General features: G+C 42.0%; 1 protein-coding gene across 4 annotated transcripts; it reads left to right on the forward strand.

The window, feature by feature from the left end:
* The first annotated feature begins 4,768 nt into the window (after positions 1-4,768).
* Positions 4,769-89,060, forward strand: GABRG2 (gamma-aminobutyric acid type A receptor subunit gamma2). Of its 4 annotated transcripts, XM_075009327.1 has the most exons (11): positions 35,263-35,416; positions 37,682-37,749; positions 39,359-39,579; positions 40,978-41,060; positions 41,714-41,851; positions 49,342-49,357; positions 78,736-78,756; positions 81,477-81,631; positions 84,600-84,805; positions 87,315-87,338; positions 88,785-89,060. In XM_075009327.1, the coding sequence occupies exons 2-11, from the start codon at positions 37,708-37,710 to the stop codon at positions 89,058-89,060; spliced, it is 1,182 nt and encodes a 393-aa protein (XP_074865428.1). In that variant the 5' UTR covers positions 35,263-35,416; positions 37,682-37,707. The 4 variants fall into 4 exon arrangements, with proteins under 4 accessions (XP_074865427.1, XP_074865428.1, XP_074865429.1 ...); XM_075009326.1 differs by lacking the exons at positions 49,342-49,357; positions 78,736-78,756 and adding an exon at positions 4,769-4,875 and having other exon boundaries at positions 35,268-35,416; positions 81,479-81,631; XM_075009328.1 differs by lacking the exons at positions 49,342-49,357; positions 78,736-78,756; positions 87,315-87,338 and having other exon boundaries at positions 81,479-81,631; positions 84,600-84,814.
* Positions 89,061-144,179: the final 55,119 nt, after the last annotated feature.

A 144,179-nucleotide genomic window follows, 5' to 3' on the forward strand; every position in this document is an offset into this window, starting at 1 on the left:
AGGAAACTGTGGGATAGGTTTCCACAATGCACTGATGCAACAGTTGAACTTTGGCAATTTAGTGGGGACACACTAAGTTGACTATGTGGGCAGGTGCAGAAACCCAACAATGACTTTATAAAAACCAAGGTTACTAAGTTGACTTTAATTAATTCGACATTATTTCATAGTGTAGACATAGCCATAGTTGCTTTTTGTAAAGACAGGCTTAGTGCAAACCATCATATATTTAAGTAACTATTATTATTATATTTTTTCCATAATACAAAAAAAATCATTCTTAAATTAAAGGAGACAATATTCCAAAGGGTAAAATGGTGACCATAGTGAGTCAAGAGGACCCTTCTGGTCTATTCTTGCCTGGACATCAGCAACAGATGCAAGCAGCCTGTCTGATGCATGTTTACCGACAGCACTAGGCCATTCCATCCAGCTTGTTAGAAAGGGTAGCTGGCAGGATGCACTGAGGCACATTACATTGCATAAGGCCTACTATTGTATTCTTACATAAATACCAGAATACTACCTTTAGCTACATGACTGCAATTTGCTGCTAATTTGCTGCGGTTTCATGGATATGTATATGTGAAACCATGGATGTGTATAAGTGATTTTGGACTAAAAATTCCTCTGTAAAATTATTTACTATATATGCACCCCAACGTTACAAATTTCTTTTAAAGAATAGACTTGATATATTTCAATGCATGTTATGCTATTAGTGCCATCAAACATATTGTGATATTGTGCCATGATATTAAACTAATGTAATAGCTGTTGGAGTAATGGCATTGGAGGGTAAGTTTCATTCATACACTGGAGATTTGCTTGGTGCAGGATAGAAGGTGACAGAGGGGTCAGGGACGTAGTGATATGTCCCTGATTCCAAGACCCAGTCCTCTGCCAACAAGACATTGGAACATAAGAATGGTCATACTGGATCAGACCAGTTGCATATCTAGCCCAGTACCTGCCTGTGATGAACCCACCCCTATGATTTATGCAAAATGAGTTGTGAATATAAATATGTATAACTGAGAAATTCTTAGAACAAAGGAGATTTTCAACAACTGTCTTGGCTGGGCACGAACTACCCAGCAGAGTGTGCCTTCACTGGAATGTATGTCATGCACCCGGATGTCAGGGTGGACATTGTTCCCCAGGTTGTAGGGGTGTGTTGTGCCCTCCAAAACATCATGGAAGCCAAAGAGACATTCCTTGCAGGCTGGATAGCTGAGGCTGGCCCTGGAAACAAGTAGCCAGGTGTGGGCCCTGACCTCCAAGCCCACCATGATGGGCTGTGGATCTGGGATAACCTCTGGAAGAACTTCACCTGTGGGCCCCAGTGACTGTCCTCCAGGCATACCAAGCAGGATCCTCCAGCCCAGAGCCCCCCGCCCCATTCCCACCACAACCCCTCCTGCCCATCCACTCCTCACTGCCCCCCAGTAATAAGGGACATGAGAGGTGGTGAAAAAATAACTAGTACTTTACTTCCACAAATGAAACCCTTTGTAACATGAAAAATAAGCTGTGAGCTGTTTACAAGGGTGAAAAAGGGCTTGGGACAGGGAGTGTGGGCACCTCATCTCAGATGGGGGCTTCAGACAGGTGGTGGGGCCTTAATACCCCTTAATGGGGCACCGTAATCCTCTGAGGTGTGGGAGACCTGGAGCCACAGTGGCCATGGCAGCCTGTACCACCTCGGGGCCAGGGTCCCCATCGGAGCTTAGATGGGGTCAGGATCACAGGGAGGAAGGGTCATGGGAGGGGTACAGAAGGCTTTGGCTTGGTGGGGGTCCGGGGGTCTAGGGGGCAGGAGAGACGGTGGGTGGCACCTACTTTGGCCATGATCCACTGAGTGAATCCCAGCATGAGTGTCAGGGGGAGCTTGGGTGGGAACAGGGCAGTTGGGGGGGGGGGGCGGGTTCATCAGGGTCAACCAGGGCCATGGGGAGGCAGGAAGATAAGAGGGCAGCAGAGGCAAGAGGCTGGGCTGGCTGCTCCCTCAGGGCCCTGCTGATGATGTGCAGGTTGCCCATCAGCTTGGCCCACGTCTCCCACTGCCAGTCTAAGTCCGCCTTGTCAAGGTGCAGCTGACACTCGGCAGGGGTGGCTGTGAGGGTGTGGAGCTGTTCAAATCAACTCCTTGCTGCCACCATGCTCACAGCTTCCTGCCACAAGGTCTCTGGGGCTCCTTGCTCCCTTAAGGTGGCTGGACACAGGGAGCATAGAGCTCAGATAGCACTGGCCAGGGCATCTCTGATCTCCAGCTGACCGGCGCCATGGAGGACTCCTGTTTTGAAAGAAGGGCCCTTGGAGCATCTACACACATTTTATTTTGAAAATTTATTTAAAAAAAAAGGTGCCCTTCCTCATCCGGAAGTGGAAGACGGCTGCCAGAAAAAGGGCCATTTTGTGTGTAGAAGCTCCATGAGAATTTTTTGAAAACGCTCGCTTGTGTACATGTAGCCTTTGAGAAAAAGATGAAGGGTTCCTTATAAATGTGATGGACCACATTCATAGGTGTAGCTGAGCTGGATTCCACAGAGCACCCACTGCATGGGACAATGATGGCAGAACACCACCTTTGTATGTCCTGGGCTCCTGGGGTAACCACTGGGCAGTTGGGCCTTCAGCTTAAACCCTACTCTAAACTAGACTCAGAGGCAAGAACCCCCCAAAACTGTTCTGACAGATAAATACACAAAATGTAACTGTGCTGTGGTCATGATTCTAATACAGCTGAGGTCCATTACAACAGTAACCTCGGGGTGTTTTAATGAGGGGGGGGGGTTCCCCACAGGCCAGATTTGGCTATAATCCTTTACTCTGTCAGAGAGGAACAAGGAGACTGTGAATTGGTCCCCAAATATAAATATGTAAAATTTGCATATATTGAGATACTGGTAGATTTTCTAGAATAATTTGCAGATTTCATCTTGCCTCAAGCTGCATGTCACTGCTGGGTGAAATGTTCTTATGTGTGTATGGCCTAAACATGGTCTCACTTACTGTAATATAAATCAGGAGCATTTCCACTGAAGTCAGTCAAATTACATTGGTTTCAGGAATCACGACCATAATTTGTAAATCTACAACAAACATAGGATCCAAGTTTAGGGGCACCATAGCATGATGTTACACCAGGGTCAGGATGTCTGTATGAATTAAGAGTTGCTATAGTAATTCTGTTTAGTGAAGTTGGTTTTGGGGCAGTTAGATGCAAAATTGGCTTCCAGGGGTTGGAACTGAGTTCTCGAGGTTTTGTTGCAACAAAATGTGTCAGTGTTTGTAATTTTAGATACATTTTGATTAGCTAGACTTATTCTCTATTTATCAGTGGGATTTGGGGGGATACAGCTAGAAGCTGCAATTTCCAGTAGGATCCAGAAGCTAGATCCAAGTATTTTAGCTGGTGCACATGGAAATCCAGAAGATTTTTGCTTCACAAGGAACATTTTCTTCCTTAAAGAAATTGAATAATCTCGATTTTGTTATTACCGTGTATGCAGTAAGAGCACCTAGAATCGGGATCTATTTAGGCATGGGTTGGCCAGCCAGTTAGGTATGAAGAGCCTTGGATAGAGTGCTAAAAGCTATTTATTATATATTTTTTCTCTTGATTAGATAGAGAGAGAGAGAGAGAGAGAGATGCCCTCCCTTAGAGCCAGGCACCCTAGCCCCCCACTCTAACCCAATTCCCCTCTTCTCCTTCACAGCCAGGCACCTTCAGCCCCCAACATCTCTTGATTTATCATCTCTTTTGGCAATGGAATTTGGGAGGTTGGGGACACAAATCAGAAGGATCTGGCCAAGTCCAGCTTTTACACACAGTGTTCTTCACCCTATCTATTTAGCCTTGTTTTAATACATTTCCTGAATCTGACTAGACTGATTTTATTAAGAGGAGGGTAGGCCGATCTTTGTGAATTCTCCCTAATCCTATCACAAGCTGAACCACCTCATTCACAGCAACTCCACCAATGCTGCCTTCCCCATTCCTCGAGTTACTTAGCAACAACCATCCCTCCCCCTTTCACTCCCCCACTCTAGCCTATCTATTTTTCACCCACTGCAATCACGATTTGCAGGCTGTTGAAAACAATGAGGAAGCTCGGCATCGAAGGGGAGGCTTATTCTTTCAACCTTCCTCTCTGTACTTGCCAGATCCTTCTTGCTTCCAAAATGAAAACCCAGAATGCCTGCATAAGTATAATCAAAGGTTAAAAAGCACCTCGGCTGACATCACGCATGTGTTAATCTGTGCTGCAGCAGTGTGCATCATTTCCACTTTGACCTCAGAGTTATTCTGCATTCAGGCAGAAGCTCCATTGCTTTATTCTCCCCCCTTCACCCCTTTTTTCCCTTTCTCCTGTGCTGATGGATTGTGTTGCCTGTGTACCCATGTCTGTGTGAGTATGTGTTTGTGTGTGAGTGTGTTTCTCCTTACCTTGACTGCTTTTGTTGTGTGTGTTCTCCCTTTCCTCACGTTTTCTTCCAGTTGTATTATTTTTTCTAGATTTGGAAGCTGCTGCCTAAGCTGACTGGGTTTTCTTTTTTTTAATTGTAGCTGCAAAAGGCTTGTGCATATCTAATTTATGCCTCCCCTGAATATTAATTCCTGCAGAAGGGTGTAATGTATCATCCTTCTGACAGGACCTGGTAGGGGTGGGGGGAACCACCAGTAAAATAAACAGAGAAAAGGAAAGGGACAGCTACATCTGCAGCCCAGAGGAAAAGGGAAAGGGGAGGGAAGAAAAAAGAGATGAGTCCTCCAAATTCAACAAGCCTGGGGAGTACCGCACTCTCGAATCCTGCATTTTCTCCTAAAATGATGGTGTGGGCACTTGTTCTTCTCTCCCTCATCCAGTGGTAAGACGCACTTTTCTTCTTGTTTGGTGGGGTTGAGGGAGGGAGTGGGAAGGATGAAGATATTGTTTGCAAATGCACAGAGTTGTTGTTAGAATGCTGGCAGTTTAGATAACAGCATTGCCTCCATCTAGCTCCTTCACTGATGGGATCTTCCTGTGTTTTATTGGTTTTACAATTCTTGTTGCGAGAAGAATGGACAAGCTAAAAGAAGGGTGATATACACCTGATTTTCATGTCAGATGTTAATGCTATGTTAATGAATCCTTTTCCCTTTGGTTTAAGGTTTGCTACAGTACATGGAGTTATAATATAGCCATGCTATGTGGGCAGCATACCATTGCATTGATCTTTGCTTCCTCCTAAGCAGTCACATAATGGCTGTGAATGGGCTTGTACATCTCCAAGACTGTATTTATATTTCTTCAGTACCAGGGTAACAAAACCAGTGCAAGGAGCCCGGACCGAGGACAGAGATCCACTTTAGTATGTAAACCTCTGTGGCTTGAGGAAGCCTGGGGAGATCTGCATTTCTGTTATTGATGGTACTTGGAGCCCAGGCAATCAGCATAGGGATGTAATGTCAGGGTATATGTTATCCACAGAGGCAAACATGTTAGGCAAATGTTTACACTGGTGTTAACGGGTGTATTCCTCACCCATAGATACTGTCATGCACTGTACAGAAGACATATGCTTGCTTTGTGTGTGTATGTGTGTGTTGCATACGAAAATGGAAACAGAAAACAAATATCTTAGTAATAGAGGTTAAAAAGAGAATATGTGTGTAGGGGAGATATAAAGGGAATTAATATTACTGCACTGCAAAGCATTATGCTGAACCAGACATTCCTTAAAAATTGTGGACTGTGCATTTATCGGGTTAAGTGACAAAGTATTATTGCTTTGTAAAGTACCTGGCCATTCATGATCGACTACTTCCCATAATCACACAAGGGCTCCTTTGTTTCAAGTATTAATGCAAGGAGTACTCCTTCCCCTCTATAACACTGAAAAGCAGATGTTCTGCTTTTTCACATGCACTTTCTCTTTTCACTCCTCTGCGTACTGCCATATTGAAAGAAATTAGATGGAGCAGTTGCAGTGGTTGCAGTTTTCTAGGCAAAAAAGCCGTTGGTTTTGACTGTGTAGGGAACCAGTTATTTGCTGTAAGACTGAGCTTCACACCATCCCAGGTGCAATGTAAAATAACGCGAAATAGAGCAGAGGTGATGTAAAGCATGATGTGTTCATAGACGAAAAGCAATTTTGTTTCTTTGTAGGATGGTTGTGTAATGATTTATTAAGGGATATTTTACTATGACCATGACTAATGTGATGGAAAACAAAGCTTTACAGCATATAAAATAATAATAATAATAATAATAATAATAATACCTCATATAAATATAGAGGCCTTCCTTTGAAGTGGCTATGTCTCTGTTTATATCCTTATAAGTGTGTATTTCTTCTTCTTTCCTGGCAAATGAGCACAGTTTACATGCACATAGAGTTACCTGTCTTCAAGTAAAATAAAATGACAGTTAGTTTTAACTCTAATTTTCCTATTCATTTGCTCTTGCTGGTTAATTTTCTGGACACCTGCTATTGATGGGGAATTTCATAGTGAACTTTCAAAAACCTAAATAAAACTCTTTGAGATGTGTCTTCATTATTTAAAATTACATCTGAAGACTCACCAAAAAGTGATGTGTTTTGCTAATAACAAATTGATATTCAATATAGTCCTTCTGTCACCTCACTCACCTCATATTCTAGAAAGTAAATAGCACAGACATCTTAACTTTGATATGTACATTATTATTTGAAAATCTGATTTTCAAATAAATCTGATAAATCTGATTATCACTTCCTTAAAATCTATCAGCACAAAAGAGTAACTTTTACATGGAATTCAATTTCTACTCTTATTGTGGGGACAATGTTTATATTAAACCATGCCTTGACAGTATGTGAAGACATCGTCCTGAGTACCAGTTATTCATAACAAGATGTGTGTGAAGGTCTAAGTATTTTTTCTGAGACTCTAATGACAAAAATACTCAGACATATTTTTAATCTGTTATTACTTAATGTAGCTGTTTTGAAATATTGAACCACTTGGAGATTATAGATCAGTTGAGCTAAGAATTTAAATAAATTCTGAATGTAAATCTCATCAGCAAGTTTATTTACTTCAGTGGGACTTAAAAGTTTAGTATGTGTAAGTGTTTGCAAGATCTGTCCCAAAATAAAGTATATACCAGATATAGCTGTGGCTGCCTATCAATGCAAATACCTGCATCAGACAACTTGTGTTAAATTTCACTTGTTTCACTTTGTGGGTATTTAAAAGTTTTAAGATGGACTTTCAGAATAATAAAGTAAGTTCAAGTTACTGGATGACATTCCAGCTCCATTAACTTCAACAGTGCAAGGAGTGTATTCATAGTCTCAAAACAAATGTGCTGTTACAATGCTAGAGTACTTTATCACCATAATTTCACAACAGGTATTAGTTTAGGGTTTTTCTGAAAATTTTTTATAACTTGTGCAAACTGAAGTGTTAAGGTATGTTTGCATGCGATTTCAAGACCTTCATAATTGTATTGCATATTCAGTTTGTCCTCTCATTTATACCTATTTCACAACAGTGGAACTCCATTGACTTAAATAACTAATACTTAGTTTCCAACAATAAAAGTAAGATAAGAAACAAGCCCAGTGTTCATATGTCACACAGATTTGGGGCTTTTATAAAAATGCTAATAACTGATGTTAAATACAACTGCTACAGTCACCAAAATTAACTGCACTTCTGCCCTAGAAAGTTCAGTGAATTAACGCATGACAATGGCTACATCTACACTAGCCCCGAAGTTTACTAACGAAGCGCTGAAATGCATATTCAGTGGCCACGGCACTTCGAAATTGAGGCGGCTCGCCGCTGCGCGGCTCGTCCCGACCAGGCTCCTTTTCAAAAGGACCCCGCCTACTTCGAAGTCCCCTTATTCCCATCAGCTCATGGGAATAAGGGGACTTCGAAGTAGGCGGGGTCCTTTTGAAAAGGAGCCCGGTCAGGACGAGCCGCGCAGCGGCGAGCCACATCAATTTCGAAGTGCCGTGGCCACCCGCATGCTAATGAGGCGCTGAATATGCATTTCAGCACTTCATTAGTAAACTTCGAAATGGCCATTTGCGTGGCCATTTCGAAGTTTGGGGCTAGTGTAGACACGGCCAATATGTGACGCTCCTACAATATTTACATATTTGTTCCAGAGAGACCCCTTACTGGTGAGCACAAATGTTTAATTAAATTTTTTGCAGCTGAAAGCCATTGTACATCTAATTACTTTGGCTACTGTCTTCAAATAAGTTCGCTGATGCATGGCAACTTTCAAGTCTGCTCCTGAATGTCAAGAAAGATTGAAGAGCTCTCCTGCTGATTTTCGAAAGTTACCATTCTTGATGTCTGTTTTGTGTCCATTTATTTATTTGCGCATATATAGTCCAGTTTAGCCAAAGTTCGTGAGAGAGGGGCATTGCTGGTACATGATGGCATATGGCATATTAGTAAATGTGCAAGGTAACTAGCTTCTGATTGCTTGGATGATATGGTTAGCTCCTCATACAGTGTCACTTAAGTAGATATGCGGACAATGGGGTTTATTGGAAGAACTGATTCCTGATTTCTGTTATCTGGCCTACAGGAAGACCTGAACCTCAGTCGTCTCTCCCCCTCCACCTTCCTGTCTGCCTCTACCCCGCCACCATTGTAATACAAGGGGAGTGAGGTGCCTCAGGCACAGGACACATCAGGAAGGAGTGGTGTTATTTTTTTTGCTTCTCACCTTTGTGTGACCCCAACTAATTATTTTGTGACACCCCAAGCCCAAAAAAAGGTTCCTCATCCCTGCCACAAATAAAGATGATGTGGAAACCTTTTGAGCCTAACATTAATGTTTTACTCTGTTTAAAATGAAGTTTGGTAAACTAATATGATGTACACAATAGGCTAGAAGTGTACATCCCCTTACATTATTGCTGTCTATTTATGTTTTTATGCTCCAGTAGCCTAACTTGAATAATTCGGTATTTCAAGTATTTAGACATAAGCAAATGCATTTTGTCATCATGGGTGGTAGGCTGGTGGTCTGTAGAAAGGTTTGCATTGAGTGGAATGGGTCATGGCCAAAAAGTTTGAGAACCACTGACAGATAGATAGATAAACTAGCAGCTGTGCAGAACATTGCTCGTCTCTTTAACTGAAATAGTACTTTTGAAAATAAATGAAAAATGTATATGCAGTTTTTGATTATAGCATTTTTCAAAACTGAAGAAAAATGAAGTCTGGAGTCAGAGTTCAGGGGTGAGGAGGGGTAAGGGTGGGTGGCTTGGGGAAGAGGCTTCATGGAGTCTCAACGCAGGGGTTGGGGGTGCAGGTGGGACGTACAGAAGTTAGGGAAGGAGTCTCAGGACAGGGGTTTTGAGAAGTGAAGGGTTACCGGGGTGACATTGCTATGGTAGCAACTCCGTCCATGGGGCCAGGGCTGCCACTGTGGCCTGGAGACTGCCTGGGTGGGGCAAGGTTCTGGGTTCAACCCCTCCTGTAGCCCACACACTGTCTGAGACTTGTCCCCCAATCTCTAGCAGCTCCTTCTGTGGCCTACAGGGTCTCCAAGAGGATGGGGGCAGGTTCTGGGTTTGCGGCAGGAGAGCTATGTCTTTGGGGCATACAAGATGGCAGAGCCCAAGCCCTGCTGGCCTCTCTTGTTGCTGCCACCAATGGCCACTCTTACTATCAAGTCCCTCTTGCCTATGACTCCCGCTTTCACTTCCCTCCTCTTCTGTCCCTTCCCTGTCCATGTTCTGAGAAATCCTGGGGTTTCAGGCATTTCCCACTTTCCAGGCAGAAACAAACCCTGACCTTGGTTTACATTAGGCTAAGACAAAGCTGCATGCCAAATTTTGTGGTTGCAGCTCTTACAGCTTAAAAGGAGTTCTTGAACAAATATCGCATCACCAGGCAGACAGACAGGCTCTAATATTATATTATATTATATTATATTATCCTGCTAAACTGGAATGGAATTTCTACTTCTTGCATCTGATGAAGTGGGTTTCAGCCCACAGTAGTTTATGCCCACATAAATGTGTTAGTCTTTAAGCTGCCACAGGACTCTTCATTGTTTTTGCTGAAACAGACTAACACGGCTACCCATCTGAAACATTGCTCGGTAATTTGGATCCTTTTTTCTGTATGCAAATTGTTTATGAGCAGTGTTTAAATTCTTCCACTGCTCTTAGTTGTTGTAGAAATTGTTCAAGTCAACAAACCTCAGAGTATTGGTTAAAATAATGAGGAGTCCTGTGGCACCCTAAAAACTAATGAATTTATCTGGGCATAAGCTCTTGTGGATAAAAACCACTTTGTCAGTCGAAGTTGTCCAAATACACTGCATCAGAGTACTGGTTGTTAGTGAAATACTGGACTTCACTTTTTTACTTTTTTTTATTACTTTTTTACTATTTACCGGGTGTCTGTCTGGCCCTGTCAATTTGTTTTTTTTACTTCTCCCGGTGGGTAATTCAAGTTTATGAATGTTTGGTAGAGATCTTGTCATTTTCGGCCTCTGTCAGTAGGATCAGAGGAGATGCGATTGTATCTCAGGGCTTGACTGTAAAGGATGGATCATGTGGTGTGTGCAGGATGGAAGCTAGAAGCACGTAGGTAAGAGTAACAGTCAGTAGGTTTCTGGTTCAGAGTGCTATTAATCTGGCCATCAGCAATTGGTACTGTCATTTCCAGGAAATGTATCTCTTGTGTGGAGTGATCAAGACTGAAGTTGATGGTGGGGTGTAGATTGTTAAAGTCTCTGTGGAATTCTTCTAGTCTTTTTACCATGGGTCTAAATGATAAAGAAGATAAAGATAAAGATCAAGATTATAAACATGTGCTTTATATATTGGGTCTGTTCTGGTGGGGCTGTAGATATGAAGAAGTGGGACTGTCCCATGAAAGCTCATCACCTAATAAATTATTTTGTTAGTCTTTAAAGTGCTACATGACTACTTTTTTGTTTTGATAGATTACAGACTAATACAGCTATCTCCCTGGTAAAATTCAGATATGATATAAGATTTGCATAGTTGGAGTAAGTTACGATTTGTGCATGTGAATCTAAATGTAACTAAGTACATGCTCCAGCAAGCAATTAAGTCAGGAAACTTGAGTTATATTCCTAATTCTGCCACTGGTCTGCTGACTTGCTGGGAGTATCATTGGGCAACTCACTTTCCCAACTAAGTACTTCATTCTCCCCATTTGTAAAATGGGAACAATGATATTGACCTTCTTCGTAAAACTCTTTGAAATCTATGGATGACTATTTCTATATAAGAGATTATTGGTATTATTACATACTTATATGTCTCATATGTCAGTGAGTCTCAGTTAAGTGTGTTTTCATGCTATGCTAGATCAGTTCTTAGACACATTTAAAAAGTCACACACAGGAGTTTAATGTTAATGGGACAGATTTTGAATTTGATTTTAAAGTGAATAGGAGCTTTGTCCTTGACTCTGTTAGGCCCAAGATTTCACCAGTGATGTCCAAAAGTAACTTGCCTCAGATTTAGTGCTCAAATCGAAATAGAATCAGTCAAAATTGGAGGTTCTTTTTTTCTGTGAAAATGAGAAAATATTGTTGACTGTTCAGAACACTGTAGTAAGCAGTAAGATATTAAATCTGTAAGTGCAACCTTTTCTTTTGAAGGCAGAGTGATTATCTGTCTAGCTATAAAAGACGACTGTGTTGTTGACTGATTCTGAAGATATAGAAATAGGAGTCATATAGTCTACATCTACATGGGAAGTATCCATCAACAGAAGTGTTTGCAGAAGTGATTTCCCTGCAAAACTTCTCTCAACAGATTGCATCTTTATATATAAAAGTGGATCTATCTTTTGATTTGCACTGTCCACAGATAGCAGCCAAATGCTCTGGCCACTTTGTTGACAGAACTGACCTGGAAACCCCAGAAGGCAAGCATGCCTGGAGGACCACTGGCCCTACATGCCCTTAAAGGGCCCTCCCGCCTTCCCCTGCCCCTGACACATGCTCCCTGCCCATGCTGAGGATTGCCTAGCTCCTCCAAGGAAAGCAAAGCTGGTGAAGGACTCTGTTGTTGTTTGTGAGAGACTAAGTACTTGCCAAACCACTGCCATGCCAGAGCAGCACCTGGGCTTGTCATGGACCAAGGACCAGCTGCTGCTGAATCTGCACCTGTTGCTGATGGTTGTCTTCCACCACATCTGGGGAAATTACCCCAAGAGGTGGTACACAGAGCATGCCCATGGTGTGCCAGGGCCCTGGCTGCCCCTGCCCACTTGGGAGCTCAGGTGGGTCTGGAAGTACCCCACCAGCTCTGACTGGTGGATTGCCTGGTCATGGGGCAATGGAAAGACCACCAGTGGATACAGAACTTACAGATGCACACGGATATGTTTCTCAATCTGTGCACCTGGCTCACCCCTGCCCTCCAATGAAAGAACACCAATGTGTGGCCCACCCTCCCCCTTCAGAAGCTGGTTGCCATTGCCCTGTGGAAGCTGGCCATCCTCAAAAGCCACTGCTCCATGGGCCACCAATTTGGCATTGGGAGTTCCACTGTTGTGGCCGTACATATGCAGGTAAGACACCCTCAGGCTGCAGGCCCTGAATGGGGGAGGGGTTTATGGGAGAGGGGAGGGGAGAGGATGAAGCGGGAGGGGGAGAGGAGAGAGTGGAGGGGAAGGGGAAGAGGTGGAAAGGGGAAGGGAGAGGAGGCTGTAGAGCTTGCTGGGGCCCAAGTGCACTATCCCCCCAGTCTCATGTGTGTCTGGTCTCCTTTCTTCACAGGTGGTGCAGGCCACCAACATGATCCTGCCCTGGAGGCTTTTCCACATCACCAGCGTAGACTCCCTTGTGGTGGCTGCAATGCCCTCAGCTTCCCCAAGTGTTTCAGGGCACTGGATGGGACAAACATCTCCACCTGGGCCCTGGACCAAAGTGCTGGACACAACATCAACTGCAAGGGCTATCACTCCATCGTCATGCAGGCCCTGAAGGACTAGTGCAGACAGTTCCTGGATGTCTATGTTAGGTGATCAGGTTGCACCCATGATGCCAGGGTGTTCCAGAATGCCAGTCTGCGTCTGAGGATGGCAACGGGAACCTTCATTCTCCCCCTGGGAGCTGGCCATCGGGGATGTGGACATGCCCTTGTGCATAGTGTGGGGATGAGGCCTTCCCACTCATGCCATGGCTCACGAGGCCCTATGCTGGGCATCTGGACCCCAAGCAGAAACTGTTTAATGCCTGCCTCACCCCGGTCCTATGGGGCTGTCATGTCCTGTGTGCATGCGCTGTGTCCATGGCATGGAACCCAGTGGAGTGTTTCATTGGGTGCTTGAAAGGAAGGTTCCAGTGCCTCCTGTTGTGGCTGGATAGGGGAGAGTGGAATTGCTGCTGGAGTGGAAGTGGGAGGACTTCCTAGAGGGGTGGGAAGTGGATGATGGAGGTGCCCATGAGCAGCCAGGTGCAGCTCCCAGCCACCAAGCACACAGGGATGGGGTGCACACCCAGGAGGCCCTACAGGACAGCTTTGCCTGTGGTCCCGCAATGACCCGCCATGGTACCATCAGGGGTGCCCTGAGCCCACAGCCCTACCCCCTCCCAATTGGGACCCCTTCCCTCACCCACTCTCCACTGGTCCTCACCCAATAAGGGGGAATGGGGGGTGCTCCAGAAACCCTTTACTTAATGACATATAAATGTGTATATGACAAAGATTTGAAAAACAGCTATTTATACTGTACTACTTCACTATATATGGGGGTGGACATGGGATCGGGGGTAGGGGCATCTCATTTGGGAGAGGGAGCTGGGGGGATTAGTCCATGGAGGACCACAAGCCATGCTCACCACAGGAATCCCTCACGCCCAGGGGTTGGAGTCACTGTTGGGGCTGGGATGAGGTCAGGAGCATCGGAAGGAGTGGGCAGGGTTCGGTGGGGTCACACTTGATGTGTGGAGCAGGGAATGGGCAGGAAGACTTGGGAGGCAGAGGCACCAGCCATGGCCAGTGCCCACTGTTGCACAGCCTGCAGCAACAGCTGGGGCATGGGCTCCAGGGGAGCAGGGACAAGGGTGGTGGGAACAGAGATGGGGCAGGGGGAGCAGAGGCAGGGGGGAGCAATAGCAGCAGTGGGAAGGGGAGCAACAGGGACTGTGGACATGGTGGTCCAGGCCACCCTCACCTCCAAGATGTCAAGGAGGAGGTCAAGCTGGGTCAGCCACTGGTCCGAGGCTGGTGCCCAGTCCCTGTATCACTCCTCCTCCCACCTCAGCCACTGCTTGGCAATTTCATTTTGCCACCAGATAGCAGATACCACTGCCCATTGGCCATCATTGTCTGGTCGGCAATGGAGTCTCAAGCCATGGACATGCCCTTGTGGTGCTGGGGTGCCCTCTCTCCATGGTGCTGTTCCTGGGTTGCCCAGCTCCAGCTCCTCCCTGGGGCTGCTTGGCTGGGTGGTGGAGTTGGCCTGGCCCTTGCACAGTGCAGCTGTAAGGAGAGAAGGGGAGACAGTGAGTCCTTCCCACAGCATGGCACCTGAGCCCCCACCTCCCTGTGACCACCTGAGCTCGGGGGTGGAGCTGTCCTGTGTGCATGCACCTGTGCCTTCTGCATGGCAAGTTCTGCTGCCTGGGGACCCTGTGGTATCACAGGGACCAGGCTGACTGCTGCACCTTCCCTGTTACCTGATGGGCTAGCAGCCCAAGGGGTGTGTCCAGCCATGGAGAGGTCCCTGCGTAGGTGGCTGGAAAGCTGGGCACAACCTGGCCATCCCCATGGTGCACACACACATGCAGCCATTGGCACTGTCCACGCAGTGAGTGCTGCCTGTTGGCTGTGGGCATGCCCATCAGTGAGGGGTCCATGGTCCCTGGTGTGTCTGGGGTTGGGTCATCAAATGTGCAGCCAACCTGCTCCCAGACATGGCTGGGGCAGGCAGTCTTCACCCCCCAGGTCCCTGGGGCTCATGTGGTCTCCAGTGGTGCTGGCAGTGGGATGGCACCCTTGTCCATGGGCCGTCCACAGGGTCTGGGGGGGACACACTGCAATGTACATGGGCAATGTGCCCAGCCCATGATTTGGGTTACTTCCCAAGCCTTTCTGGAGAGGCCCACAACATGCCCCATCTGCGCCCCCATCCTGGTATGTGCAACCCATGGGGTAGTCACCAGAGGGTCCCCTGAACAGGTCTGGAGACACTCATGCCAAGGTCGTTGCACAGCAGGGGCTCGACTCCCAGGCAATGATGAGGGTCCAGCAGCCTTGGACATTTTCATAGAATCATAGAAGAGTAGGACTGGAAGGGACCTCGAGAGGCCATCGAGTCCAGCCCCCTGCCCTCTTGGCAGGACCAAGCACTTTCTAGACCATCCCTGAAAGCCATCTATCTAACCTCTTCTTAAATATCTCCAGTGATGGAGATTTTGTCAGAGTGTGGCTGCTGGGGTATGGTGCTGCCAGCCAGCAGCCATGCCCCTAGATTCCTGCCACGGGGTTTCTGGGACTGCCTGTGCCTTTAAAAGCAGCTGATGACAAGGACCATAGAGCCCCACTCGTGTTGGAGAGGATGCCACCCAGCTCCAGCCAGCTGCTGCCATGGAGGACCCATTTGTCGACAAAAGGGGACCCAAAGCACCTGCATGGTACTTTCGTCAACAAAGGTATTATACATGAATGTGGAGAGGTACAGCACTGCTGGTGGATGTGCCAAGCTTTGTCAACACACTGTTGACAAAGCACATCTTGTGTGTAGCTGCTCCTTGGGTTTTCCTAACAAAAGCCCAGTTTTGCTGGGGAAAAAACTCATGTAGATGTAGCCATAGAGAAAAGACAATATTTGAGGTCCAGATTTTGCAGTATCTCTGCTCACAGAAATGCACATATTGTAACTGGCTACATACAAAGAGAACAGAAGAACTGTTGGTAGGTTGTAAATCATTTGTCACTAGAGTTTATAACTTGGGAGTGTAGTAAAAATAGATGACTGTTAATTATATATCAGAAAGCATAAGAAAAGAGCATCTCCGTATCCATGACTGTCTTTTAAAATGTACCAAATAAATAAACAGACTTGTAAATTTCCCAAGATCAAATCAAGTAAGAAACAAGGACAAGCATAATAGAAATGGGACAAGTATAATAGAAATTAACATGCCTCACAAAATCATAGGTGATTATCAGATTTACGACATATTTTATAGGGGCTGTTTGCCGAAGTTTTTTCTATGTGATTTACATTTCCCAAGTGACAGCAAAGGATATTTGGACATAGTTAGGCATATACTTTAGTTTGGACATAAGGAATTATAATCTATTTAATATATGAAAATATGCAATTAAGTCTATTATTACACAAGCAAGGGAGAAGTAACATATTAAGAATGACAAGGACAATCGGGAACATTTGAAATGAATATTGGAGGGTGAAGACGTAATTTTTATGCTTGCCTTATGTGGGTTCTAATGAAATTGCTAATAGTATATAAAGTTGTGATTTTTTTTTATTGGACATCATCTTGTTTTCAGTATAAATCTTTGAGTTGAAAGCTGGGCAATTCGCTGAATGAACCATTTATCTCCTTACCCTTGATGAATAATCCATGCTTTACAGAAAAAAAAAATGGTATCATAAAACTATGGAGGGAAACACATTCTAAATGACATCTCATGCGGACCCAAATAACCCCTCTGAAATAGTGCAATGGAATCAGTAGAAAATCAGTAGGAATCAGTAGAAAATAACAAATATTCTTCCTCAATAATGATTCAGTGTTTTTTTTGTTTTTGTTTGTTTGTTTGTTTTTGTGACATAAAAAGCATGTTCTGGTCATATGAGGCTTTTGTCAATCTGCATCAAGATATTTTCAGAAATAAACGGCTGTCTGTGCACCCTGACAGATTGAGGATTAACTACTAAATTGCATTCCCAGTTTATCAGTCCTTTAACAGAATGTTCCTTTTAAAATTCTGCAATCAATAAGGGAGAGAGAGAAAGAGAGAGAGAGAGAGAGAGAGAGAGGGAGAGAGAGAGAAGGACGTAATTATTTCAGTTTTTATATACACTAAAAAATCTGTACTAAGAAGTAAGGATCATTTTACCAAATCATTACGCTGAAAATATCTAACAAAGAGATACGTCAAAGTGTCTAAGTCAAAGTAAGCATAAGCTATTTCCATTATTATACTTCTGTTGGTTATCATCATGAAAAGAGAGGTTAATTCACTTTTGGGATGTCTTTAGTCGTGTGACCTACAAAAGAGAAAGGGATGATAAAGGTCTAAATCCCTTCCTGTGTGTGGTAACTTGCAGTAGTGCAGCAAAAGAGAGCAAAAAGAACATCTAGGTCTGAAGGAAATGTTGGTGCTGGTGGGAGGCAATTGTTCATTCTCTTCTCACCTTTTTGCTCTAATCTTGCCCCTTTTTCCAATTTCCTCCTTTGCTATCTTTTGCCACACTTCTTAATCCACTCACAGATGTACGCAGTTTTGCTTGAGTCTTTCATGAAGTAATGTTTGAAAACAAATGGGAAAATGGATGTGCTTTTTATCAATGACAGTATTTTTCAGAGATGAAGACAAGTAGAGGCTGGAGTGAGGGTTCAGCAGTGTCAGGGAGCAGTTGGATTAAGCAGAGGTTTGGGAGATGTCAGGGTCCAAGGCAAGGGGAGACTGAAGGCTGGGAGTAGGTGTGCAGAAGTCAAGGCAGGTGGGAGGTGCTGAAGTTAGGACAGGAAGCTCAGAAAGAGGGCTGAGAGGTGAGGGAGGGTTCACTGGGGCTGCCCGTGACAGCAAGGGTGATGCTGCTCTTGTTCCTCTCAGAGGACTCGGGCAGTGCTTCCTGGCCAGTGACTCCTCCAGGGAGTGGGAGAGCCAGGGCTGCACCCTTGTCAGGTGGGACCTGGGGTCTGGGCCAGGCCTCGAGCTGCGCTGTAGCCACCTGCAGGATGTCTTTGTTGGGGGGGCGCAGCCCCAGCGTGTTGCTGTTTCCCCAGCCTGCCTGTGCTCCCCCAGCCTGCAGCTGCTTTAGGGGGCTTTGTTTGGGAGAGTGGCCTCCATCCCACAGCCTGTTGAGGGGGCAGTGCTCTCCAGCTGCCCTTCTCCCCCACCCTTCAGGTAGTCAGGGGATAGCAACATTTTGGGGGCTAGCCCTGGTCTCCAGAAGCCCCTTCACCATGCAGACTGCTTGGTGGTGCAGTCTGGGGGATGACCAGCTCTGGGGGGCTGCCCCAGTCTCCAGTGCTCTTACATGTTATGTAGGGGCATGGTCTGAGGGCTGCCCCCCGCATCAGAATCTCCCCTCCCCCCACAGCCTGTAGGCTGTTGAGGTGGAGGCAAGGCTCTTGTCATTGCCGCCATACAGAAGTTACCCCCCTCCTGAGAAGTCTGTAGGCTGCCTGAGAAGGGCCAGACTCGGGGGGGAGTTACCCTCTTCCAGTGGCCCTGTACAACATGTGCAGGCTGTCTGACGAGAATCCAGGTTCCAGTGGCTGCCTCCCCACCCCATCCACCTACCCCTCTGCAGCCTGCATGCTGTCTTATGGAAGCCAGGATCTGGGGACCATCCACCTTCCAGTGGCCCCTGTGGCCTGCAGGCTCTCCAGGTGAGCAGGATTCTTTGCCTGCTCCCCTCCAGTTGTTCTCCCATTATCTGCAGTCTGTTGGGGAGGCTCCAGGAGTTGCCCTCCTCTCCAATTGCCCCTGTTCAGCAATCCCTCAACCCATGGCTTGCAGACTACGTGGGGAAAATTTCCAGGGGCTGTTCCCAGCCTCCAGTGCCCTCTCCCATGGTATGTAGGGTGTTTGAGGGCTGATCCCTCTCCAGTAGCCCCACCCCCCAGCTCCCCATTGTCTATAGGCTGTCCAGTGGTGGGACAGCCTCAGAATTTGTGGGCAGGAGACCTACTTACTGGGTTTTTATGGCAGGCAAGATGGCACAGCCCCAGCGCTGCTGGCCGCTCTCTGTGCCCCTCCCTTTCTTCTCCTCCTCCCTCTGTCTCCTCCCTTTCCAGCACCATTCCTATCACTTTCCATTTTCCAGGCACAGCCAAACCCTGACTTTGGTTTAAGTTAGGATAAAAGGAAGCTGCATATGAAATTTGATGGCCCTAGTCCTTACAGCTTAGGAGTTCTCGAACAATCAGACTCACAGAAGCACAAAGAGATACACACTCCCCGAGATAGATAGAGAGATAGATGAGAGAACTATTAGACTATCTTTTTTACCTAATCTTTTTCTTCCCTTCCCAAATCTGTCACAAGCCCGTGTCCACCAGTTTTACAAAGAAGGTCAGAAGAATTATGGCCTCCAGCTGGTGGTCTAGGTCAGTGACCATCTGCATATGATGATGTTGTTGGTACACCAAGTGTAAGCTCAGAACTTGCAGCAGTGCCCAACTGGAGCTGATTCCATCCATGGCTTGTTACAATGGAGAGAGGTGTCTTGAAGGGCAGAATGGCAACACTACACTATGACAGCTCTAGGCGTGATTGGTAGGCTCAGGTGCACACGTCACAACCAGCTGACTCAAGGTCAACATCTACGTTTACTAATGGTATTGCAGTGGGAGAGATCTAACTGACTCGTATTTACAAACAATTACTTTTATGCTCTGAAGTAAGATACTTGCTCCCTTATCAAGGAGCTTCCTTGATTATCTTGGCTCCACCTTCCCTTTCCTTGGTCAGTACTGCCTGCCCACAAGACAAAGAAGAGGAGACTGTAGGAAATTCACACAGAGAAGGAATTTATAATTTAATATTTAGAATTTTGTTTAGTTTTACTTATTGTAAACCTCACATTTGTAGCCCCTAAATGTGATTCTTAACAGGAAAAAAAATGGTTACAGTCTATGCAGTAAGTAGAGATTATCCAAGAAGGGTCACAGGCTAGGGTTTGGAATCAGGCATGTTTCAGTATGTCTATATCGCAATAAAAATCCCCTTGTACTATGTGTCTCACCTTGGATTAATTAATTAGAGCTCACATGACTTCGGTTGCAGGGCTAAAAATTTCAAAGTAGATATTTGGGCTTGATCTGGAACCTGGGCTTTAATATATCTTGCTTAGATGAGCCTGGGAGTCAGCTACAGCCCAAATCTATGCACTTCAGTTTTTAGTTCTAGATTCTCCTGTGGTTGGGGGTCCGATGGGAAATTGTTCAAAGACAATAGGGATTTTCTATTAGGAAAGGGTTTTTCTGTAATATGGAAAGGTGAAGCATGACCATTATTTTCTGTGTAACTTGTATATGTTTGCTTTCACTTACTAGTTCATATCTGAACCTGTGACTGTTCTTTTAAATACAATTACTTTTTACCTCCAGCAATCTCTGCTAGGCAAACTGTGTGGGTATGGGGGAGACAGAGAAAGATGATTTTTGGGTGACTGATTTCAGAATTGCAGGGTTGAGAAACCAGAGGAAAAAATTCCAAATGTCTAGTGGGAAATTGCTCACGAAGGATGGATTTGAGGAGACTCAGGACCAGAAGGGCTGTTGGTGCAAGGAACAAATAGATTGGCAGAAGCCAGTGTGACACTGTGCATGTGGACAGGCTCAAGGCATCAGAGGTCTCAGCCATAAAAGCAGGGTATTAAGGTACCCCAAGGTTACGGGGGAGATTTGGCCTGGGTGTTTCCTAAAATATCACACAATGAAGGCTTGGCAACGGGAGCAATGACAATCAGGCTGCAAATCTCCATCTTGGCACACAGAATTACTGGCATTCAAAATTAAACACTGCTTTTGAAAATGTTCATCTAAAAAACTACGTATGCTCATTTGATCATAATTTTCCTCTGGCCATGACTGTATGCTCATAGGATAGACAAACAATTTGGAATAAAGACAGACTTTCAGAGGGGAAAGGTTACCAACACTTTTTCTCCTCTTTTTCATTTCCACATACTTCTGCACATACCTGTATTTGGTCATTGGGTTTAGTGTGTGGGTGAAGGGTAATAGTGGTGGCATGTGATATCCAGGAGGTGAAACTGAATGATGTAGTGATCCCTTCTGATTTCAAACTTATAACTCTATTTTTCCTTTTTTTGGACAAATGGGAATCAATCCTGGTGAAGTATTACAAAAAAGGCTGCTCTTGTGTTTATAAGCTTTCTTATAAAATGTTAATTTCAGTTTGAATACCTCTGATAAATTGAAATAGTCATCTGATATTGTGGGTGCTTGTATGAATCACTTGTTCACTTTTGCAAACCCATCACAATCTGCAGTGGTACAAATGTTGTTTTTCCAGCTCATTGAATATTTAAACTTATTCTCATAGGTACTCCTTTTCTCACTTACGGTACACATTTTTCATCTGCTAGCATAGCTGTTACTGAAGCATCTCTGTCAGAGAGTTCTGTATTGCAAGGTAGTCCAAAGTAGGCTAAAGAACTACAGACTGAAAGCCCTTTATTTACTACAGTCTTCAATTTCAACTCTCTCAACCAGTGTACTTCAGCTTTCTGTGAGGATCCTTTTTGGGCTGGATGCTGCATTCATACTATGTTCCCATTTAATCTTTTACCTTTCTGTTGAGATGCCATTGGTTCCCAGTAATTTGAGAACAATGGAGGAATTGACCAGAAGACGTCATTACTTTGAGTAACTACCAGTCTGGACGGATACGAAAGTCATCAACTCCCAGTGCAGTTCTTTGAGCCATTCAGCTCCCTTTATGTCTCCTTTCCATCTCAATGAATGCAGAACAAACCACAATTTATGATAAAATATGTGTTTATAAATATAATATAATGTTTATAAATATAATATTTTATATTTGCAACCCGTTTTGTGTATATTTTCCAGTGCATTAATAAAAAAAAAATCCCAGGGTGTATATAGAAAGCAAAACAAAACATCGAATTCTTCATTTTGATCCTCAGCTGTGGAGAATAACTGGTGACATGCATTACAAGAACTGCTTCCCTTCCTTTGATGCTCATAATTATCTCAGATAGGACAGTTAGAATCCCTGAACCCCTCACCCTCTTCCTTCAAGCCTATTTGATTTGTCAGTTTTTATTGCATTTTTTTTGTCCTCTGTACTTATAAATGTCAGTCTGTATTGGAAATGAAATTGATCTGATGAAGTTTGTCTGTCCCACGAAAACTCATCACTGAATAAATCATTTTGTTAGTCTTTAAAGTGCTACATTGCTGCTGCTTTGTTTTGTTGGTTAAAACCCAGCTACTGAGGGACTTCCATTTACCATGGGGTTAAGGAGCAGTTGCTTATCTGAGAGACTGTGTTTAGGGTGGACACAGAAAGACAAACTACTCCTTTGTGAGTAACAGTTCTTATAGTGACTAAGAAAGTTTTGAATGTCACAGAGTATTTTAACAAGAGTCATTGAAGGTATTTAACAGCAATCATATTAGGCTGTAGATGGCTGATTAGTACCAATGAGGCTGAATAACTGGCAAAAGATATGTACAACCCAAAGCACGATCTATATTCATAGTTTGTGAGTTGACAGACATTGCCACATTCAGGAGAGAATAATAGGCATATTAACTGTAACCAAGTAAAGCTGCCAGTTTCAATATGTAAGTAAACTTCAAATGCATCTTAACCATTACATGTTTAGGATCCAGGACTTGTCTCTGAAGAGGCTTCCATGTGCCTTCCTTGATTTAATCATTTACTGTGAATAGGCCTCTGGATTCCTCTAATTATTCCTTGTTTCAGGAAGATTATTCTGTGATTTTTGTAGGTTTGAATCCCATTTAATTCTAAATAGTGTTTCTATTCTCAGACTGGATATAAGGTATACATTTTTAACATCAAGAATAATTAGCCACTGGAATAATTTAGTAAAGTTGGTGGTGGATTCTCTATTACTGATAATTTTTAAACTGAGATAGGATTTTTCTTTTAAAAAATCCTCAAGCAATTATTGAGGGGAAGTTCTGTGTCCTGTGTTGTACAGGAGATTTCTATCAGATGTCAGACTAGATGATCACAATAGCCCCTTCTGATTTTGGAACCAATATGTCCATTATTAAATTGTGAGTCTCGCAATATTCCTTGTTTTCTATTTAAAGTCCAGTGCCTCAAGCCATAGAGTTACATAAATCATAAGTAAGTTTATAATTTCATGACAATGAAATTTTATAATCTTCATGGTAGAGAAAAGCTTTAAACGTGTGCCTTAAAAGCTTAAAAACTGGAAGGAGAATAAAAAACACAAATATACTTTGGAAATCTCAATCATTTTAAATCAATCTTGTGAGTTTTTGAGGTCATACTTTATAATTTTGAACTCTTGAGGTTATCAATACTGTCTTAAGCCATGCCGAAAGAGTCACATTAAGTTATTAAGATTAGTTCATTTATTCAACTCAAAGATCCTTCTGTCTTTTAATATTAGGAGAGAAATATTTAGGACCAAATAAAATCCCTCTCTAACAGAACAACCATAATTTTATGTGTAACTCTGAATTTTAATTTCTCTTACTTCTGAATGTGATTTTCTTAAAAATAAGAATTTATTAATTCAAATGCCGGCAATGCAATAACAAGGAAATACAAATTGGCTTCTTTGAGGTCCCTACAAACTTTGGTAAAATTGCAATGCTGTATGTACTATATCTTGTAGTAGTCAATACAATTGAAACAAGTATCGGTCCATACACTATAATCATATACATGAATAATTAAATAAATGAAATAAAACATTTTGGCCATTTCTACACATGCCACTTTCTCTGAAAGTGGCATGCTAATAAAGGGCCCAAAATATGCTAATGAGGTGTGGATGCAAATTTCCAGAGCCTCATTAGCATATGGTCACATGATTTGGAGTCCGGAAGATGCTTTTCTGGACTCCAAAACAACATGTAGAAGTGTGGCCCCTGAAGAGGTCTTCCAGAAGGAAGTCCTCCTTTGGAGGCCCCTTCTTCCTGAAAATTTTTGGGAAGAAGGGGCGTCCGGAAGCAAGACTTCCTTCTGGAAGATCCCCTGGGGGGCCACGCTTCTACACGCTGTTTTGGAGTTCAGAAAAGCGTCTTCTGGACTCCAAATCATGTGACCATATGCTGGGAATTTGCATCCATGCCTCATTAGCATATTCGGAGAAAGTGGCATGAGTAGAAATGGTCTTTGAGGTTTGCGTAGCTATCGATATCTGGAGGGAGAACAGTCACAGAACCAACTAACAGCTCAGGCATACCACCAGTGAGCAAAATTTAACAGGGTGTCAGACAGAAAAGAAATAGAGACAGACCAATAAAACAGAAATTTCCCAGTCATCTTAGTTTCCCTGAGCAATTTTTTCTGACAATTTTTTCATAGCCCTTTGTATTGAACTCTAATTGGGGGGCTTCTGTTAATTTATCTTTTTTTCTGTTGCAACAGCTTTTACTGTTGTTTAATGATAAATCTGCAAAGTTCAATAATATTTTTGTTGACTATTTAAATGATTTGAATGGTACAGGAATGTGACTCTTTGTTCAGTGGGTGTCATATCCACCGAGAATGAGATGCTTTCGCACAGATGTTGAACTACATGCATCATTTTTCCCCCTTGAATTTTTTATGCTTTTAGGATTATATGAAACAATTTGCTCATCATCCTTTCATCATGCTAGCAGTAAAGTAACAGTCATTAATTTTTGCCAATAATTAGTTTTTAGGTTTACAAATAATCTCTGCTATAGTAATGACTTATTTGCTTTAAATTCATATCCTGGTTTTCCTAGAACAAATAATGTGGGTGACATAATATGAGTGTAAGCTACCTTGGGAATTAGCTAGTTGCTGCTAGGAAGATTAATCAGTTTCCAAGCTAGTGTGACAGATTACAGTACATAACCTTTGTTAACCATTCACGGAATAAGGAAACGGACAGTGTGTGTAGTGGGGGTGACCAGATGTCCTGTTGTTAAAGGGACAGTTCCATATTTAAGCCCTCCTGAAGATGTCCCAACTTCTTCTTTAAAATGGACAAATTCTCCCATATTTTCTATGTCCTTTCCATTAATACCAGCAGGTGCTGCTGCTAGCTGGATCCAGGCTTACAAGCAGTGAGTGGGAATGGGGGAGAGAGCAGCTGACACTGGGGGTGGATGTGTAAGGCTGGTGGCAGGGCGAAGATTAAACATGCAGGGCTGCTTGTTCCCTCTGCTGGCCTGTCAGTGCAGCCCCCTACTATGGGCTGGCTGTCTTCTGCAGTGGTTGGTGAGGGTAGGTGCCAGGCAGCAGCCAGCTACAAGTCACCACTAATGCCCACCCATCAGCCTTTTACACACTTCCCCTCTTGCTGTCCTCTCCCTGCTTTATCCCTTTAACTCCTTCCGCACTCCCCCTGCCTCAGCTGGGCACTCCCCTCTCTCAGTGGTGCATAGAAACCCAGGCCCTGACTGGAGCACTGAGATTATCGACAGAGTGGCCAGCAGATTCCTTCTTTCTCCTACTTTCTGTGTCTGGGCCAGTACCTCAATAAAGCCCAAGACACTCCAGCCCAGAACACTGGCCAGGAAGAGCTGAGCTAGGCATGTGCCAAAGCCTGACACTGTGCTGGCACAGGGAAGCCTCTCCACCCTGCAGCTAAGCTCTTGCATGGTGGGGCCGAGTGATTCCCAGCCTGTTCACACCCCAAACCTTCAGGCTCCACAGTGCCCCCCAGGACAGGGGCTTAGCACCCTCTTGACTCACCTCCACCCTCCTCCAGCCCTGAGTCCTGCCCTCAGGGAATACAGGCTTGCTCCATCTCTTTGGCACCCTCCTCTGCTTAGCCATGATGATATCTTTACTGACAATCATCACCTAACTCACACATAGCTTTACCAGAAAACTCTCCTAGTATGGACATGGCTTACACCAGAAATAAAAGAGTTTATATAGCTCATACCAGTTCCCTAGATAAAAAAGTGAAAGCACTTTAATGCAAATACAGCTGCTTCTACCTTGTGGCTTTTACCAGAATAAGCGTGCTGTAAAATATCACATGCAAGTTTTGAGAATTGGCCTGTCGGTATTTTGTAAGTAGTTACATTAACTTCATTGGCCCTGTATACTGAATTAGCTGTTTGGGATAGGGCCATCTTTTTGCTACAGAGCTGTATAAGTCCTCAAGACACTGCTGTAAAAATAGTGTCCCATAGTTAAAGCACTACCCTGGACTTTAAGGCTGTGGGTCACTCAGTATATTAACAGAAACTATCTATGTATAGGGCCCACACAAATTCACGGTCCATTTTGATCTATTTCACAGTCATAGAATTTTTAAAGTAACAAATTCCATTATTTCAGTTATTTAAATCTGAAATTTCATGGTGTTGTAATTACGTGGGGCCGATACCCAAAGGGGACTGTGTATGTAGAGGGGATGTCATATTGCCACTTTCACTTCTGCACTGCTACTGAAGTACCTCCTTCAGAACTGGCCAGCTAGAAAGTGGCAGCTACTGGCCAGGAGCCAAGCTGTGAAGTCAGCACTGCTAGCAGCAGCAGTGCAGAGGTAAAGATGGCCTGGGATGCTATTGTTACTCTTACTTTTGTGCTGCTTCTTTAAGAGCTGGGTGCCCGGCCAACAGCTGCTGTTCTCCAGCCACCCAGCTTTGAAGACAACATTGCAGAATTAATCCAGACATGTTTATGTAAAATGTACCATGTACCTCTCATTGAGAAACTTGTAATCTGCTAGATGGGTAGATAAAAAGGTTAGATAACACATGAGCTAACATACTGTGACAGACCCAGGAAAACTGGCTAAAATAGTTTGGTGGAAGGCAGACTTACTGGAGCTGAGTGAATGGTTTTCTGTTTCCTGAATAAATTGCCAGAGACTGCTGCTACCTTATCAAGGCAATTAGGCACTTAATGCTAATTAAGAGGTTGCCTAATTAAGCAGCAGGCTAATCAGGCACCTACAGGCATTTAAGGCCTTCTGGGTTACTTTAAAAGGTTTCACCTCAGGTAGGGGGAGGGGAAGGAAAAGGAAAAGAGTGAAGGACTGAGAGAAGGAAGTGCATTGCTAGAGAGCTAAGGTCTGAAAAAGGAAAGAGTGCTGTGCTGAATCAGGAAGGATTCACTCAAGTGCCAGGGAGAAAGTACTAGGGGAGTGTTCAGGGAAGTGGCCCAGGAGAAGGCTAATCTACAGGGCCTAGAGGAAAAACTCCATCAGTTGCTGCTACCTAGATTCCCTGGGCTGGAACCAGAGTAGTGAGCTGGCCTGGGTTTGCCTCCAACTCTCCCCACACCACAAAAAGTCTGCTACTGGAAAGGGGGCTAGGATTATGGAGGACGTAAGCTCAGTCCTTTGAATTTGACAATGAGGATGATTCAGTAAGCTGTGACCCTGGCATCTAGGAAAAGGTAAGAGGTGTTGTGGAGGGTCACAGAAACTCTTGGAGGTATATAATTGCCTAGGAGTGCAGAACACTTTGCCACAGTACCTGCATAATATACCTAGATTTCAACAGGCTTTTGGCACAGTCCCAAATGATATTCTAATAAGTAAGCTGGAGAAATGCAGGCTCAGAGGAACTACCATCAAGTGGGTACATACATGGTTAAACAACCACAACAATAACTTATAAAGGAAACAAGTATCAGAGAGACTGTGGCACCTTATAGAGCAACAGATATTTTGGACCATACGTTTTTGCGTGCAAAGACCCGCTTCGCCAGATGCATGAGTCATCTGATAAGTATCAGAGAGGTAGCCATGTTAGTCTGTATCTTCAAAAACAACAAGTCCTGTGGCACCTTATAGACTAACAGATATTTTGGATCATTAGATCTCATGGGCAAAGACCTGCTTGCATCTGATGAAGCAGGTCTCTGCTCATGAAAGCTTAAGCTCCAAAATATCGGTTAGTCCATAAGGTGCCACAGGATTTCTTATTATTTTTATAAGGGAAAGATGCTGGGTTGGTGGGAGTTTTCAAGTGGGGTTCCACAGGATTCTGTTCTGGGTTTTATATTATTTAACATCTCTATTAATGACTAGAAGTAGAAATAGAGAGCATCATAATCAAATTTGCAGATGACACAAAGTTGGGGAGATTGTCAGCACTTTGGATAACAGAGCTAAAAATCAGAGGTATCTTGATAAACTGGGTAACTGGACTACAGAAAACAAAAAGAAATTTGGCAAACACAAATATCAGGGACTACACGTAGGGACGAAAACCCAAATGCACAAATACAGCATGATGGAAAATTGTCCTGGCAGCAACACCACTGAGAAAGATCTGGGAATTGTGGTAGATCACGATGTCAACAGGAGTCAGCAATGTAATGTTGTTGCAAAAGATGAAAATGCAATTTTAGGTTGCATTAATAGAGGCATAGTGTGCAAGTCATGGGATGTGATAAAGGTTGAAACTCTCTAATCCAGAACTGTCTGGTCCAGCAACATCCAAAATCTGGCATGATTTTAGTTATCTGGAGAATCACTTATCATGGGTGTGGCCAAGTTTCCTGTGGTCCCATAAAGTTTGTTTCTAGCCACCAGTCCTGGATCTCAGTATTCTATGCTGTTATTTACCTGTAATTTACCCTTAAATGTCTTTTAAGAGTCCAGTAAGCAGTGAAAGTGTTGGTAATGTGATAGATAATATTGACCTCCCATGGTCCGGCAAATTCACCTGGCAGCAGTCAGCTCCCCAACTGATAATACCATGGTACTAAGCACTGGTTAGGGCTCAGTGAAATACTATGTCCAATTTTGGTCAATATGAAGAAACTGGGAAAGATCCAGAAGCAAGAGACAAAGATGATCAAAGGGATGAAATGCAGCCACTTGGTGAAAATCTGAAGGAACTGGGTATGTTTAATTCAGAAAAGAGGAGATTAATGGGGGGGGCGTGTTAATAGTTTTCAAATGCTTGAAATCCTGACATAAAAGAGATGGGAAAAGTTGGTCTCTTACCACAGATGTCAGGAAACAAGGCAATGGATTCAAACTATAGCAGAGCGGGTTTAGATGAAGTCCCAATGAACTGGACTGTCTAGAGAAGTTGTGGAAGCTTCTTCACTAAAGATTTTGAAAATGAGGCTGGATAGCCATCTGTCTTAGATTGTTTAGCCATAACAAATCCCGCATCTTGGTAGGGTTTAGACAAGATGACCCTTGTGGGTATGTATACATGATATTTCAGAGAAGTCTTATTGCTCCTCTGGCATTCAAACATGGCATCATCTGTTGTGTTCCATTTCTTTACTTTCAAAAGTTTTTATTTATACATTTGGCTTTGCACTACATTTTGTTCTGGCAGTTTAATAGATGTGGTCTTTTACAAAGGTTTGTATGTCCTTTATACCTAAATATAATTGAGAGATTAGCAGTATTGGGCATACTTTAAGATGAAATAAATTAAAGAATTCAAGCCAACAGACTATAAGCATATATAAATCATAAGAAAAAAAGGAATATTAAATATTTTTAATGTACTGCCAAAGGGAACTTTTACAAATGTGTAAATTGTACTCAATATTGAATAAACAAGAGACAGCTGTTAAAAATGTAGAAGATGGAAGTCATACATTATTTAAACAAGACAGAAATATAATGAAGCAAACTCATTTTAGAGAGCTAGGAGGGAATTTCTCCTTGGCATTCACTTTAGAGCTTTAAAATGAATATTGATAATATTCTGGAAATTTTGCTATATGAGACTCCATTCAGGTTAAGGCCAGGCTCTATTCTGAGAAGTCACTCTAAAACTAGAATCATGGGTTCCAGATTTATTGTTCTTTATAGGATTTCTATGCCACATTTGCTTAGTTTACAAAGAAAAAAAACAGAATTCCTCTGCACTCATTACTTCTTAAAATGTATCTTGAGGCTTCAAGCAATAGCTTCTGGCTTGTGCATTATTGCCAGCAGCAACATTTGGGCTGTGTCTACACTAGCCCCAAACTTTGAAATGGCCATGTAAATGGCCATTTTGAAGTTTACTAATGAAGCGCTGAAATATGTATTCAGCTCTTCATTAGCATGAGGGCGGCCGCAGCACTTTGAAATTGACGCGGCTCGCAGCCGCGCGGCTCGTCCCAACAGGGCTCCTTTTCAAAAGGACCCTGCCTACTTTGAAGTCCCCTTAGTCATAGAATCATAGAATCATAGAACACTAGGACCAGAAGGGGCCTCGAGAGGCCATCGAGTCCAGTCCCCTGCCCCGATGGCAGGACCAACCACTATCTACACCATCCCTGATAGACATCTATCTAATCTGTTCTTAAATATCTCCAGTGAGGGAGATTCCACAACCTCCCTTGGCAACTTATTCCAGTACTTGACCACCCTGACAGTTAGGAACTTTTTCCTAATGTCCAACCTAAACTTCCCTTGCTGCAGTTTAAGTCCATTGCCTCTTGTTCTCTCCTCAGAGGCCAAGAAGAACAAGTTTTCTCCCTCCTCCTTATGACACCCTTTAAGATATCTGAAAACCGCTACCATGTCCCCCCTCAATCTTCTTTTTTCCAAGCTAAACAAGCCCAATTCTTTCAGCCTTTCTTCATAAGTCATGTTCTCCAGACCTTTTATCATTCTAGTTGCTCTTCTCTGGACCTTCTCTAATTTCTCCACATCTTTCTTGAATTGGGGTGCCCAGAACTGGACACAATATTCCAGCTGAGGTCTAACCAGCGCAGAGTAGAGCGGTAGAATGATTTCTCGTGTCTTGTTCACAACACAGCTGATAATGCATCCCAGAATCATGTTTGCTTTTTTTGCAACAGCATCACACTGTTGACTCATATTTAACTTGTGATCTACTAGAACCCCTAGGTCCCTTTCTGCTGTACTCCTTCCTAGACAGTCTTTTCCCATTCTGTATGTGTGAAACAGATTATTCCTTCCTAAGTGCAGCACCTTACATTTATCTTTATTAAACTTCATCCTGTTTACTTCAGGCCATTTCTCTAATTTATCTAGATCATTCTGAATTATGACCCTATCCTCCAAGGTAGTTGCAACCCCTCCCAGATTGGTATCATCTGCAAACTTAATAAGCGTACTTTCTATGCCAATATCCAAATCATTAATGAAGATATTGAACAGAACTGGTCCCAAAACAGACCCCTGCAGAACCTCACTTGTTATGCTTTTCCAGCTGGATTGAGCACCATTAACAACTACTCTCTGGGTGCGATTAGCCAGCCAGTTATGCACCCACCTTATTGCAGCGCGATTTAAGTTGGACTTGCCTAGTTTGTCGATAAGAATATTATGCGAGACCATATCAAATGCTTTACTAAAATCTAGGTATACCACATCCACTGCTTCTCCCTTATCTACGAGTCTCGTTATCATGTCAAAAAAAGCTATCAGGTTGGTTTGACATGATTTGTTTTTTACAAAACCATGCTGGCTGTTCCCTATCACTTTACTACCTTCCAAGTGCTTGCAGATGACTTCCTTAACTACCTGCTCCATTATCTTTCCTGGCACAGAAGTTAAGCTTACTGGCCTGTAATTTCCTGGGTTGTTCTTATTCCCCTTTTTGTAGATGGGCACTATATTTGCCCTCTTCCAGTCTTCTGGAATCTCTCCTGTCTCCCATGACTTTCCAAAAATGAGAGCTAACGGCTCAGCTACCTCTTCTATCAGCTCCTTGAGGATTCTAGGATGCATTTCATCAGACCCTGGTGACTTGCAGACATCTAATTTTTCCAAATGGTTTTTAACTAGTCCCATCTGCTCACAGGAATAAGGGGACTTCGAAGTAGGCAGGGTCCTTTGGAAAAGGAGCCCCGTTGGGACGAGCCGCAAGGCGGCAAGCCGCGGCAATTTCGAAGTGCCGCGGCTGCCCGCATGCTAATGAGGCACTGAATATGTATTTCAGCACTTCATTAGTAAACTTCGAAATGGCCATTTACATGGCCATTTCAAAGTTTGGGGCTCGTGTAGACATAGCCAATGTTTGTTAGGTTATTTATGTATTTGTGTAAGCCAACTTTTATGTGGCTCTTTTAATATGTATTTATATTCATTTAATCAAAATTTTAACTTCTACAAATATAAACGAAGGACATCCAAGAGTAACATTAAAAATAAATAAGTCTAAACAAAAACTGTAATCTTCTGCACAGGTATGCTAACAAAAGAATGACAAGAATACTACTGATGACTCATTGTCTGCTAACTTCCAGGAGCCAGATTCACCATGTTTCTCAGGTTGCTTTGCACTGCTCTAGTAATGCAAAAACCTCTGTGATAAGCTAGGCTTCAGTGGCCAGTTAAATTGGGTTTAAGGCAGTTATGTGTCACAAGAGCAGAAGAAAGCGGACCTTCTGAACCTGTGAATCAACGCTGCAATGTTTTTTCCTGAACCATGTCTTCAGTATTATCCTGTTAGGCTGAATAAAAATGTTATTCTCTCTCTCATTCTGAGCAGTGTAACTAGCAATTTTAAACCTCATTTGTCCCTCTTGGATTCAGGAATCTGTTCTGGGTGTTGAGATGTTTTATTTACAGTTTCCCTTTTCTTTACAAAATAGAAAATTCTGCTTCTGAAGGGTCACTCAGAAAACTTTTAATTGATTACAAAGACAGGAGGTATTTTATAAATTTATTTGGGCTTTCTAGACATTTCATACATCATAAAAGAACATATAATTCAGTTGCCTGTGTTTACAATATAGATCAAATGGATTTTTGTACCCTACAGGAGGGTATATATTGCCTCAGATTTATCCCTTTAAAATGCAGTTAAATGTCTGAAACTCCAGATACCTGAACAAGTCATCTTCCCTCACCAACTTCATTATCCATGCCTGGTTTGTCTCTATGTAGGAGAGGCTTATGCAGCACAGTGCCAATTAAAAATTGTTCTTTTGATTGCCAATAAAACATTAAAAGCTCAATTATGTATATCATTCTCAGGCTCAAAATTATGCAGTGACTGAACTGCTGTGGTTGATGACACATAATGACTAAGCACTATGGAGGGATGCCAGAAGAGTGCACACGGAAATAGTATGGCTAAACATATTTAATGGGTATGGCATGTATGACCTCCAATATCAGCTTTCAAGTGCTAGCCAATGTACAGGAAAGGCAGTGCTGAGTGCTGACCTCGCCCCAACTTTTCCAGGCTTGTCTCCTCTGGAATGTATGGTTTTAATGGCATCACCAAATAGTCCTGTCTTCTACTCTAAGCTCTAGTCCTGAACTGTTCTCTGAGAGATACCAAATGCCTTTAAATCCCATTCAGCTTCTCTTGGAGGCATCAGGAACTGTAGATGACTATGACCAGGGAAAACAAGCAGTTTCGTTAGGGCTCCCTCAACTGATACTGTACTGGGAAAGGAGGAGAAAGTGTACCAGCTTCTTAGCCTGAATTAAATCCCATTCATGCCTCTGAAATCTCCAAATGGCACAGAATAAACAGTTTGCTTTTTTTCCCTTTATAGAAGTGTTTTCCAGAGTGGGTTAGAGGAAGAGGGATGGTGATCTACGTCAGTGGTTCCCAACCTTTTCAGTTACACATCACATATTAATGAGACAAGCAATTCCATGGCTCACCCACTTTTTCCTCTGAAAAAAATGGCATATTTACTATAATTACAGAGAGGTTTGCAACATAGTGCATACAATAAGCTAAACAAGGATCAAATGCATTAATGTTCCAAATCCTCCACAGGATACACGGTCTTAGACAGTGCGCACAGACACATTTTCAAAATCTAATCAATGCCATGCTAGGGACGTTAAGTAAACAAGTAACCACTGAAAGCAGGATCCCTTCCCTGCCAGCCCATTAGACCCAGGATGTGGCATTTAAACTGTGTCTCAGATCCAACATGTTCCTTCCCTTTTCTCTCCCCATTGTCACAGACAGAATGGGGGTGGGCTCCCCTCCGGCTGATTCAGGCTGGGAAGCAGCATTTCAGCCGCTTCCTGGCATGAGCAGGATTTTGCATAGTCAGCATTCCTCTCATGATGATTGTGCAAAATGAGCCACTGCGGAGGGGAAATTGATTAACCCTGCCTCAGCGGGGACTCAGGCAGCCTTCCTTCTTGAGCCCCAGCTGGCATGGGGTCATCAATTTCTACCCCTGCGGTAGCTCTGCAAAGAGCCACAGCAAGGGAAAATTGGTGAAATTTCAGGGCACACTTGAACAGTTCTCATGGAGCACCAGTGTGCCGCAGCACATTGGTTGATAACCACTGCTCTAAGGATGAAATATTGGGATCTTAGCTTACTACAGTTCTGAACTGGCAAAGTGATCATTGGGGATCCTATAGCCACACTTATTTGTACCTAGCTTGCCTCCCTTCAAGCATGAGTTCAGAGTAGCTGATAATCCAGCAGATAAGAGTTCCTGTACCTCTCCCTCAAAAAATCCCATTATTCCTGAACTATAATTTGTGCATTATGTGCCTGAGACTATTCTCAAACAAAAATGAGTGTGAAGGCTTCCTTTTAATTCTTTTTGTGAACACCTCTGCCCTCCATATAATTTAGCATATTTCCAGCACTAATAACCATCTCAAATCAAAAGAAAGCTGAAGGCTGGAATAGGAAGAATCTTGCAGCAGGTCAGGATATAGAAGTATTGGCAGAGCGGTGTGCATAGTATTCACTAAAATTGTGCCAGAGAAGTGTCACTTTCCCTGGTATTAGAAGCAGCCATTTTGAAGCAGTCTCAGCATCTGCACCGACGTTTCTACAATATGAGTGTTGGGTTACTACTACTATTGTGACGACTACTTTCTCGATCACAAAAAAATTCAGACAGGCAATTTATTTTGGGTTGGCCTCTGATAAGCAAAAGTGATAATGAAGCTATTCGTGTTGAACTTCTAGGTACAGAACAAACTTGGGTTCACCATAGTGCAGTGAGGCTACATGGCAGTTTGTGTGAATTCATCTAATTAGTGGTCCTGCATTAATAGGATATGTCAACTTATCATCACAAAGCAAAATAACTCTAGCACATGGCATATGTACAAGAACTATTCTACTAAAGCGTTGCATAAACTAACTGGTAACTAGAGATTTTTTCATAATAGGCCAAAGTTAGTAAGAAGGAGAAGAAACAAAGGACAGAAACATTAATTTACCATAGGCTACACAGGAAATGACCTGCTATATACCAAAAGAAATTTACCAAAATGAGCTTTAGCCTTACCTGATCTATGACATCCTGGCTACAATATTTCTGACATGTTTTAATGTTTTGTGAAGTACTGTGGTGCTATTAGACTAGGATTATTCACTTAATACATTTTCAAAAGGAATTGGGTATGAATGCAATTGTAACTTTCCTACTTTTCAAGACTTCCTTGTTTTTCAATTTTCTTTCCCTCTCAGTTCTAGCCAAAAGGGGGATGATGACTATGAAGATTATACATCCAACAAAACATGGGTTTTGACTCCCAAAGTCCATGAGAGTGATGTCACCCTGATTTTAAATGGCTTGCTGGAGGGATATGACAACAAACTGAGACCTGACATAGGAGGTGTGTTTCCTAACATATTTTTAATCAAAATGGGAGTTGAAGGAAGAGAATGCTTACTTTGCAACATATGTATTGTAAGTATAACCCACCCAAAGAAGCAATGAAAACAATACAAGACAATAGAACACATGGCCAAAGGGAAAATGGAATCTTCTGGTTAAACCAACTAGCTTTTTAGTATTATAATTGTTTAGATTATTGTGAAGTTTAGGATTCTGACTGAATGTCCTGGATACTGAAGATTTAGTGCCAACAGAGTTAGTACAGGATATGGAGAGCATGTGCAAGCTTTCCTACTCAACAGGCATGCCAAAGTTTGAGGACAGGTACAGAACATCTTTGAATTCAAGCTACATTTAGCTCTCTGTTATATTTTTTTCTTTATCCTTTTTGTTGTGATTTCCAGTAAATAGCCAATAATTGATAGTTAGTATCAAATATGGTGACAGTTTGTGACGTGGTTGCTAGATGAATAGAACTGGAACTCAGAACATTCACTGTTTATCAAATATAAGTCACCATACAGACTTGCATTAACAGGACTTGAACCATTATTAGGGTTCACATCATAAGCACTCTAAGATAAATTGTGTGCACAAATATGTATCAATACAGATCACGACACCTGAATTGCCTGATCTGCAATAGTTCTGAGGATCTACAAATTCCATTGAAATGTATGAAGCTGCAGAAATTCAACTCTTTTGAAAATCAGGGCGCTTCTATTTCATGCCTACACATGGAGTTAGGAGTTTATGCTTAATCATCCAGTTTTGTAAATGCTGGTACCAATAGGTGATTTATACAGTTAAATTATACAATCACAGACTTTCAAAAATACACAGCAGCAGAGGGTAGTTTGGAGTATAGAAACCAGAGATTTGTATGGATTAGATCCTCAGCTTTAGTAAAGAGGATAGCACCATTGAAGGTTTATACCAATATACCAGCCAAGGCTCTTACTCACAGATGAGCTCAGAGGAAGCAGTAGAGTAGATGAAGAAGTGAAGAAACATTTGAAGCCTATCCCAATTAATAAGAGCTACAGAAGTGAAGGGTCTCATACCATAGTAATGATATTGTGGAAAGGAGCAAAAAGAAGTCATGTGTCAAAGAAACAAAGGAAAGCAGGGGACAGCAAACTCCATGAAACAGGCTAACTCAAGCAAGGCTATGAAGAAGTTTAGGAACAAGGGAGAACAATTTTAACTATCCAGTTTAGTTTACATGAGAGTCTATGTGAGTAACGCCCAATGATAATACAGACATACACATTGTGAACTTAGCAGAGGAATTCCCAATGAAACACATATAACAAGAAATGTTGTATGGCTTGTTCTCCAAAACCTAGGCTTTATGGAGTAAAAGGAGTGCAACATCCATAAAAAAATCTGGGAAGATTCAATTTGTCTTAGTACAGAGATCTATTCACACAGAATTCTTAGTACAGAGTTAAATTTGGGGGGAGGGATAGCTTAGTGGTTAGAGCAGTAGCCTACTAAACACCAGGTTGTGAGGCCAACCCTTGAGGAGGCCACTTAGAGACTGGGTAAATAGATGTCAGGGCTGGTACTTGGTCCTACCAAAAGGGCAGAGGACTGGACTAGGTGACCTTCCAAGGTCCCTTCCAGTTCCAGGAGATGCATACATCTTTATATTTAGAGTGCCAGGAATTAATATGGTCAAAACAGCAGACAATATTTCAGACTAAATTATTGCAACTGTTGTATTCAATTACTGTTTTGCAAGTCCTCAGTATTACTTTGGGCTCACAAAATGATTATCTGCAGACATCACTTCAGGCTATGCCAGTCACATTGCATTGAGTCACTTCACGTGAAACGAGTGATGAAATACATCAGAGGATGCTGAAAAAGGTTTTTGTTTTCTCAAGGAGTAGCATTTGATAAAAACAAGGTCCCCTATATAAACAACAATGACATGGACATAGCCTTGTTCTCATCTCTCTCATAGGAGTCTATTGATTCTGATTCAAATAATTATTCTTCTTTTACACCAGCATTAAGTGCAATCAAAATATGCCTCTGACATATCTCTGTCCATTGAGGAACTAAAAATATTGCTGCAAAACTTACTATTTTTTCCATATTTGCCAATTGGGAATATGTGTTTCTCTCATTCTCAAACACACACCACCCCTCAAACACACATACAGTATTCCAAAATAACAACCTTATACATATTTTTTCTGTAGTAAATTTTCACCTTAATTTGCATTACTAATCCTTATTGTTTTCCTTGCAGTTAAGCCAACAGTAATTCATACTGATATGTATGTAAATAGCATTGGTCCAGTGAATGCTATCAATATGGTAGGTAACCTTTTTTAATGCTGTACTAATCTTTGATGCATGAAATAATTCTTTTATAACTGTAGTACAATTATGCTTCTATTATTTTGATATTGTATGTACCTTAGTTTAAAAGTCTTATTACATCAATCTCATGAGAAAAGTAGGTCATGGTTATAAAGGGGAGTGAGAGTTTACCTTTTCATTGCAAACCAGAGTGTGTTTAATAAGTCATTATTACAGATCTTTTAGATCATACTTTTACAACCATGTTGTAGTCCCTTATTTAATCATGCAAAGACTTTTAAGATTCAGTCTGGAACATGTTAATAATTTGGGTGAGGGATCAATATTTTAATACTATTGTGATTGTCCAGCCGGAAACAGACTGTGTAATATGTATGTCATGACACTTATCTTAGCATCCACTTAAGAGTCATGGTTTGATATAGAAATATAGACATAGTGCATGACACAACATAGAATTAAACACATATGGAGGGATGGATTTTCAATTGTATTAACTTTTAATTTTGGAGGGTGGATGTGTCTTCTACAAAAAATACCAGCTATTTACTTTGATTCAGTGTGGAATAAAATGACCTGATGTCACATACTCAATAGTTAGTGGTGGCTCCTTTCAGTCTAACCCCTAAAATGCCTCTCTCTCTTTCCTCATGAGCTGGAATAAAGGTATACATGGAAAGTTAGTTGGTAAAGACTTGTAGTGTGCAGGCTGGTAGGATCCCCCCGTTTTCTACTGTGTCACTTATGGTTACTTGTGGGACCTGGGCCCTTTGATCATGACACTGACTGCAAATTGAAACAAAATTACAAATGTCATTTATTAACTTACAGATATTAAATTCCTCTCCTAAGTCCTAAGCAAACTCAAAATTTTACCTCCATGATGCTGTGAATAAGAAAAAAACTGATTAGATACCTGGTCAGTCTTGCTGTATGAAACAAATATTTTTCTCATGCCCCAAACTGGTGATGGGCCCTATGCATAGCATCCTGAAAACACAGTTCAAACTATACTACCACGCAATGCAGAACAGCTGCTGCACTCCCTGAGAGTGTCATATGCAGCAGAAAGACAAAGCATACAAGACAATCAACTTTCCTTTACCTACTACAGGTGAGGCAATGGGCTACAGAAAGAGGCAGAGAAATCTCTTCCTTCCACTGACCCCAGTCCCTGATGAGGCATGACTTCAAGGTGCCTTCTGGGTGCCAGGGAAGGGGAAGAAAAAGGGGAGGTTACAGAGCAGTTAAGCTTTCCCTGTCTTTCCTTGCGTCTTCTCAGGAAGCCAGGGATTATCTATCACCTACTAGACTCCCAGTTGAGACTGGCTGGAAGGTGAGAGGGTTGCACTGACTTGAAAATGATACCACCAGCAGATTGGAGTTAGAGAATTGGAGGATAATGGGGTGAAATTGCATGAAATCATATATTTGAAAATAAAAATCACAAAATATATCGAATAAGTACTTCAACCAGCTATAGCATCAATCCCTCTTGTACTGACTGCAAATACTTTTTCGAATTTTTCAGCAAAATACTTTTCTAAATGCATCTCTGATGCTACCGCACACAATGGTTTCATTACTATTTCTGTTTGAACAGGAATATACAATTGATATATTTTTTGCCCAAACCTGGTACGACAGACGTCTGAAATTCAACAGCACGATAAAAGTGCTCCGGTTGAACAGTAACATGGTTGGTAAGATCTGGATACCAGATACTTTTTTCCGAAACTCCAAGAAGGCAGATGCTCACTGGATAACAACGCCCAATAGGATGCTCAGGATCTGGAATGATGGCAGAGTGCTATATACACTAAGGTATTTACACGAGTTTAAATTTGGTTCCTCGAGGAAAAACCAAAGAAGTATATTTTATGCAATTGTAATGTGAATAGATAATGCCTTACAAATCAATTTTAGGTGATATGAGAGGTTTAAACGTTATTGGAATGCATAACTGAGAAAAAAACATTGATTTTTTGTCTTATTTTTGAAGGGTAGTTTTAAAATGTCCAGGAAAAAGAGTAAAGTTTAGCACTATGTTGTAGCCAACCATGCTACAAGGCAGATTTACTAAGTCAGACTTTAGGTTTTCTTCAAGCCTGAATGATCCAACTGGACTCATGCTAGTGAGAGAGATGAAAACATCCCCAGAACAGAAAATGAACCCAAACTGTCACTGAATTTATGGACAATGAGGTAAATTGAAATGGAGGAAAAATATGTAGAGATCAAAGTTTCATTACCTGAGCATGAGCAGATTGCTTGCCTCCATGGTGTATAGCCTGAAGTTGTACCAATGAGGGGAGAAAGGAAAAGACAGTAATCTGAGGAAAGAATGACTTCGTACCCAACACTGCTTCCATTTCAATCTGGAGCAAAACTCCAATTGACTTCATACGTATCAAGATAGGTTCCTACGTCACTGCTGTGCAGACAATGTGCTTTTCCAATTCAGCTGATCTAGAAGGTGGACGGATCCATCTTCCTTTCTTATCCTCACCAAAGAATGAGATACAAAGTTCATGAATGCAGGAGCCAGGGTGAAAAATGGCTTGGTAGGCAGGTTCTTAGATGCCTACCACACAGCAGACTTCTCTTCTCTTCTCGTCTCTTCTGTTCTCTTGAATAATGCCCTTCACTACATTCAGCACATGACTTATAATGGAGACGTGTACAGAGTGGCAGTGCTGAAGAGGTTATATGTGAAAAACTGGTGACTTTGTAATGCTCCCAACTATTCCTATTGTAGAAAACTCTTTTCTTGTGAAATAAGTCTATGTAATACATAATGGCACACTATTACTTAGACGTATTCACTGGCACACATTTGAAATTACCTGTAAAACTCACTTATGGAATTACTACTCAGGCAAAGCTGCCATTTCACACTCAAAAATCATTTAAAACTGTTTCACATTCTCTGTTTTGTAAGTGACTAGTACATAGTGGGTGTGATAAAAAGAAAAAAACAATGTTCATTGTTCAAATATATGCAATGAACATCATATATTCCTACACTTGGAATAGGCAAATAAAGAAATACACGATGACATGTATATCTGTGCATATATTTCTTGTTTGGTATACAGTTCTTTTTATCCAGGTGCCATGTTGATAGGCACCTTGATTTGAGTGCCAGTTGTTTCCTATTGACATTTTAATGGTGTGTGCTGTATATTCTGCTACTAAGTTTTTTCCATCATTTCTTCTTAGGCTGACAATAGATGCTGAGTGTCAGTTGCAGTTACACAACTTCCCAATGGATGAACATTCCTGTCCACTGGAATTTTCAAGCTGTAAGTAGTGTGCTCAGTTACCCACACTACCTTTCTTTGTATTTACATACGTAGGGCAAGATTCTTAGCTATCGTAAATCATCATAATCAGCTGTCTTTGACTGGATTTGTCAGGGAGGATCTGGAACTTGGTTTATGAATGCATACACATGGCCTATATTCACAGCTACAGCAAAAGAAAAAATGTTACGTGAGAATGGCATGTGCTTTGGCAGACACACAGTGGATAAGAGTACACAAAGATTCTCAATACTTATTATGCTTGCCATGAGTATCAACTTTTATTAATCAAGTCTTGTGGTATGGCGCTTGGTGATATTTGTTGCATATGGGTGTCACTCCATTGACCAGTTTTGGAGTATGGGTGCTTGAGATCTCTGAAATCAGGTTATGGTATGAAGTACAAGATTTGGCAGTGACTTCAGAGAGGCCAAACTGCATGCTAGATGTCTCAAGTTGCGGGAGGGAAAGGAGATAACTTTCAGAGCATAAAGTACAAAATGTTTTGAAAGGTAACATGAAATTTCTTGCCTGCACAGCCCTCCCCCTTCCCATGTATTTTTCTGGAGAGATAATGTGGCTGTTTCTTCCAAAGTAAATGTTTACAATAAAAATTAAAATTTTGTGAAGCTGTATTTGGAATTCTCTTGAAGATGGCTATCCCAGGGAAGAAATTATTTACCAGTGGAAACGCAGTTCGGTGGAAGTAGGAGACACCAGATCTTGGAGGTTGTACCAGTTTTCCTTTGTTGGATTGAGAAATACTACGGAAGTGGTAAAGACAACCTCAGGTAAAATGAGCTATTTTTCCGCATATTTTCCTTCAAATCTTTTTAATGTTTAAAAAGGTCTCTGATTTTATGGTGCTCACCACTGGCAATTAGTAGAACACATTGATTTTAAGTCCTTATGTGTCAACAAATCTTCATATGTCCTACAAAATGGCAAAGTAAAATGATCTCTCTTGAAGAAGCTTTCTCAGCACACTTTTAGCAGATCCCAGCACAGGAAGGAGAGAAAAGCCTCTGCAGATGGTCAGAGAGTGGGAAGTAGGAAATAAGTGAAGACTTAACTGGATTCCCCAAACCCCCTCACCCCCAAAAGACACTAGACAGCTGTTGTGCAGAGGATAATAAGCTACTACGGATGCTTGCTAGAAGATCACCTGTCCTTCCTTCCTTCTGATGGCCCAGGATAGACTTGCCACCCAAAGTTACAATTCCCTCCTGCAGCAATGTAATGGCATACTGCTCTCACTCTAAATTATTAAAAGCGTCTATGAACTAGATACAGTACAACTCAGCTAATTCTGTTCCATATTTCTATCTGTGTTACCCTCCCTCACTATGTATGAAAAACTTCAAAATGATAAAAAAGTCACATGCCTCTTAATAAGTTAGGTCAAAAACACACACATACATTACCATTAGTGGTGGAAACGATTAACTACCTGGAAACTGGGGAAAGTTATTAAGAGTCCGGAAGGAAATTGAATGCTAGTATTCTTGCATGTACTGTTCTTTTGTCTTTGATTCTTACTTTCAAGGGGAATGCTGAAGTGAAAAGGCTTTGCTATTCAGGTTTGTTTTGTTTATACCAAATTTTACACAAGTTCAGAGAAGTCTGTGGGCTTGTGACAATAATTACTCACAGTGATTATTAATAAAAGGGTGGCAGTGCCAACATAATCAAAAGGAGACATACGAGTGTTCAAGACTGCCTGCTTGTACATTAAACTGTAGTGTGAACAATGCAGTTCAAGATTTGTTGGGTTTCCAGTCCTTGAGAAAGCAGGTATTAGCCACTGATGACATTTTTAGTCTTCTTGGTAGGAAGAAAATGTCTGAAGCTTCTTTTTTGCCTGTAGTCTCATTTGTCTGAAAGCATATTCTGCCAATCCTTCTGTAAAAATTATTTTGTCATATCATTATGCATATTTGATATTTCATTTCAAGGTGCAAAGGAGGGCAAGAAGAGAAGCACGGAACAAGGCTACTAATAATTTGCATTATGTAGGGCATGGCTGAGTCACCCACCTTCAAAGCAAAAATACAATCACCACAGCGTCTCTCCTCAGTCAGGCCCCTATAGCAGGTACTCCACAAAAGGCAGCAACGAGTAAGAGGTTCTTGGGTCTTGGCCTGCTCCTCTTAAAGTCGGTAGAAATTCTTACATTGATTTCACATCACCTTGACTTGCATTTCTTTAAGTTGGTGCTTCCCTTTCCTTGTTTGGCCCCCATTCTCTAATGGAGATATTTGTCTTGAAGGGAAAAGTAATACAATCCTAAAATGCAACAAGCTTCAAATCCATTGTTCTGTTGCTTCCTGCATTTGTGAATCAAGGGCATTTGATGAGGTTCCTTGTAAAATTAAAAGAGTGGTCATTGAAAGAAATAAAGTATTCTCATAAAATAAAAACCATCTTCCGGTGGGACCGTTAATCTTGTCTGAGAAAAGATAGTAACACTCTAAGAGAACCAATGTAATTTAAAGATCAAAGTTGTTTTTAATATGCTGATGCATAAAGGTCTTTTTCATTTACTTAAATAAAATAATCAATATTAATTGTTCATTTATAGTTCGTAAAAGCTTACTGTAGCCAACACTACATCAGTGACAAGAAATGCTTTCCAAAGCAACTTAATCATGCTGAGTTTCTTTTACAGGCCTGCTGGGGCTGTACAAAAAACTTGGAAAAACATTATGTTCGGAGGTATCCCCTCCTGTAGTGTTTATCTTATGTTTTCTCTACTTTTCCCTCCATTTTTACTGCTAAAGCTATTTGCCTGAGAACTGAGTACAACCTGGATCTTAACCAGTGAAGGAGTGCAGTCAGACGTGAACAAAATTAGCACAGGGAAATTTGCTTCTGCATTAGTACAACTGCTACACCATGAACCTGAGAGGCCAAAGATAATAGTGCTCTAGTATCAGGGAACTTCAGTTACAAAGCCCATAATGTTAATTTCTACTTGATGTGAAGGATTACACCAAATCTTGCCTCTTTAACGCATTCCATTTGTATCCACGATTCACACCGGCAAGTCCGCAATGCAACCATGCTATAAAGAAGAGAACAGTGAGGGAGGATTTCATAGCAGCCTTCAACTACCTGAAGGAGGGTCCCAAAGGGGGTGGAGAGAGGCTGGTCTCAGTGATGACAGGTGACTGAACGAGAAGCAATGGTTTCAAATTCTAGTGATGAAGAGCTAAGCTGGATATTAGAAAAGGTCCTTTCACCAGGAGGGTGGTGAAGCATTCGAATGGGTTATCTAGTGAGGTGATGGAATCTCAGTCCCTAGAATTTTTTAATTCCCAGCTTGACAAAGACTTGGCTGGAATGATTTATTTGGGGTAGCTCCTGCTTTTAGCAAGGGGTTGGACTCTTTGACCTCCAAAGTCTCTTCCAGCCCTAGAAATCTATGATACTTCCTGCTGTTCCACTAGGGTCCAAAATTCAGTGGCTTTGTTCTTGAATGTGTTTATTGCTTGCTGCTCATTCCACTCCTCAACTGAGTTTGAAAGTCAGACTCTCAAGTTTTCATGGATACATTTGTAAACAGCTCATTTACATGAAGAAATGAAAATAGCAAGAATCTCTTCATTGGCAGCCTTAACCATTATTCTGTTGTGATTCATAGTCTTGGCACTAAGAAAGCAAACAAGTAAGCAGGCTCATATACGGCCCTCGTTTTGTAGGGAAACCTCATCAGCTCTTTCAGCTCTGTTTTCTCTCCCAGAAGCCTCTTTCTCAACAGCACCCAAATCTTCTTACTGTAGCACCTACAAAATGTTATCGACTTTGCTGCTCTTTGAAAGAAAGCATACACAGAAGCTTATTAACTGGGGTTTGCAACCTCTCCTTTTCACTCAATCCCCCACTCTGATTTATGGTTTATTAACAAAAGGACATAATTTTCAGTGATACCAACTATAAGGGACAAGGATAGAAATGGCTACAAACTAACAAAGAGCAAACATGTGCTTCTCAGTCTAAACCTCAACAAACACAGCTCTTTTGTTCAAAAAGTGTTTCTCAATACAGGCTTTCTTCCAACATCGCTGGTTAGACCTTTAGAAAGGTCGCAGCATGCAGCATTCAAAGCACTTGTGGTTTTTGATTCCTGAGATAAAGGATGGCGATGGGGTTCTCTCCCCTTCTTTTTATACGTCAGTAAACTGTGAAATATATTGTTTGCCGAGGCTCAGTTTCAGTCTCCTGTTGGAGTATAGACATCACACTATGTTCTCCACTGCTTGTTATCTTGAAGTGTACTTCCACTATTTCATGCATATTGCACCTCATCTAAAGACTGGGCTGATCAGGACTGTGCTTATGTACTGTTGCTCAACACATTTTAAGAACATAATTCTAACTCTTTGTACCTATGCTTTCCATACTTCACATGATTTTCAGGACTAATATGTTATGTGTTTTGATATGATGTCTTACATAAAATCTTTTAGCTACAGATCATGACAGCTAGGTGTTAGGTATGGTATTTTAGGCCTCAGGAACTGCTAACACACAGTTGTGTACAAGCAATGGGGCCTTGATGTCACCATAAGTGTCACATAAGATATATAAGAGTTGATAACCCTGCATACATTACTGCATATACATACAACTACCTAATGTGCATGCCTACTACCCATATGTTAGACATACACACTCTACCAAAAGTGCACAACTGGAAGGACCCATATTTAGCAATCTGTACCTACACTATTGTATTTTACAAAAGACAAAAAGTGCCTGGACTGTCACAAGCCACTCTATCATCTCCTTTTAAATGCAGTGAGTCATCCTGGAGTTGTGAACATGCTCCTATAAATAGTGAACTTTTCAAACCATCTCTAATTTACCTGGAAAGTCAGATGGAATTCAAAAGCAAGAGCCGACCAAGCAAATGGTGTCACAAATCCCCTCCTGATTTTTGAAAAGTGGCTTATGAATATGAATTTGCATAACTCAAAGATGCTTTATGCAAAACATGTCATATAACCTATTATTCAAGAGTCTGTGATCCCCTGAAAGTATATACTCTATTTCTATGCATGTAGCTTTCTTGTGCATGAAGTTAGAAATATTAAGTGGGAAAGTGTTGTACTAGTCCAGGTATTCTAGTGAAAGCCATTAATGATACTTCAGGAATTTTTTGGCTGTGTGATCAAATCAAAGACCTGGGAATGATTTTGTCTTAAGCCCAAACTGCATTTGGTCCTATAAAAACATGTGACCATGACACCTGATGGTGGAATCCATCCTGAAACTGGTATTTTTCCATGGGGATGGGGAGTGCTAAACAAAGGTTTCCTACCCTGCAAAAAAAATCTATTTAAGGAATGGAAAGCAATTAGTCTTTTTTCTTCATTTGGCTTTGAAATTGCATCTTCATCATAAGATGATAAACATGAAGAGACCTGGAAACAATGAACTGTTATTATAGCAAAAGGGTGAAGGCAAAGCCACTGGACTCAGGTCTGAAAAAAGAAGAACTCTGGCCTGAGATAAGAACACTGGTTTAGGGTAGGAATGTTCATGTCACACCTTTCTTATATTAGAATTAGCTGGTGTGTTTTGTTTATTTTGGCTTAGTAACTTACACTGTATGTTTTGAATGTGCAAACTCTTAAATCCTACTTTTTATACTTAATAAAGCACTTTTGTTTATTGCTCCCTCCAGGTACATAATTGCTACCTGGGGGGAGCAGTCACTCTGCATAGCTCTCCTTTATTGATCAAAGGAACAAACTCACAAGTTGTCTCTGTGTATAACTTTTACACAGAGTAAGATGACTCATTTGAGGTTTTGGTCCCTCTTGGCGGTTGCATTCCTGGGTGCTGCCAACAGCCCAAAGCCAAGCTCTAGAACTGAGCTAGTTCAGTGTCTGTGTTGCTCTGCTGCAGAGTGGTTACCCCCCTGTGCCTTGGCTTCAGGAGACCGACGTTTCTGGCCCAGAAGAACAGGGTGGGGGTAGGCAGGAAAGCAAGCTCAGTGACTTAGTCACCTCACCAGATGATGATCCCCAGGAGATATCTCTGATCTAACCCCTCACAAATGGGCTCTAACCTCATTTGTTGCACGTAAATAAGAATTATTAACCAAGGCGTTAATCTGTTGTTGCTGTTGTCTGTGAATCTTCCAATGAAATGAACAGACCATTAGACACATGGTAAAAGTCAGAAACACAGCCTATGTGAATGTATCTGGAACATTTGGAACCTTTCAGCATATTCATTCATTTGCCAATGATTTCACTGTACAGCAGGAGACAGCTCTTCAGCATCAGATTCTTAAATGGAAATAATTGCATTCTACTGGCAAATATTCCCCCATTGTGTCAGTTGGATGCACTATTTTTCCCCTTCTGAGAAGCTATTGTGGTGCTGGTACAGAATGGGTGCCATCTGTAGCACTACTCCAAAGATAATTGTGTTTTAGCTAGGGGTAAAGTGAGCTGTCTTTTCTGTGGAGTTGAGCAAAAGGGCAGAATGTCCTCAAGCATCCAATTTTTGTTTCTTGAAATTTGCGCTGTTGGAATAAAAATGATTTTGCTCATATTCTTTACAATAAAATACTTCACATGTAAATTGTCCATTATCACACAGATACTTGAAATATTCATATTGGAGCTGTCTTCAACTGAACTGTGCTTGGGTGTGAAGTTTCAGGTAGTCCATGAACCAAAGTCTATGCTCACAACATTTTGGTCAACCTGTCAAAATAACTTCTCTCCCCCAGGCAGCCTTCTTTTGCTTGCATGAGTCAGTTTGGTCAGAGATATTGTTCTGTTAACAGAATATATTTACATTCTCTTATATTTGATTTTGATTCACCATTGCAGTGACATAAACAGTTGGCAGAGACAGTCCTTCCAGGTCCTAGACACGCTAACAGCTATCAGCTTTCTCCCATGTTTCTGCCTTCAGTTGAACTATGGCATTGACAGTTTCATGGTCTCTTGGGAAACAGAGATGCTTATATAACTCAGCAGTGTATCATGTATGGATATGATTTGTCACAAAATATTTCTTATATACTTACTCACTGAAGCATTTCCAGCAGATCTAGAGAAGTTATTATTCTCCTCTATTCAGCGCTGGTAAGGCCACAATTGCAATACTGCATCCAGTTCTGGGGCCCCCAGTGTAGAAAGGATATGGATGCACTGGAGACGGTCCAGCAAAGGTCAGTGAAAATGCTTAGGGGCTGGAGTACATGACCTGCAAGAAAAGGCTGAGGGATTTGGGCTTATTTAGTGTGCAGAAGAGAAGAGTGAGGGGCAATTTGATAGAAGCCTTCAACTTCCTGAAGGGGTGCTCTAAGGAGGATGCAGAGAGGCTGTTCTCAGTAGTGAGGGATGGCAGAACAAGGAGCAATGGTCTCAAGTTACAGAACAGTAGGTGTAGATTGGCTATTAGGAAAAACTATTTCACCAGAAGGGTGCTGAAGCACTGGAATGCCATCCCTAGAGGTTTTTAAGTCCCGGCTTGACAAAGTTGGTTGATCTAACTTCAGGCAAGGGGCTGTAAGGGACCTCAATAGGTCATCTACTCCAGTCAGGGAACTGAAGCAATACTATGAGATTCATGTGAGCATTCCTGCAATAGTAAACAAGAGTTTGCCTAGCAACCATTTCTTGAAGAATTTTGAAGTTCAAATTTATTCATATTATTATGCATCAGAAATGAGAATAATGAATACACCCATAGAAATTATAATCTATTCAGGCACATTTGTGTAGAGTGAATAATATACACAGCTCTGATGGTTGTGTGTTTACAAAGTAGAGATGTAGATCAGAACACAAAAATATATCTCTTGTTTCTCACACAGTTGGCCATGCAAACTGAGTGATTGCATGACAAATGAATATTTATAAATCTATTTACTCAGCTGCATGGATGAACCAATTTACACATGCTCATTTTTACCTGACTTTTTTCTGTCTCCTAGTACTCACTAATTCACACACACACATATCCAACTAGGCCTATCAGTCTACCTACCTATGTACCCCTCCTCAATCTAATACCTAAGTGCCTTTCCTTCAGTAATGAATTTAGTTTTATAACACCCCTTTTAAAGTTGGGAACTAAAATCCCTATGGCTACAGATCAGGAACTAATGCAGGGATTACGTTATGTGACGATCTCCAGATCACACAGAAAGCATGTAACAGATCCAGAAACAAGCTTCTATAAAACATGGTGTCACTGGTTCGCTGTAGGTACATTTCACAAATTCCCTTAAATATCTCATATGAATTTTGAGAGAAGGAGAGACATGAGTGAGCCTCATGATATTACAGATGACAGGCCTCCAGGAGGAGAATCAACTGCCCAATGTGACCTTACAGGTTCTGTCCATGAGAAATAATCAGTCAGTTTAATTCAAATCTGCTTGCTCTTGAGAGGTGCCATAGGCAGGAGAGCAGCACTTGATGGCCAACAGCGTGAAAAGACATGACACATTTAACACTGGTATGCTTCCTTATCTGAAAGGAGACCATCCACCAGCTCATTGTGTGCAATAGTCTGAATTTGTTGTAAGCACCGGGGTTTGATTCTGGGGCAAAAAACATCAATAACACACTCGTACTGATTTCGGTAGTGATGGCTCTAGCTCAGTGATAGGGAACAAGGGCTTGTAATACACACAAATGAAATCCAACAGGACAGCCAGGACACACAAGAGATTAAATTGCAGCCTACTCTTTTTTGACCTGATGCAGCAAAGCTTGTGATACAGCCTTGCCATGCCTGTTGGAGATAAATAAAATCATTCTTTTGGGGGTAATGTAACTGTGATAGTTGCATCTATATATGCTACAATTTCATAATTTTCTTGTTTGCAATGAACTGGAGTATTGGAAAGTGCTAAGTGCTGAGAAGGAGACCACAGCTAAGAAGGCTGAAATTACAGACAATACATTAGCCACATCGTTGTAACTGAATTGTAACTGAGGGCATCAAAGTTTCCTTGTTAATGCATAAAATCATTCACAGCAAAAAGACTTCCTAACTTTGTAGCTATCTTTTTACCTTGGACATTTAGACTTTGTGGACTAAAGGCCTGTACTGAAGAATAGTCTATATTTTTTACAGAAATATGCTTTTTAAACTCTTATTTTTTTGAAAAATGTTTAAGTTTGCATTTAGAAAGATATTTTACAATTTCAGTTGTCTGCCACCTGTAGCTAGCAAGGGAGAGTTGAAAGGCTCTTTAATAAAGATGTTCTCTGTTTAGGAAAGTGTAAAGCTTTTTGTCATGACATGGCTGTTGAAATTCCAGTAACAGTAATTCAGTCATCTTGTTTTTTGATCGGTCTTGCCCAATTCATGATGTAGTGCTGTCTAAGGGGATGCCTTTGCCCCAGTGGGAGACTAACACTGCCATGGTTGATATTGCAGAGTTTGATTTAGTGTATCTGGTAGGTATGTAGTGAATTGATCTCACAAGGAACCCTCTTTGGCACCAGTGCTCCTGCCTCTCACTGGCAGTAGGAGAAGTTGATGGGAGCTTGAATTAAGGTGTGTTGACTCCAGGCAATTACTGTAGTTGAAGTTGCATCTCTTAATATGACCTTCCCCTTTAGTGTAGGCCAAAAGATGCGTTGTCCTGGCAGCAAGAGCACCTGAGTCATAAAACCTCTCTTACCTTCAGACAGTAAGTTCCCTATTGAGCAGATGCTCTTTTGGCTCAAATTTACCTTTGTATGTATCTGCATTGAACACATGGGTTGATACAGCATAAGATGGTATTCAGGAAAGACAGATAGGAATAAAAGAGATCGATATACAAGCTGTTAGAGTGATGGCAGACTGAATGTTTTATAAATGTTTCAGTTGCTTCTAGTACAGAACAAATTAGACAAACACAGATGCTGAACTGGTTTTGTGATAAAAATATATATCTAGGATTGTTTTTGGTATAAGAAAACAATAACTAAGAAAAATTACTCACCTACTGAACAAAGTAGGAAAAACATTGAGAATTTGAGCGATGAAATTTAAACTTGTGAAAAAGAAAAAAACTATTTTTTTACTATTTTTCTTTCTAAGGATAAAAATAACAAAGCCATAGTTTGCCCCATCTTCAGCATTTTCCACAAACAGCTTACAGACATGACAAAACAATCAGATCGGCCTTAGTGCGTTTGTGAATATGGCTTTCTAACTACTGATTAGTCTTTGAGGCACATTATGCATGTAAAATAAGTTCCCCTCATAGCACAATTCTTTTATTCTTCATCTTCTTTTTCCTTCCTGTTTGCAGTTCATAATATTTGTGCAAATGAGTGATTGTTGTAGAAACTGTTGTAGTATCACAAGAGAAAATCACTGTAATTTTATTGTTTGCAGTTGAAGATGGATCTCATTAAAATGAATGGTGATAGGAAGTCATTAGTTCTAAAAGACTATACACAATGGCTTAGTGGTTAAAGAAAATTTAGATTCATAATTACTTTAGATCTATGCTGAGCATGTATATTGAGCTGTATTTTAGAAAAAAAATCTGTATAATGGAAGGTCACATTACAAATTAGATGGGAATAAGTGCCGTACTCTGGTGAGCTTCCTGAAATGTTTAGAATTTTCAGCACTTAACGAGTTTGTTATGTTGATGCAAAAGCTTGATACATTATTCTCCAACATAGGTAGGATGTCAATCCACTTTAATACTTTGAACTGTTCAACTTAAGGCTATTATATAGCTACGGAGACATTCAGTAGGCTAAGTAAACTGCATAGTGATCAATATTGTTGTATTTCTTCTCTACACATTTTGGACACTCCATGTAGCCAAACTTACTGTACAATTTATTTTCAGACATGATTACCTCTCTCTCTCCCCTCCCCTGCCGCACCTTTCTCTTCCTCAATTCGTTCCTGTTACTCATGCTGTGAGAGTAATATATCAGAATCAGGCCTTAAACCTAACTACTTGGTTAAAAATTAACATTAGAAGGAATGTGTGAAGGCAGTGATAGCTTGATATTGATGATGTGCATAATGGAGAGATTGCACATTTTAAATAAATTTGGATTTGCTTTGGTGGGATATGCATCCTGAATAATAGACATGTGCTTCCTAGGTTGCTCTTGCCCAATTAAATCCCTTCCCTCAGTAAATGGTATTGCTTCTCAGCTTCATATCATTACACAGCATTTTTGGTAACTGTATCTGAGTGGTTATAATTGAGAAGCCTGGTTAAATCAGGGGCAAGAAACCTTTCCAAGGTGGAGTGCTGAAATGTAACCTTTTGACTTCTGTGTATGGTCTGAGTGCAGGTGATACTTTTGAAAGTGATGAATAGCCCTACTTACAACAGCTTCGTTAATAAAGATGCAGAGCTTTACAATTTAGTGCAGGGGTTGGGCACAATGTAGCACTGATTTTTACAAACCCTTGGCTTTACAAAGAGTCAGGCTCTGCTTACCTTCAAACACCTTAGCTTTAAAATCATTGAAAAGGAGAGGGGTACTTCTCACTTGCTTCATGGGTTTTGATGGGGCGGGTCATCATGTCATTTTTTTAAATGAAATACCTTGTAATCATATGTAGCCTTTCATACAATGTGCTTATTTTAAAGATGGAAAAAATTAGCAGGACCTCAGGTCCAAATCAGCAAGATTTAAAGAGCACTCCCTTCTTCTGAGAGTGTCTCCCCTTAAACGGATAGATTCATAGGGCTGGTAGAGATCTCAGGAAGTCATTGACTCCAGGCCCCCTGCCTAAAGTAGGATCAACCCTCTCTAAATCATCCCAGCCAGCACTTAAAAACCTCTGTGGAGATTCCACCACCTCTCTAGGTAACACACTCCAGTGTTTCAACATCCTCCCGGTGAAATAGTTTTTCCTAATACCCAACAGCTTCCCCTCTGTAACTTGAGGTCATTGGCAGAAGAATACGAAAGAGCCCAGTTTTCCAGCCTGCTGGGATGGGGAGCTGGAAAGCAGCTGGAGTGTGGAGAAGGTTGCTTGGCATCTCCATTGTGCTGGGCATTGCTGTGGGTGCAGGAGGCACATGCAGCCTCCTCACCCACCGCTACCTGAACAAGCGCCAGGGAGACTAGAGTACAAGAAGTGCTTGCAGGGGAGACTCTCCCTGAGGTGAGTGGAGCAGCCGTGCTGGAGGATACACCGAGCCAAGGAGAGTGGGATGCTAGTAGGTGCAACAGAGACCGTGTTGGTGTAACCCCACTCACCCTTTGCAAGGCTGAAAGAATCTGCTGGGGGCAGCAGGTCTAGTTTTTTTTCCAAGTTACAGCCCCTACCCAAAAAAAGCCACAGCCCGCAGTGCCCCTTCTGCCCACACTGTTGGGGAGCCCCAGTGATGGTGAGCTGCAGCCAGACTGCTTACTGGGGCTTCTCACTGGCCATGGCCTGAGGATTGGGGTGAGTCCAGGCTGCTCACCTGGTGCATCTCGGGCCAGGCTTGGGGAGGACAGAACTCAGGCCAGAGGTGAGCTCTGGCGGGAGGGAAGAAGGGCCAGGGCCAGGGCGGTGCAGTATGGACTCGGTACCTGTGTCTGCAGCACCTCATTGCTGTCCTGGACATCCCAGTAGAGCTGCTCTATGTGGCGCAGCAGCCTCAGTACCTGCTCCAGCTGACTTTGATAGGAGTCCACTTCCACCTTTCCCTGCAGAACTGGCACTCACTGCCCAGCTACAAGAGCAGCATGGAGGCCGTGCCACAGCTCTAGCTCCCTCAGTGGCTAGAGCCAGGAAGCAAAGTTGTGTCAGCCCCCCAGCCTGGCACACACACATGGCCCTGACCCTCTCCTTCCACTCTACTGGCACCCCTGAGTGAAAGTTTCCAGTGGGAACGAGGGGCTGTGACACTGCACCAAGACAGGAAGCCAAGAGATGAGGGGTGGTGAGTGACCTGGAAACAGTCCCAGGGAGCCAGGAGGGAGCCCTACCTGATGCTCCCCTGGGGGCTGGGAGGGAGACATGAACTGGGGTGGGCAGAAGGTCATTCTAGGGTGGGGCTCTGAAGCCAGAAGCCTGCAGCCCTTCTGGCTACCTTTGGAGCCCCACTCCGGAGCAACATTTCAACCTCCCCAGCTCAGCCAACCCCCACAATCTCTGGTGAAGTGGGAGGCATGGGCCCTGCATCCTTCTTCCCACCCAGGGCCTCTGAGGCCCATGTGGAGCCCCCTCTCCCTCCCCAGAGTACCACCCCCCCGAGTCTGCATGCCAGTAAAAATCAGCTTGCATGCTGCTCTTGGCACACATGCCAGGGGTTGTTGATCCCTGATCTAGCCCCTTATCTCGGGGGTAAACTGCAGTCTCAGGCCAGAGCTGTCCCACCTCTGCTTGCTTTCCCCCAGCCCTGCTCTGTGTTAGGAATTCCCTGTATGTTCTCTGACAGCTAAATCCCTCCTGCTCCACAGCTGGAGCAAGAATCTTTTCTCCTCCTCCCAAGAAGTCCTTTATTTATAAAACCCCATCTGGGCCGTAATTAGCTGCAGCCCGAATTAGCAGCTAATTGCCCCAGCTGCTGGTTCTTTCAGCCACCGCTCTTCCCCAGGGCTGAGTTTAACCCTTTTTCCTCCTGGCACAAGGTAACCACTCTGTCACAGAACCACTCGTTAGAGAAGGACGTGGATGCACTGGAGAGAGCTCAGCAGGGGGCAACCAAAATGATTAGGGGGCTGGAGCACATGAACAATGAGGAGAGGCCAAGGGATTAGGGCTTGTTTAGTCTGCGGAAGAGAAGAATGAGGGAGGATTTGATAGCAGCCTTTAGCTACCTGAAAGGAGATTCCAGAGAGGATGGAGAGAGGCCATTCTCAGTCGTGACAGGTGATAGAATGGAGTGCAAAGGTCTCAAGTTGCAGTGGGACAGGCATACGTTGAATATTAGAAAAAACTATTTCACTAGGAGCGTGGTGAACCTCTGCAATGGGTTTTCTAGAGAGATGGTAGAATCTCCATCCCTAGAGATTTTAAGATCTGGATTGACAATATCCTGGCAGGGATGATTTAGTTCAGGTTGGTCCTGTTTTGGGAAGGAGGCTGGACTCGAAGACCTCCTTACATTTCTTCCAGCCCTCTGATTCCATGCTGTTCTTTGATATTTTCTGATTAACTTTTTCACTCATTTTTAAACTCATGAGATTAGGGAGTCAGAGTGATAATCATGTTAATCTTTAGCTTCACAAATAACAAGTAGTCCTGAAGCACCCTAAAGACTAGCACATTTATTTGTAAGTAATGTGTTTTCATGGATAAGGCCCACTTCCTCGGATTTGGAGTAGACAATTAGGATCCAGGGTTTATATATCGGAGAGAGTCGGTGGGGAAGGACAGGAAAAACAGAGGCGTTGCCTGTCACTAATAGTACCAATATAAGAAGCAAATTAAGTTAAAAGAGATGTGTGCCATACCTGCAAATATCAAAGCTGAAGAAATTGTCCCTGTAATGCCGAAAGTAACTGAGTTCCCTGTTAAGGCCTGATTTAAATGTGTCAAATATGCAAATGAATTCCAGTTTCAGAGATCTCTCTGTAGTCTTTTGATAGAAGAATTGCTACTTTTAAATCCTTTATTAACAGTCCAAAGAGGTTAAAGTGTTCCCCAACAAGTTTATGTGTATTCTAATTCTTGACATCAGATTTATGTCTATTCGTATTTTGGCACAGAGACTTCCAGTTAGTCCAATGAAAAGGGCAGAGGGGAATGACTGACACATGATAGAATGTATCACATTAGTGCATGTGCAGATGTATGAGCCTCTGATGTGTGGCTGAGGTCTTGTGATGGTGTCACTAGTATAGATATGTGGACAAAGCTGGCAATGGGGTTTGTTGCAGGGATAGATCACTGGGTTAATGTTTCTGTGGTATGGTGTGTGGCTGCTGGTGAGTACTTTTTTTTGAGGTTCAGTGGCTGTCTGTCGGAGAGGACAAGCCTGTCACCCAGAGCTTGTGAGAGTGGCTATGTCTACACATGCACGCTACATCGAAATAGCTTATTTCGATGTAGCGACATCAAAATAGTCTATTTCGATGAATAACGTCTACACGTCCTCCAGGGCTGGCAACGTCGACGTTCAACTTCGACGTTGGGCAGCACCACATCGAAATAGGCGCTGTGAGGAAATGTCTACACGCCAAAGTAGCACACATCGAAATAAGGGTGCCAGGAACAGCTGCAGACAGGGTCACAGGGCGGACTCAACAGCAAGCCACTCCCTTAAAGGGCCCCTCCCAGACACAGTTGCACTAAACAACACAAGATCCACAGAGCCGACAACTGCTTGCAGACCCTGTGCATGCAGCATGGATCTCCAGCTGCCGCAGCAGCAGCGAGAAGCCCTGGGCTAAGGGCTGCTGCACACGGTGACCATAGAGGCCCACAGGGGCTGGAGAGAGAGCGTCTCTCAACCCCTCAGCTGATGGCCACCATGGCGGACCCCGCTATTTCGATGTTGTGGGACGCGGATCGTCTACACGTGCCCTACTTCGACGTTCAACTTCGAAGTAGGGTGCTATTCCCATCCCCTCATGGGGTTAGCAACTTCGACGTCTCGCCGCCTAACATCGATTTCAACTTCGAAATAGCGCCCAACACGTGTAGCTGTGACGGGCGCTATTTTGAAGTTGGCACCGCTACTTCGAAGTAGCGTGCACGTGTCGACGTGGTCAGAGAGTGACAATGTTCCAGTATAGGTCATAGATTGTCAAAGATGCCTTTTGTTAGTCTTGAAAGTGCTGCATGACTGCTTTTTTGCACTGGAAGGGTTTAAGCTGAGGGCTATAGGTGATGACAAGTGGTCTGTTATTTTCCTTGTTAGGCCTATCCTGAAGTACCTGATTGCTGGGGACTTGTCTGGCTCTGTCAATCTGTTTCTTTACTTTCCCCAGTGGGTAATTAAGTTTTATGAATGTTAGATAAATATCTTGTAGATTTTTTTTCTCTCTGTCAATGGCATTGGAGCAGATACAATTGTATCTTAGGGACTGGGTATAAACAATGGGTCATGTGATGCATCTTGGATGGAAGCTCTAGGTATGTAGGTTAAGAATATTAATCAGTGGGTTTCCGGTAGTGAGTGATATTAATGTGACCATTGATTTGATTTGAACTGTTGTACTGTATGGATCTCTTGTGTGGAATGATCAAGGTCGAGATTGATGGTGGGGTGGAAAATGCTGAAATCCCTGTGGAATTACCCAAGGGTTTCCTTAGCACAGTCCATATGATGAAGATGTCATTCATGTAGCATAAGTAGAGGGAAGATGCTAGGGGATGGGAACTGAGCAAATGTTGTTCAAGGTCAGCTATAAAAATGTTGGCATATTGTGGAGCCATACGAGTCCTCATAGCAGTACCAATGTCCTGGGGGTATATATTTTCCCCACATCCAAATAGTTGTGGGCGAGGAAAACATCCCATGGCTCAGACACCAGATGTGCTGTGGCATCATTGGGGATGGTGTTCCTGAAAGCTCATAGTCCATCCTCATGTGGAATATTGGTATAGAGAGTTTCTACATCCATGGTGGTGAGGATGGTGTTTTCAGGAAGATTATGGATGTCCTGTATTTTTCTGTGGAAGTCAGTGATGCCTCAGAGATGGCTAGGTGTGCTGGTAGTATAGGGCATGGGAGCAAGAAGTGGGATATGAGGGGGTGAAAAATTTCTAAAGGGGGACACAGCACATTTGGCCTCCCCCCTCTTTTCTGCCCCCACCCCATGTGGCTGCATCATTTCTGGGAAACCAGGAGCATGCAAAGCCAGCTCCTCTGCCCATTAAACCACACATAGTCTTCCTTCTGTCCTTGTATAACAAAGATCTGTAAAGTGAAATGGTGGGGTGGGGTGGGGCGGGGGGAGTTGGAGAAGGAAATAAGTAAGCGAGGGAGAGAAAAACAAACAAAATATCCCCTGGATCAGGGCTGGAGGAGGGGTGTGCTGCTCTGTGTCTCTCCCTTTCTGTCTGCTACAGTGTTTATGAATCCAGAGCCAGGAGGCTGTTTTCTGCAAAGCCCTCCTGTATGTCTGAGGTTTCTGCTTTCTTCCTCAGAGACTTAGCAAAGACCAAGGTGCTCTGGCAGTCCTCTCCTGCCATCAGGAGGGAACAGTGGGAGTGGGGGTAGAGAGAGTAATGGCAGCCAGCGATCCCCACAGCTTCCCAGCAGTCAGGCTTGCACCAAACAAACAGCTTTGCTTGCAAAAGCGGAGCCCCTGGGCTTCCTAAAGGGGAAGGGGCAGGGGCCAGAGATTACACTGCAAAGCAGCAAGAGCTCTGTATCCACTCACACATCTTCCCAGCAGAGCCACTTTCCCTTTCTGCAGCATGGCACAGCTTCCTTTTCTTTTATCATTAGTTTTTTTTTATTCTGCAACTCAGTTTGTTTTTGCAGAATGTGCCCATGGTACTTGCTAATTTGCAATGTTCTCTGGGCTGTTCTCAAGTGGTAAATCTGGGAGTCAAGTCTGCTTAGCAAATCTGGAGGATAGAATTAGAACTTTTTTGGGGCCCCATTCCCAGGGGTGCTGGAACAATATTAGAGCTCAGGTGCTGAGAACTTTTGAACCAAACTGAAAACCCTGTACATAATGGAAATCATTTCCAGCTGCAGCAGTTGCTGCACCCTTATTCCAGCACCTAAGCCAATCCTAGGTTTTTACTCTTTATACTGGCACCAAGCCAATTGCCTTCAAGTGTGGGTCCCCGTGAAAAAAGGTTATGCACCTCGTAATGATCAAAACCTAGAACTCCAGTACGTCCAAAATGCTGCATCAACACAAATCAATTACAAAGGGGAACAATCTAAATTAAGACCCTGACTATCATGAATTAAATTTAGCTTGTCTTTGCTAGCTCTCCTGATTTTTACTGCAGGTCTCATGATATTCGACATTTCTCGTAAAGACCCAGCTGCTGGAGTCATGTGATTTCATGAGAGTCTCAACTTTTTTTTCTAAGTACATTTCTAGATCTCACACTCATAGAGAAAAACCCTGAAAATGTGAACTAAGTGCATGCTACAAGCTGGGAAGCCAGAGAACCATTTTTTCAAAATCCTTTTATTAGTCTCAGAAGGGTAGCCATATTAATCTGTATCTGCAAAAACCAATGAGGAGTGCCATGGCACCTTAAATCAGGGGTGCTGAAAGTGGAGGGCACATGAAATTTCTTAAGGATGCACAGCATGATTAGTCTCCCAGCTCCATGGCCTCCATTGCCTCCTCTGCAGCCTTGCTGCCTCATTCCCCACCACCATCACTGAGGAAGCCTGGCACATCACTTCTAGGAGACCACTGCTTGTTCTGAACAGGTTGGGAGGACCCTGCTAGTTGCAGAGATGAAAAATGGGGCTCAATGTAATAGTTTTCTCACCCCTAACATGGAGTTTGAGAAGGGAGTCAACATAGAAGTGTAGTCCTGCTGTAAGGGTGCCAACAACTCCTGAAATTATGGGACTTTCAGGGTTTCCAGGTTTGTGAATCTTGGGTAGCAGAAAGAATAATCCTAGCTGGGGCTCTCTGGGCATGTCTGTGTTGATTTGATCCCATGCTAAAGCACAGACTTAAAGACCTCTACGGAACGAGATTCTACCAGTACACAAGGTAACCCATTTCAGAGCTTCACCTCTCACCTAGAAAAACTGCTTTTCCTATCATACAACCTAAATCTCATCCACCACAACTTAAGACCATTGTTCCTTTTTCTGTGATCCATCACCACTGAGAGTAGCCTCTCTCCATTCTCTTTAGAATCCCACTTCAGCTAGCTGAAGACTTATAGACTCCCACCCTCCCACGCTTTTCTCTTTGTGGCCTAAATAAGCCCAATCCCCCAGCCTTTCCCCATAAGTCAGGTGCTCCAGCCCCTAAATCATTTTGGTTGCCCTCCACTGGACTCTTTCCAGTGCATCCACACCCCATTCTGTAATAAGAGTTCCAGAACTGGATGCAATACTCAAGATGTTGCCTCACCAATGCCAAATAAAGGGGAATAATCATTTCCCTAGCTCTGTTGGCAGTGTTCCTGCTAATGCCATTAGAGTTCTTGGCTACAAGGGCACACTGTTGGCTCATATCCAGTTTCTCATCAACTGTAATTCCCAGGCCATTTTCTGCAGAACTGCTACTTAGCCAGTCAGTTCCCAGCCTGTAGAAGTGCTTGGGAGTCCTTTGTTTTAAGTGCAAGACTCAGCACTTGCCCTTGTAGAACCTCATCAGATTTCTTTTGGCCCAATCCTCCAATTTGTCTAGACCTCCATGGACCTTATCCCTACCCTCCAGTGTATCTACCCTTCCACCTAGTTCAGTGTCATCCACAAATTTGCTGATCCATACCCTCATACAGGTTATTAATAATTATGTTGAAATACACTAGCCCCAGAACCAACCATTGTGGTACTCTGTTTGATACTGGCCACCAACCAGACATAGAACTATTGATCACAACTCACTGAGCCAGATGATCTAGCCAGCTTTCTATTCACCTTGGAGTCCATTTATACAATCCATACTTCTTTGACTTTCTGGCAAGGTTACTGTGGGAGAACATAGAAAAAGCTTTGCTAAAGTCAAGTTATATTATATTCACCACCTTCCTCTTATCCACAGAGACAGTTACCTCATCATAGAAGCTAATCAGATTCTTCAGGCTATTGACTATTCCTGATCACTTTCTTATGCATAATGGATACCTTTGGATCATTCAGTTGGACCTAGACCAAGTTCTGTTTGGGATCATCTTTGATAAAGGTCATCTCTGTCTAACTTACTCCCAAAAACAGACGTGGAAGTGAAAGCAATCTACTCCTTAAGTAAATGGAGTTTGACATAGAAAATCTGTTAATGATGGATACCCTAAGAGGTGACTTTGTCCAATCTACATACTCCTCTGCACCTGTGGGCTTTCCCCAACCCTTAGTTTAAAAATTGCTTTATGATAAACTGCTTTTTAATTTTATGTGCCAACCATCTTGTTCCATTTTTAATCAGGTGATGTCCATCCTTCCTGCATAGGCTCCCCCTTCCCAAAAAGTTTCCTCAGTACCTAATAAATCTAAAGGCCTCCTCCCTAGACCATTATCTCATTGAAACCCTTTAGTTCTGCCTGTCTAGCAGGCCTGCTTGTGGAACTGGAAGCATTTCAGAGAATGCTGCCATGGCAGTCCTGGTCTTCAACCAATTACCTAACAGCCTTAGATTGGCCTCCAGAACCTCTCTCTTATCCCTCCCTGTCATTGGTCCTTACATGCACCATGCCAACCAGCAGCTCCCCAGCACTAGTCTATCTATATGTCTTCTAGATGTGGATCTTATAGAGATATACAACCTTCACACCAAGCATGCAAGACCGCACATGGTTCTCCCAGTCATCACAAATCCAGCTATGTTTCTAATAACTGAATCCCCCATTACCACCACCTGCTTCTTTCTAAATACTCAAGTTCTTTTCCCTGGAAAGGTATCCTCAGTGTGAAAAGATACCATAACATCATCTAGAAAGGGGGTCTGAACTATAAACTCATTTCCCTCTGTTTCGGTTGGATGTTCTTCTTCACTAGACTTTCATTCTCTTCAACAGCACATGGGCTATCACACAGGGGTTGGACCATTATACCTTGTCCCTGAAAGTCTGATGAATGGATCTTTGCCCATAAAATCTTATTCTGCAATATATCTCTTAGTTTATAAGGTGCCACAGGACTTCTTCTTGTTTTTGTGGATACAAACTAACATGGCTACCCCTGTGATACTTGTCCCTAAAAGTCTCACCCATATAACTCTGTACCTTCCTTAGCTTCTCTAGTTCAGCTACACTGGTCCCCAGACTCCATACACAATCTCTGATGGTCAGCAGCTCCTTGCATTGAATGTACATATATGACACCTGGCCATAGGGCAAGTAATCATACATGCTACCTTGGCTGCAATAAACTGGATAGACTCCACTCTGTTACTGGGCTTCTGCCAACATTCTCTTTTTTACTCCTAGAGTTTTTACTGTCTTGATGGGATTTAAGAAAAAAAAATCAGACGGTTTGAATTTGAAGTTTAAAGACGGTTAAGCGTCTTGTGCCCCTGTCACACACTCCCTCTAAACACCCTGGAAAAATCTGTCTGTTAGCTGCAGTTCACTAGCTCCTTTGATTGCTTACAAATGGGCTTTTTAAACCCTTGGCTTTCCTAAGTAGCCCTGTGTTGAAAGCACTGAAAGATGCTAAAGGGATTCAGGATTAAAGCCTCCCTAACAAACTCTCAGCCCTGCCTTGCAGGCTGCTAGTGTCAGCATGCCATCCTCCAAACAAGCAGGGTCAGCACACACTCACACAAACAAACAGACCACATGATATTGTTCAGTCAGACAGCAAGCACACGGCACACACACAGACTACAAACAACAGCTAAGTCCAAGGGTCACATAACTGCTCTTCCTTTACTTGGAGAACTCCCTTGTAAAACATTCCTGTTAGCTGCTCCTGTTCACTAGTGATTAAAATAATCATTCATATATGAACTGTATTTTCGTGATTATGCAACACATGCTTTATTTAAACCCAGTTTAAATCTTTCTCCTTTTGGAGTTAAAATATTAAAGTTTCTTGTTCTCATTTAATAACCCTTCTTTGATGAAAAGTGTTAATTTTACTCTCAGTCCTGATGTTTGGATCACAACAATTTATCCTGCTTTTAAGGACAGACAAAAGATTGAGGAGAGATGGGCTAAAAAGATGGGTAAAAATGGCTTCTGTTAATGCTTTTAGAACACTAAACTGCTGTTTAGTTATGAGTGAATGCTGGCAATTTGTCTATGACACCTGCTGCTCTTATCTTGGTTCACATTGTCAAATTTCATTTCTAAATTTTCTTGTTAGGCCATTTTTTTGAAAAAAATTATTTTTTTCTGACTAGCTTTCTTGTACCCATTCAAAACATTTAGCTGTTTAGTTATTGAACACAATTTGTCAGGCAAAAGTCAACATGGTTTCTGTAAAGGGAAATCATGCCTTACTAATCTATTGGAGTTCTTTGAAAGGGTCAAAAAACACATGGACAAGGGGGATCGAGTAAATATAGTGTACTTACCATAGTGTGCTCCAGAAAGTCTTTGACAAGGTCCCTCATCAAAGGCTGTTACGTAAATCAAATTGTCATGGGATAAGAGGGAGTATCCTTTCATGGACTGAGAGCTAGTTAAAGGACTGAAACAAAGGGTAAGAATAAATGATAAATTTTCAGAATGGAGAGGGGTGACTAATGGTGCTCCCCAACGGTCAGTCCTAGGACAAATCTTATTCAATTTATTCATAAATGATCTGGAGAAAGGGGTAAAATGTGAGGTGGCAAAGTTTGCAAATGATAATAAACTGCTCAGGAAAGTTGAGACCAAAGCAGACTGTGAAGAACTTCAGAAAGATCTCACAAAACTAAGTGACTGGGCAACAAAATGGCAAATGAAATTTAATGTGGATAAATATAAAGTAAACCACACTGAAAAAAAAAACCAACCCCAACTATACATACAATATGATGGGGAGAAAGAGGGGGTCTAATTTAGCTACAGCTAATCAGAAGAAAGATCTTGGAGTGATCATGGATAGTATGCTGAAAACATCCATTCAGTGTGCAGCAGCAGTCAAAAAAGCAAACAGGATGTTAGGAATCATTAAAAGAGGGATAGAAAATAAGATGGAGAATATCTTATTGCCCTTATATAAAACCATGGCACGTCCACATTTTGAATACTGCATACAGATGTGCTCCCCTTTCTCAAAAAAAGACATATTGGCATTAGAAAATGTTCAGAAGAGGGCAACTAAAATGATTAGGGATTTGGAACAGGTCCCATACGAACAGAAATTAAAGAGACAGGGACGTCTCATCTTAGAAAAGAGGAGATTAAGGGGGGATATGATAGAAGTATATAAAGTCATGAGTGGGGTGGAGAAAGTGAATAAAGAAAAGTAATTTACTTGTTCCCATAATGTAAGAACTAGGGGACACCAAATAAAATTAATTTGCAGGAGGTTTAAAAAAAATAAAAGGAAGTTCTTCATACAGTTTGCAGTCAACCTGTGTTAACTCCTTGCCAGAGGAGGCTATGAAGGCCAGGACTATAACAGGGTTTTAAAGCGAGCTAGATAAATTAATGGAGGTTAGGTCCATTAATGGCTGTTAGCCAGGTTGGGTGAAGAATGGTGTCTCGAGCCTCTGTTTGTCAGAGGCTGGAAATGGATGGCAGGAGAGAGATCGTTTGATCATTAGCTGTTTTGTTCACTTCCTCTGGGGCACATGGGATTGGCTACTGTCAGCAGGCAGGATATTGGGCTGTATGGACCTTCAGTCTAACCCAGTATGGCCATTCTTATGTTCTTATGAAAATAACTTCTCCAAGAGTAATTCTCAGGCAGACAAAAAGTCATAGCTATTGTGGCATGTTATAAAGTTTCATATACTTTCATAGTTGCTACAGGTAAAAGGTTTGGTCAAAAAGCACAACATGATCACCTCAAAAAAAGGCATCATTCCTCTGTACATGTTGGACAACTTTTTGTATGTAGTTAGAATATGGAAATTGTAGGCTATTTTTCTTGTTTATAAGAATGGGTTCATTACCAGAAGTCACTTAATATGTCACAACTAGAATGTGGGTGGTTATACCTAATGTCCACAGAAGGAGTCAGGCCATTCAGGTACCAAGAGGTCATACTCTGAACTAGGCAAGAGGGCAAACCAAGAACCAGGCAAGAGGATGGAAAAAAGAATCAGATTTCCAGTAGATAATGATACAACACCAGTTTGCACACAGCAGTCAAATAGTGAAGTTGAGGACAAACCATGGTCAAAAGCCAGAGTCCCCTTGACTGGGGGGAGTGGGGAAAGGAAAGCAGAGAGGGCAGTTACCCCAGGCAAGGCCACATCAAAGGGACCCAGAGCTCCAGCCACTGCCACAATAGTCGGGGTGGTGCCCGAAGCTCTGGGCCTCTTTGAAATTCTGCAGGGTGCTGTGCTGTCACTCCACATGCAGTGGCAAAAGGGCTCAGGGCTGATTGCCCTAATCTCTGCCCCTTCTGCCTTCAGACCTGCCCTTTCCCCAAGACCCTTGGCAGGTGTTGGCACTGCTGCCTCTGCATCACCTGAGTGGCAGATGTAAAAGTCTATCACAAGCATGGTGTGGCAGCGTATGTTGTTGCTCAAACAATTCCACTTCATGGCCTCCTGGTTTGAGCACTGGTATTAGTCAACCAGTAGGCTGGGAAGGTCTGCCACTCAGGTCCACTTAGGTGGTACTTTCTTCTGAAGCCAGCTTCACAGGGTCCTCCTAAGTGCATCTAGCTTAGGCCTTTTGTGTCGATGCAGAAGCAGCAGTGTCCCAGAACATGATGGGTTCCAGACTTGTAATTCTCACCTAATGGTTCTCAACACCATTATATTATTGATTGCTGGGCACTCTTTCAGTCTGTAGCCTCTGATATTACCCAGAAGAACACTAAATCAGAGACAGTGAAGTAAAAGTACTATCATCCCTTTTTCCCAGACCCTTCTTTCATGTTTTTCTGTTACAAAGACGCAGAGTGCCCAGGAGGTGAGAATCCATAAAAATCACTGTGGCCAGCTTCCTTTTTAGTGAGAGCACCTTCATTTGATATCTTTATGCTGCATGCTCAAGTACGATGCTATACAAAAATGCAGATGTGGATTAATTAAAATGCCTGGCTTTGGCTGGGATGAAGAAAAAAAAAAAGATTGTTGCCTCTGATATTCAAGTTTGCATCCGTACCTTAGTTGTTAGATGTAACTGGGCTGAGGAAGGTTCTGTCAGAAGAAACTACTGGTTTATAAATTGTTTAGATTGTGATTTATTATCTTTCTTTCTCTTGTGGGCCCTTATTTCTATGCTTCATAATGAAGACTAATGTATGCACTTAACAGGTGTCGGAGTAGATGCTTCACAGTTCTCCAGCACATACCAATGATGGCAATAATTCACTACTATTTCAGCTACAACATTAACACAAAAGCACGTGCAAATGTAAAGACAGCCTCAACCTTTCTCCTTATTCTTGGCAGCAAGATGTCAATATATACTTCATGAGAGCAAGGCAATTTTTTTTGGCTGAAACTTTTTGATGAAGAGTTCAACATAATTTAGGGACCCAATCTTCCAAGCACTGTACGAACACATAGTGAGAGATAGTCCTACCACCAAAGAGATTACATTCTGAAGTAACCAGGGAACGGTGAAGGAATACAGAGATAAAGTGTCTTGCTCAAAAGTCTCAGAGTTGGTCAGTGGCAGATATGGGATTAGTGCTCAGCACTTTTGAACACTAGTCCAGAGCCCTGTGCATTAGTTCACACTGCCTCCTTGAGGTATTTTTCTGGCATTTTTCCCTCAAGAAACCAATCTGCTGTTTACTCTGTCTAACTTTGGTTCTTATACTTATTCTGAAATTTTATCTCCTTTTATCACTGAGCTGCCCTGGCTCTCTGAAGTGCCTGACAGTTGGTAGCTGATCATGCTGAGCTTTGGAAAAAGATGGTTTTGATCTGCAATACTCTTGTTCCTTGATGTTTTGCCCTCCAGGATTTCATACCCAGGCGAGTTATCGTCTTTTCTTGGTAACTTAGATTGGTTTCCTGGGATTTTAAAACAAAATATTCTGGTAAACACTGATGCAATCTTTTAAAATATTTAAAGGAAGCCACAAATAAAGGAAAATGAAGCTCTTTTTAAAAAATGCAAGCAAAGAAGCAATAAAACATCTTACATTCCTCCTTGCTTCTTGGAGTCTTCCAAGGTCTTTATTAATAAGATCATCATTTGGGTGATGTCTGTGGAAACATGCAGCCATTCTAGTGGTAATTCCTGGTATAAACATTCTTGAATATGAATATTCATATAAATATATGAATATATAAATATAAATATTAATTCCTTCTCCCCTGCCTGCTAGGGGAAGGCTGGGGTTGAGGAGAAGGGCAGAAGGAATAAATCTGTAAAGTATGTGGCCTACCTCTAGAACCTGACTTTCTTGCATTACATGTCCTCTGCCCACTTGAAGGCAAATAGAACAAAATCTTGTTTTATTACTGAAGTGGGGTTATACAATGCTGTTTCTCAGATATGAGAATAATTAGAAATATAAAGATGAAAAATTAATGCCCTGTACCCTTAAGCTTCTCTCCTCTCCTAGAATGAAAGGCTTTCAGAGGAATTTCACACTGACCTTTGCCATACCACAGACTTTAAAGAGAACCTGGGAGGCAAAATCGTATGAATGACACCTCTCACCAATGACCACATTAGTGCCCGTGGCCTGCAAAAAATACTGCTCATTAAATAGTAATTCTGTTCTGTGGGTGGTTTGCTGGTACCAGATGCAAGTGGATTGTATTTGCAGAACATGCTTTATTTCATTTAATTTCTTCCATTTTGGAGATCAACATTATTTTTATATTATATTACCTTTTCCTGAAGTTTTGGGCAAGATGAGGAAAGATATGCTCAGAAAAATTTATGTTTAAAAAGCTTCCTCATTTGCCATTGACATATGCAGGAACTGGACAAAACTGGAACCCTTCCACACTGAAAGTGCAAAGTCTTCTGTTTGTTTCACTCCTACTTCCTTGCCTTCTTCCGAGCATCTGGCTATACATTGAATAATCTCCCTACCCTTTGTTCAGCAGACTCCCTCCCTCACATCATTCATATATTTCCTGAAAATACATTTTTGTCTAGGAAGCCCATAAATGCAAACCCTCCCCCATAATATGCTCTCTCAATAGTTTGTCTTGATCTACCACCATCTCAACCTCCTTTTAAAAATCCATTTTAGATTATTTCTTTCCTTGCCACTCTCTGTCCAAAAGAACTGCTATGTTTTTATCATGACAGAATTAATAACATCTTTTAAAGTCCCATCCCATGCAGTTCCATAAACCTAACATAGTATCTAATTTGAACTACCTGGGGCTACGTCTACACGTGCACCCAACTTCGAAATAGGCTATTTCGATGAATAACGTCTACACGTCCTCCAGGGCTGGCAACGTCGATGTTCAACTTTGACGTTGCTCAGCCCAACATCGAAATAGGCTCAGCGAGGGAACGTCTACACGCCAAAGTAGCACACATCGAAATAAGGGAGCCAGGCACAGCTGCAGACAGGGTCACGGGGCGGACTCAACAGCAAGTCGCTCCCTTAAAGGGCCCCTCCCAGACACACTTTCATTAAACAGTGCAAGATACACAGAGCCAACAACTAGTTGCAGACCCTGTATATGCAGCACGGACCCCCAGCTGCAGCAGCAGCAGCCAGAAGCCCTGGGCTAAGGGCTGCTGCCCACGGTGACCACAGAGCCCCGCAAGGGCTGGAGAGAGAGTATCTCTCAACCCCCCAGCTGATGGCCGCCATGGAGGACCCCGCTATTTCGATGTTGCGGGACGCGGATCGTCTACACGTCCCTACTTCGATGTTGAACGTCGAAGTAGGGCGCTATTCCCATCCCCTCATGGGGTTAGCGACTTCGACGTCTCGCCGCCTAACGTCGATTTCAACTTCGAAATAGCGCCCGACGCGTGTAGACGTGACGGGCGCTATTTCGAAGTTAGTGCCGCTACTTCGAAGTAGCGTGCACGTGTAGACGCAGCTTGGGATAGGTAAAATAATTCAGAAACATTGAAACAGCCATGATATAGATCCACATCAATAATCCATCAACCATGTAGCCTCTTTGTGACAGTGGCAATGATTGAAAGCTTCACAATCTGTCTCCAAGCTTCTGACTATATATGGTTATATGATCATCCTTATCCAAACCCACAAATGTGCTATTCTTTGGAGATTTCACACTTATAATGACTCTTGTGGTCCAAATTTTGAAAACAAATCAAGATCAGATTTTTGTATGTTCAGCACCCACCAGGAGGGCCTACTGAACAAAGGGTAGGGAGATTATTTAATGTATAGCCAGATGCTCGGAAGAAGGCAAGGAAGTAGGAGTGAAACAAACAGGAGAAGACTTTACACTTTCAGTGTGGAAGGATTCCAGTTTTGTCCAGTTCCTGCATGTGTCAATGGCAAATGAGGAAGCTTTTTAAACATGAATTTTTCTGAGCATATCTTTCCTCATCTTGCCCAAAACTTCAGGAGATGTGTATGTGTGGCAGTGGCATTGGTGGATTGTGTCCACTCCTGCTGTGGAAATAAGCTGCAGATTAAAGAACGCTTGCTGTTAATAACCCTCCCCACTAACCCTTCAACATAGACTGAGAGCTACTGTGTTTCACCCGTGAGCTGATCAGCTGCTCCACCGCTTTTAAAGGAGTTTGTTTTTAATTACATCCCTAATATGGGGATGGAGAGAGGAAGTGTTCACAGAATTGTGTTTGAAAATAGTTTGGACTATATAACACCACATCCACTTCAGATTTCTTCAGAATTTCAGATATAATGTTGATCTCCACAATGGACGAAATTGGCCAAGAATGGAAGAAAGTCCATGAACTGTCAGCCTGGTAGTCAGCAGTAAAGCTCTTTCTTTCATACAGCCATATGAATCTTTTCATTTTGCCCTGGTTGCAGACATTATTTGTTTAAAAACAAAACAACCCCTGTCCCCCTGCTCCCTCCCCCCAAACTAGCTCTCTCTTTGTGTTGAAGAAGGTAAGATTCATCCTTTGGCACATAAATTGAAAACCAGGCTTGTGGATAGCTGAATCCCAAAGATAATCTTGAATAAATGAACTACAGTGCAAGCCTAAATGTTGTTTTACTTGATTACATAATCAGATTAAATTCATGCTTTGAAATGCACAGGGATGGAACTCACTCAGTACAGATGCAAGGCAGCATCAGTGATAATCGCTGGTTGTCTTGCCCTTATATAACAGATAGACACAACAAGTACTGATTATTAGGTTGTAGGATTTCAGAAGTTCTGTGGGCTTTTGTTTGTTTAAGCAACGATCTACAGTGCTGCAAGATTTTCTCCCCCAAGATACAAACATTGAATGTGTTTTCTCCAAAAGCAGAAATCCATTTTGTCTGTTATTGAAGTTTCTCATCTGTACAACTGAAAGGAAAGAGAATGTTATTAATATTTTGCAGCAGATGAAAGGCTTAGCTCTTTTTTAAACTACGTAGTCTGTTTGTGGCTGCAAAATTAATTAATTACTATAAGTATTTTTTGACTGAGGGGCAGAATTAACTTCACTGTGAGGGACAAACACAAAAAGCAAGGCTACAAAGCGACTGAAGGAGTTGATGCGAGTGTCTACCATTTGCTGGTGGGATGTGGATGGAATAGCTGGGAGACTCACTTTCCTGGGCTTTTTAAAAATTGTCAGTGTCTCTGGTTAAATGCATTATATATCAGCTTCATTATAATCAACAGCCTATCCCATTTATATTAAAATCTATCCATCATCATGTCCTTTTATCATCAAATGCTTTGGCAGAAATGAAAGATGTGGTGAAAATGCAAACAAAAGCAAGATACTATCAATATCTCTTCATGTGGTAAGTTAGTTGCATCACTTCTTTAAAAGTATTAAAGTAGGGGGTTACTCAGAGCTTTAGAAGATCAGATATGGGTCATTTGGAAGTGGCATTATTTACACTTTTTCAGATATTAAATCTGGATCTATTTTCTAAATTGTTTGAATTTGGAAAATAAGTATTCTGATTTTCTTGCCAAATGCCCATAGAGCAAGATAGCTCTCTAACTGCACTTTTAGTACAACCATAACTACAAAGTTCCCACCGTCTCCATAAATACAGCAAACTCCTGCAGAAACCTATGTAAAGGGTATGGGATATAAATAAGAGAGTTTCTGGTTTTCATTTATAATGTAACAATTAATAAATGAAGAAATATCAGCAGACACATCTGATCTCACCAGATTTACATCATTAGGGCATTGGAACTTTGCCATCTAGCCCATAACACTGGGTAGCACATTGTTGAATTGATCCTGGAACACTTTGGCTGGGCATTGTTATTATGACTTAGGGAGACACAATTTCCTTCCCCATCTTTCTACCGCTCTAGAGAAGGTATAAACTGCACTGAGCCTCTCTCCAGCAGCCATTCTCCTTGGGAAGCAAAAAAGCAGTCAAGTAGCACTTTAAAGACTAACAAAATAATTTATCAGGTGAGTCTTTAAAGTGCTACTTGACTGCTTTTTTGTTTTGATAGTATATAGACTAGCACGGCTCTCTCCTTGGGAAGCAGTGTAACTATGCTGCAAGACACGCTGGGAGACTGTAATCAAGCATCCACCCCACCCTGCCTGTAAGGGATATTGTATCAACTGTGGTTATCCTGCTACTCCCCAATGAGTTGAAAGTGGCAGTATGGCACACGACTCCAAAAACTAAGGGCTAATGGCTAACAACTTCCACAATATTTCCCAATAATTGTCATTTACAGTATTGAATATTTCCATCACAATGGCATCAAACTTTTCAGTCAATACAGGTGCACTAAGATTGGATTTTAGAGAACCTGTGGGAGATTTGCACCAAACTCTGATTGGCATTAAGCGATTTGAGGGGCAGACTCCCTCCAATTCCTTTGAAAACCACAGCCCACTTACATAAGTTACTACATAAACACAGAAGAATGGAGGATCCATGTCCCAAAGAGTTTGTCTAATTCTCTACCTCAAGGGTGGGGAACAAAAAACAGTCAGTATGAAGCAATGCCCCCACACCCCACCAAAACCCTGACTGATGTGGCCCCAAACTGAGATACCTCACTCCCCTCACTCTCCAGCACCACAAGCAGGATGATGGAGAAGGGGCTTCCCCCAGGCCAGATTAACTCTTGTGCAGGCCCAGTGTGGGACCAAACATGGGAGGTTCAGGGTTCAGTGTGCAGGAGGGGGCTTCTGGGGAGCAGGTGTGGGATCCGGGCTTGAGGGAGGGTGCAGAAGAAGGCTGGGGGTGGGTGTTTGGGGTCTGGTTGGGAGGGAGGGTGAAGAAATGGTCAGTGGTAGGCAGTTGGGGTAGGAGGGAAAGTATAGGAATGGGCTGAGGGTAGGGGTCTGGGTGGGAGGTAAGGGGCATAAATGGGCTGGGGCAGCAGTGGGGGAGTTCAGGAGTGGGCTGAAGGTGAGAGGTGTGGGCAGTAGTGGGTGGAAGAACAGGCTGAGAGTGTGAATATGGGTGGGAGGGATGCAGGGGCAGGGTTGTGGGGTCTTGGCAAGAGGAGGAGGTGGGAGCAGGCTGGGGATGAGGGCTCTGACTTTCATATACCACCACCACTGCTGTTACCCTTTCTTCCAGCTGGGAAAACTGCAGTGGCAAATAAAAGCCTCTCTGGGGAGCTCTTTTTTGGGGAACTCTCACTTCAAGCAGTGCTACAGAGCCATTCCCCCAGCTGAGGGAAGGGAAGGAGGAAATGCAACAGTGTCACTTCTGGCTTCCCTCCCACTCCCCAACCCCCACCCCACTGCAGGGCAGATGCTGGAGATGGACACCCCAAGCCTCAGGGATCCAGGCAATCCGCAGTCTAGATGCAGACCATGGCCTGCGGGGGGTTCCCCTCCTCTGCTACACCTGATGATAGCTACACACATATTTTACTTTACAAGGTCCTGTGGGCTGGAGCTCTCTTTTTGTTTGGTGTTTGTACAGCTCCTAGCACCCTAGCAAATGGGGTCCTGGTCCATGCCTGTCATAATAATAACAAGAACAACATTGCATTTCTATGGTATAGCCAGCTCATCTCAGTCTTATGTTCCAAGCTAATCCTATATTAAGGGACCTTTGTAGTCACTTAATACTTTTCTTTACCTTGGTTAAAAATTTTATTCAGAGTGATAACAAAGAATGCTTTGCTAAAAGTACTATAACTATTCATTTTAATTTAAAGCCTACATTCATGAAGGTCAAACCTTTGCATAGCCTTTCAACCTTTCATGTAATATATCCTAAAATATTACAAAATTACAAAATATGCCTTTTGCATTAAACCACTGTTTTGCCTGATCAGTTTTCTCTTTAAAACCTTTGGCTGTGTGTACATGGCCGTCCCCACAGCACCGCTGCTGATAGAGCTATGAAAAATGAGCTTCTCAGGGTTGCAAATGCCGTGCAATTTGCATACTGCCAAAGCTCATTACTGTACCCCCGTGAAAGTTTGGCATCGGCAGAAGGAGGTGCTGGCCATGCAGAGGTCATGTGGACGTACCTCTGCTGGCTAAACCCCCCTCCGTTGCCAGTTCCTTATGCCTCAAATGCCCACACGGTCTCTGCAGTCCTGGCAGCCCTTCTGCCAACACCGAACTCCCGCGGGGCTATAGTAATGAGCTTTGGGAGTATGCAAATGGCACGGCATTTTCAATCCCAAGAAGCTCATTTAACATAGCTCTGCCAGCAGCGGACCTGGGTGGAGCACTGTGTAGACATAGCCTTTGTGAAGTGGAATCTTTGTGCGCCAAGAAGTGGACCTTTTTGTCAGCATTAACAAAAAAAGACACGTCAAGAATGTATCTATTAAGTTAAGAATGGCTTTACTGATCAATTGTTCATCTAGCCACAGATCCTTCCTTCTAGTAGTTGTTATTGCCAGGTGCTTCAGATGGAATGAAGCAAACAGGGCAATTTTAAGTGACCTGTACCCCGTCCTCCTCCTGCATCTGGCAGTGAGGACAACTGAAGCATCGGATCACGTGCCTGATCATCTTGGCAAATAGGTACTGGTGGACCTTTCACCCATTAGCTTAGGTTTTTATGGGGAAAATGAAGGCATGTTCTGCCACCACACAGCCATTTTCCCATTAACAATGTTCACGAAGCTTAGATGGTCTCGCTATATTAGTAACACTTCTGACACAGAAGATTTGGGTTGTCGAAGAGCTATAATACACCCTTTTGGAGGAGCACCCATGTCAACATTCTTACAGAATGCATCAAGCAGTCTCTGGGCTTATACAAATGGATGTGAGGTGTAGCCACTGACAACTTTAAGATTCTGTTTTCCATTGACACACTTATGGTTTTTGCCTATTTCCTCTGTGAGGCAACAATGCCCTCCTGTGGTCAAAGACATGTATTCTTGAAGAAATATTTCCTAGTGATTTGCTTTTCGCAAATTTGTTATATATAAATTATATATAAATATCTGTTGTATTTGTATACATTTGGTAGTCTTTAAGGTGCTGTAGGACTGCTTAGTTTTTTGCTTTTTGCCGTTACAGTCCCTAGAAATTGAAAAGCAGGGGTTCGCCACACAGTTTAAATAATGCACATTCTTTTTGTTTTCATTCATTTGAATATGTTATTCTTATCTATGTCTCCATGTTTCCCTAGCAGACATACTTTAAAAAGCTTTAAATCATAATTATTTGTGCTTTGTTTTTAGTTTCAAATGAAAGAGGTGGGAGGAGAGAAACATTAAAAATCTGACAACTGGAAAATCTGCAGGTTTCTGTACACCATGTGGCCATTATTTATTGTGAAAACAAAATTGTGCCTGATAGTTATCATATAAACAGTGGGCCATATTAATTCTGACTGTTAACCATTTTCTGTCTTTAAAAAAGGGAGCTTATGGCTGTTGTGAAAAGCATTCAGGGAATTTGTATTATACATCACATTTTGGTGTTTTTATTCTTCTTCCTGTTTCTCAGTCTGGTGTTCTGGCATTTTTCATAGGTAAATTAATTACAGAAACAAAGAAAAAAACTATATCACAAAAATTAATCCACTTTGAAGTATCTTTTTACCTATAACCAATTTGTAGTCCCCATTTTCCTGAACAGCCTCCCCGACTTTTTATTTTTTTTACACAATGTTTTTAAACAAGACTGTATAATAGATTACAGCACATTTCATGCATTAGTTCTTTGTAAAAGGATAAACTGAATCAGATTTGTTGATTGCACACATTTATTTTCTTAGTAATTATTAAAACAAAGTGCAAAATATGAAGGATGAGTATAACAAGCTCAAGAAATTATGGCTTGCAATATGTTTACTTTAAAAATAAGCAAATATAATTTTTAATTTCTTCTTATTTTGTTCCTTAATTAGGTACTGGGCCTGCACCCTGACAGTAAATGGGATATTTGCAAGTGACTTTATTTCTCAAATCCTGAGTCCCTCTTTTGACATATACTTTGTCCATGTACCTGTTGACAGCTCCCACAACTCATCTACCCAGTTTTCGCGTCTGGTACCACAGTGACTCCAGCTGCTGCCACACTACCATTCTCCCATCGGAGATGCCATGGTAATGAGGCTATTCAAAGCAGGCTAATGAGGTGCTGACATGCATATAAAACACCTCATTAGCATAATGGCAGCTGGGTGAACAGACTTTGAATTGCAGATTTACAATGAAGATGGGTGCAGCTTCGGAAAAAGAGCCACACTTCAACATTCCCTTACTCCGATCTACTTCTGTAGGGCCGTGGCTACGCTAGCCCCCACCTTTCAAAAAGGGTATGGTAATAAGCCACTTCAGCAGATGCTAATGAGGTGCACCATGAATATGCAGCACCTCATTAGCATAATGGCGGCTGCATGTGTTTTGAGAGTGCTGCTTTCCAAACGCATGCTGCTCATGTAGACAGGGGCCTTTTGAAAGGACTCCCCCCTGGATTTCAAAAGCCCCTTTTTCACAAAACCAAATGGGAATAAGGGGCTTTCGAAGTCCTAGGGTCCTTCTGAAAGGCCCCTGTCTATATGAGCACTTTGCGTTTCAAAAGCAGTACTTTCGAAATGCACAGCTGTCATTATGCTAATAAAGCACTGCATATTCATGGAAGTGCCTCATTAGAATCTGCTGAAGTGGCTCATTATCATACCCCTTTTGAAAGGTGGGGGCTAGTATAGCCCTGGCCAGTGAGTAAGGGAATGTCGAAGTGGGCTGCTTATTTCGAAGCTGCCCCCATCTTTACTGTCAACCTGCAATTCGAAGTCTGTCCTCCCAGCCACCATTATGCTAAAGGAGTGCTGAATATGCATGCCAGCTCCTCATTAGCCTGCTTCAAATTGTTTCATTACCATGGCACCTCTGACGGAAGAATGGTAATATAGCAGCAGCCTCTTGCCAGCCAATAGGAGCACTTGCAAGGAGAGTTTCACTGTGATCCTGAATTCTTGAGCTGGAGCAAGCTCAGTTGGTCTTCGGGGAAAACACAAGCACAGCAGTCCACACACAGGATCTGTGCAGGATTGGAGCGTGCACAAGGCAGCTAGAATACTCAGAAAATAATTTGGCAAATTCTACCTTAATGTTCTATAGAACATGTACAAACTAAGACTGTATAGAGGCTTTAATTTAGGAATATATGGGATAATTTTCTCAGGGTTAGCAAAAGGAAAGTCCTTGACATGAAGGCCCTTCCACATTTCAACTCCATGCTCCAAGCATGAAGGTTAGATGTACATTTTTAGCATGTATGAAACAGTGTATTTTTCTTGCCTTTTTTTTTTAAACAGCTAAACAATTTTAGCTGAAACTTTAAGAAAAGGAAAAAGAAAATGATTACCTTTGGTCAGGCACCCAGCATGGGAAATGTCAGCTTGAACAGTTTATATTTGGTGAAGTTTTCATAATCTGAATGGAGTCTCATAGCTGAAAGTGTCAGTCCACCTTAACCAAAGGAATCACTATCAAAGCTTAGTTTGATTATGGTGTCAATATCATCTGATGTTAGCCATTATTCCTATTCCCTGGGGTTTGTACTGGATTCCAATTCACTTCCGCATACAAATCAAGGGTCTTTTTCCCCAGTATTCCACATAAACAAATGCAACACATGCAACTAAGTCAGCATAATTTCACACTGAATTTGCCTTCATGTAAATGACTTCACAAAACAAAGCAGTGAAGAATCAGAGTGAAGACCTGTGTATCCTGGGTCCTTGGCTACAGATAGTTGAGATCTACTGGAGAACACTTTTAACTCTTGTGTCAATCTCCCCATTATTTAACTTCTGGGAACTAGGAGCAGGGTATTTACGCAACAGTTCCTCACCTCGGGAATTCTTGATCCTTTTGTCTGACCAACTGTACTCAAGACAAAACCTAAGTATGTGTGCAGGAGAAAGCAAGTTGTTGATACACTACAAATGTGTTGCATAAATGTTTGAAGAAGACAAGGGCTGAGTAAATTATCCTATCTTGTAATGTCCTTGCACAGCCATTAAGATAGTTGGATATTGTTGGATTGCACCTCATTCCCCCAACACACCCTGTGCAAGAGGAGCTGGGAAAGGATGAAGTACAGCCACATGCAGGACCCTATGAAAGTCAGGAAATCCTCAACTGCCTATTTAGGACAGCTTTACAGCTGGAATAGTGCTAAGGATTTCTAGCACAGACCCCTACTTTCCGCATTTGCAGGCCATAAAATAAAGCTCTCCTCACAGTCAAGCTTATAATTGATGGGGCAATAGTACTGTACACTCTAAACTATCACAGTGTCTGAAGTTGCCCACTACTGAGAGTGCTTATCCCAGAGCACACTGTCAGAAAACAAGGGCTGACAACCTAAGCTTCTGGTGTGTTCTATGATAAGATTTTGCCAAGCCAGGAACAAATCTGAACTCCTGCATCACTCCATCAGTCTCATGGATATTTTCAGACTCTCCAGCTTATCTTGCCACCAAGACAAACTGAACTGTGTGATTAAAAAGCTATATAAGGCCAAATCACACCACAAGTTTCTGCTTATCACTTACCTAAGATCCACTGGTACCCTTAATCGTCCACCAGAGACAACACTGACAGCTAATTCTGTAACAAACTGACAGTTTTATTAGCTCAGAAAAGGAAATGAGAGTTGTTTAGTGAAGCCGGTAAATACATATGTACAGGTAAGTCACAGTCTGTAATTCTCAATGTTAGCAGAGAGGTAATAATCTCCTTGCTTCCCAAAAGTCTCTTAGGGCTACCCAGAATAACTCTGGGGATCTCTGTCTTTCTCATTCGGTTATTCTGCCTTCTTAGAATCTGCACAGTCCTGAGATAAAGAGTCTTTCTTTGGATCCATATTTATAGTATCTTCACACAGAAAGCAAGCTTGTGGTGTTTCTACTCATGAGCTTTCCTTTGATGATGGTGAATGAGGAATGAGCTCAGACTTTTGACCTCCAACTATTTATATAATTGTCCCTGGCTTTGAAATTAGTATTTTCTATTCGAGACTGAAAGTCGTTCTTTAGCATTTCACAAGCTTTCTTTAATGGATAATTTAGTTACAATAATATTTACAATGTTAATGTTTGTTATTACATTATGTCAGGAACAGAATAGCAAAAACAAAAGTAAAGGTCCACTGGGTTCATGAAATTTAAACATCTGCATACACATTTATACATTTAACCATTAGCTTGAGCTACACAAATGAATGTACCTGAACACACACTAGCATGACCTGGTCAACCAGCATTTGAAATTATTTGAAACTAACTTGGTCAGTTAAGTTGGGTGGTTATTTTTTGTATCACACCCACATGCTCAAAGAGAATCTTACAGGCACATTTTAGAAAGCTAAAAATAAATCCAAACATACACTGGATGGAATATGAGACAATTGTGAAAGGTGAGTTCACATGTAGCATTTACAGAATTTCTTCTGAAAAGGGGATAAAATGTATAAAGAAGGCTAATTAACAGTCCTTCTAGAGTCACAATAATATGGTGTGCTGAAGCTGCGTAAAAAGAATATTGTTACATTTGACTATATTTTCAGCATGAATATGCAATTAGCTTGCCTTTAGATCTAGAGCTGAACAAAAGGCAAACATAATTTTATTGCCAGAAATCTGAGAGCTACTTATTAAAATAATTGAGGTGAATTAGCATTCGGTATTTTACAAGATATGTTGCTGAGCATTCATATGGATGCAAATGTAGGTGTGTTAGTAATATCTTCAATGATTGCTTTTAACAACATCTTGGCTTTTAACAACTACCAGTACACGTTGGTGAAGAAACGGCTTATCAGTATAGTTAGCATAAGAAAGGCAATCTTATTTCAAAAATTATGTTTTGAAATGAACAGTTATTTTAATTTCCATGCAATGGGACAAATTATCCCACAGTTCTCACAGAGAACTGTTTTAATTGCATATCATGTTTTCACAGTTTGGCTCTCCTTATCAGAATTTCACTCCTGGCCCAAGAAAATCAGGCAAACAATTTATTTTCTGAATTTTATATGGAATGCTGCGCTGGAAGTGAGGTGGGATTGTTGGTGAAGTGTTAAAATTATTTTAGATCCCTAAAACACCTTTCTGGTCCTCTTCTCACACTTCTGTACATGTGAAACTAACAAATAACTCAACTAGAGTCAATACAATGAAATATTGGTGTGAAAATGGTGTTGAGAGGAACAACAAACCTATTATTTCAAACAGAGATCTGTACTGTGGGGTCATTATGTCTGCTGTTAGAAGCAATCTGTAACACTGCTGATAACTTCACAGTGTAAACAACACTTTTTTGTCAATATGTCACAAAACTTGGTCTTGTATAAATATACAGCAAAAGGTCTCCCTAACTACCTACTTACATAAACCATCGCCACCAACTGTAGTGTGTGTCATGAATGGATTTCATCTTCACACCAGAATTGTGAGGTAGGGAATTGATATCCTCATTTTACAAATATGCAGCAGAGGCAAAGTAAGGTAAAATAGGTGGTTTTCAAGAAAAGGGTGGAACCATGGCCCTACTGAAGCTATGGAAAATCCCACCTTCACTTCACCAGGGCCAGCATTTTCTTCAAGAAATCTGTTTCCAGGAATTAAGCCCAGCTCTCCTACATGCCAATCCAATGCCCTAGGTTGTAAATAGGCCTTTGCCATCAACTACCTACAACCAGCTCAAACCAGCTTCACAGAAATAAACACTCTTTTCCTTTGAAGATGTAGTCCAGCAGCACTTCTTCAGGTAGAATTCCCATTGATTTTAGCTCACGTTCTACCCTTATGAGTGCAAGTGCTTTGGCCCTCAGGGACTTTTTCCTCAAACCCCTCCCAGATCTTGGCAGGGGGACCTGAGAACTGTGCAACTGTTGCCACAAGCAGGTGTATTCAGAGACACTAGTCAAGTTCCATAGGCAGGTCTTGAGTGAAGGGGAAAAAAAGGGTGTTTGTGGAGGGGGACAAAATCTAAAAGCTTGAATTAGTGTCTGATTCAAGGGAGCATGTTAACCAAAATGTGTCATGTGCAACATTTCGGCTATGGCTACACTACAGTGGTCCTTCAAAAAAAGTTGTTTCAGAAGATCTCTTCTGAAAAAAACTTCTTTTGAAAGATCATGACAACACACAAAAAGTGCATCAAAAAATCAATCTACTGTTTCAATAAAGCGGCCACACCCTGGCAGCCCTGTTTGTAGAGCTTCTGGTTAGCCATTCTGTCAAGGGAGGGCAAGGAAGTCTGGTAGCTCTCTGTTGACAGAGCCAATTGCTCTTTGAATCTGCTTCTGTGTGTAGATGCTATCTGTCGACAGAGGTGCTGCCGAGGTTGTCAGTGTAGATGTGGCCAATCTGAAGCACAAGTGAGAGCATCCACACTTTGATTCATTGGGCCCCTTGTCCTTAGCAGAACACAGAGATTGGAGACATGTGCCAGTAGTGAGACAGGTGCAAGGATAAATGGAGCAATGCTAGGGATCTGTAGTCTGGTCAATAAATCCAGCTGAAGGGAGAGCACAGTGAGGGGAGGAAAACAGTAGGTGAGAGGAATAGTTATTCCTCTTGTAAGTAGGCTTCCATTGTACCCAAACCGCTTAACTCAAACTCTGTGGGGTGCAGGGTATATTTTCTTCCATACCATAGAGACCAGCAGGGTTCAGTTCACAAGAACAGCAGAAAACCAAACTAAGCCAGTTGTATACAATGTGGCCATGTCTACACTAGCAAGTCCTTTCAGAAAGTCAGGCTGCCATCTAAAATAACAAGAGGAGTGTCCACACACAAAATACACCCTTTTGAAAGAGCGTGGCACTTCTTCTGGAGGCCCTCTTCTTCTCCCAAATGAGGAAGAGAGCCTTTTTCTGAAAGATTCTTTTAGAAAAAGCATGTGTAGATGCTCCTGAGGCCCTTTGTTGAAAAGATTGGTCCTCATGTTGCTGGATTTCTCGATCCCTAGCCCATTCTTTTGAAAGAGCTGTGTGGACACTGTCTTTTGAAAGATCACATTGCTCTTTTGATATGCATTTTTGTGTGTGGACATCCTCTTTTGAACGAAGAGCTTCTGGAAGAGATCTTCCAGAAGATCATCTTTTGGAAGATCACTGTAGGGTAGACAAGTCCTGTGTGTGTATTTGTGTCTAGAACACCTATCAAAACATGCTGAACATGAGAATTCATTTTCTCAGCATGTATATACCTAGAGAACAGATGATGACTATAAAGGGTATTTAAACAGTATTCTGTGTATATATCTATTTTACAGGGGACTACGTAGTCATGTCAGTTTACTTTGACCTGAGCAGAAGAATGGGTTATTTCACTATTCAGACCTACATACCCTGCACGCTCATTGTAGTATTGTCCTGGGTCTCATTCTGGATTAACAAGGATGCAGTTCCAGCCAGAACTTCTCTGGGTAAGTTTCTGTGTCTTCCAGCAAGTATGATGCCATCAATGTATCTAGCAGTGCTCCAGCATATGGGCACATCTGACCGCAAATTTAGTATAGATTTCTGTACCTCACACGTGAAAGAGTTCCATTTGTCACTTAGAAGGCAACTGAAGTATGTATTTCTTATCAAGTTATAATGTGGGTCAAGCAACATTCATATCTCTTCCTTATCCCCCTTTTACTGTGTTGTACTTTGCAAAGGGACAGTGTACATCAAATAATTCAAGTAGAAGCCTGCACAGGAATGAGTTTAAAGAACACATGGATTCTATTATATACTCAAGACCGTATGTTTTTTGAAGAACTAGCTGGAATTATTCACCAAATGTGTTTTCTGATGAAAATATCCTTTTTTGTCATAACATTTTTGGGGAACATTTTTGTGATACTTGGCCAGCTTGGCTTTTACACAAAAATATCCAATGCTGTGAATTTAGCCAATGCCAAGGAATTGTTAATCTGACCAGGTTTCCATGTAATAATACATTGGCGTACAAAGGTATTTACATGGCAGAGGTGTACGTGCTATGTGTGAAGTCCTGAGCTTTTTCTGCTGTGGTGTCTCTAAGGTTATGTTTACATAGCAGCATTATTTCATAAGAAGTATTCCAGAAGAGATATTATGAAATAGCTTACTCCAAAATAGTGCACGCAAAAGCACACCAAATGAATTTCAAAATAGTAATCAGCTAATTGGAAATCGAGCATCCAAGCACAATTGATCCTATATTGAAATAGAGCCTTTGGACGCATTATAACATTTCAAAATAGCTCCTATTCCTTGTGTCCGTGTTTACACTTGGCCAAAATTTCAAAAGGGCCATGCTAATGGCCAAATTGAAGGATACTAATGGGACGCTGAAATGAATATTCAGTGACTTATTAACATGCTGCTGGATTTCGATCACGTGCATGGCTCTTCTACATGAGGCCCTTTTCAAAAGGACCCCACAAACATTGAAATCCCCTTATTCTGATAGGACAGCCGATAGGATAAGGGGATTTTGATGCTCGCAGGGCCCTTTTGAAAAGGGCCCCATGTAGACGAGCCACGTGAGATCAAAACGTGGCACTTTTGAAGAGCCGCAGCTGGCAGCATGCTAATGAGGTGCTGAATATATGTGTTACATATAAAACTGCATTTTGAAATAGCACGTAGCTATTTCAAAATGCAGCATCTACACACATTGAGCCTATTTCAAAATAGAGCCAGAGGACGCACTATGGCTTATTTCAAAATAGGCGCTATTCCCTGTAGCTGTGTCTACATGTGCCCCTCCTTTTGGAGTGGAAATGTTAATGAGGCACTTCAGAAGATGCTAATGATGCACTGACATGAATATGCAGCACCTCATTAGCGTAACAGCAGCCACATAAAATTAAAAAGTACTTTTTTCAGAACGCTGCTGCCCATGTAGATGGGGGCATTTAGAAAGGAACCCCTGACTTTAAAAGATTTGGAAGATTGATTGCAGCATGCTAACTCCCCCTGTAAGTGTAGACATACCCTGTAAGTATTTATAATCTCAATTTAAAATATAAGAATCCAGGCAGATGTGTAGGCTGAAATGGACAATTATTTTATTATTAGTTTTGATTATTTTCTAATAAGGGGTAAATGTAATTTTCCTTCTCTGTCCTAACTTTTTTTTTGTATTTTCAATCCTTAAAAGTACAAATGGGGATTAAATTGTGTGTATGGGCAATGGGGGTTCTGTTAATTCTTTTTAGGGCTAATCCAAAATCTATCATTGTCTATGGCAGCCTTTTTACAGATTTCAGTGGGCTCTGGATTAGGCACTGTAGTATTTCTGATGTTATTCAAAAAACTTTAAAATGATAGGATAGTGCCACAGATGGCTGATTAGTTACAAGTAACATGAATTGTCAGAATTATAGTACGGATAATGATGCACAGGTTTTCCCACATACTTGTCTGTCGGTCATTGTTATGAAGAACAAATGCAAATCCCATGAAATAAGTAGGAGTTTTTCCAGTGATAACAGTGGGCTTTGGATTACACCTCTAATTCCTCATTTTAATGAACATCAGGCTCATTCATATGACATATTCACGTGAGTGGGTGAGGGTTAGGGTTAGGGTCAGCGTCATTTACTCTTCTAGCCTCCTTTTTTCCCATTTGGTTTTATTTATTTTTTTTTCATATACTTACTTGTGATATTTTAGGCACTCCCTAGCTGCAAATACTGTTATCTGGGCATGTCAGCACTGACATTTTCATCATTGGCCAGAAACTGAACATGAAGGAAACTTATTTCTATAGTAAAGAACCTTCAAAAATTTTAGTTTTAAGGGCGGACAAAGTTGTTAAGGGTGATCTTTTTTCCTTATAGAGTTTGGCTACCTTTGCTGAAATGTTACCTTTTTCTCCCCCTAAGATTCTGCAGGAGCTAGAGCATGTGAGTCCCATTGCAGGAAACAATACATTCTAATTCATATTTCCTGTGACTGCCTGGTGTCTCAAAAACTATGTCTAACCTCCAGGCTTCTGTTGGGAGCCCAGAGGTTTTCCAACAGGAGTCTGACACTTCAGGAGCATTCTGCTGACATCCTGGTCATCCTTGTTCCACGAGAAAGAAGGGATATCTTGGCAGAGGTGGGTTTTCCTGACATTTGGCCCCATGTAGACAGGCCAAATGTTGGGAAAGCCTCTCCCAACAGAACCGTAGGAGGTGATATGCACATGTATTGCACAATTTGTATAACTTTTGCTGACAGATTTTAGCAATCTAGACGTAGCCTCTCTGAATAGAAATGTCCTTACATGCTTAGCATGCTCCTTCTTAACACTCTTGCTGTGTGTCAGGATTCCAGCACATTCTTCCAAACCAGTCAGTAGATAGCAAGTGACATAATTACTTTGCCATCTTAAATAGTAACTTTTTTTTTTCAATTCTGTTTCCTCCCCAGGTATTACAACTGTCCTGACAATGACCACCCTCAGTACAATTGCTCGTAAATCTCTTCCTAAAGTCTCTTATGTGACAGCAATGGATCTTTTCGTGTCAGTTTGTTTCATTTTTGTTTTTTCTGCACTAGTGGAGTATGGGACCCTTCACTATTTTGTCAGTAACAGAAAGCCAAGCAAGGATAAAGACAAAAAGAAGAAAAACCCGGTATGTATTGTATGATTACATTGTAAGAATGTTTTTTTACATTGTAAGAATATTGTAAGAAAGAAGATTTCCCCGTACAAATCTCAATTATGTTTTTGAGGGAGCATTAAAATCCTGATTTGTGTTTGTCTTTCCGTTACACTTTGCTACAGCTGTAAACTGTTCATCGATGTAAATGGGGAACCATGGGGAATGAATAGTCAACCATCGGGAATAAATAGTTGATATATTACAGTTGATATATCAACTGTTGAATTAGTTGATATATTACAGTTAGTTAGGAGCCTAGAGATTGATTTCTTAGCGGCAGGCTCCATCTAACCAAAGTGTTCTGTAAGTTACAGCTATTACCAAAAGCATGCCTTCATGTTATGATAAATAGAGTCACTGATATGAAAATCATCAATTTCTCTGTCTTAGCTTTGCCCCTATTTGAGACCTTCCTCATTGTACACAAATGATTATCTTTTCTTTACTGCATAATGCAGATTTAAAAATTAAGATATTATATTTTTATTGCTGTCCCCATCGTCTTTCATGATTATCAAAACTTTGTGGTTATAATGGGAATTTTCCCTATTAGATTCATTCATGAAGGGAAAAATACCTGAAGAACGTAAAGGCAGTGCCAAGAATACAGACTACTTGAGAGTTTAATCTTCAAAGCACAAAGTACATTTCTGACAAATCCCTCTCTTTCCTTTTCTTCTTTTCTTGTTTTATTTTCCTTACTATACTCTCACTTCTGAGCTGTTTTTTATTTCTTACATCAGAAGGGCTACGTCTACACGTGAAGCCTACATCGAAATAGCTTATTTCGATGTAGCGACATCGAAATAAGCTATTTCAATGAATAACGTCTACACGTCCTCCAGGGCTGGCAACGTCGACGTTCAACTTCGACGTTGCGCGGCACCACATCGAAATAGGCGCTGCGAGGGAACGTCTACACGCCAAAGTAGCACACATCGAAATAAGGGTGCCAGGCACAGCTGCAGACAGGGTCACAGGGCGAACTCAACAGCAAGCTGCTCCCTTAAAGGGCCCCTCCCAGACACAGTTGCACTAAACAACACAAAATACACAGAGCTGACAACTGGTTGCAGACCCTGTGCCTGCAGCATGCATCCCCAGCTGCCGCAGCAGCAGCAAGAAGCCCTGGGCTAAGGGCTGCTGCACACAGTGACCGTAGAGCCCCGCAGGGGCTCGAGAGAGAGCGTCTCTCAACCCCTCAGCTGATGGTCGCCATGGCGGACCCCACTATTTCGAAGTTGCGGGACGCGCAACGACTACACGGTCCCTACTTCGACGTTGAACGTCGAAGTAGGGCGCTATTCCTATCCCCTCATGGGGTTAGCGACTTCGACGTCTCGCCGCCTAACGTCGAAGTTAACTTCGAAATAGCGCTCGGCACGTGTAGCCGTGACAGGCGCTATTTCGAAGTTAGTGCCGCTACTTCGAAGTAGCGTGCACGTGTAGACACGGCTAAGGTGATTCTATTAATATTTGTAGCAAAACCTGCAGCAGTACATGTATATGATAACTGTCTTTTATAACAGCCTCAGTGAATAGTCTCAGAGGTGTAGCCGTGTTAGTCTGTAGCTTCACAAAACAACAAACAAACAAAACCACAAAAAACAAACAAAGAAACAAAAAAAACAAGCAGTACTGTAGCACCTGATGAAGGGGGTCTTACCCACAAAAGCTCATTACCTAATAAATAAAATTGTTAGCCTCAGAGAAGGCCATTGGGAAAAAACCCTTTTTTCAGTAAAATATTTGCTATTTGGTTTCAGAGAGGTTGACACCTTACCCTTCTATCCTGAGGCAAACATTTTTGCATCTGTAATACACACTTTCATTTTTCTTTAAATAATTTTAACTTCATCCTTAAAAGCTTGACAATGATCTGCTGATACACCAAAAAATGTGCTGAATACATAACAAAATGAAAAAGTCATGTAAACTGTAAAGATTTGTGGGCATTTGGGGACATTTACAACTGATTTCTACAGTTCATCAGAAGATAATTTATTCCCTCAGGTCACCAGCAGGGGTGGGTCTGATTCTAAATCTGAAACAAAAATAACCCTGAATATTAACAGTGGAGAGTTTAAGGGGAAATTTCCAGTAGCAGAGACTTAGACCTCAAATGTAAAGTCAAATGTTGCGGTAACCCCTAATTTTAAAATTGGATGATATAAATGACAGCTCTTAATTCCCCTGAACATTGAAAAGACTGAAATTGGGTTCCTTATTTTTAGGCTTTGTCCTTGTTTAATTACATGTTACTGTGATTAGAGAAATATTTTCTTGTCAGTATTATAGCAGAGCTTCTTTTTTAAAAGGCTGTCCCACTTTCCTGTTCATAATTTCTTTCTTCCTTTCTTTTTTTACTTACTACATTTTAAAAGTATTTTTAATTTATATTTTGTCTCTTTCTTCCTCTACTTTCTTTCTTTCTTTAATTTAAAAATTCTGATTCTTTTTTCTGTCTACAAAACAAAAGCTTCTTCGGATGTTTTCCTTCAAGGTATAAAGTCTTTGGAATGAAAAACTACTGCATGCAAGTGCTGAATTTAACCATTAGAGCTTAAATAAGATTATTCCTTTTTAACTAGACATTTAACCATTCTACTCAAAGCATTATCCTCAATAAGTAGAATGGCTACAGATTTTTAAACAAATTTGTAGAGTTGATTCAGCAGCCTGAATCCTGACTTAGTTATGGTTCATAGAAAACAATATTTTTGGATCGCATGAGTAAAGAGAGCCTAACATGTTTAAAACATCTGTATTGCTCTCTTTATCAATTCCCCATGGGATCCAATACCACCAGTCATACCAACCACCAGTAGTATACCCTTTTAGAACTCAGCTCTGACTCCCTTTACTCTTTGTGGTCTAATTTATATAAACAAAGCCAAAATCTCATCTAATGGTGAGTTACAAAAAATTTAAAGACATCAATAATCCCAACAGTGTCCTTGTGCCTAATGTCAGAGTTTTGAAAGGGTTTTTAGATGCATACATTTTCTAGCACTGTCACTGGATTCACACACTGTTCTTATCCAACATGACAAGATAACTGTGTACATCAGACTCTGATCTTCATTCAGAAATGCAGAGATTTAATTCCAAGGGCAGGGGGAGGGGGATAATGGGGAACGTCTAAGATGAAGTGAATAGAATTGACATATTCTGTGGAAATCAACATGTCATAATTTTCCAGAGTCATAAAAATATTGGCCAGATGTTAGCCAAATATTTGGGTAGTATACACTACGTTCACCAGTTATTCAAAGTAGTTAAAAATACCTAATTAATTCAGCTTGATGCAAATATGGATACATGTAGAGCCACTGTATACAGTGTAGGTGTACATTTAGAGGCTTCTAGATGGTGAACAATGGTAAATGCTGAGCGGCATGGATAAAAACAAACTACTGGAGAATGTTATATAGACTTTTCAAACCTCTTGATTCTGAAAGAAACAGTTGACATTCTCTTCACTCTTTGCAATAAATTACAAATATATGCCAATGCCTAAGCATGGAACCAACTTGTACTAAAGAAAATCCTGCATTTCCAGTTGATTACCCCAATTCCTTTCATGTACAACACCAATAATTGTCTTCATGCAACTACTTAAAATGTAAAAGCCAAAAGCAATCCAAATTGCCATTAAATTGTATTCCTGAATGTCTCCTTAAACTCTAAAGTTTAATTTATTTGGCATTAAACTTACTTACTCATATTTATTAGCATGTAGTCTGCATTACTTATATCAGAATTTAAGATATATATGAAGGTGTTCTTTTAATAATTAAAAATTAAGTATTTACTATTAAAGCACCTTATTCTGTTTATTCATAAACAGAATTATCACTGCATAGACTAGATTAGTCTAAATCAAGTTCTGTTATAAAGACTGTAACAATCCTCTCTGCTCCCATATTTTGTTCCTCATTCATCATAGGCACCTACAATCGATATCCGGCCACGATCTGCTACTATTCAAATGAACAATGCCACACACCTCCAAGAAAGAGATGAAGAGTATGGATATGAATGTCTTGATGGCAAGGACTGTGCCAGCTTTTTCTGCTGCTTTGAGGATTGTCGAACAGGGGCATGGCGGCATGGGAGAATACACATCCGTATTGCCAAAATGGACTCATATGCGCGCATCTTTTTTCCAACTGCCTTCTGTTTGTTTAACCTGGTGTACTGGGTATCCTACCTTTATCTTTAAAATCAGAGAGGAAATAGGTGACATGAGCCTTACTCACTGAATATTTTGGAGAGATGGTTTCCTTTTAAAGTCCACTTAAGGTATTTATGACACATTTTATAGTGGTCAAATTCTCTAGTGCCATAACCCAGTAAATATAAACCATATCATGTCATCTGAAACTACCATATGATTATTGTGATTTAAAGAATTCCATTCAATATGTTTAAGTAATTTGCAACCAAAAAGAAAACAGGTAACATGCAGCTCTACCAGCTGGAATAGACACAAAAAGAGTAGTACTGGGGATAAGGGAGAGAAACATACCAACTTTCATTAATGATTGGGTATTGTCATGAGTGACTGCAACTAGAATTTCTAAGTAAAGTACTGTACAGTTTGTTAGCATCTACTATAAATATGATATATCTTTCTCCTCAGTAGGCTTTTCTTTTTGGAAGAGTCATCTTTTACTTTAAATAAATGTTACTAGGCTAGAAAAGTAACTTTCCCTCTTAAATAAAAATAAACTTTTTGCTATGCCATCCCTTTAAGAACACATGGACAATGCTGTAAATATTTCAATACCTTCTCGTACTTAAAGTCTCTAGTGCATGCTTCTCTTTTGGCCAAAGTAAATGAAGCAAAGGTACCATACACTATAGTCTTTTATTCTGTGTGTCTGGATGCGCTATTGTAATTGAAATGTGTTTTTTTTTGTTTTGTTTTGTTTTTTTGTTTCCTGGAAGAATTGTCCCTCTCCCTCATGCATGTAAGATTCAAGCAAACAACACTTTCATATAAGACATTAAAGAAGCCTTAAGAATTGAAACACGTAGACAGAACAATCTGTATGACCAATGTAATGCTAAGTTTATACAGTAACTATTATGTGTTTGCTGCTATGTAAGCCCCAATTTTCCAATGATAACATTGTTTATGTGTCAGCTGAATTCCCAGTTATACATTGCAAGATCATCTGTGGTCTTTTAATACATTAATTTTTAGGGATCTTTTACCTTATTGAGCCTGAATTCAATTATTTGTCTCACATAGGGAGTTTTGGGAAAATATATGATAAGCCCATTGTACAGCATTTAGCACTTAGAGGTGCAACCCATGAGTAGAACACCTAAGTGCTATATACTAACACAAACCCAATAATCAATAATAATAGTACTGCACAATCTACTTGAATTACTGTAACCAGAATGGTTGGAAACAGCTTTGATCCTTAGAAACCACACTAAATACTAATTTTCCAGGCTAACTTCAGATTCATTTTCATGCATTATAAGTTGTACCTATCATTCACTGCCCTGTCATGTTTCTGAACAGCAATATTTGTCTATGCTGCTTTCTGCTCTGAGTACCTTTCCAAAAATATATAGTCTATCCATGGCTGGCACACAATTTACAGGTAACCTTGAAAAAAAGGAATCAAAGTGTGTCTTTGCTAATAAAGCATATGCGCATAGCTTATGTGTATTAAACCTATTTAACCCACTTGGGTGAATTCTGAAACTCATTTAGCCACTGGTTTTCAGAACTTGTATGATGCTCAATTATGCAACCTTAAGCACATGTAAATATTATTAACTTTTTTATTGTCAAAGATGTAAAATGTCAACTCTTAAGAATGTGGGTTTGGAGTTTGCAATGAGAGATGCATATGTATGTTATTACAAAATTATTAATAGACAATATGGAAACCTAAGGACAGTTTTCCACTCTTTGTATAGTTTTGGAAATAAACATGTATAGAAAGGTATAACTAATTCATCAATTGTTCCTTGTCCAATGTATTTGAGAACCTTTTAATAAAGGAATTGCACACATAGTGGACTTTTTCAATAAAACTGCTGCACTCCACTCTACAGTATCCTTGTGGGTTCTTTGTCAAAAGTAGCTGAAAGCATATTAAAAAAATTATACGGTTTGCTCCCAAGAAGGATTTATTTTTCAATTTTCTAGATCGGGGTGGCCAAGCCACAGCTCTCGAGTTGCATGTGGCTCATTGCTTAAAGAAATGCAGCTCTGGGTTCATGTTTAGTTTGTCCTGGATCTGAACCACATGCAGCAAACATAGTAGAACCATATGGGAGTGGCTTTAGGACTGCGAGGATGCCTGCATCCTGCCAGGGAGCTTCTGGACATGACCATGTTCTTATAGGGTGGTACACTCTTCCTTTCGCCTTCGCCTTTCCCTCCATCTGTGCAGACAGCACATCTGCCCTTCCCTGCCTGGCAGTTGCATGGTACAGGCCACCAAAGGCTGAGAGAATGACTTGGTGTTTCTTGCCGATGGAATGTGTGGTAGTTTGTTATTTTTCTTGTGTCTGACTTGTGTATGGGTGGGGTCGGACAATGGTGATCCTGGGTCAGGGCTGGGGGCAAAAGGGGGAAATTGATTTGGGGTTAGAGAAGGTGTGTTTGAGAGATGGTGATGGAGGACAAGGCGGATTGGGGGTGAGGGATTACTATGGAGTGGGGGTATTTGGGGCAAGTGGCATTAGTAGGAAATTACATAAGGGGCGATATGAGGGAATTGTGGTATTGGGGGGTTACTGAGGACTTAGAAGAGAGACATTATTAGGGAATTGAGTGAGCAGGTGGATTCTGGTTGTGATATAGTGGAGAGATGGGTGGGGGAAGGGGTCACACTCACATTGTGGACAATGCCAGGCACAGCTATGGTAAACTCTGGGTCTAGCCTGGGGGGGTCTCAGATCTCTTTCCCTGCTGTTGATCCTTGCCAAGGGGATCCGGAAACTTGAGTAGCTGTGGGCTGTGCTGCCACAGAGGGGTTGCTTCTTCTCACTTGCCTCAGGGTGTGGTGGTACTGGGGCCTTTAATGGGTGGGGTGCGGGTGGTCTCCACTTCCCATTAGCTACAGAGATGAGGTTGGGAGAGGCAGGAGGTGCAGTGTGGGAGGAGGTTTTGCTGTTCCCCAGTGTGCTCTGAGGCTGCTAGCCCCATCCTAGCTCTCACTTCTGGGGGTGACTGTGCTGGGGCTCAGGGTGGTCTGGACTGGAGAGTTGATGGGTGCCTCACCTGCCTGGGGTGCAGCAGTTGCTGCCCCTTTCTTACCCTTACCTTTCTACCATGCTGGTGTGGGATCAGCAGCATGGGGGCTGCAGAAAGGGGAGTGATACTGCTTGGGTCTGTGGTGCAGTTGGTGGGGCCTCTCTGGCAGGACTCATGGACAGGATGACCAAGTGAGTCCCAAGGGCAGGCAGGTGCAGGAGCGCTGGTGGGAGAAGAGGGGGCAATTCCAGCTGGTGAGCAGGATGAAGTTTTCCTTTCCAGGTTCATATCCTGTAATGTTATTTTTATCACTATATTTTTGTGTACTGAATCTATCTTTTGTCTATACAGACAGCGCCTTGTTTGTGAAAGAAAGAGGAGCCAGTACTCAGTCAGCTCCCATCCCCCACTGCCTCCAGCCAATCCTGCAGCCAATCCAATCAGTGCTGTCAAGTACCGGCACAAAAAAGGCACTGCATAAAGATATATAAATACAAATATATAATACGTGGCTCTTTGTACTCTGTCCACAGCTATTTTGGCTCATGGTCGCCAACTGGTTGCCACCCCTGATCTGCAGTATTCAGTATTCAGCAAAATGTTTAGGCATATTGGAAGTATTCTTAGAAAATAGGATAATTTCACAAATGATTCATAAAATACTACTAGATTTTGTTTGCAGTGAATAAGTCAAACACTATTCTCCAACTCAGAAATGTTTGAACACTATTCATTTATTTGCTTTGCATGTTCTGTTTTGTTAAGCCTCTTGTGCTGCACTTATTACTGTTGCCTGTAGGCCAGTATGTATAGCACCTACAAAATGCCTAACTAAGGCTGTTAACAGGCCCTTCTGGTGATAAGCATGGCTTCTAAAAAGAATCACATCACAGTTAGGCATAAACACTTTTCCGGTATATGAATATGTGCACAGTGAGTTAAAAAGAACTTGTACAACTACCTTTGGTGGTACCATGGACTGATTCTCAACATTATTAGAAACCTCTTTTGGGGATTCATCCAGTCATATTGCAGGGCGATTTTTTTTGGCTTTGTGTCTTTTTTATTTATACAGGTTTCAGAGAACATTTGATATTTTCCTTTGTTAACAAGGAATTAGGGGACCAAACTTATGCAGCCCTGTGTATTTGAATATCTATAGCAGCAGTTCCCAAGCTTATCCAGATGGGGACCCATTTTGAAAATTCAGGGAGACTTGGTGACCCACAGCAATTCAAAAATGGGTGGGGATGGCTGAAAGGGGAACAGCAGAGCCATAACTAGCTAATTTTACATCTGAGAAAAGAATATAAAATTGTGCCCACTCATGTTTATAAATTCATTATAGTTATTTCATAGAAAAGGGGAAATATATTAATAAAATAACAACACTACATTTACTATGGTTAGTCAGAGCTGTGCTGGTGGAAAGACACTCATCCACAAACTACTCCTGCTGGCTTAAACTCTACAATCTTGGGCTTGAGGATTCACACTGAGGGGCTAGAGGGGGCTTGGGGAGCCACACTGAGGGGCTAGGAGGCACTCAGAGGCTGGAGAGGGCTAGAAGGGGCAAGGGAAGTCACATTGAGGGGCTAGAAGTCATTCAGGGGATGGAGGGGGTTTGGGGAGTCACACGAAGGGGTAAGAGAGTCACTCTCAGGGGCTGCAGGAGGCTAGAGGGGGCTTCGGGAGTCACACTCTGGGGCTGGAAGGGGCTAGGGGAGTCACGCTTAGAGGCTAGGAGTCACTCGGGGCTTCAGGGGGCTAAGGGTGTCTCAGTCAGGGGCTAGGAGTCAGTCACAGGCTAGAGGAAGCTAGGGGAGGCACAGGGACCCCCATGGCTGGAAGCCAGCTGGGGTGCAGAGCCCTGTCCAGAGGCACCAGCTGCAGGAACCTTGCTGGGGTCTGTGAGGACCCCATCTCCTGCAGAGGGTGGAATCCAGAGCCCTGATCAGCTCTGCCCTCCCTCCAAACCTTGGACTCAGGCTTCCACCTTACTTGAGCTGGGCTCTGATCCTCAGGTATGCAGTTCTCTGCCCTGTAGCTGAAATGGTTCTCAATGTAATCGGTTGTCTTAACTGCCTGATGGCTGTTAATCCAATTAAGAAGTTGAGAACCCCTTCAGGAGTATGAATGGCTTCTTAATAGCCACCTGTAAAGTTGCCCTGCCCAGCCCAGCCGGTGACCCTTTTGAAATGTAATCACGGTTTGGGTCCCAACCCATAGGGTGGGAATCCCTGATCCATAGGGAATGAGGGGAAAACATTTTTTATTGCCCTTATCTATTTCCTAAGCCCATATCTGGGTCATATTTTTCTGCATAATTATTCAAAAACAACTGTAGAGCCGATATTTCTTTAGTACCCTGAGGGGACTGTCAGCTTTCTACTTCTTATAATCAGTGTGTGGGAGTGATGCTATGTTACTGTTCCACACATTTTTAACAAAATTATTAGTATATTCCTCACTATTACTTGCCAAGATTCTATATTCTATCATTTGTAATGTAAGCTTCGGCCGAGGTATTCTGCAGCCAATATTTCCTGACATGCTGAAGTACCTTAAGGGCCCTCCAAGGGTACATTGTGCTTATGTGTGTATATTCCCCAAGGAATAGTTGAAGACTCATTAGAGACTCATGAAGAAAAAATGTAGAAACCAGATAACATGGAAGTGGGGAGGAGAAATACTCACAGACTGGTTTTCAATGTTTAAAATAAATTCACTGTGGCTCCAGTCAAACTCTGTTGCTTTTGCTTTCTGCAAGCTTTCAAGTGGTGTGAGAATTCATGGAAAGGGAATTTCAGGCTCCAAAACCAGTGAGGAACATCAGGGTAGCAGGGAAAAGGAGGTGTGGCCATAAACAAAGATGGGACATAACTGCATCATGCCCATCTACGATGTTTGTAGCTGGTGTAAGTTAGGACAGCTTCATAGCTGTCATAACATAGTGTGGTAATAACCTGCCTTGCTCAGAGATTGCACCTCTATCAAAAGAGTGCAAAATCACTCTTGCATGTATGTGGCCCAACCTACGACATACTTCCCTCAATGCCTTAATAATACACTAGCATCTAGTGCACTAGTCCCTATAAATTCACCTATTATTTCTCAAAACTTATTTCACAGTTTTGTTTCAAGGGATAAAAGTAAGTTACTGTTACTGTTAAGTGCCGAAGATTCATTATGGCTGTATGGAACTAGTACTGTAGAGCTGCCATTTGAGTTGTATTGTTTGTACAATATCCTGTTGGGGAAGAGGAAGAGAAGTGGAACCAAACGAAACCTCCTTGTGGCAGCTGATCAAAGAAGTACTACTGTAAGTAGAATTGCCAGTTGGAAACTGAGAACTAGTAAGGCCTCTGAATTGACTTACCAAATGGAAAAGGCTGGTAGATTTGCTAAACTCTTTTCATTCCAGCCTTTTGCCCTCCATGGCTTTAAGTAAGTTGAGAAGCACTGAAAATAATATAAAAACACAAAGAGCATTTTGGAGTGTCTTTTCAGGTGGGTGAAGTCTAAACTACAGAGATCTTTCAAAGGAAGTCCTTCCAAAAGATTGCTTCTGAAAGAACTTCTTTCGAAACAGCCAAGTCCACACACAAAAAAAACGGATCTGCACTTTGGAAAGAGAGCATTCACACAGCCCCCCTCTTTTGAAAGAAAGGTCCATGGATCGAAAAATCAGGCCTCATGAGGACTACTTTTCCAAACAAAAGGGCCTGCAGAGCGTCTATGCATTTTGTTCTTTTGAAAGGGGGTGCTCTTGCTGAAACAGGAAATGAAGAGTGATTTCAAAACCAGTGCCGCATTTCTCTATCTACTTTCGAAAAAATACTTTTTGTGTGTAGATCCTCCAAGGCAGCTTTCGAAAGAGACACTTCTTTTGAAAAACCTTTTGAAAGAATTTGCTAGCGTAGATGCAGCCTAGAAGTTTGTAGTTTGTTTACCATGTCAGAGAGATACTTTGACAGAATGTAAAGTGCTGAGTTTGGGAAGACATCTTTTATGCTGTAAAGGAGCCCTTATTGAGCAAACCTATCTGCTCCAAGAAGTAAGTTCATTATAAAATCGTAGAAGATTAGGGTTGGAAGAATTCTCAGGAGGTCATCTAGTCCATCCCTAATTGAGCTAAGTTAATATTTATTTGTGGCCATCCTCCAATTAGTAACCAGAGAGATAATTTTAATATTTTAGGTATGCTCATCATATGAAATGACAATACGTAAATTAGTGGGTGGGGGTTTCTGAAAAAGATGGCATTGATTGCTCATCTTACAGATCTAATCTGCAAACTGCAAAGAAAATCAGAGTGGTAGTAGGATAAAACTAGGTTTTATCAGTTACAGATTTCATTATGCTAGCAACATGTCATTCATGTATTTTAGCAAGCATAGCAGTGAAACTAATGATTTTTCTTGGTTTTCTGCTTTCTTTCTTGCTTTCTTTCTTCAATAAGGCAAAATGAGAGATGCTTTTACACTCATCAGCCTCAGACTTGTTTCTATAAAAGAAGCAATCTAATTTCAGAGAAGAAATTCACACTTGGGAGTGAATTAATCAAAAGGGTATTAACTTGTAAGCAGTGCTTGGACGACATTGCTCATGCCTTAGTATTCAAGATATTCTAAGGCTCATGAACTTTTATTTCTATATTTTTCATTCTATACCAAAAAACACTGCAATTAAAATTTTAAAAAACTGCAACAATCTGCCAGCTAGGAATTCAGAGCTTTTCATGCATGGAGCTCTCTGTAGATGCTGAATGAGAGTACCCAAAGAGGGTATAATTGGAACTGTTGTTTTTGACGTTTATGCAGAGGGGGATGGGTGGGTTGGGTCAGTAGCTGACATAATTATACTTATTTACCTGTGAAGGCTTCTGTGAAGTTTAATTAACCGTTGTTTGTAAAGGAGTTTGAAATCTTGTATTAAAGAAAATGTAGACAATTTAAAGTTTTATTATTTTTCCTGGCCTTTGGTTTGACCTGTTCTAGTTTGTGCTGCCTGCAATTACTTAGTGTCATTACAAATGCATTTGTACAATTGGATTCCACTCTCTACAGTGTGAGAATTCATCATCAAACAACCTTTACCTATTTACTAATTTTCTTATTAAATTCTTTACTTATTTACCATGGATGATATCTTCATCCATCCAGTCAACCTGGCCCATAACTCGGTTTCATTTTTCTTTTGATCCTACCACAGGATATGCATATTCAGGACACTTATAAAAGTAGGTTTCTTTTTTTTTAAACATTTCCTCTAAAAACTGATCTTTCTTCCATTTTCACAAAGCCTAAGTCATGGGTCAGCAATGAAAATAATAAGAAGACCCATTTTTTTGAATTTGGTAAAATCACAATAATTCAAGAGCTGTAATGCACATTAACACAAGATGGTCCTTAATAAATAACATCAACCCATACTTTTTGTAGCTCCTATTTTAAGAATAGCACACATACAATGATTTGTAAGGTAATATATGTCTATTGCAGGATGTTCACAAACTTTTACATATTCTATTTCCTCACACTTTACAGGTGTATGTTTGTACCACTGTCTTCATGGCTTTCACTCTCGAAACTTCTCTTTCTCTCTGGAAGATGCCAGATGTCATCTACTTCTGCCTGTCAAATACAGTAAGCATGTAGAGACAACAATTATGTTGTTTGAAACAAATATACTGCTAATGTGAATTAATATCAATGAAATGGGGCATTTAATTATTTTAGCATCTTAAGTATACACACAGTTTTCAATTTATCAATATTTTCAAAAATACATACTAATATGAGTTCATATCTATTTAACAGAACGTTTCATTGTTTTTAGCATCCTAAGTATACTGATAAACTCTTCAATTTATCAATATTCTACTGTGATTTCTGCTGCTGACTTTCTTTGAAGAGTTGTTCAATGTTTGGAGAGTTGGCTGTCATTTTCATTTCAAGCAGGAATGTAGACCTTCATCATTCAGTTGACTTCTCAGTTTGCTTTTTATGAAACTCATATTTGAAAACACTTGCTCACACATGTAAGTAGATCCAAAGATGGACAGGATACCAAATGCGTATCTCTTGATGTTGCTATAGGCATTTGGTAAATTATTCCAAACTTCAAACCCAATGTGGTCTTATTTTTTTAAGATCAAGCGTTTCAGCCTATCTATGTTGAAGTGCCAGGGTATATTTCTGCCTTTCTAGATCTTCCAGTTCATTCACCAAGCCTCTGAATTTAGAAGTCCACATGTCCTTGTCCTGCAAATCAACAAATTCCAGTTCCAGTTTTGCTTGGTCCACTCTCGTAAATGCTGAAAAGTTCAGTGCAGCGGTATCAACTGCAGAGGGTTTCAACACAAATGACAAAGCTGCCCTTTCCTTTCTAAATTCCTGAAATCACCCCGCAAAGGCTTTTTGCATTCTCAGTATCACATTTTTCAGGATTGCAATATAAAGCTCATACTTTGTTGCCTCTTTGGATTGTTTCATTGACTGGAAATGAAACAGTCTCAATGTCTCTTGAAAACAATACGAGTTTTCTCTCAAATGATAGTTCCTCTTAGAAAAGCAAGAGAGCCTTGTTTCCCTTTCTTTGAAGCTTTGTCTTTAGGCCACTCAAATGTGAAGTGATATCCAAGGTGCAGTGAAATTTCTGTAGCCACATAAGATCTGTCAGTTCTGCATATTCACAGCCCTTTTCCTGCATGAACACCTTCACTTCTTCCAGACAGGCTGCAAAACATGAAAGCATATTTCTCTGGAAAAGCCTCCATATCTTATTGTGCTGGAGAAAGTTGGAATATTGACTGTTGACGTCCTCAGGAAGTGTGCAGAACTGCCAGTGGTTCAAGCCTTTTGCCATTATTTTGTAGATGATCTGCATTACCAGGGTCATCACTTCTGTGATCTCAGGTGGAAACATTTGATGACTCATGCAGTGAAATGATATCACATTATGATTTAGCATTTTCTGTAATACAGAAATAAACACCTGATATACCACTTTCATACTTAGTGCCCTATAAGTTGCAACTGAGGTGATGTGGCTGGTGCTTAATTCTTTCATTTTAGGCAGGTGACAATAGCTGAAAAAGCATCTTCTCTCCTTGCTTGGCCTTTAAGCAGCAGCAACTTTAAGTAGCTCCTCTTGGAGTCCTTCAGAAGTCACATACATGCCTAGAAGGGCAACTTGTACAACATCAACAATATGACTTGACTAATCACAAGCAAGAGAGAAGGTGAGAGAAGTTCAGGGCTGTGTTAATGTCCTTCATATCCTGGCTGGTGACCTCTGTGGCCATTTTTAGAGTTTTGTCCCTCACCATCTTTGCGGACAACAGCAGATCTCTAATTTTCTGAACTATTTCATTTTTGTTTTTGAAATCACTGTACAGCTGCTCTGATACTTTAATAAAGCACCCTCTTATATATTCATCATCTATGAATGATATTCCTTGTTTCACTATCTCTTGAGTTGTCATTTAACAAGCCACAGTTGTGCTACATGGTGATTGCACCCATTTAGTGAATGCGTCCTTAATTTGCTCTTCTTTGTGTAGCTGCTCCTCCATGGCTTTTTTTCTAGCATCTCCAGCTGGGATACTGGTTGGCAAAAGTAGCATGTTTTTTGAGAAATTCCTCTTGAAATTGCATTTTTTCTTGTAGGCCAATTTTTCATTGCAAATGATGCTTAAAGGGAGCCCAGCCAAATGCAGTATAAATGTGAAGGATAGAGTCCATTCAGTTTGAAATTCTGTTTTCAGCTTCAATTTTCCTCTTTTTTGAAGGCATTCCAACCCCACTTTAATTATACCAATTTTACTTCACGTTTAAGTTGAGTGTTTTTTTTTCTTAAATTCATGTTGTCCTTCACAACAGGAATGCCACAAGCATCCTTTTCCTTTTCAAAATCAGGACAATGAGCAACACAATCAAAACATGGACAAAGTATGATATCCTACAAGGCATATATGAAAGGGGGAGTTATAGGTGATCATCCCTCCCATTTTAGCTGGGACTGTCCCTTCTTTAATTCCCTTGAGAGCATCCGGACTTTTTTTTAAAAACAAGCCATTGTCCTATATGTTGGAAAGCAGGGGTCTGAATTTTAAAAAGACAGCTCCTTAAGCAGCTGGGGCTCTCTGTTTAAGGAGCTAGCTGGAGAGGCTGGCCAGTTAAACAGATTGTTTAAACACACTGTTGCCAGCAGCCGAGGGTGATGGGATGGGGTGAAGGAGGTGCCAGTCGTCAGAAGTCAGAGTCAGGCTGCTGTCTGAGAAGGACAGAATAAGCTGTCTCATATATTGCTCCCAACCACCAACACACTGCTGGCAGGTAATAGATTGGGGTGGGAGGGCAGGGCCTTACCGCTGGCAACTGGGACAGCCACTTGGGGGAAGGCATGTACAGCGTCTGGGCAATGGCACTTAGCTTGGTACCCTACAGGCAGTAGCAAACAGACAAGTCTCTGGAGTCATCCTGATGCAGTGGTTAGCTGGGTGATCATGGGTTTGGGGGAGTTCCATGAAGGGTGTGGGACAGGGTCAGAAGGGAGAAGAGACAGGAAATAGGGGAGAAGGAAGGTAAATCATGGAGGAGGGCTGTATTAAGCCTTCTGGAGGTCAGGGCTATTAGATTTTGTAGGGCCCCTAGGATCTGGGATGAGCACAAAATAATGGGTTCAGAATATCGGGGAGGGGGTCTCCAAGCTGGGACAGAAGACTGGTGTGTGAGATGGGGTGAGGGTGCTTCATCTTGGAGTGCATGCGCTGAGCTAGAGCTTGAGTTAAAGGGGGTGCAGCAGAAGGGGGCTCCAGTCTGGGGCCCAGGGGTTTGGACAGTGGGAGGGGGCTCAACCTGTACTACTGATGGATGAGGCTCAAAGGGAGCAAGTGCACAGGATCCCAGGAAATTTAAAAGAATCTGGGAGCCCCAGAGCCTTTTAAATTGCTTTGGCAGGTGTGGCAGGTAGAACCCCAACCCCTTTGCAGAGCCTAACACCCTGCCCCATTCTTTTTGCATGTGCCTTTCCTCAAAGGGCAGAGCCACAGTTCCCCCACCCTTCCAGAAGAGGTGGAAAAAAGGTAAGATTATGGGATAAATAGGGTGGGAGGTTGATAGCTTGGCTGCCCCACTTTGCATAGATGTTAATGGTTTAGAAGGGAAAGAACTCTTTTTACAACATAATTCTTTTGGAGCTTTCACACTATCTGAAAACTGATCAATCCCATGTTATTTTACTAGTTGACCCACAGTAAATTAGAAACTGGAAGAATTTTACCAGAGATCCTGTTTCTTTGTTTGACTTTTCAGTTAGAGTTGGATTTCCAGGTGAGTGATTTCCATCAAGTTTTAGCATTTGTTTCGGAAATTGTATTTGAACATTAGGCTACAACCTTCATCTTAATCAGGTCCTGCCCTGGGGAATGGGGGAGCTAGCTAGGCCAGGACTGTGGACAATGAGAGGAAAGGGTGTCCCAAAGGCAGTAACTAGGAAACAAATTGGTGCCATAATTTATCTGTTGTAAGTCCACTGACTCCAGTGAGATTTAAATGGGGCGGGGGCAGTTAAATTGGCCTTGCAGGTTTCATTCTCTTTTTATACTGCTGTAAAAATATCAAACCCAGCCCCTGGGCTCCTCAGCAGCTCACGCATATACTCCAGCCCTCCCCCACGTTCCCACAGCCTCCTGCTCCTCTCTCTCTCTCTCTCTCTGTCACACACACACACACACACACACAACCAGCCCACACTCTGAAGGACAGCAAGATGAACACAATGCAAGTACTTCTACCGAACAATAACCACTTAACTGTAGGTATGTATTTTTAATTTTTACCTATTTTTGTTAGCATAATGAAGTCTATCATTTGAATGGGCACTCAGTCAACCTAATGTTATAGTGAATGTTTGTCCTGCACAGTTCTAATGGATTGCCATTGAGCTCACTTAACTTCAAGCAATTTTACCAGGTGTCCCATATTTCACATAGAGAAATATGGTCACCTTGAAGTTATCCAGTGCTTCAAGATGACATAGAATTTGCTATTTAGATATGAGTTGTTCATTTTGGGGCCTTTAGACATTCACTGTTTACCAAAAGTAACCAGGAAATTGGATGTTTTTTTGTTTTCACTTTGCAATTATAACATTGGGAGCCACAAAGTCCTTAAAGAGCCACAGGGTGCAGATCAACAATGGTCAGACTTCAGGTCTCTTGCAGACTGTTGACCTCAGCTATTTGCTCTTTGAAACTGTCTGTCCTTTGCACTTAGATTAGTTGCCTGGGCCAGGAACTTCTGCCCTAGCCTGAAGCCCAGGTTCATGCCACACCTCACAGATTTTATGGTGAATAGTGCTTATAGCATGAAAATGTATAGGAAAAGCACAATAAAAATTGATTCTGCTTCTACCATTCTTTCTTTCTTTGTAATATATGTAGACAATGATGAGAAGGGAGGAAGAATTAGGAGTAGGAGCAGGACTGAAAACCAACAGCAACTATTCTTTCATGTGAGAGAGGAGTTCCGAGAAATAGCAATATGCTAGCTCTGCCCAACATTTTAGGACCTATGGCTCTGATGATTTATATCCTTACATTATCTCATCCACTTGGGAGCCTATGCAAAATGTGACAGAGCTATTCCCTGCCATATCTTTGAATGTTCTTGCTTAGAAAAGGCAGTATGGTAATTCATAACTGTGGGCAATTGCGCTACTTATTGGTCTGAGGAGAAAGCAAAGGATAAAGGTGCTGGTGTGTCTCAGCTGTCTGCCTTTCTGGGATCATATGGTGTAGGTAAGGAACTGTGCAGCTTTGAAAAATTCCAGTTAGGAGGGAGAGCGATGCAGGACTCTACCTGAGAGAGATGCTGGTTGCAGTTCCAGGATCCTAAAAGTGGGTGTGTCTTTTTAGGACTGCCAAAGGGAATACACATATAGTTGCTCCTCTGAAATTTCTAAAAAATCACTCCAACCCTATGGATTGAGGATTCAAAGTTCCGAAGGGAGGAACACACAAGACCTGGAATGAGCTGGAAGTAATGAAGTTCTCACTCATTAAGCAACCTTGGGTTTAACCTTTCTGCTTCAATTTTTCTATCTTTAAAAATGGGAATAATAATCATACATTTATCTCACATGCATTTGTAGGTTTTAAATGATAAAGATATAGAAGTCTACAAAAAGAACACGGATGTTCCAATTCTATGACTATTAGACTATGGCTGTGTCTACACTAGCACCCTTCTTGGAGGGGGGCATGGTAATCAGCTGAGCAGAGAATACTAATGAAGTGCTGTGATCAATATGCAGCACCTCGTTAGGCCAATTCTCCCAGTGGCAACTTCAAAGTTGCAAACTTCAAAGTGCCAGAATGCTGTGTAGCCGCAGGCATTTTGAAGTACTCGTGCAACTTCGAAGTGTCCTTACTCCCAAAAATTTGTGACTACATGGCACACTGGCTCTTCGAAGTTTGCAACTTCGAAGTTGCCACGGGGAGAATTAGCCTAACGAGGTGCTGCATAGTCATTAGTATTCTCCGCTCAGGGTGATTACCTTGCCCCCTTCAAAAAAGAGGGCTAGCGTAAACACAGCCTATGTGTTCTAAGTAATATTTAGTCTTAGGGGGTTGTCTTTCCTATAGAAAGGAAGTATTCAGTCCTCAGTAGTCTGAAATTCATAAAAGATTCCTCTTGTCACTTCCTCAGATGCAACAGAGCAATATAATTTGAAATTCTTATTTTTTCATGCATACCTAAATTTTATCTAGGATTAAAACATGAGAAAGAATTAAGATACAAAATTAAGAAGCACTATGCTAGAAATTATTAAAAAGGAAAAATTTCAATTAAATGAGTACTCAAAATTGCTGTTTGAGAAACAGAAGAATATCTGAAAGCCTTTTTCTTAAATGCCCTTCTCCAACTCAGAGTGTATCTGTCCTTGAAAAGCAGAAGTTTCTTACATCTTTTCTAGTGGTAATACAATGAAGTAATTCTCCCCAGAGTGAATTATTTATTACAGTTCCATTGAATGGTCTGACACAGTCATGTTGCCCAGCAAATATTTGTACTTCCTAAACACTTCAAAAATAAAAATAGACGGAATTTATTCTCTAGTTTCATCAATAAAAAATTCATTAACATTTATAGGGCTTTTAATCCATATGTAACTATGATGATACTGCTAACCTCTCAAAAGCTGTCCAATTTATAACAGAAGAACAGAATTTCTATACATATATAAAAAATTATAGGTAGAAGTTTAGAATCATAGAACTGGAAGGGACCTTGAGAGGTCATCAAGTCCAAACACCTAAACTTATAGCAGGACCCTAGTACCATCTACATCATTCCTGACAAATGTTTATCTAACTTGCCCTTAGGTATTTGAAAGCTGTTACCATGACATACATTTCAGGCCCCAACAAGGCCTGAGTTATTCCTCCTCCGCCACCATAGGGGACAGTTTTCTGGGATATTAAGTAATTTTTGACAACATACTTAAAAACAAATTGAAACTGTATTTTTTTTATTCTTTCAACCCAGTATCCCAGAGGAAAATAGCAACGTGTATTAAACAAGGAAAAGTAATTAGAAGAGCTGGTGAAAGAAGCATGTTTATAAAAGATGCAGTCCTCTGGGATGAATGGAGTACAAGATTTTACATAGTTCTTAAAGTAATTTTTAGGGTTAGGAAACAAGTTCCAGTTCATGAACCCCTTCCTCCTAAACTATTTTTCAGATCTAAATAGAATCCTATTATATGCACAGAGCTTCTCATGCCTTAGCTACAGAAGCTAGTTTAGTAGATATGGGTAGCTTTTATAACTGTATCTGTATTCATTAAGATTTATCACACATGTACAATCCCTCCAAGACAGAAGGTGAAATAATCCTCAGCATTTTATTGTGAACTTCATAATATTTGGTCTTTCTTTCAAGGCTCAGCTCTTCTCTTGCAGCCATGTTATTACATAAGAACCTCAACATTCATATTCTAAAATAATACATTTCCAGCTGTCACAAACAGTCTGTGATAGGCAGGTTCCTTTAGGGGTTAGTTGGCGAGTGCATGTATGTGATGCCGTCACAGAGATGTTGCCATGTTAGTCTGTATCCTCACAAAACAAAAAAGCAGTCCCATAGCACTTTAAAGAATAACAAAATAATTTATTAGGTGATGAATTTTTGTGGGATAGACCCACTTCTTCAGATTGCATAATCTGAAGATTATGCAAATTGCATAAATTATTACAAGATAGGGCTACAGTGTAGCCCTCGCCTTAGTGAATGGGAGGAGGTCATGTCAGTGGACTACAGTTTTGTTTAATTTACATTAAGACTACAGTTACACTACAGTGATCTGGTGACAGAAGTCATTGTTGGAAGAGATTCCCTGACAAAACTCCTGGGGTGTGTCTACACTTGCATTCCTCTTTTGAAAGAGGTATGCAAATCAGGTAAATCAAAATGCAAATGAGGCATAAATTTGCGTATTTGTGCCTTATTTGCATATTCTAATTTCAAAAGAGCTTCTTTCGAAAGAAGAAAGCCAGTGTAGATGCTGCTGTTTTGAAAGTAAACCCCATCTTCAAAAGAATCCTTCTTCCCTTTTTTTAATGGGAAGAATGATTCTTTTGAAGATGGGGTTTACTTTCAAAACAGCAGCATCTACACTGGCTTTCTTCTTTCGAAAGAAGCTCTTTTGAAATTAGAATATGCAAATGAGGTGTCAGATATGCAAATTATAGCTTATTTACATTTTCACTTTGCCTCATTTGCATGCCTCTTTTGAAAGAGGACTGCAAGTGTAGATGTACCCCTGTAGATGGACTGTGACCACATGCAAAAGCCTCATCTCAAAAAAAGGCATCTTGGCATTGGAAAAGGTTCAGAAAAGGGCAACAAAAATTGTAAGGTGTTTGAAACGGATGCTATATGAAGAAAGATTAAAAAGACTGCAACTTTTCATCTTAGAAAAAAGGAGACTACAGTGGGGGATATGAGAGGTATATAAAATCATGACAGATGTGGAAGAAATGAATAAGGAAAAGTTATTTACTTGTCCCCATAACAAAAGAACAAGAGGTCACCAAATTAAATTTACAGGTATCAGGTTTAAACTAACAAAAGGAAGTTCTTCTTCACATAGCGTATAGTAGGCCCATAGAACTCCTTGCCAGAAAAGGTTGTGAAGACCAAGACTTTAAAAGAGTTAATTAAAAAAAAGCTAAATAAATTAATGGAGGTTAGATCCATTAATGGATATTAGCCAGGATAGGTAGGAATGGTGTCCCTAGCCTCTTTTTGTGAAAGGTTGGAAATGGGTGTCAGGAGAGGGATCACTTTCATGATTACCTGTTGTGTTCACTCCCTCTGGGACATCAGGCACTGGCCTCTGTCAAAAGGCAGGATACTGGGCTAGATGGACCTTTGGTCTGATCCAGTGTGACTGTTCTTATTTGGAGTTAATAGCGTTTCATAGCTATCACCATGGGAGATCTTGTCTCACTGGTCCACTAAATATGGAAATTGAATGTTCTGAAATGTTGCACCTTAAAAAAAAATAAAAAAGTAAAAAACCCACTTTACAAAAAATAAAGAATTACCCTTAAGTAGTTTCAGCCACAATAGCTTTCTTCCCACTTCGACTTTCTGAAATTGTTACTGTTTGTACATACTTTTTCTTAATAGATATTACAATTGCTACATTTTCTACCCAATGTATTTAGAGTTGACACCATAAAGAACTCAGATGCAATTGCATTAAGTATAAATAAAATCTAAGAGCCAGGAAATTCTCAAAATACACCCATCCTTATTGAACAATGTACATAAACATGTGCTTAATTTTAAACACATGAACAATCCCATTGATTTCAATGGTGGATCTGGGCTCTGGTTGGTACAAGAGGATAACTCAATATTCTTCCTCTCCTTTCTTCAATTATATATTATATTATATAATATATTGCTAGAAAGACAATGTCTAACATAGCATGCTGGATTAGCCCATTACTTATCTTATATCAGACTGATGCTGAAACTGAATTGCAACAGTTGTGACTGCACATAAGCTATTTTAACAAATTGTTTGCTTTCATTATAAATATCCAATATCAACATGGTGTTATAGTTTACATATAATTAGGGTAATGCTACAATATACATATTGCCTATCCACGTATCAAAGAATGTCCTGTACACTCTACTGTGTCTCTAAACTTTCTTGATGAACTTAACATGCTGCATATATTATGTAACATACTAGATATTCTTTGCAATTTTTCATTTGATAAGTTTAAGTACGCTATTAGTGTAGTGAGCATATGCTTGTTCACTTTTATTACACTTCCATATTTGATGCAGGCAAGATTAGCTAGACATGTTAAAAGAAAAATGGTTCCGTTAATTTATCTGTTGCATGCACATTGTCTACATTAATATTCAGGAACAAAACTGTGCAAACAATTTGCACAGAATACTTTATTTTATAACCATTTTTCTGTTCACAGCCTGCCATCAGATTATTTTTCCGCAATTCATTCATTTAGACAACACATTTTAACATCTAGAGAGCACAATTACACATTTTAGAACCCTGTGTGAACCCAACATTTATATCTACAGATGAGGATATCTATGCATATAAAGTGGATATCCATGGAAATGAAGGGCTCTCTGGCAGAAATTACAATGATGAATGTTGGGTCACTGCTCACGAGAGCCAGCATCCGGTCTGGGCATCTCCTCCTATGTTGCCCACTGGAGCAGTCATCATATTCATTAACATCTATGCCTGGTAACACTATTAAAGTCCTAATCTACAAAAGCAGTTAAGTAGCTTAGCTTTAGGCCAGTGAGTAATCCTATTGCTTTTGTGCTCAGGCAATAGTCTGGTGCATAGCCACCCCAGGATCGGGCAAGTGAAAAGCAGAGTGAAAGTATCATCTCCACCTTAGCTGTTCTGTGTGTTCTTTGGCTACAGCTAGGAATCTGGGGCTTAATGAAAAGTGGAAAAATACAGGATTCTTCTTCAATTCCATACCAGGTATAAGTAGCATCAGTGAATGATTTCTAATATTTCTGAGGTAGAAAAGTATGTAAATGTATACATCTCAAAATAATACTAACTTGAGGCTTTCTGTGATACTTCCCAAATTATTTAACATTGTGAATAAAATGATCATCTATTGATGAGAATCTTGGAAAAAAGATATAAATTTAAAATACTGTACTCAGACAGGAAATATTGGTCCTATCCAGCACCTCATTAGCATGCGGTTGGCCGCGGCACTTCGAAATTGATGTGGCTCGCTGCCGCACAGCTTGTCCAGACAGGGCTCCTTTTCAAAAGGACCCTGCCTACTGCGAAGTCCCCTTATTCCTATGAGCAGATGGGAATAAGGGGACTTCACAGTAGCTGGGGTCCTTTTGAAAAGGAGCCCCATCTGGACAAGCCGCGCGGCGACGAGCCATGTCAATTTCAAAGTGTCACGGCAGCCTGCATGCTAATGAGGTGCTGGATATGTATATCAGCACTTCATTAGTAAACTTCAAAATGGCCATTTTCATGGCCATTTTGAAGTTTTTGGCTAGTGTAGACATAGCCTAAAAGTGACTTATTGAAGAAATAATGAGTAGTCCTGTAACACTCTAAACACTAGCAAATTTATGTGTTAGGTAATGGGTTTTCGTGGATAAGAACCACTTCCTCAGATTTGGAATGGACAATTAGAATCCAGGGTTTATATAGTGGGGGGGGCAGGAGGAAGGAAGGAAGGATGAAAAAAGGTGGGGATACCTGTCACTAATAGGCCCAGTAGATGAAGCAAATTAAGAGGGATGGGTGCCATCCCTGTGAATATCAAAGTGTGTGGGGTGGTGGGGGTGGAGGAAATTGAACTTGTAATGCGTAAGAAAATTGAGATCTCTGTTAAGGCCTGATTTAAAATATCAAATGTGCAAATGAATTCCAATTCAGATGTCTTCTTCTGTAATCTTGAGATAAAATCCTTTTGTATAATAATGGTTACTTTTAAATCCTTTATTGAATACCTAGGAAAGTTAAAGCATTCCCCTATAGGTTTATATGCATTCCAATTTCCTGATGGCGGATTTATGTCCATTTGTCCTTTGGCACCATGCCTACATCTACACTAGGGAGTTTCATCAACAAAACTGGCATTTTGTCAGCAAAACTCACTGAGCATCCACATACAAAATGTGTTTTCTTGACAGTAAGTCAGCAAAATGTGGCACTTCTGATAAAAGCCTTCTGCTTCCCTACATGAGGCAGAACGCCTTTGTCGATAGATTCTGTTAACAGAAAAGCCATGTGGGTGCTCCGATGTGAGAGTGGGGAGTTTATGTTGACAGAGATGTCCCCCATGACACCATACAGCTGTCTCTGGGAGATGCCCCGTCCACCGCAATCACAGCTCTATGCCCTGTGCCTCCAGTCATTCTTAAAGGCACAGGGAGTCCCGGAAACCCCATGGCAAGAACTGGGAGCATGGCAGCAGTAGAGACAGGCTGCTGATAACCACACCCTCACACCCACACTCCAGAGCACATTGTAACCCAATGCCTAAAAGCCAGCAGCCCCATGACCCCCAGGGGACCTCCAGTGGTAAGCTCATGCCACAAGCAGAAGGTTTTTCAGAACAACAGTGCAGAGAATAAAAGTTCCATTTCTCGACAACTTTTGAAGTTGTGAGCTTCATTTTTTTCTCACAGGAAATAAGACAGAAGATTTCAAACATTTCACTGAATGAAATTGTGTTAAAAGATTAGTTTTCGGGTTAAAAGGGTCATGTTTTCAATTCACACGTCTCTTAAGCCATGCAGTTAACCAAAAAGTCCAACTGGGATTTCAGAACACTGTAAATATAATTGAAACTGTTACTTTCCCATGAAGGGTTTCAGCCCATTTCTTCAAAAATATCTGGATCAGTTCCATTTCTCAAGGACATTACACCATTGGATGATCAAATGTAGCTGAGTTCTTCTCCATCATACTACCTCACACCTACTTCCTCTTTCCAAATATTATCCTTTAGCATCCCATAGATGCCTTAGTGGGATGGCTGGCTCAGGAATTGCTTCCAGTATATCTCCACGTGCTCAGAGGAAACTCTCCAATAGCCATCTCCAGCTGCTTGAATGCCATTTTGCATAGCATACGTGGCCTAAAATGGCATTAATGGATTAGGGCAATGGTCAGCAACCACAGGCACAGATGCCAAGAGTGGGTTAACAAAAGGCCAGTTAATGCTGCCAACCACCACCTAAAGGTAAAGCTTTTCATCTTAATTTATTTATTCATAAAGTTGTTGTAAATAGAACTATTAGTGATGTTAAAGTATCACTGGCACTTGGGCCGTACATAGAGGTCAAAAGGTCAAATTTCAGCACTCCGCCTCAGAAAGGTTGCTGAACCCTGGATTAGAGATCTGAGCAATTGGATTTTTTGGGTTATTTTTAAGATATGCTACATACTTCTGAGGGGGAAAAGTGGGAAAAAAGTGTCTGACATTCATTTTACTATTGCCTGTACTCTACTGTCATGAATTTACACCACTATTCTCTATTCTTTTAACTACTTGTAAGAATAAGTACAGAACTTTCACACCTCCAGCATTCCCAGGAGAAAAATGAAGGACTAAAAGGGCAGGAAAGATTGAATTACTTTTTTGTCTCCAAGAAGTAGACCTTCCAAATTCAGCTTGATGAATATTGACAGGACGGTGTAGGGGAAAGCAAGAACTGTGGTTGTCTCAACTGCATCTCTGTGGTGGATGAATATAGGATTTCAGTCTTTTCATCTTTTGTGAACAGAAAATGCATAGACATACAGAAATGTATTATTAGAAAAGCTTTACACTCTAGCTCTAGTTCAGTAAAACCTTCTTCCCATAATTAATTGAGTCTAAGTCCTTTAGGGAAATGACTCCCAAAATACAAAATACTGACAAGCCTACTTGGTGCTTTGCACTGAACTGCATACTGAAAAGAGAGCACATAATCAGAAAGACAAGTCATGTAACCTTTATGGACACAAAATTTAAAACCTTTGGAGAGCTGACAAAGTACTATGGAATAAATTCCAGTGAGCTAACTATGGTCTTAATTGTCAAAGGGTCTGAGCACTGCAGCATCTACTGGCTGAGGGCTGCAGCTTCAGAGCACTTTTAAAATTAGGTCATTGTAAATAACTGAAGGATATTTTGGGTTAATGCCCAGTGGCTCTTAGATATTGAAAGCTATTGCTGATGCATGATAGTAGAAAAGTACCTGGTGGAGAAATTGCCACTAGTAAGCATTGGCAATAAAAGCTAAACAAGTTTTGGAGTGTTGCCCGCATAACATTCCAGTGTGATTAATGTAAGTTAAATGTCGTGGCATAAGATGAAGATAGGGTCATATTTTTCTGGAAAAAAGGAACATTGGGGAAGATGAAAATTTATATGTAAAAATCAATTTAGACTACCATCAACTTACCTTACTTTGCATGTAAACACAAACATATAAGAAAATATGTATTAACCAATGTGGTTCATGTATATATACAAAGAGGGAAAAGTGAATAAAGATTTTTTTTCCTATCTGTACTATTCATACTAAAGGGGTTAGGATTAAGATAACTAAATTAATCTCTTTTTTTTCCATTTACTAAAACCAGCCTTAATCACAAACAAAGCAAAGTGAGGCACATGGTACCTTGCAGAACACATAACTTTTCTTTCATATGCCACTAATCTTAATCTTTAAGTATTTTGTACCAGTTTTAGAAGCAAGAACTATTTGAATATATGGTGCTCACATCTTATTATTTTATTTATTACATGATGGCAAGAGTTAAAAAGCAATGGTAATTTGACAAAGTTACAAATATATTTAATAATTAATCATAGAAATATTATTTGCTATTCTTGTTTTGTTAGCTAAAAGTATTGCTGAATGCATATAGGCCTAATTCATAGAAAGCTAGAACTGAAGTGGACCTCGAGGTCTTCAAGTCTAATTCCCTTCCCTCACAGCAGGAGCAAGCACCATCTATATCATCCCTGCTACATATTTATCTAACCTGTTCTGAAATGTTTCCAATGAAGGAGATTCTACACCCACCATAGGCAAACTATTGCAGTAATTAGCCACCTTGACAGTTAGAAAATATTTCATAATGCCCAAACTGTACCTCCCTTGCTGCAATTTAAGCCCATTTCTTCTTGTTCTGTCATCAGAGGGAAAGGTTCAATGTTCCCTGAATTAAAATGATTAAGTTCAGAAAAAAACAATGGCTTACAAGTTTTACAGGCAAGCATGCTTCACCTTGGAGGAAACCCCTTAAGAGCAACAGACACGTATGTCATGTTGCTGTCTTGTCATTCGTAAAGCTGTTTTTCAAAGCTTCCCTGCTTAGCAGTGCCCCTTGCTGTGCTCTCCTTATTGCCCTTGTGTCTGCTAATAATTAATGGCCGGGTGATCTGTCTCTGGACTCCAGCCTGGCAGGGAATTTCCTCCTTGCTCCCGCATAAATTATGAAGCACACAGAAGGCTGCCACCACGAGGGGAATGTGGCCTTCACTGAGATCTAATCAAGTCAGGAGGCTTCTTAACCTGTCTTTTAAATGTCCATATGCACAGTCCACTACCATCCTGTACTTGCTCAGCTTACAGTTGAACTCCTTTTTATTACGGTCCAGGCAGCCTGCATGTGGCTTCATGAGCCAAGGGAACAAGGGGTAAGCTGGGTCATGCAGAATCACTTTTGGCATTGCCACATCTCCAATGGTGATTTTCTGGTCTGAGAAGAAAGTTCCATTATGCAGCTTTCTAAACAGACCAGATTTCCTAAAGATGTACATGTCTTGCGCTTTTCCCAACCATCGCACACTGATGACAGTGAAATGACCTTTGCCATTAATGTACTCTGTGTCAAGGCGGTCTGGCGGTAAGACAGGGATCTGTGTTCCATCTATCACCCTATCAAAGATAGGGAACCCCATAGCAGCAGAACAGTTCACTATGTCCTGCACATTCCCCAAAATCACTGTCTTTGCAGAAGGATGTTGATTGCTTCAGCTACATGTATGACAGCAGCTCCCCACTATAGATTTGCCCACTCCAAACTGAATGCTCACTGACTGGCAGCTGTTTGGTATTGCAAGCGCCACACGCTTCTGAACATCAGAGCTGGTCTCATTTTGGTATCATGGTGCTTCAGGGCAGGGAAAGCAATTCAGAAAATTCCATGAAAATAACCTTATGCATGCAGAAGTTTTGTGGCTACTACTGATCATCCCATACCTGGAAAACAATGCAATTCCTCCAGTCTGAGCTTGTTCTATGGCACCATAACCTGCGCTCTACTTTGTACAAAGCATCTAGTGCAGCCAGCATCTTCTTGTTCCACTCTCCAGTGTTTTACATTTGTATGTGTCTGTTTTCTTCTGGGAGTCTTCATCACTCTCACAGCTGCTTAGGTTCTGAACATAACACAGCATAATGTGTGAGGTGCTCATAACACTTTCCACAACAGCTCTAAGATGAATTGGCTCCATGCTAGCCTTGCAATGGTGTCTGCAAGGATATGTAAAAAGGGTGCAAAAATGCTTTTTGCTCTTGCTTTCCAAAGAGAAGAAGAGGCGAGAAGTGCACTATGGAATGCACACACCCTCAACCACCTGTGACATTTTTTCCCATGACAGATTAAGAAAGATATTCACAATGTCATCCGGAAGCAGGAAATGTGGGATAGTTAAACACAGTGCATTGCTGATAAAGTCAAACCTGGCAAAGTTAAAGGGACTTACTCCGTCAACTTTCTGTACAACTGCGGACATGCACCCTCAATGTCACAAAATTGGGCTTAATTTGACTTAATTTCCTAGTTCAGACTAGAAAAGGAAAGCATCTCTAAAATAAACTATACCCCTAGAGAGATTTGAGGATTACAATGGGAAGTGAGTCACAATTTTGGTAGTGAAATGAACCGATTTGAGGGTTATTTTTGAAAGCAGTGACTGAACTGTAAAAACTATGAGGCTTACTGTAGGACAATTCTCTGAGCCAATACTGAACAATGAGTTGTTTGAGCTTTGTAAAGAAAGTGCCTCAGGGAAAAATGTGAGAATTCAGGTAGAAAGTGTCTTATCCCTTTGACAGAGGAAGGAGGAGCCTCAAAGCTTACTGTGTAAAGTGTCTTAGTGCTCACATTAGGAAATGAGAAACCTAAGCATCAGAGTGGAAAGTGTCACAGACATAAGCCTGAGGTCATTGGACATCTCAGACTTACTGTGAGAGGTGTCCCAGAGGTGATACTTCCATGTGAGTAGTTCTGAGGTTTCTTGTGGGAAATGTCTCAAGGTTGTTATTGCAACAGGAGGTAAGTTGAGCATTAGTGTGAAATATGTCTTCTAGTTTCACTGGTGCATGAGCAGCTTTGAGGTTAACTGTGGACCCTGCCTCAGGGATGGGAGAGTGCTATGAAACTTGAGGATTAGTAATGAGTCTTAGGGCTTAGAGTGAGGTCTGAGGTGGTTTGACACTTTCTATGGAAAGTGTCTCAGAGCTTTGACTGGGACATGAGGAGATTTCAAGATTAGTATTGAAAGTTTCTTAGAGCAGTGACTGAAATAAGATTGCAGATTTAAAGTTACCGTGAGAAGTGTGTGAGAGGTCTGATTAAGGTGATGTGTCCCAATCACAAGTCCCACACATTCATGACACAATCATGACAGTTCCTGATGTGATTGCTATACATCTGAGCCACCTTCCAGACTTGCACACCCATGCCTCATAGCTTAAGTTCAGTTCTCAAACATGTCCAGGCAAAGCTTCACTTCTCTTCCTTCCCATATCAGAGCTTGGAGACACATTCCACCCTATAGCTCATTTCTCCCCATATTGGAAGCATGCCTCTGGAGAACATCGCACATACTCATATCTTCAAAGCTTCAAATCACCTACCACTCAGTCAGATATCTGAAGAATTTCCCGCAGGACATCTCAGGTGTCCCGTTATCTCACAAACCTGAAATGCTTTCTGCACAAGAGCTGAAATCTACTGCAACACCATCACGCTTCTTGACAATTTTCTGAAATAGCTTGCAACTCTCCTTAGAGTTGTGACGTGAGACAGTAAACCTCCAAATTTCCATAGCAGCTTCAAGAGATTTCCCTCTTGAGCGAAACAAACTTCAAAGATATGTTACCGAAGTCTTCAGATGTCCTGTAACCTCAAGCACAAACCTGAGATGTTTTCTGTACAAATCTGAGGTCTCCTCACACCTCTGTTTCAGCAGTGGGACACTTTGGAGATTATTTGAGGTGATAAGTCTCAGTTTCCCGACTGCGCTGATTTGAGGTCTACCATGAAGTGTGTCAGGGCAGTGTCCTGGGAGAAGACAGATGAGTCAGAGCTCTCTCACATTTGAGAATTCTTGAATTTTACTAGGTGAAACATCTGAAAGTTTTTGTGGACAGCTGAGCAGCTTTGAGAGTTGGTAGAAAAGGACTGTTGTTGGCTAAAGTTAGTAACTGGTATCAGAATTGCTGTGGGAAGTGTCCCTGATAAGGCTATGAAAAGAATTGTCCAGTGATCTGGAAATCTTTCCACAGCTCTGAATGATGTAGGCAATATTTTAGGTACCATGTGGAAAAGGCTCCAGGTTCATGACAGATCCAAGAAGAGCAGAGATCTGAAATGGAAAGCTGAGCAGTTTCCTATGAGAGGCAGAACTGAAGTCTCCACAGACCTCTGTGACAGCTCTCAGACACTTTTGAAGCTAAGGCTCAGTTTTTCCTAGATTCCCACTTGGAGAAGTATCCCACAGAGTTTAATAGAGATTTGAGCGTTTGCTTTGTGAGAGTCTCAGAATGATGACTGATGTCCAAGTGTGGCAGGGTCTCCTACCCCGCATTGTTCCCAAGGGCTCTTGCATTGTCCTCCCAGGCTTCACACCTTCGTCAAGCCTGGGGGGCTTGGTCAGAGTTCACAGGCCCAGCAATCTAGTAATTGAAGCTCACTTTTGCTTCCAGGTTACTGTGACCTAACAGTTAAAGCCAATACCCATTGCCCCTGCATCTGGGCCATGATACCTAATGGTCACAGTCAATAGGAATCTCCACATCTTCGGGGAAGCACAGCCTAGTGACTAACGTCCATATACGTTGTCCCCTACAGTTGGGCAGGGCAGCCTAATAGCCACAGGCCCCAGGGCAAGTTAAAAGGGGGCTAGACTATGCACCCCCAGCAGGGACAGGGCAGAGGTAAGATGATAAGAGGCCTAGGAGAGTCAACCCTTACCACTGCGCATATCACAGCGTTTACGCTCCACCCACAGCTGTGCAGAGAGGTGGAGCATCTCTGCCATGGAGTTCCGGAGAGGCCTGGAACTCCACCACCATTTTGGTGGGGGCTGGAGCTCCAGGCCCCTGTGAAATGCTGGGCCCCAGAGCTACTTCCCCCTTTTCCCCCCTCCCACCATTGGTTCAGCACAAAAGTTCATTACCTAAGGAATTAAATTATTAATCTTTAAGTTATTACAGGACTGCTCCCCTAATGACAGCTCGCTGAAGCAGTCTTTCCAGCCTCTGTGTATAGGCTGAAAACTTTTCACCGCTGTGCTATTGAGAATTAAGCAACTTACAATAACTGTCTTCAAGGCCCTTTGTGCTCCCAAAGGGCTGAGTGAGGGCCTCATGGCAGTCCTTCAGACTGATCTCAGGGTTAGTGAGCTTCAAGGTGTGAATCATATCCAATGCTGGGCCACTGAGATTCTCTACTAGGCATCTGGTATCACCCTCTGCACTAGCATTTTAGTAATAGATTCTCACTCAGGTTCAAACTCCTCTTCCCCAGGAAATAATCTTAACATACAGTGAGAACTTGCATGGGACATCTCATACTTTTCTGACATTTGCCCCAGTGCTTTTGCCCAATCACCAGCCAAGGCTACAGCTTCTGAGCCAGAGCTGCACACATTTGTGGATTAGCCATTATGTGAACAGTAATTTCTTCAAAATACCAATACAATTGTTTCCTGATGGACTGATTCACTCAACATGTGTTTGTGAGGGGTATTGACCCAGCATCCCGGACAAGCCCACGCCCCGCCCGCAAAATGTAACCCTTCTGCCAGGTAAAGCCAGCAGCAGCCAGAACCATGATCACTTTCTAAAGGCTCCTCTCCATCCATCCAGCACAGAACCCACTTGATCTCCCTTTGCCCAGTAGCCTGGGAAATTCACACATTACCCATATCGGAGGGGTAGCCGTGTTAGTCTGGATCTGTAACAGCAACGAAGGGTCCAGTGGCACCTTATAGACTAACAGAAAAGTTTTGAGCATGAGCTTTCGTGAGCACAGACTCACTTCATCAGATGCTGGTCTTGGAAATCTGCAGGGCCAGGTATAAATAAGCCAAAGCAAGGGTGGGGATAACAAGGTTAGCTCAATCAGCAAGGGTGAGGCTTACTACCAGCAGTTGATCTGGAGGTGTGAACACCAAGGGAGGGGAAGCTGCTTCTGTATTTAGCCAGCCATTCGCAGTCTTTGTTTAAGCCAGAGCTGAGGGCATCGAATTTGCAGATGAATAGTAGCTCAGAAATTTCTCTTTGGAGTCTGGTCCTGAAATTTCTTTGCTGTAGGATAGCTACTTTTAAGTCTGCTACTGTGTGGCCTGGGAGAATGAAGTGCTCTCCTACGGGTTTTTGTATATTGCCATTTCTGATGTCTGATTTGTGTGCGTTTATTCTTTTACGTAGAGGCTGTCCAGTTTGTCTGATGTATATAGCAGAGGGGCTTTGCTGGCACATGATGGCAGCTGAATGAACCCACGATGGTGTGGCTGATCTGGTTAGGTCCTGTAATGGTGTTGCTGGTGTGGATATGTGGGCAGAGCTGGCAATGAGGTTTGTTGCATGGATGGGTCCCTGAGTTAGAGTGACTGTGGTCCGGTGTACAGTTGCTGGTTAGGATTTGCTTCAGGTTGGCAAGTTGTCTGTGGGCAAGGACTGGTCTGCCTCCCAAGGCCTGTGAAAGTGGGGGATCATTGTCCAGGATGGGTTGTAAATCCCTGATGATGCGCTGTAGAGGTTTTAGCTGAGGACTGTAGGTGATGGCTAGTGGTGTTCTGTTGGTTTCTCTCTTGGGCTTGTCCTGTAGTAAGAGGCTTCGTGGCACACGTCTGGCTCTGTTGATCTGTTTTTTCACTTCCTCAGGTGGGTATTGTAGTTTCAAGAATGCTTGGTAGAGATCCTACAGGGGTTTGTCTCTGTCGGAGGGGTTGGAGCAAATGCGGTTATATCTTAGTGCTTGGCTGTGACAATGGATCGTGTGGTGTGTCTGGGATGGAAGCTGGAGGCGTGAAGGTAGGCGTAGCGGTCAGTAGGTTTACGGTACAGGGTGGTATTGATGTGGCCATTGTGTATTAGCACCGTGGTGTCCAGAAAGTGGATCTCCTGTGTGGACTGTTCCAGGCTGAGGTTGATGTTGGGGTGAAAGTTGTTGAAGTCCCAGTGGAATTCCTCCAGAGTCTCCTTCCATGGGTCCAGATGATGAAGATATCATCAATGTAGCATAAGTAGAGATGGGGTGTTAGTGGACGAGAGCTAAGGAAGTGCTGTTCCAGGTCAGCCATGAAAATATTGGCATATTGAGGGGCCATGCGGGTACCCATAGCTGTGCCGCTGATTTGAAGGTATATGTCGTCACCAAATCTGAAATAGTTGTGTGTGAGGATAAAGTTAGAGCTCAGCCATCAGATGTGCTGCAGCATCATCAGGGATACTGTTCCAGACAGCATTTATTCCATCTTTGTGTGGGATGTTGGTATACAGAGCCTCTACATCCATGGTGGCTAGGATAGTGTTTTCTGGCAGGTCATCAATGTCTTGCAGTTTTCTCAGGAAATCAGTGGTGTCTCGGAGATAGCTGGGAGTGCTGGTTGCATAGGGTCTGAAGACAGAGTCCACATAACCAGACAGTCCTTCAGTGAGAGTGCCAATGCCTGGCCATCACCTACAGTCCTCAGCTAAAACCTCTACAGCGCATCATCAGGGATTTACAACCCATCCTGGACAATGATCTCCCACTTTCACAGACCTTGGGAGGCAGACCAGTCCTTGCCCACAGACAACCTGCCAACCTGAAGCAAATCCTAACCAGCAACTATACACCGGACCACAGTCACTCTAACTCAGGGACCCATCCATGCAACAAACCTCGTTGCCTGCTCTGCCCACATATCCACACCAGCAACACAATTACAGGACCTAACCAGATCAGCCACACCATCATGGGTTCATTCAGCTGCACATCTACCAATATAATTTATGCCATCATGTGCCAGCAATGCCCCTCTGCTATATACATCGGACAAACTGGACAGTCTCTACGTAAAAGAATAAACGCACACAAATCAGACATCAGAAATGGCAATATACAAAAACCCGTAGGAGAGCACTTCAATCTCCCAGGCCACACAGTAGCAGACTTAGAAGTAGCTATCCTACAGCAAAGAAATTTCAGGACCAGACTCCAAAGAGAAATTTCTGAGCTACTATTCATCTGCAAATTCGATGCCCTCAGCTCTGGCTTAAACAAAGACTGCGAATGGCTGGCTAAATACGGAAGCAGCTTCCCCTCCCCTGGTGTTCACACCTCCAGATCAACTGCTGGTAGTAAGCTTCACCCTTGCTGATTGAGCTAACCTTGTTATCCCCACCCTTGCTCTGGCATATTTATACCTGGCCCTGTAGATTTCCAAGACCAGCATCTGATGAAGTGAGTCTGTGCTCACGAAAGCTCATGCTCAAAACTTTTCTGTTAGTCTATAAGGTGACACAGGACCCTTCAATGCTGTTACATGACCCACATGTGTCTCTGAGAGGAACTGCTTCCCCAGGTGCACACACAGAGTGTGAGTGTAACAAAGAAACATTTTTATTAAAAGGGATGGAAATAACTTGGTATTAATTTGGTAAAACACCACAAAAAGAGTTCATAAACAAACCCATGAGTGAATGTCTGACTTCAGGTGGGTTGGACAACTTCCTCTTCCTCTCAGATTCTTAAGTCCAGCAATCCAAATGTCCTGTTCACACGGCCAGCCTTTCTCTGAAACCCTTTCACTGTTGCTGCCCTTGATGAGGGCAGACCCACAGTTGAAGGTTGAATCTGCACAGTTCCCCTCCCATCCTGAATACGGGAGGTGAAGCAGCATCTTACTAATTCCACTGGTCGCTTGCCATCCACCTGTCCACCACCACCCAGTGGGCCACACATTGCATTGCCACTGCACCCTTGGCAAAACTGTGTGATTTCAGCTCTCGGCCTAAAGCACAGTGGTCAAGCCACAAGAAGTCTCTAACAGCCACTGGAGTAAATTTAAAATAATAAAAGAGACTCCTCATGGAGCTGTGTCAGTAAACAATTGGGAGAAATAGATCAAACAAGTCTTATGGCTCATGTTTGGAGAGCATATAGCTTGCTGATTCAGAGCCCTGTCCTCATGGATTTTCAGAGTTTTGGCAAAGGTCCCCCTTGTCCACCCAAAGTTGTTAAAACTGACAGTATCTCTCTCCTTTTGAAATAGGTTAAAAACAGTCTTTTCTGTAGTCCAACAATAATTAGAAACATTACAATTAGTATTCATACAATTTGTGCCCCTGCACCAGCCAACTTAATTACAATGAGCAAAAAATCATTCCCTCAACTGAATATCTAACAAATTTAGCAAAGCAGAAGCAAACTATATTTGCACAGACATGGATTTCTCTCTCATTCTGTAATGGAAGCATCCCTTCATATCTCGCTTACAAATGTAATTAGGAGACCTCAGTGTTCTTACTTCAGCTTTGAAATGTTTTATTGTTTCTTTTTAAATGCAGTAAGTCCTTGGCAGCTGAGTCACGGAGCATTAAGATAAGGCATGTTATACAAACAGCATTCACCTTGAGAAAGGGATTGAGAATTGAAGGGGCTTGTTTAGACTATAAAGAAGGTATATAATCTCTTTTCCAAAGATCACATTTACTTTGAATCTAGCTGCGTTAAAGGTCACTCAGTTGAGACATTGAAGAAACAACAGACCTGCAAATCTGTTGAGCCTGGCAGCATCAGTGTAGAGAAATCTGTTCTATATTTGAGAGAGTTTGCCTGTCTGTTCATGTGGCTGTTTGTTCACGAACTCCTCCTATGTGGTAAGCTTGGACCACCAAATTCTGTGTACAGCTTCCTCTATCATAACTTAAAGCAAGGTCTGGATTTGGTTATGCCAGAAAAATGGAATGTGCCTGGAATGAGATTTTTCTCATAAAACCATACAGAAAGGAGATAGAATCACCAGGCAGATGAAAGGGCTTGTGGTGCCTCCACTCCAGGACTGTCTCAGCCATGATCCTCCCCACCTCCAGGTGCCCTTTAGGGATGGTGTGACAGTGGGGGCTGAAACTCCCCACTCCCAGTTTGTATGGGAACATTGCTGGATATTCTTCTTCATTAGGGAGCAAGGGGAATATGCACAATATCCTGCATTCCTCACTCTGACTGGGGAGTGTAAGGGGCAGATGAACCTAGACCCACCGTAACCAGGGGACATGTGTGCCTCCCTCAGTTGTACCAGCTGCACCTGCAGCAGCCATGGAGACATTAGTCTCATCTGGCCTCAAGCTCTTGAGGTGAGAGATGACTAGGGTAGTTGTCTCTCCTGGGCAGCCTCCATATTAAATCCCTCATCCCCAGCCCCACTGCAGAGCAATGATTTAAATGGAGAAAAACAAGCAGATTAAGGACCTTAGCAACACTAGAGAAATGTTCTAGTGATCTATATTAGGTAAGGAAATGGCAACAGTGGCTGCAGTCCGAAAAGCATATTCCTGTTCTAATAGTGTGAATCTTGCTTTCAGAATAGTTGAATAAGGCTCAGGTTTTCAAAGGAGTCTTGAGGGAGTGTTGAAGCACAAGACTTCTCTGTGTTTAGGCGGCTAATATTCAGCTTTATTGAATTCAATAAGGCAACAGATGAGCCAAACTGGACACTAGCAAAATCAAGTCCAGCAAGGCTGCTTGATGCAGCTAACTCTAGTATTTTATACCCTTACACAAACAAAGCCCAGTGTCAGAGGCAATTTAAATCACTTCTCAAAGAGACACCATTATCAGCAAAAACAGGTACCGGGGAGCTGGAGCCTTGACTCCAAACAGTTTGTTAACGCATTCCATAGAGCTCATCCTCCCTGCCTTTCCCAGCTAGGTCAGGAAAAGTTCAGGGTTGTGTGTACTTGCAGAAGTAAGAAATGTGAAATGGCTTTTATACAAGATGGCTTCCACAGGAGTTAGGTGCCCATACCCTATGGTCCACTTGTAAATTCCAACCCGCATCGCATTTTCAGGTTCACTTCTGAAACTTCACTGTCTTCAGGTTATGATCTTCTTTTGTTAGTACTGCTACAACTAAATGAAGGGTTCAACCTATGAACACTACATGAGACAGATAGAGGTAAGTGCCTGTCTGATTCCAGACCGAGTTTGCAGCACTGGCAGTTACATCAACGTTTCCATAACTTGTGGACTGACCACAAGTGCTGTGGATTCAGTAAGAGACAATAAATGTAGATTGCCAGTGTCACAGATCACAGGGGCACAGAGTAGACTGCCGTGTCATCCCCTTTTACAATCTGCCTCAGGATACCTCTTAAACTGCTTTGCTAGTGACTCTACTTTCACACAGCCAAAGTTATATGCAGGCTTTCCTGGCCTTTCATGAACTGTACACCTGCAAATCCCCCTCAGCCTTGAACCCCCAGAAAAGTAGCATCTTAGAGTGCTCAAGGCCTTCTCTTGAACAATGGAAACTCATTAATTAGTTCATCATTTATCAAAGATAGTGGACATGTTCCTTCCTTTATATTCCAAGCAGTTCCCCAATTTTTTTGACAAACTCACCTGTTAAGATTAAAAATTGAAATAAATGTATTAACTACAAAAATACAAACGTTAAGGGATTATAAGTGGCAGACAAATATTAGGCACCATTACATAAAAAATAAAAGTAAACACACATTCTAAGTTTTAAACTTTATTAGACTGAGTAAGATTTTAATCAAACAGTTTCCCTCACCTCATTGGTTGTTGCAGGAGATTACAGTTCTTACAACACAAGCTGAATTTCCTTCTCTGCCTGGGATCAGTCTCCAAGTTTCAGAATACAGAATGTGTGATTGCTCTCACAAACAGTCCCCTAGCTTTTTTTCAGAAAGCAAACAGGGCACAAGACTCAAAATGAACGTGATTAAACATGCAAAGAAATTGTAATTGTCTTGTATTATTCATCCATTTCTGTTAGGGTATGTGACTGGCAATGGACCATGGAAGAGAAATGTCCATGTCCCACTGCACTTGATATGCAATTAAAAACAGGCAAAATAAATTTCAGAAGGAAAAAGAATGGTGTAATGCTTACCAGGGGCAACAGATAGGCAATATTCATGGAGATCCTATTCTGGGTACCCCTAGAAACTAGAAGTGACCACTGAAGGGCCATTTCCTCAACAGGTGGAAAATTCAAGTGCTTAGTGCCCAAAATGTTGAATTTATCTGCCTTTGTTTTCAACTCATATTTGAAAATATAATCAGCCCTGAGAAAAGAATTCAGACTGAATGAGAGTTTTATTCTACCCATTCTAGCTGTTACATTTGCCAAGGGGGTTACTTACAGTGTTATTGTAAAATTTCATGTGCCTTTACATATGGAGCAACAATCTATCTAGTAGGTACACATGCATCGCTTCTCATCCCAATGCACCCCAGTCGTTCAAATGCATACAAAAAGAAATTCATTCTACAGATATTAATACACAGGTAAAATAAACATGCTCACCAAAAACAGATAAGTATATATCCTTCTTTCCCACCAATAAAAAAAATATGGGGCTGTTGAGATATTACCTTTTAGAGTGAAAAAATCCATTCATATCAAAGTAACTAAGAATTTTTTTTATAAAAGTAATCAACAGAAACTCATTTGAGCATTCATAATTGAAAGTTACACTGAATTGCAATTACTTTAGTGAATCAGACTGCAGGAATGTTGTATATTTTACTCATTACTTGTTGTCACAGCTTTTGGCTTATGTCCTATTAAAACTGGCCATTTCAGCCATCTGCCAATTCTTCTTATTATTCAAGAGCAAATCAGGCCTAATTCTGACGGTTCCATGAAAACAAATCAAGTTGTGTTTGTGCAGACTCCAGAAATGAACCCAAAGGATTCTGCCACTCTAACTCATGTTGGGTATTACTTTTTTATTTCAGTAAGAGTCTCTTCAATGAGTGCCACTCAGCATGCTTACAGTTGGCCTTTTGATTTCGCATTATAAAAGTATTATATTCTAGCCCTTTTTCCTGCTATGACCTTCAGTCCAAATCCCTTTGATTTCTTTGGGATCAAACAAGGGAATTTAGATTCTGAATCCCAGATTAATTTTGCAGGTTCAGTCACAGCTTGAATCCAAAGTCAACAGGTGCTTTCAGTTCAGACCTGGTTACATAAACTATTGTAAGATTTGGGTATTGTCAGAAACCTAGACAATTCAGCCTTGAAACTAACTTCCTACTCAAAACCATCTATTCACATTACCAAACACTAGTTTCTTGGTTCATATCTAATAATAAATCTTATTGCAATCACAGTCCAGATTTCTGCTTTAGAGTTCATTTAGCTCAGGACAGTGCCATTCCCTAGCCTGTCTTTGTATTCCATTTTTTTCTGGTTTCATTTCTGAAAATCTGATGGATATCATGTCAGTTGGCTATAGCAGCTAGCCACTGTAAGTAATTTTATGGAAAACTAGCAAACTGACTGGTGTTGTTCAGGTACTGACAAACTCTTATCTGGGATGACTTAATTAGGATCGATCCTGCGTTGGGCAAAGGGCTGGAGTTGATAACCTCTGAGGGCCCTTCCAGCCCTAGGATTCTATGAAGCTGTACACCAAATTTCATGGTCATAGTTCTTACCGTTTAAGAGGAGTTTGTGAACAAACAGACAAACTCTCTAAAATACATACTAGAAACATTCAAAAGAATGGTTCCAGTTTCTACCATTGCCTTTCCCTAGATGTACTTTCAAGCTTCATCTCCTTTGTAATAGGTCTACACATCCAAAATGTGCTCCTTTGCTTGGTGAATATGCATGTGGTTATATTATACCTTTGTGAAGTTAAGAATAGCCAGGAGTGATTTAACGGGCAAACAATTTCCAAAGTACCTAAGATAATTATTCAGTGATTGTTTTCTACTCACTACATAAAGGAACATGAGGGATTTGCTGCATTATGAAATTCAAGAATAATAGGATTTGTTAGGAACATTAATTAACTTTTGATTCCAAAACTCATTCTGCATATGCCATTTCAATAATACTTTCTAGCATTATGAAATTAATGTTCATGTTTAAATCTCTTAAAAATTCTGTTATCTTATCTCCATGGATAACTAGCAATTGTGATATCATGTTGTCATTTAAAATGCCTTGAGACAAGCAAATTGTAACTAATTTAAATATGTAGAATAATATATTAAACCATAGAATGGCTCTAAGTAAATTGTATTTTTCCTTTCATGGTACATTTAAAGCAAATATAATAAACCACTTGACTGAGTTCTGATTGAAATCAGTGACAAAACCCTTGGTGATTACAGTGGAAGTAAAATCAAAACTTTTTTAAAAAATATTGATTATATATGCATATGATTTTCAAACTGTGGATCAAGATCGAGACCTAAACTGCAGCTGGCATAGAAGTTGTTTGAAATGGAAATTTATTGTCAACTTCATGAAAATAGGTATTGATCAGACCTAAGCTTGTTCTTTTTTCCTTCCCCCAATTTAAATTCTTTCAGTGAAGTGTTTGGTTACAAAGTAGAATGTTGATGGGTGAAAATAAATTCAAGGAAAAAAATATTTTACAAGCAAAATAAACTTATTTTTTTTAAAATTTAGGGAACATTTTGATAAACAACTAAAACACTGAGAAAATTTTGCAATGCTTTATTCAATTATTCTAAGTTTTTAATCAGAAGTGCAAGGATGCTCATATAAAAGGTTTTATGTTGAGCCCCTATATAGAATTTTTAAATTTAGCATATAAGACTTAGCCAATTCTGAGTAGAAAATAATATCTTGCTCTTTGTGATGTCTAGTTTGTCATTTATTTTGTGTGTGGATGAGCAATCCATTGACAACTCATTTGTTATATCACTCACTGTAAGTCTCTAGTCATTTCCTGCTTATCTAGTGTGATAAGAGCCCCTCTTAACCAGGCCACTCCTCAGTTCAGTCTCTCCAATCCTTCATCCCTTTTCTACCAAGGGCTCAGGCTTACAGCAGGTCTGCAGGACAGGGGACCCAGCCACTACTCTAGGAACTCCCTCCTCTGAAATCCTGACCCAAAGCTGGTCTGCCTTGTTCTCAATTTTTGTTCTCTTGCTCTGCCACTCTTCCACCTCCCACACTCTCTACCCTCTGTCCATTGTCATGGTGGAGGGTTTTTAAAGGCCTTCATTAAGCCTGCAGTGGAGTCAGCTGACCCCAATCTGCCCGAGCCATCTCCTTCCCAGCTGGTACTGATCGCCCTGCTGCATTCTGGTTCTATTTAAGAAAGCTTTTTTGCCCTCTTAGGGCTGCCTGTTTTCCCTTCCTCTCCCTCAGGGAGCCTTCAGGTCTGGTCCTTCTACACTAGTTCAAAAGGTATTGCTTGCCTGTTAAATAGAGGTGAATGCCTAGATGCAAAGATGGTATCACCCAGAGGGTTTTGACTTTCTCAACCACTGTATGCTTTTTAAAGAAGGGCTGCTAAGCAGAGAAGGGGTTTATCCTTTGAGGAAGGGGAAGACCAATTTTGGATGCAGGTTGGCTAACCCAGTGAGGATGACTAACTAGGTTTGATGGGGGAAGGTGATCAAAGCCCACAATTAAGAGAAAAATATGGAAAAACCAGGGAGTTGCCCCCAGAATGGGATGCCGGGGTCGGGGGGAAACACGGCCTATAAAAACAAAGAAAAAAGAGGGACTAGAACTGGGGGGCAAAATCAATCTGTATCTTAAATGCCTATAGATATGTAGTACCCAGAGGCACTGAGACCTCATCTGGGATGAGTGAAGTCTCTGCTCTACAGCCTCAGCTGACAGCCGGCTGGCCTTTAGCTCATGTGGTAGAGTGCAGGGCTTTAGACCCTATGCTTGCAGGTTCTATTCCTGGTGCTAGCAACCTGGATCTGTCAGCATTACATATAAATGCAAGAAATATGGATAATAAACAGGAAGAACTCAAGGTCCTGATAAACACAGCTGTGACAGTTTGTATCACAGAGACTTGATGGGATAATACACACAATTAGAATATCAATTTAGAAGCATACAGTTTACTCAGGAAGGATAGACTGGATGAACAGGGAGGAGGTGTTGCCTATATATTAAAAATGTACACAACTATACTGAGGTGAAAGGAGACAGAAGCATTGAGAGTCTTTGAGGTTAAAAGGGCTAAAAAACAAGGGTGTTTGGCTGGGTGTGTACTACAGACCACCTACTCAGGTAGAAGGGGTGGATTAGGCTTTTTTTCTAAGCAACTAATAAAATAATCCAATGCTCAGGATCTGCTGGTAATGGGGGACGTTAACTATCCAGACATATGTTGGGAAACAACATAGTGAGGCATAGACTATCCAATAAGTTATTGGGCTACATTGAAGACATTTCTTAATTTCAGAAGGTAGAAAAACCTACTAGGGGAGAAGCTGTTTTAGATTTGATTGTAACAAATAGGATGGAACTGGTTGAGAATTTGAAAGTGGAAGGCAGCCTGGGAGAAAGTGAACATGAAATCAGTGTTCGTGATTCTAAGGAGTGGTAGAAGGGAAAACCGCAAAATAGAGACAATGGATTTCAGGAAGGAATATTTTAGTAAAGTCAGAGTGGGAAATAAGGTCCCATGGGAAGCAAGACTAAGAGGAAAAACAACTGAAGAGAGCTGGCAATTTTTCAAAGGGACATTATTAAGGGCCCAAAAGCAAGCTATTCCACTGTGTAGGAACGATGGAAAGTGAAAAGACCACCTTGGCTTAACTAGGAGATTTTGCACGATCTCAAAAATAAAAAGAAGGAATAATATAAAAAGGAAACTTGGACAAATTACGAAGGATGAACATAAGCAAACAATGCAGATATACAGGGCAAGATTAGAAGGGCAAAGGCACAAAAATGAGCTCAAACTAGCTAGAGGCATAAAGGGTAACAAGAAGACATTCTATAAATATATTGGAAACAACAGGAAGATCAAGAACAGGGTAGGCCCACTGCTCAATGACAATGGAGAAACAATATCAGAAAACATGGAAATGGCAGAAGTAATTAATGACTACTTTTTGTTTTGGTCTTCACCAAGAAGTCCAATGAAGGAATGTCTAACATAGGCTATGTCTATGCTACATGATAATGTTGATTTTGAGGCAGTTTGCTTGCTTTATAACGTCACAATCTTCATTGTAAATACCTTTAGGGTGACATTAGGGAGCCCTAAGGTTAATATTATAACACCATTGAAAGTGACTGGATGTAGCATCAAGTTACAATTTAAAAGTTTGTATTAAGGCTAGTGCAGAAATGCCATGTCTTTAACTTTTTTAGTTTCCAGAGTTGTCCCAGATGCATCCCCCAATGTCCCACTGTTGTCCTCTCTGGCCACATCCATCTCCACTGCTCTCCAAGTGTGTAGGAATTAAATTACAGGAAGCCTGGGAATTTGAATTCTGCACCAGGAAGCCTGTGGTGGCTTGGATATGGGGTCATGCTTGTATGAGAGGCTGAGAAACATCCTTCTTCATTATCTAGCCATTAAAAATAGTCCCAACACGAAGTGGTGGCTGCTTTCCTTCACAGGATATGGCAGCAGAGGCCAAGATTTTTTGCTAACCCCTGCCCCACTTCACCAAGTGATGGATGGGTTTTGCGAGTTGTGCTTGTATGAGAGGCTGAGAAATTCCTTTTCTGTGGTTCACATTAATACAGGGCCAGTATCCTACCCACCACTGGTGCCATGTAGATGTGGTCTTTCCATGCCCATCCACATTACATGGCTAGCCCCTGACCCAATAAAACCACATACGTGCAGTGCAGTGCACACCATGCTGCCAGACAGCACCAGGTCCTGGCTTGCACACAGTGAGGGCTCCAAAGGCAGAGATGATTTCTGAGAGCTTGTTGTCACTGTGGGGAAGGAACTGTTTCAACTGGCCCTTCAGCCTAATTACCCCCAACCCCACTACACCCCTAATAGAATATAAGGGGGTAGCACCCACAGTCAGTCAATTTGGGCTGTCTTCTGTCCTCTCCCCACCTGAGGAACATGTGGAAGGGACCCTCTCATCTGTCCCTTCAACTGATTACCCTTCACCACACCAATGTGGGGTGGCCAGCTATGGAAATCCCATACCTGGAGCACTATTTGGCTTACCAGATAGATGCCATACCATTCTTCCCAGGTAGGGGTGCTTGCAAGGGGAGGAAAAGAGGCTGGAGGGCCAGTTGAGATGAGACAGACACCTGAGTGATCCCAGGGCACCGAGTAATTCTGGCATTGGTGAGCTCACAGAATCATAGGGCTGGAAGGGACCTCGGGAGGTCATCTAGTCCAGCCCCCTGCTTCAAGCAGGATCAACCCCTAAGTCATCCCAGCCAGGACCTTGTCCAGCTGGGACTTAAAAACCCCAAGGGATGGAGAATCCACCACCTCTCTAGGCAACGCGTTCCAATGCTTCACCACCTGCCTGGTGAAGAAGCTTTTCCCAATATCAAACCTACATCTCTCCCTCTTCAACTTCTGACCATTACTCCTTGTTCTGCCATCTGATACCACGGAAAACAATTTCTCACCCTCCTCTTCAGAGCTCCCCTTCAGGAAGTTGAAGGCTGCTATTAAATCACCTCTAAGTCTTCTCTTCTGTAAACTAAACAAGTCCAAATCCCTCAGCCTATCCTCAGAGGCACAAGCACAACCCCCACTCACAGCCTAGCTGACACATGGTACGGGAGCCCAGTGGCTGGCTCCAGGCACCACAGAAAAAAAAGGCCTCTAGCAGGGGTACGCACGGAAGCACAGATCCCACAGCTGTGCTACTACCAAAGAAAAAGAAAAAGTTTCAGCCTCTCATAACCCTACAGCCATGGGATTGCAGATGCCAAAATGTAACGGTCTTCCCATTGCCTAAGTCCTCTGCACTTGAGAGTAGTGCAGATGTAAGAGGCCAGAGCAGAGAGCTGTGGCACATTGTGGGGCACATACAGGACACCTGTGGAGGCTAATGGATTCGATTTAAAGACATGACGCATCCTCACTACCCATCTTTCAGAATTTTAAATTTGAACTGAACGCTACACCTGCCAGGTTACTTTGATTTTAGGATTTCAATTGTATGTCGATTTCAGGGGCTCATAAATTGAGCTAATGGAATTTACAGTGAGGACAGGCACTTTGAAAAATTGGGCTAACTGACTTACAATCGATTTTATCTCATAGTGTAGATGCAGCCTTAGGTAGGGATGTTAGATGGCTCTGGAGTCAAAGTCAATCTGCCCTGCACTAGTCCCCCTTTTATAAAGGACCCATATGATAGTATCTTGGCATCCCCTAGTCTCCAACTCCTCCTTTTACCATCTGGATGCTGAAGAAACTTCTCTGAAGTTTTTCTCTCTCTTCATACGTTCCCATTCCTCACCTATTCACTCCTTCACCCCTCCGCCCACAAGAACTACGTAATGGCTTCACGTAGGAAAAGGAGTATAAATGACTTTGTAAGGTATCCAATCTAATTCTAATACAAAACTTTTATGAGTAAAAACCTTTAATTATTTATTTGATCTTCTTTACACCACAATCTATATCTTAAACAGTCCTAAGAGCAACACTGTGATCATACCGAATCACAGGTATCCGTCTGATCGCTTTCTGCCTTGACATCAGATACAGACACAGTCTGCCTGATGCATCTCTACCAATGGCCTAAGAGACTTTTCCTTCCTGCTAGTCAGAGAAGAGTGGCTGGCAGAGTTATAGATGCTTAACATTTATTTTCACATAAACCATTGAACTACATTTATTTATTCTATCACTAACCATTAAGATACATTACCCAAAACAGCATTACATTATAAAATGCTACTGTCTACAGCACATTCTCCTAGCTATTAAAATAAAAATAAGGTTACTATCATCTCACTTTTCCTGTGATAGCAGCTTCTCCGAAGAGCAACTCTGGGTGAAGTGTGTTTGAAATTAGGTCACCTTTGTATGACACACTTTACTATTAACTAAATTTTAGGGAACTTAGGAGGCAGTTTTCTATCTTGATAAGTATAAATTAAGGAAGATAAGCTGCCAGAAGGTCAGAACTCGTCATGCTACTTTATTTAGTGTGAAAAGGTGATAAAACCTCATAGATGTAATCAAACTTTTAGAAAGTTTAATTTGAACTCCAATAAGCTGTTTCACTGGACTGACCCAAATATGTCATTGTGGCTTCTTTTAGTCAAGATGCTGTTAATTTTTATGCAGTGTGACAAAGTCCCTTGTCAGCCTCTGTGGGTCCCTGCGCTTCCTGGTGGATCTGTGATGCCTCAGAGACTCATGGAGTCCCCCCTTTTGCCCAGGCCCTTCCAAAACCAGGGGTCTCCGCTTAGCGAGTCATCCTCATCATACGCAGGACCAGTACAGGGAGAATAATACCAGTCCCCTTGCAGGCCAACACCTGCTCTAGTAAAGTGATCCCTTGGGGGAAGGGTGGGGGGAGTCCAGACCCACCCTCTACCCTGGACTCCAGCCCAGGGTCCCTATGAGAACAAGAGGCAACTGGCAGGACCTTTACCCCTGCCCCAAAGTAGTAGCCTCACCCTGGGCCACTTCGCCCACCACTTCCCCGTGGTACCTTTTCACCATGCTCGTGCTCGTGCCAAAACCTTCCGCCCTGCTACCAGATGGGGAGCCTTTTGTAGGGAGCACAGGGCCTATTTGACCAATGAAGGTCTGAGCCTAGACAGGGAACAGAAACACTCTGTCCTCTAGGCCCATCTGGGGAGCCCTGACTTGGGAGGTGAGGTGCTGGGGGGTGGGCAGCCTTTGGCTGCTTCAGGCCCCCCTGGGGCTGTCTTTTGGCCCCCCTTCTGGGCCAGCTTCTCTTCCCTGCCTTAGGCAGGCTGCTTTCTTCTCCACCCCACCCCACCCCTCCCAGCTAGTTTCTTCTGGACCTGCTGCGTGGGTGGTGTGAGGGGGGACTCCTGCTGCCCTGCCTCTTGGCGGGGAAGGGGCTACCCCCCCTTCCATCTTCTGGGGGGGACTCTGCTGGCCCTCTATGTGGGCCCACCTTTCCATCCACTGGCCGCTGCATCCTCACTGCTCCGGAGGAGGTAAGAGGCTTTCTCAGGCGGTGGCTGGGCTTCCTTCCACAGCTTGCTGTGGTGTGGCTTGGGGTGGTGAGTTTGGGTGGGGCCCCTCCCCCTCCCCACTGGGGCTCCAGAGGGGCAGCTGCATGGTTGGGGGTGGGGTGTTAGGGTGTGGTCCCTGCCCCCCCTGCAGCCACCGCCTCCTTCACTGCCCCACCCCCTCCACACCCAGCTGCTGCCAGAGCCCTTTCCATCTGGGCCCCACCCTAATCATCTGCTCCTTCCTGTTCCTGTGGGGCTCTTCAGTGGCTACTGTGGGCCCACCCTCAGGCACCCATGGGCACACTCTTCCCCTAACCCCCCTCTCCTGTGGTTGGCTTTGCCACCCTTCCACCTTGCCTCCCTTCCTTGTGCCCATGCTCCTCCACCTTCTTCTATTAGGTACCTGAGCCCCTCCCCTTCCACTCACTCACCTCCCCACACTTAGATATTGAACCCCCCCCTACACACACATCCCAGTGCAGTTGCAGGAGCCGCTTACCACCCTGTGCTGGGAGTTGTGGCCCCCTTGCACCTCCCTTTCCTCCGTCTCTCCTCCTGCTCCACCCCTACCTGACCAGGTCCTCAGCCTGGCCGGTGGGGCGGGGCTCTTGCCTTTCTTTTTTCCCTGGCCCTTCCTACCCTTTTGGGGGGTTGGGTTTGGGGAGGGGTCACCGGAGGACGCCGCGGCGGGGGTGGCAGGAGCCCTGGAGCTTACGCCCACGCCCTCGGCCGACGAGATGGCAAGGACCCCGGTGGCCCTGGACGAGGAAGCCGCCATTTCAGAGGTGGAAGTGGTGCCAGTAGAGGGAAGGGGTGGGGTGGGGTGGGGTGGGGTAGCCACTTCCTCCCTCCCTTCTCCTCTCCTCCTCCCCTCCCCTGCTCTTTCTTAAAGTAACCCACCCCAATAAATTTCCTCGCCCTTGCACCCCTCACCATGGCCTCTACAACAACCGGGGGGCCATCTGGCGATGCCCCCTTCCCTATACTGGCACCCCTTCCACCTCTGAAATGGCGGCTTCCTCGTCCAGGGCCGCCGGGGTCCTTGCCATCTCATCGGCCGAGGGTGTGGACATAGGTTCCAGGGCTCCTGCCACCCCTGCCGCGGCATCCTCCGGTGACCCCCCCCGAACCCAACCCCCCAAAAGGGTAGGAAGGGCCAGGGAAAAAAGAAAGGCAAGAGCCCCACCCGGAAGGCCAAACCTCCCGTGGCAGGGTCTCTTACCCCAGCTGCTGCAACATCTGGCGCAGCTCCCCCTTCTCCCTGTCCCCCTGTTCCCACCACCGTGCCTGGGGGTACCGATTCTTCGGCCCCCAGGTTGTAAGCAGTCTTGGATTGTATTCGATTTATGAGTGTCAAGGCAGGTAAGTCCATACACAGAGATACCACAGAGGAAAACTGGGAAGAGTACTGCTTATTTTAAAATATGACACACTGTAAAGCTGTGCAAGTAAAACCACCGATAGAATAAATACTTAGACATATTAAGACTAGAGCCATACTAGAATTCTAAGTCGGTTTCCAATATGCAATTCTAGCTGCACCATTAGAGTAGCTAGAATTGACGTATCAGAATCAATTTTCTTGCCCTGTGTAGATTGGGGCTCTTCAGGCTCACACTGATGTCCCTTACTCCACAAAATAGCATGGAGTACCAGAGTTGACAGACAAACCCAGAGAGATTGATTTTTGCCACATCTTAACACATGAGGCAAAATTGAATTCTGGAAAACTGATGACAGCATGGTTCATGGTCAGGTAGATAAATGTAGATATACTCTGAGTAAACAGTTGAAATACAAGGACCTAGACACCTCATTTTGTAATAAGTAATAGTTTTGTGTATGAAATAGATGACACAGGAGTTATTTTTTTTGAAAGACTCTTTCCATGTGTATAACTTTAGTTTGCCCTTTATTGCACTCGCATGCAGGGTTCCTGCTGTACCTTTTTGAATAAGCATTTTGTCAACTCTAGTTGCAAAATTATATGTGTATCCCGGTTCCTACCTCCTCCAATTTCATAAGCATCTGCTTGGGGTCTTGGTTCTGGTTGATTTTTTTGGCTGAAGCTGCTCCCCATGTGCTTGTGTGTGTGTGTGTGTGTGTGTGTGTGTGTGTGTGCGCGCTGGGGGGGTTTATTATCCCGCTAAGCACAACCTTCTGTGCTGTCAGGCTAACTACCTAGATATTTAGGAGTAAGTTATTTCTAAACAATGTAGCTGTCATCTACAGTACACTACACAAGTGCTATTTTGAAACAATTTTGAAATAGTGAGTGCATTAGTTCAAAATTGGTGATCCTCAAAGTGAGAGGAATAACTGCTATTTTGGAACTGCTATTTCAAAATAGGTGCATTTAAGACGCGGAATACCACTATTTCAAAATAAGCCATAATAGGCTCTAATGGCACTATTTCAAAATACTGCTATATATCTGGAAATGCTATTTCAAAATACATTTTGGCTATGTCTACAATATAGAGATCTTTCAAAAGAGCTTCTTCTGAAAGATCTCTTCCAGAAAAGCTTCTTTTGAAAGATCATGTCCACACACAAAAATGTGGATTGCAAGATCGATCTGCTCTTTCAATAGAGAACATCCACACAGCCCCTGTTCTTTCAAAAGAACAGGCCAGAGATCCAAAAATCCAGTGCCATGAGGTTTCCTCTTTCAAACGAGGGGACTGTGGAGACTCTACACAAGCTTTTTTTTTTTTAAGAAGTTTATGAAAGGAGGTGTTCTTTCTGATCCGGGAGCAGATGAGGGCTTCTGGAAGAAGAGCCACGTTTTTTCGATTTCAGAGCAAAGGAGCCCATTCCGTGTGTAGATGCGCCCATGTTCTTTTGAAAAAGGGCCAGATTTTATGAAAGAATTTACTAGTGTAGATGCAATTGTGTAGTACTGTTGTTTCAAAATAAGATATTTTGAAATATCTCATTTAGAAATAGGGCTGCAGTGTAGCTATAGCTTCAGAGCCCCATTGGTTGATTTATTTTAGTACAGGAGAGAAGTATACAGCAACCATTCTAATCTCAGAACTGGTACTTCCAAGCCTATTTCACTTTTAAAATGGAGGGTACAATTTTCTGGTTTACATGGCTGTAGGAAGGGATTTCTTGGTTTTTTTGGATACTTGTAGGGATTACACAGCAGCTTTGGGAGAATGCTTAGGCTACGTCTACACTACAGCAGTCCTTTGAAAGAAGTTTTCAGAAGATCTCATCCAAAAAAAATTATTTTGAAAGACTGTGACCACACACAAAAAAGTGGATCAAAAATTAATCCACTCTTTCAATGGAGAGCAGCCATACCCCATCTGCTCTTTTGAAAGAACAGGCCAGGAAATGCCATGGATTGAAAAATCCAGCACCATAGAGGACTGCTATTTTGACAAAAGGGCCTCCAGAGGCATCAACACGTGATTTTTTTTTCTGAAAGAATCTTTTGAGAAAATGTGTTCTTTCTCATCTGGGAGTGGAAGAAGGCTGCTGGAAAATTTGCTACATTCTTCTGATTTAATAAGAAAAAAACACCTTTTTTTGTGTAGGCACTCCACAGGACTTTTCAAAAGAGCACCTGCTTTTCCAAAACATCCTCACTAGTGTAGATGTAGCCTTAAGAAATTAGCATCTTGTTTCCACTGAAATGTCTGATGTAATAAAGAAACAAAGAGCAGTGAAAAAAACAGTAAACATGACTTGCATGGTAAACAGAAAGGTCTCTGAATAAAGGTCTCCTTGAGGAATCAGTGACTATTAACGTCCTGCTCATTTGAAATGTATATACATGTTCAGAGAGAGCTAGAACAGTCTCAGGATTTGCTTTAGTAGTGTCATATATTAGTAAAATAAATTTCCAGGACAACTAATAGATATCCCATCCCTGGGATATGTTCCCATCACATATATTCTTTTTTGACATTTATTTTATTTTTTAAAGCACTGTGCCATGAGTACACACTTTCTGTCCCTAGCCTAGCCCTGGGCTCACTTCAAACACTCCTCCCCTCTACACTAAGTCCCCAAAAAGAGAGAGAGGGGAAAAAAACAAAACAAAGAAAAAACAACAACATTAATAAACCCCCACAAACCATGCTCAGAAACAGACTGATGTGACCTGAATGTTAACAAATATCTGAACAGCATGTTCACTCCTGGGCTTACAAATGTTTTCATTACCTGGTTGTTTTTATGTCTGACGTTTTTGTTCCATCTCAGGTTCCCTCGGATAGTGGCAGATTCCAGCTCCACGTAAAGAGCACACCGTAAGCTGCTTTCAAACCCAAGATAACACAGGAACATGGAGGTACCAGGTTTGTTGCCATTTGAATTATATAAGCTGCCATGATGTTGGGGTTGCTAAGCTGTAAATGCGTAAGAGTAGAGAAACCCCACAATGGGCTGGAGAGGGTTAATGCCTGAGGGGAAGAGGAAGTCCTACTCTGGCTGTACTGAGTATGCCCCAAATGTTCGGGCAGTATAAGAAGCAGGTCAGCATAGCCTGGGCTGGCAGCTGGAGAGGAAGGTCTCATGCAGGAGCTCCTGAAGGAAGCCAGCTGGAGACAGGAGTCAGAGGCCCGTGAACTATATTGGACCTCCAGAAACAGGAGAGCCAGAGAGAAACTGGTGCTGCAGAGACCAAGGACCCCAGGGCCTGGTGAAACAACACACACTAGAGTGGGTACGATGTGATCCAGAGAGCATATGTGAGTGGTCTCCCACCCAGGGGCTCAGCATTGTGCAGTGGGATTCACTGCTGAGCAAGTGGTGGTATACTTACCCCAGGGACAGGTCCCTGGATCAAGACCCAGTGGAGTTGGGCAGGCCCAGGGTCCGCCCACCAGGGCTGCTGCTCCATGCCCTTGGATGTTAATAGTTGCTGTGACCCTGAACTGTTGGACCATTTTAAGGACTCGAGCCAGGGGGCCACATTAAGGGCTCAGGTCATTGAGCTGGGCCGCTCTGGAGTAGGAGACAGTAGAAGGGACTTGAGCACTGATCACACACCATTTCCCTTGCCCCCACTGGGCAGGGTGTTCCTACAACATAACTGTCCATTACATATATGAAAAGCAGAACATTTCCTAGAAGCCATATAACTTCAAAACAACCCGGTAAGGCAAAGAAATACTGTTTCCATGTGATGTGAGAGTGAACTGAGACACAAAGAGGTTAAAACTGAAGCTGACACAGGCTAGATCTGGGAATAAAGCTTGTGCTTGTTCTTGTGCACCAGATGCCTGATCCAACTCTCATTCAGGGAAGACTTCATATTTACATTATTTTCAGCTGATTCTGGCCCTAAGAATATAATGAAAGATTGCATCTGGCTTCTGAAAAGGGGTTTATGGTATGTGTACGGACAGGATCCTTATGGTCTGAGTCTTTCCCAATGACCCTAATCCAACACCCATTTATGTCTCTGGACCTGTTAGTAAATCTCTCTCAGACCTGTGGCTTCTAGAAAATGGTCAGTGTAACCCTTGGTCCTGGATGTCATATCTGGCCTCTTGGGGCACGTATTATTGAAGAGAAATGATGTCCAGTAGCTAACGCTGTAGCCTGGGCCCTGGGCAATCCAAATTAAATCTTTTACATTTCCACAGATTTCCTATATGCCTTACACGAAAGTCATTTGTGGTGGTGTTAGTGTTCCTCAATTCCCATTGTAAAATGGAGATAATTCTTCAAACAACCTCATGGCTTTTTGTTAGGATAAATACATTGAACAGCTATCAGATGCTCAGATAGTACAGCTATATACAATATTTATGTACATTTAAAGTGTTCCTAGATTTGATCTGATAATTTTTAAAATTAATACTATTGGACACAATTAGAGGTTAGGAAATCAGTGTTCATTTTGAACTACTTTTTTTTTAAATTGTCTGCTGTCCAGGTTTGTGCATGCAAACTATTCAATTTAAAATAATAAAGGAATGGGAATAGGCTTGTGAACCTTTTGTTTGTCAAGTATTGCTGGAGTACTGAAATTGCATACCATGTGAAAAGTATGAAAATGAGTCACGGAATGGTGCTTCTAATCTGAAGTTACTTGAATAACTATCCTGCAGATGCTATTTGAATATAAGCCATGTGTTTTCATTTTGAGACATTTTAAAGACCATGGTGCTCAGTTTGTGTGGTAGAAATATTGACTCATTGAGATTAGCCAGATCTATCAATTCAGCTATGTCTACATTGCTCACGTTTTTTTACCCTGAAATAACAGCAGTTGTTTTGAAATAATTTGGCAGTCATCTATACCATGCACACATTATTTTGAAAGTGGTAACGCTCAGAATAATGGCTACTTCTGAAGAAGGGGCCTCCAGTCCTCCCCAGGTTGCCCTGCTCTGCTCTGCTGGCTGGCCATGAACAGGAAACTTAAGTGGTCCCTCCCACAGAACTCTTAAAGGCACAACAGAAGGCACAAGGATGTGTGCAGCAGGAGGTTCACACCTAGCACCGTGGTCACAGCTCATTCCTATGCCACCATGAACCAGCTAGAGGGCTCTGAGCTGCCTCTCACAGACAGCCATGAGCCTGCCCAAGGCACCTAGGAATGTGCCAGGGTCCATAGGGGGTGGGCACCTTCCTGACTGGGCACAGAGATCTGGGACCTCAGTGAGGTCTGGGGGGTTGGGACCATCTTCCAGGATCTCTGTGCCTGATGCAGGAATGTAGCCATCTATGGATGCATGGTAGATGCTCTGGCCTAACAGGTCCACATCCACTCCCAGGAGCAGGTACAAATGAAAGTGAAGGAGCTCTGCCATGCCTACACCAGGGAGGAAAGGTCCGTGTCAGGGGCAACACCCATCAGCTGGCCCCTCTATAGTGTCCTGGGGTGGGAGGCAGCAAGGCAGCTCTATCCCCCACCTGTCGTTGTCAGTCCAAGCCTGGAGCCACCCTTTGTTGAGATGGAGGCAGCCAGCAACAAGGGAATAGAGGAGGGGACTTCAGACGACAGCCAGGAGCCAAAAGAGGCCAGCCAGGCTATACAGAGGAGCAGTTGCTTGGGGTTAGTCTCAGGTGGGCTGGAAGCCTGAGAGAGTTTTGACAATGCGGGATCTCTGGCTGGTGTAGCTCTCCCTAAGGAACTGTTTAAGTTAATATTTGAGCAGCACTTAGAAATTGGTTCAAATGCATTTCTGCCAAAACTTGGTTGACATCAAAGGGCTTATGCCACAGATAAATATGGCCTGGTCATTTTAAGGCATTTATTACTCTAGTAGTGAAACTACAAATGGTAACATGAACCAAAAGTGTGTGCAAACAAAACTGATTTATCCCTTTGGTTCTGAGCCAAACAATTATTGTGATCTAGATGGTGTGACAGGGTCCATGTATCTTCTGGGCCCCAGTCCTCTGCTCTGGCCACAGTCCTGCAGTATGGGGTCCAATTGTCCCTGCCAGAGGGGTGGGCTTTGGTTCCAGGGCTCAAAGTGCAGCAGGTAAGGGAGCTGTCTGGTTCAAACAGGCTTAGTCGGCAGTCCCCTCAACCTTTAGCTGAGCCCTCACGTTACCTGCAGGAGCCACTCCTCACTCCAGTGTCTGAACCACTCTCTAACTCCCTCCTTGTTTGTCTGAAGCAACAACCTCCTCCTACACTCTCACCTACTAGGGGCAGACTTTTATAAAAGGCAGCCTCAAGTAGGACCACCTGGCTCTGATTGATTTAGGGCAGCTTCTTTTCCAGCTGGTCCAACTCTCCTTGATTGCCAGGGCTGGTTCAAGCTGTTTTTCCTCTTGGAAGTTGCTCCTCTTGTCTCATTGGCCGTGTCTACACGAGCCCCAAACTTTGAAATGACCACTCAAATGGCTATTTTGAAGTTTACTAATGAAGTGCTGAAATGCATATTCAGCACTTCATTAGCATGCGCACGGCCGCGGCACTTCAAAATTGACACGCCTCGCTGCCGCACGTCTCATCCCGACGGGGCTCCTTTTCGAAAGGACCCTGGCAACTTTGAAGTCCCCTTATTCCCATCAGCTCATGGGAATAAGGGGACTTTGAAGTAGGCAGGGTCCTTTTGAAAAGGAGCCTCATCTGGATGAGACGCGTGGCGGCGCAGCGCGTCAATTTCAAAGTGCCGCAGCCGCCTGCGTGCTAATGAAGAGCTGAATATGCATTTCAGCACTTCATTAGTAAACTTCAAAATAGCCATTTGCGTGGCCATTTCAAAGTTTGGGGCTTGTGTAGACGTAGCCATTCTGTCACATTGGCCATCTTTAATTGCATGGTAGGAAAAAGGAACACAACAATTGCATCCTTTTGATGGGAATAAGAATAAGGGTGAAAATATGGTTTTCTTCTACTCCCGATTACTCAGGCATATGCGTACACTGCAGAAACTCTTCACTTCTGTTTATATTTACATATTTCTGCAGCAAATGTGAAACAAGCAGAAGTGGACCAAGAAAAAAATACTGTTAGCTTTTGCAAGCACTTTATTGCTGTTTTTAGAGTTACTTCCAGCAATGCAAGTACGTACAATACTTCTGTAGTGCAGATACTTCCTTTGAAGTTGACCCTCAATCACTGCTTCACTTCAGCACACATATTTATCCGCTGAAATCTAAATTTCTGCTTGCAAAAATCTATGGGTACTTGCAAAATCTTTGGAGAGAATCTTCCACCATAGGAAAACAGAGTTAACTTTCTCTAGGTCTTTTGTATTCTTATCAGGCCCACTCATCTAATTTCCTGAAAAAATCTTCATTTGTCCAGCTAGTCTCTGAGAAGAATACAATCCACGAGAGTCGAAAAAGAAGAATGACTTAAACTGAGCTCAGTTCTACTCTCCCCTTTTAAAAAGCCTATGTAAGAACAATGACGTGTGCACTAAGTTCTTGGTGACCTATTTACCACAATGGGGATTTAAAAAGAATACATATTATTATGACATTTTATATAAAAGGAAATACAAACTTTTTTCCATAAATCGTATACAGAATTTTATTTGCCATTCATTTTGAATAGAGGTTGAAGAAACCACTAATGGTTTCAAAGGTTTATGCTTCTTGACAACTACAGATCCTTACTTCTCTGCACCACCGACCAACAGAGCGTATGACAAATGTTACATGGGTATTTTCAGTTATAGGCTTTTGTCTTTTGGACTTGCTCCTGCCAGGGTTTCATGGCATTTAAAATGTAGTGCAGTATGTATTTGCTTTGAGGCTCAAACATAACAGAAGAAAGCACAGGATAAGAATCTGTATAGAACAGGATGGAATACTTTAGCATATCAACTGGCATGGATCTTCATTAACTTGGGATGGTGAAATACCGCCTAATTTATTTTTGGAACCTTATCATCCACAATAGTAGGCATTTTATAAATTAATATTTCAATAAATGTATCAAAAATGGCCAAATAGATTATTATTTAATATATTTAAAGCCCTGAGGTCTTCTGGATGAAGTTCAAGAGTGACTGAGTGGCTCAGCAGCAGGAACAGGAAGCTGTCTGAGCAACTGGGCTCCACCTTGCTGTGGACTGTGTGGCTCATTCTTCCTTCTCCTTTCTTTCCAGGCTTTATTTCCTGACATCTGACTTGTGATTCCAGACCCCTGGTTTGTCTCCTGCCTATGACTTCCTGGAATCTGTCTTAGCCTGACTCTGATTCCTTCCTTGTGGTTCTGATCAGCCATACTCTGGGGCTCTACTAATTGTAATTAGAATATACGTCTCTTGGTAGCTTCCAATGTTGGTGCCTTGTACAAGGTCATGTATTAAATAATCTTAATGCCATTTCTTCATCTAGGCAAACCTTTGTCCTTCCTATGAAACCCCGCAATAAATTTGGTCTAATTTCTAAAATGTATCACTTATAGAAGACCCCACACAGCCGAATGATCAACTGTCTAATCTCATATACAGTAGCCTCTTTCCTATGAATAGCTATAATACCTACGGTAATTTGGTCAGTAAGTCACCCACTTTCTGATATTTATAACTTATGACAAAAGGAATAAGCCCCTAAGACATGGCTGTAGCCATCATTTCATGCTTGGTGTCCAGTGACTATTAAAAATAAACTTCTCTTTATCAAGCTGTCATCATTACTGTTTCACAATTTAGTATTCAGATGAGCTATTGAGTTTCTCAGAATTGATGTTGCTTATTGGTACAAGTGACAGCATTTTATGTTGCTCAGCAGCATGTGTGTACTTTTTACTGCCTCATATACTTTGATCAGGCCTCGCATTTTTTAGCTTCAGAGAGAAAAAGAAAACTTATTTATTTACATTAGCAAGTGTTGCTGTGCAAGACTTTTCTCTTCCAAACTACCCAAAATAAGCAGTGATTTGCACCTGACATTATGAACTGCAATTGTTTCATCTTAATTTATCACTTTCAACCCATACTTCAGGAAGAAGGAATCTCCTTCATGGACTCCTGCTCTTCAGTCTGGGTTCTTTGTTTTGTCTAATGAATTTATGACAAATAAGCTCAGTTTATTAACAGAACTCACTGATTACCATATGTGTCTCCAGGGACAGTAATAATAATCATTGTGTCCTCATCTAAAACCCACTGAAGTCAGTGGGTTTAACCAGGATCAGGTTCATAATATAACCGAGCATCACAACACCACATTTTCCAAAGCACACCACTCCAAAGAGAAGATCCATAATTCTTGTCTTATGTGATAATGGCTACGTCTACACGTGCCCCAAACTTCGAAATGGCCATGCAAATGGCCATTTCAAAGTTTACTAATGAAGCGCTGAAATGCATATTCAGCACTTCATTAGCATGCGGGCGGCAGCGATGCTTCGAAATTGACGCGCGTTGCCGCCGCACGGCGCATCCAGACGGGGCTCCTTTTCGAAAGGGCCCCGCCTACTTCGAAGTCCCCTTATTCCCATGAGCTCACGGGAATAAGGGGACTTTGAAGTAGGTGGCGTGCTTTTGAAAAGGAGCCCCGTCTGGACGCGCCGCGCGGCGGCAAGAAGCGTCAATTTCGAAGCGCCGCTGCTGCCCGCATGCTAATGAAGCGCTGAATATGCATTTCAGCGCTTCATTAGTAAACTTCGAAATGGCCATGCAAATGGCCATTTCGAAGTTTGGGGCATGTGTAGACACGGCCAATAAGGGATAATGATCAGAAAAGCAGGAGGAGAAATATATTCTGTTTTGTTTTGGTAAGCTAAAGTTAAAATGTAAGGGTGGGTAAACTGAGGCTGAAATAAAATGCAATAAAATGGGCCTACAATAGTACTTGAATCTGTTGATTAAAGGCTGCTTCAGGACCTCATTTCCTTTGGTGCTTTGAATCAACAGTTCCTACTTGAACTGTACCTGCTCAATGTAAATCCAACTCTTAGTGGCTTCACAAAATTCTGAAGTGGCTCGGCTCTCATTCCAGGCATTAAAATGTCCTTGGTGGTGACTTCCACAAGGACATACACCCTAGAATTTCTGACCACTGCTACCAGTAATTCAGCTGCAGCAGTGGCAAAAATAGTGGGAACACCAGTGAAAACAGTTTCACCCTTCATATAATCACATAACTGAGCAAATTTAGAAAGTCTTTAAGTCTTTGCTGAGACAAGCCCCAAGCTGGTGTAATAGGGATAGAGTAAATCAAAAATAAGGTAC

This window comes from Carettochelys insculpta, chromosome 15 (assembly GCF_033958435.1).
Source record: "Carettochelys insculpta isolate YL-2023 chromosome 15, ASM3395843v1, whole genome shotgun sequence".
Classification (NCBI taxonomy): domain Eukaryota; kingdom Metazoa; phylum Chordata; order Testudines; family Carettochelyidae; genus Carettochelys; species Carettochelys insculpta.

Bases quoted from the DNA above. Each gene is read 5' to 3' on its own strand.
- GABRG2 (XM_075009326.1), top strand. From the start codon at position 4,769: ATGAGTCCTCCAAATTCAACAAGCCTGGGGAGTACCGCACTCTCGAAT. The intron at 35,417-37,681 runs GTGTGTTTCCTA...TTTTCCTTGCAG, and splicing joins ACTGAGACCTGACATAGGAG to TTAAGCCAACAGTAATTCAT. The intron at 87,339-88,784 runs GTATAAAGTCTT...CATTCATCATAG, and splicing joins TTCGGATGTTTTCCTTCAAG to GCACCTACAATCGATATCCG.